This window comes from Sciurus carolinensis, chromosome 4 (assembly GCF_902686445.1).
Source record: "Sciurus carolinensis chromosome 4, mSciCar1.2, whole genome shotgun sequence".
Classification (NCBI taxonomy): Eukaryota; Metazoa; Chordata; class Mammalia; order Rodentia; family Sciuridae; genus Sciurus; species Sciurus carolinensis.
In genome coordinates, this window is record NC_062216.1 from 11683816 (window position 1) to 11827994 (window position 144179).

General features: G+C 38.3%; 2 protein-coding genes across 3 annotated transcripts; both read right to left on the bottom strand.

Moving 5' to 3' along the window:
* Positions 1-1860: 1860 nt before the first annotated feature.
* Bnip3l (BCL2 interacting protein 3 like) lies at positions 1861-23782 on the bottom strand. Its single transcript, XM_047550257.1, is given in 8 exon segments — positions 1861-2510; positions 5158-5307; positions 5410-5513; positions 11547-11563; positions 11566-11618; positions 17043-17226; positions 23669-23734; positions 23737-23782. Coding segments are annotated over 8 exon segments (654 nt in total). The 5' UTR covers positions 23768-23782; the 3' UTR covers positions 1861-2461.
* An 18516-nt stretch (positions 23783-42298) lies between these two features.
* On the bottom strand, positions 42299-103455 carry Ppp2r2a (protein phosphatase 2 regulatory subunit Balpha). 2 transcript variants are annotated; one of them, XM_047548960.1, is made up of 10 exons: positions 103155-103455; positions 101261-101335; positions 64020-64117; positions 54893-55058; positions 51261-51373; positions 50439-50616; positions 49097-49261; positions 47847-48016; positions 45208-45299; positions 42299-43317 (listed from the first exon to the last, which is right to left on the bottom strand). In XM_047548960.1, exons 1-10 carry the CDS (start codon positions 103159-103161, stop codon positions 43038-43040), a joined length of 1344 nt encoding a protein of 447 aa, XP_047404916.1. In that variant the 5' UTR covers positions 103162-103455; the 3' UTR covers positions 42299-43037. The 2 variants fall into 2 exon arrangements, with proteins under 2 accessions (XP_047404916.1, XP_047404918.1); XM_047548962.1 differs by lacking the exon at positions 103155-103455 and adding an exon at positions 74645-74783 and having other exon boundaries at positions 101261-101315.
* Positions 103456-144179: the final 40724 nt, after the last annotated feature.

Below are 144179 nucleotides of genomic sequence, written 5' to 3' on the forward strand. Positions count from 1 at the left end.
TGTTATTCACAAATATTTTAAGCCAGTTTTCATCAAACATAAGAAAATGAAACCTGCCTTTTCAGCCCCAATTTGTAAACAGGTGTAAAGCTTTTTAAACATTAATCTCAGAATTTCAACTGTTCATCGTTGAATTCTCCTTTCCAATCAGACAATGTGTTTTCATTCAATAAAAGTCTAGAAGGAGCATAAACATTCATCCCATGTTAGGGCTATTGATAAATACTGCAAGAGCTCCTCTCATGGTTAAGTTCAACTGTGATGACGTAGTCAAGTCTGAAATCATTTTCCATAATTTCAAAAAGGGCAACACTAAACTTTTTTTCAATGTTGAAAAAAAACATCATAAATATACCCCAAATCTAATGGCACTACTGATAAACTGCTACTGAATTTAGAAAGAGGGCAATGTATTGCCTATAAAAAGTCGCTCTTAGAGTATAATTTTCTTTTTCTCTCCCAAGCTACCAATTATAATACAAATTATATTGTTATAGCAGTTTAGTTCTCTTTACCAGCCTCTCCAATTTTATTCAGATTTTTCAACAAACAAACAAACAACAATAACAAAACAGTGGACCATCAGATTTACTTTCTTCCCAAAGAAATTCAAACATGAAGACTTGAAATAAATAGGTTAGAAGGCAAATCAAGTGCTACCAGTTTAAGAGTAAGACAAAAACAAGGTAAAATAAAAAGATGTCCAAAATTATTTAGATATCAAATGCTAGAAAGAAAAAAATAATTCAGGAAACTATTCTGGATATGTCACCTTTCTTAAAGATGGGCAGCTATGTTCTCAAAAAAAGCTAGAAACTAATTTTTTGTTTAATCTGTGTTACTTTCCACTGTAACACATTAATTTTTACCAAACTTGATGTGAGAAAGAAGAGTTAGTTTCTGCAAACTGGCAAACCTGGTTGTCATAGTGTTTTTTATTCAAGTCAACCTGATGCATTTTATAGATTGCTAGTTTTAAAGTTTAACAATGGTTCTCTAGATATTCAACAGCAATGTCTATATCATAAACAGTAATAGTTTTTATATATAAAACATACAGTAGTATCCTTCAGTCATGCTGTATGTTCAGAAATCCAATAAAATCTACTTGAAATAATTGGCAATCCTGATGCTTTCTAACAATTTGGTCCTAAAAGCTTCACATTTTAGAAATAAATGAAAAAGCATGTCATTGAAGGAATCTGCTGAGTGTTCTGGAACGTCAAGAGTTTAACATAACTGAAAAGACTGCTACGTGAGAAAATCACCAGCGCCCATGGAATCCCAGGGACCACCTTGGGAAGAAGCACAGTAAACACCAGCAAGGGAGGGACCAGAAGGAAACGAATGGCATCTTTCCAGAACTTTGCCAACTGTTCCCACAACCCAAGTCTGTTTCTCAAAGTTGCACAAGTGCTTGGAATAACTCTGAAGCAATTTTCTTCAGAGTTTAAAGGCTTCAGAGTATAAGTGAAGCTTCCTAAAACAAGAAGCCTATGTTAACACCACAAAATGGACTCACTCAAGTCTCTTCTTAGAGAAAAAAAAAAGAAATAAAAAAATGTAAAGTCATGAAAAATTCACATGCAGCTAACACATGAAAATACCAAATACACACAAAACTCAAAAGCAATTTTGCATGTCTAGGCCTGAGACGTTCCTTATCAGAAATAAAGATTCCCTACCATAGAAAAGACAGCATTACAGCATACTAGTATTAAAATCTGCTGATGTATCTTAGTTCTTACTCTATTTCCTACCTATCATTTACACAGCCCGCCTCCTGCAAATTAAAAGACACTATTAGGAGGCTTAGGAAAAAAGTGGCTCCAAAGCTGGTTTAAAATAATTTTTTATTGCCCAGGATATTTTTTTTCTTGTGTCTTGCTTTTTTTTTGTTTGTTTGTTTGGTTTTGGGTTTTTTTTTGTTTTGTTTTGTTTTGGTTTTTGTTTTTGCTTTCTTTTTAATAACTATAAATTCAAGCTTTGGGAAGCTTGACTTTGTCTTGGAAAACAAAACAAAAACTAAACAACAAAGCATTTTATATCATTTGCTAATAACCTGATCTCATTTTGAGATGGTAGTTACACTGCCAGAGTAAAATTCCTACCATGAATGATACAGGTCTAATTCTGGTGGTACTAACAGGAGACAATAGCATTGTTGACAAAATTATAATCTGCTGGTGGCATTTGCGGAAAGAAAGCCCTTGCAAATTTCTAAACAACAGTAAATTCTGTTAGGAAATTCTAAAGTGTCTTACAGGCCAAAAGGGAATATAGTTAGTAAAATGCCTCAACCGAGTTTGAATAAAATACTGGAATTGAGAGTTACTGGACTGGATATGTAAAAATAGGGGGGAAGGTTGGTCATGCTTACAATGGTCTCAAGTTCAAATAAACTACTGTGACAATACACCACTTCACAGGCCACACGCATCTCCAGGGGCTTTTCCTTCCCTCAGTAGGTGCTGGCTGAAGGTGTGCTCAGTCGCTTTCCAATATAGATGCTGAAAGGAAGCAGAATGTATCATGTCTCACTTGTTTCTACAGCTCCACACCAGCTTGTCCCCAGGTTGATCCTTACCGAAGAACTATAAGCTTTTCAGTTCCTGCAAAAGGCTCTAACAGCATATATGCACAGTTTCCACACCCCGAAGTTACCATTTTCTTTTATTTAGTATTTATTTTTGTGGTGCTGGGGGTGGAACCCAGGGTCTCACACATGCCGGGCAAGTGCTCTACCACTGGGCCACACCCCCCGTCCACTGACTTTTTATTTTATTTTACTTATTTATATTTGTGGGGCACTGGGGATAGAACCCAGGAGCGCTCCACCCCTCAACTACATGCCCAGTTCTAATTTTTTATTTTGAGACAGGATCTCACTAAGTAACTGAGGCTGAACTGGAACTTTAGATACCCTTGCCTCAGTCTCCTGAATACCTGAGATTACAGGCAGGCAAACCAGTCACCAGCCCTGCAGATATGATTTTATCTGATTCTGTCTACTTATTAAGTCGGGTCTGAACAGCCAAAGAGAAGAGACCCCTCCAAAGATTAAAGTAGAAGTCCTTTCCTTTAAGACGTTTCTTTATGGTGGACAAAAATTTCTACTGCTATGTCAAGTAAGAAAACATATGCAAAATTACTTGGGTGTTGGGTGTAGGCAAAAAATTAGAGCTACCACTGCTTTAAAGATGGCTCTTACTGGAGCTGGAGTTATGGCTCAGTGGTAGAGCACTTGCCTGGCATGTGCAAGGTCCTGGGTTCGATTCTCAGCACCACGTGTAAATAAAGTCCATTGACAGCTTAAAAAAATATATTAAAAAAAGATGGCTCTTACTAATAACTCTATAAAGGATTAGGGACCCAATGGGACCTTTCATGCCAAGCAAGTATTTGACCTCTTAGTAACACAAGCAAAGGGATATTAAGAAAAGAACTACCTCCATCTCTAGTGCAATTAAAGCAACCAACTTTTTAAGCCTTTTTTAACATTCATCTCTATAAACAGCTACACATAAGGCAAGAACACAGTCTGAAGATTTACAAAAGTGGGTTGGGGAGATAGCTTAGTTGGTAGAGCGCTTGCCTTGCAAGCACAAGGCCCTGGGTTCGCTCCCCAGCACCGCAAAAAAAAAAAAAAAAAAAAAAAAAAAAAGATTTATAAAAGCAAGAAATACTGCGAGGTCATAAAACTACCTCTTTAGGGCAAATGAGCTACTGAGTCGTCATAACCTAATAAAACCAACCCAACCCCTACATCTCAGGGTCCACATGCTCCCTTCCTTCACAAGCGCCTCCCATTTTGATGCTGGGATTCCCCTTGCTGCCTCACACAGGCAGATCAAGCACCAGAGAGACAAGGGGTGTTACTGGGAGTCTGTCTCTGCTGTGCTGAGCTCCTTATGGGGAAGATAAGGAATAATCCATCTCTTGTGGATCACATGTGAAAACTGACCCACTGGGTATGGTTAAAGAGCCTAACAGATAATGTCTTTAAAAAAAGAAAAAAAGAACAGCAACTATTCATCACTCTTAAAATCCTTCAGAATTATATTTCTTCAACTGTTCAAATCTAGGGGAATAAAACTATTAATTTAAAAGATTTGTCTGAAAAAGTAATAAACTCCAAGTAAATACAAGGTTGATTTTAGAATAAATGAAATGTTACAGAGTAAAAAAGACCAGTAACCATAATAAGCATATCAGTTTCTCTCAAGAACTAACCAATGAAATGGTGTATTTTACCATCTGGGGGAGAAAAAATCATATTAATCCCAAAATCACGTGTTAAAGATTACCTTCTGTTATTCAAATTAGCCAAGTTTTAAACAAAAACAAAACTCAAAAGCAAAAATTAATCAGAGAAGAGTTCACTAAATACTTCTTACCCATCCAGCTCCTTAGGAGGCTGAGACAGGAGGGTGGCAAATGAGGCCAGCTTGGGCAACTTGGTCAGACAGTGTCTCAAAATAAAAAGTAAAAATACAACGATGGCTGGAGATGCAGCTCAGTGGTGAACTGCCCACAGGTTCAATTCTCAATAGCAAAACAAAAACAAAAAAATTAAAATCTCACTTAGGGAATTAATAGGAATATCTTATTCTCAAACGAGGGGAGAAAAACCTGTTATTAAAACTGCCTAGGGTTGGGGTTGTAGCTCGGGGTTCAACACTTGCCTAGTACGTGTGAGGCACTGGGTTTAATCCTCAGCACCACATAAAATAAAAATACAAAAATAAAGGTATTGTGTTCATCTACAACTAAAAATACTTAAAAACCAAACAACCCCCACAAACTGCCTACTGATAGACCAATCAAATTTAATTTTTTTTTTTTGGTACTGGGGATCAATCCAAGGGGCGCTTTACCACTAAGCTACATTCCCAGTCATTTTTATTTTAAGACAGGTCTTGCTAAGTTGTCAAGGCCTTGAAACTGAGATCCTCCTGCCTCAGCCTCCCAAGCTGCTGGGATCACAGGCATGCACCACCACGCCCGGTTTAATCATTGTTAAGTTTCCTCTATTTGCACTAAAACAGTAAAAGCAAAGCAATACCAACTGCTTTCACATTCATTTCTTACATCCCAACAAAAGGTATGAGGATGAAATGAACAGAAAAAAACTTTAAAGAGTTTAATGGTACTTACCCTAGCCCTAAAGCCAAAACATGAGAAAGGAAGAGAGATGGAATGAACACCTTCAGAAATTCTGCAGAAAAAATACCGCCTTTCTTCATGGCTCCACTTTTCCTCATGCTTAGAGACACGGAGCGCTTGGGATGTCTGAAGTGGAACTCCCTGAGAGAGGAATCCAGAGGTGGAGTCAGAAATGCATCTGCTGGACGTACCTCAGGGATCTCTAGGCCCCCTGCAGAGCCCACGGAGACAGGAAGAACTTACTTGGGTGGAACATTTTCAGGTCTACTGGACCAGTCAGATACCCAGTCTGCACTTTTCTTCAAAACCTCAACTTCCTTCTCTCCTTCTACCACTTCTTCTTCTGACTGTAAAGAAGAATTCAAACTTCAACAAAGGAAAAAAAAAAAAAAAAAAGAAAAAAAAAGAAACAGAACAATTCCTTCTAATACAAAGACAAATCTGTGGACAGAAAATTAACAACTATAATTTGGTGCGGAAGGTTCTGCACCAGTGATTTTCATGTTTGAAAAAGGCTATTTTTCTAAAAAGGTTGACAAAATGACCTAAGAGTAGTTTATATCTTAAAAAGTACTCAGTGAGCTTGAATGTTAGTATAGTGAAGCACAGACTATGAACTTCAAAAATTATTTAGGGATACAATGATAATAAAGTTTGGAAAATCTTGATATCCATTCAATCTGCGTGTCAATGAACATCCATTATATTATTTTCCTTATTTTTAAATGCATTTAACTTTTCATAGTCAAAAAATAAATAAATGCTAACATATCCAAAAAGGATATAACAAAATATAAGTGATGACAAGTGAAACGAGTGGGAAATGTGATGAGGAAATAAACAATGGTCTTAGCGCTCAGATGATCATGTAGATTAATGTTTTACATTCATCAATTTTCACTTGCATTGATCCTATAAAAGAGGAACTGTTAAAACCCACTTTACAGACTGGGAAATTGAGACCACAGCGTTAAGTACCCTTCCTAAGCTTCCACAGTTAGGAAGTGGCAGGGCCAGCATGCAAACCAGGCAAACTGTAGCACTCCCTATGCTTAAGCAACACGCTTTACTCTCTGGAAGATTATATTTTTGAGATAAGTCACTACACAAATATTTCCTGAGGTTTTGAAACTGTGTGCAAAAAAGTTTTTTTGGAACAATCTATTGTAAATTGAGTCAGAATTTAACACTTATTGTATCAAATAAATGAAAAAGAAACTTTTTATTGCTAATGACAACCTGAAGTTTCAGGCCAAGATTTAAGTCAAAAACACTTAAAGTTTACAAAAACTTCCATTTAACAGAATCCACAGGCCTAAGAAATTCCTCAAAATGACACAGTATTATTTCTTCAGTTTTAAAGAATGTGACACTATGACCCCAAACCAAAAGGTCTCAAAGCTACAGAGTGTTCTTATTTTGTTTGAACAGGATTCATTCTCTGACCACAGCTTTCATTCCTTTCAGGAAACAGTTGCAAGGCTGAGCCTGACATGTCCACAAGCTTTTGCCTTCACAGGTCTACTTCTTGACGACAGGAAGGACCTGTCATCCTTGATGCCCCAGGAAGGACTTGGACACTGGCTCTCCATTTACTCCCTTTCCTACCGAAACCAGAGCAAATCCCCGTGGATGCCTGCTACTCTTGTCAGTATCACTCTTATCTAGTTCTGCTGAACTTGGCAAATCCCATCGAAAGACACAATGCAGCATTTAGGATTGAGCTTTTTTCCACTGGGTATTGAGATTACTCAGAATCATGAGTTGGGTCTTTGGAGTGGCACTGAATCATTCTACATCAAAAACAATAAATTGTTACAATTTACATACAGACCAGTTCCTGTGCACACAACATCTGACTTCAACATACTGCAGAGCCTTTCTGCAGTTTCCTCCTGCGGAGTGGCCGCCCATCTCTCTAAACTGCTCACAGATGTAGGCTCTGAATTTTGAACAAATTAGTATTTTGCACTTTCCAACAGAATGAATATGCAGTATGAGCTTATGCTTTAAGCTTTTTTTTTTCCCCCAAGATGATGCAATTTTTCTCTCAGCTGAGTAAAGCAAAAGTCATGCTGGATTAGTATTTTAAAAAGCAAATCAAATTCCAGGTAAGTGTCTAAACTTATCTAATGCTTACATGAAGAATGGTAAGCTCCCCTCGTTTAGTACTGCATGAGTTTCCTTTCATTTATTTTAAATTTGCCACTTTCAGGTTTTAAATTGTCTTCCACTTCTTCAGAAAATAGTAAATGTGCACTTGGTCTAATTATATAAGATTTATGCTTTTAACAGAATCAATGATCTTCTCTCTGCACTTACATCTATTCAAAGAAGAGTCTGACATTTCAGACTGTTCTTGCGTGGGGGCCCCTTATCTTCTACACAGTTAGATTTTCCTTCTCTGGCCAATCCTGTTCTCCTCGGTCTCTAAAGTGAATATTAAACTGCATACTGTGATCCATGAACAGACCAGCTTTACAAGACAGAGGAGGTTATTTTCAGCTGGATCATCTTCCAGTGACAACCACATTGTGCTGGGGGACCTCTTTAGTCCTAAAACACAATGCGGAAATGTCTTCAAGAGACCACCTGCAGTCCATTTCCCAATACAAAAGGGCTGAAGAAAATAGAGACTTGAGCACTATTATCCTAAAAGTAGTCTTCACTATCTTTTTCTAAATGTATCATTACCTTAGCAGTCCCTGTACCATAGCTCATCAGACCTGCTAGTTCATTCGCAAGCCTGTGAGCTCTCCTGTGACCAATTCCATTCAGTGGTTAATTTCAGCAGAAGGAACAGGGATCACGCACAGGCTTAGGAAGACCCACTTTCTAGCACTTACTTCCTTTGTTGTCTTAAAAAAGTAATTAATTAGAACAAAGTTTCATTTTCCCCATTTGTTCATGGAAATGACATCACCTCTTTCACTGTACTGAGAACATTAAAAGTGAGAAGTATTTTTTAAAATAAATTCAGCACCATATCCAGAATCTATAAAGAACTCAAAACTCTACACCAAGAATACAAATAATCAAATCAAAATGGGCTAAGGAAATGAACAGACACTTCACAGAAGATGTACAAGCAATCAACAGATATATGAAAAAATGTTCAACATCTCTAGTAATAAGAGAAATGCAAATCAAAACTACTCTAAGAGTTCATCTCACCCCAATTAGAATGGCGATTATCAAGAACACAAGCAACAATAGGTGTTGGCGAGGATGTGGGGAAAAAGGTACACTCATACATTGCTGGTGGGGTTGCAAATTAGTGCAGTCACTCTGGAAAGCAGTATGGAGACTCCTCAGAAAGTTTGGAATGGAACCACCATTTGACCCAGCTATCCCACTCCTTGGCCTATACCCAAAGGACTTAAAATCAGCATACTACAGAGATACAGCCACATCAATGTTCATTGCTGCTCAATTCACCATAGCCAGATTGTGGAACCAACCTTGATGCCCTTCAGTTGATGAAGGGATAAAGAAACTGGGCATATATATACAATGGAATATTACTCTGCAATGAAGAATGATAAAATTATGGCATTTGCAGGCAAATGGATGAAATTGGAGAATATCATGCTAAGTGAGATAAGCCAATCTCAAAAACTAAAGGACGAAAGATCTCGCTGATAAGCGGATGAGGACATATAATGGGGGGGTGGGAGGGGTTAGCGTTAGGGTTAGGGTTAGGGATAAGGAGGGTGGTAAGAGTGGAGGAAAAGAAGGACTGTATAGAGGGAAAAGAGGGGTGGGAGGGGTGGGGGGAAGGGAAAAAAAAAATAATGAATCAAACATCATTGCCCTATGTAAATTTATGATTACACAAATGGTATGCCTTGACTCCATGTACAAATAGAGAACAACATGTATCCCATTTGTATACAATAATAAAAGAATAAATAAATAAAAAGGAAAAAAAATTCAGCACCCTAGCTACACCTGGCAAATGATAGTGCTTCTCCTTGCTCCTCCTAGAGAAGCTTAAAAGGTTACCCGTCCTTTACACCACTTATGATGAAGCATACTACAAGTCCTTTGTTTACTGTTTTTAAGTGTTTCTTAACCCTAAACATCTTTCTCATTCATGAAAAAATTAATTTCCCCCAAATCCCAAAGCAATTAATTTTAAATTGTTTCTTCAATTTACAAAGAAAACAATGTAAAAGGCTTTTCAAAGTTAAATAAATGATCCCTATTCATATCTCCCTTATTAAAAATCTACTCAACACTATTTTTCTTGCAGGAATTAGACTGCTTCTGTCAAACCTACTCTTGTTTGAACTGGCAGATCAGACTGTCAATGAGGTTTATCCTCTGCCTGATGAGAGTCAATGCTCCTTTAGGTACTTGTTTCTGCAGAGAGATCACACTGGCAATCCTTCCAGAATCTGACATAGTAACTCCTAAACTTCACAAATTCCTCTGGAATTCTAAAGTGGATGTATTCAGCTCTAGAATTCCATGTCAACTCAGTGATCAGATAAGCTTAATGGTATGCCTGCCATTCCATAACCCAAGAAAGCACTTATCAAAGTGTTCCATGGAGTTATTAAGAAAGTAAGGGGGGAATATGCATGGAGGAGAGGAAGGTGTAAGGTCAAATAAGCTTGGGAATGAAACTGATTTCTTTAATGCAAGAATTTTCAAAGCTACTACCCAGGGGCATACTGGTGAGGAGCCAGGGCTGCACTACTGTGAACTAATCTGACTTCAGAACTGTTTTATGGAGCTTCCCATTGAGTAAATATTTCTCAGACGCATTTTAGAAAACGCTAATCTAGATCTTCAATCTGTATACAGAAGCCAGTACTGACTGAAGACATCTTCTCTGGATAAGGCTACAGCACAGAACTAATTTCATCTCCCTCTCTGCAGTGGGGACATGTACTTTTTAAACATTAGTTACAGTTTACTGCACAGGAACAAACTGACATAAATTAGCCAAAGATTCAACATTCTCATTAGAGCACCTCACTATACAAAGCTTTGCCATTCATTACAATCTTCTCTATAGGATAAGGTGCGTCTTAAAATATATGGGTATTCAATCTGTAGATTTTCTAGGTTTCAAAAAGCAGCAAAAATAGAACACAAAGTAGGGAGAAATTGTGCAGACTTTTGAAATAGAGTACTGGGCAATTCTAAACAACAGAACTATTTCTAGTGCAAAGGGGCACAGGATCATGTATAGTGAGAACACCACAAAACGAGTTTTTTAAGAACTCATGTAAACATTCATTCAATATTTTTCAAGCACCTTAACACAGGATAAAAAGAAAATATTTCTTGCCTTCAAGAATCTGCATTAGGGGGTTGGGGATATAGCTCAGTTGGCAGAGTGCTTCCCTTGCAAGCACAAAGCCTTGGGTTCAAATCCCTAGCACCACAAAAAAAAAAAAAAAAAAAAGAATCTGCACTAGGGGCTGGGAATATAGCTCAGTTGGTAGAGTGCATGCCTCACAAGCACGAGGCCCTGGGTTCAATCCCCAGCACTGCTAAAAAAAAAAAAAAAATCTGCACTCAAGTTAGGTGTGGCGGTGCACACCCATTAATTCCAGCCACTCAACAGACTAAGGCAGGAGGACCACAAGTTCAAGATTAGTCTCAGCAACTTAGTGAGACCCTGTTTCAAAATGGAAAACAATAAGAGCTGTGGATGTGCTCAGTGATAAAAGTGTCCCGGGTTCAATACCTTGTACCATCCCCCCAAAAAAAAGACTGAAAAAAGGTGATCTGATACGTATGTAAGGTTAAGGTTGGCTGTGAATATTCTAAGTCATTAGTAACAATTATACACTCCCCATATTTTTTTTTTTGATGCAAACCTCTGTAAGATTTAATTTTTTTTATTTTAATACTATGTTTCCAACCATATCAATTCCTAGTGAATTATTTATCTTCTTTAACTCAAGGAGGCCCACCAAAATTTAGATGAATGGTTTTCTTTAGCTGCAAATTCACCTCAGAAGTCACTGCTTCGATTTCATATGCAGGCAAAGTTTTCACACCTGATTCTAACACAGCCTCATTTTAATTTATTGCAACCTTAAATAAGACATCTCAGTTTTCTATTTATAAACTCAAAAAGTAGCCTGGAATATTGAAAAGCTATATCACAGAAAAGAATTTTTCAACTCTTTTAGGGTGAAAGGGCTCTAAATTCTTAGTTCTAAAGTGCAGCAAGAACAAAAATTATCCTAAATAAACTCCCCAAACTCAGAAATTGAGTAACTTAAGACAGCTTCAAACTATTCTGAAGATTTCTGAACAGTCTTATTTTTCAACATATTTCAACAAAACAAATTTACTTAAAGAAGTTTTGACTTTCTTAACTGCTTACTATAAATCAGAATAATAAACACACACACCTGAGAGCTATGGTCCTGCTGGTATGCATCTCCACATCAAACATGATCTGCCCATCTTCTTGAGGTGAAGGGCTAGGAGAGAAAGAACCAAGCTATAGCTTTACCCTCTTTTTATCAAATCAATTAGTGTCTACGGGAAATTAGAAAATCAAGTTACAGCAAATGACTACACCAAAGCAGTTTAATCCAAAAGTATATCATAACCCTACACAGCAAATTTCATGTGATAAATGAAATCAGGCACTCTTACAAAATGTACTAGACTTCACCAGTGGTGGTGAATTCCTTCACAAAGATTAATCTGAAAAGAAAAAATTACATACAGCAAAAGACTGTCACATTCTCATTTTACTTTTTTTTTTCCCCCCAAAAAATGCAAAATGATCTTCAAGTCAGAAACCTAGCTTGGGGTTCTTTTTCTCAAAGATTTTTTTTTCATCATTAAATAATTTGCTCCCAGCAGTTTTTCTAAGTATGAAGAGTAGTTCTTTGAGACTCCTTCAGACGATCTTCAAGATTGTTTTCTTTCACAATATAAGGATTTATTTGCTATTTTCATTGTTATTATCTCATAAAATTATAGCAGAAAATTCTACCTGATGTGTGACATTATAGCAAACTGGATACAAAAGCAGTGAGAATCCAGCTATTCTCTATTAAGGCAGATATTAAATTTGCAAAAACTTAAGAAAACTATCACTATTTCTGATGAATTTTTTTGGTTATGAGAAAGCTGTTTTTCATTTAAAAAGTTACTTATGTTAAAATTTAATGTTTATTATTTTTCAGTAAATAGAACATATTCTAAATTTTGTTCTAATTCTTTTGCAGTGGAGGTGGCGAGAGGATTGGACCCAGGCTCAAGCACGCTCCACCACTCAGCTACAGCACCAACCCATTTGTAAATTTCTAACACAGTGAATATCCAAATACACAACCTACATGCAAAGCTCTTTTAAGACTACAATGGAGACCCAAAGACCACTACTCTATTTATTTCAGAAATATATCTGAGATATTTCTGAGTGAATATATAAGGTTATACGTGAACACAAACCTTTATGACAGTACAAAATACATTCCCAGAACTACAAAATTACAGATAATTCTTAGGCAAAACACATGATTACAAACTGTACTCGATACAATAAATACACAATGTTCTAAGTTCATTTCTTAGTTTTATCAATGTTCCTGTGTAACTACAATGAGTCACTGGATTTTTCAATAGATATGTAGTGTTCAGTTCCACGTCAAATATACGAGGTCTGAAAGTGTTCCACATCAAATATAAGAGGTCTGAAAGTGTACCTCAGTGGTAGAGCACTTCCTAGCATAGGCAAGGCCCCTGGAATCGACCCCTAGCACCAAAAAATAAAAACTGAAACACTCAAATAAAGTAGAGATAAAAAACAGACTGTGTTACCTTGCTCAAAGGAACATACATTAACTATTTTTTTTTTATTATTTTATTGTAAACAAATGGGATACATGTTGTTTCTCTGTACATGGCGATAAAGGCATACCATTTGTGTAATCATAAATTTACATAGGGCAATGATGTTTGATTCATTTTGTTATTTTTTCCCTTCCCCCCACCCCTCCCACCCCTCTTTTCCCTCTATACAGTCCTTCCTTCCTCCATTCTGCCCCACTCCCTAAACCTAACTCTAACCCTAACACTAACCCCTCCACCCCCCATTATGTGTCCTCATCCACTTATTAGCGATATCCTTTGGTTTTTTGAGATTGGCTTATCTCACTTAGCATGATATTCTCCAATTTCATCCATTTGCCTGCAAATGTCATCATTTTATCATTCTTTATGGCTGAGTAATATTCATTGTATATATATACCACAGTTTCTTATTCATTCATCAATTGAAGGACATCCAGTTGGTTCCACAATTTGGCTACTGTGAACTGAGCAGCTATGAACATTGATGTAGTTGTTTCTCTGTAATATGCTGATTTTAAGTCCTTTGGGTATAGGCCAAGGAGTGGGATAGCTGGGTCAAATGGTGGGTCCATTCCAAGTTTTCTAAGGAGTCTCCACACTGCTTTCCAGAGTGGCTGCACTAATTTGCTAGCCCACCAGCAATGTATGAGTGTAACCTTTCTCCCCACATCCTCGCAACACCTGTTGTTGCTTGTATTCTTGATAATCGCCATTCTAATTGGGGTAAGATGGAATTTTAGGGTGGTTTTGATTTGCATTTCTCTATTACTAGAGATGTTGACATTTTTCCATATGTTTGTTGATTGCTTGTAGATCTTCTTCTGTGAAGTGTCTATTCATTTCCTTAGCCCATTTGTTGATTGGATTATTTGCATTCTTGGTGTAGAGTTTTTTGAGTTCTCTATAGATTCTGGAGATTAGTGCTCTATCTGAAGTATGATTGGCAAGATTTTCTCCCACTCTGTAGGCTCTTTCTTCGCATTGCTGATAGTTTCCTTTGCGGAGAGAAAGCTTTTTAGTTTGAATCTATCCCAGTTATTGATTCTTGCTTTTATTCTTGTGCTATGGGAGTCCTGTTGAGGAAGTCTGGTCCTAAGCCGACATGTTGAAGCTCAGGACCTACTTTTCTTCTATAAGATGCATGGTGTCTGATACATTAACTATTAAAGTAACCAAGAGCATATGTATAAGGTTACTGTATAGAAGTATTAGTGAGACTGACTCAAAAATAAGACCACCAGAAATATATCTGACTGATTAGAACTAGGTACCTTAAGACTAGTATGATCAACACAGGAGATTCTTAAATGACAGGAAAAGGGAAAAGATGGTTCTAGTCAAACAAACATATCATATCATATAAACTTAGAAAACTTTTAAACAAGAAAAGTTACGCTATAGCACAGAAAACCATCAGAATAGAGGTATTCCTGTCCTCAGTTTTGTCCTTGATGCTTCATAACAGTGTTGGCATCAAGTTAAGGGCCAGCTTTACATGGCTGGGACCAAATCCAGGCAGGTAGAGTGACAAGAAGGAATCCTACTGCAGCACTGTTCCACCTCTGCACTGCTGCCCCTAACACCAATCTCGCTCTCCACTGGTGAACTGCTTGCTACTCCTAACAAGTGGAGTGCAATAGGCTTCAACCTGGCTCCTACTGATCAGCTGGGGAGGTTATAAAATATCTCTGCCCCATCCTCACAACTGAATCAGAAGCTGTAGGATGGGGTTTGTGCACTGGTATTTGTAAAAGTTCCCTTGAAGAATTTAGTGGGTAGTCAAGCATAAAAATCTCTATAACTGGGTAGAACAGAAAAAGCAAAATATACAGGGGTTATCTTCTAATAATCACTGTTAAGGACAAAAATATATCTACGGAATAATTTATAAACACAAATAGCTCTGGGACTAATATTCTACAATCCTAAAAACTCCTTCACCTACAAGAAACATTTCCCTGGGCTGGGGCTGTAAGTTCAGTGGTAGAGCATTTGCCTAGCATGTGTGAGGCACTGGGTTCAATTCTCAGCAAAGCATATAAATAAATAAATAAAGGTCCATCAACTAAAAATAAAAATATATTAAAAAAAGAAAACATTTCCCAACATCTTCAAACACAGAGCTGCACGGCAATTCAAATGACATTTATTTTGAAATGTTTTTAAAAGGTCAAGTGTGTAAGATACCTGAGGAGAGTACTAGGCCTCCTTTGTCAGATGACAGTAACCCAGAGCCTGGAGTATGCAAGCTAAGTGATAAGAAAGTGCTCAAAAGCATATGCCATACCTCTTTTCACATATTTAGAAACCCAAACTTTAAATACCACCTTAGGAAGGTGTATCATATTCCATCAACTGCAACCAAAATGAAATAAGAGTACCAAATAAGCAGGTGCTTTTTCCCTGGACCATGTGAACAACAGGTTAATGGACACAGTGGTATCATTATTAAAGGTTCATGTACTTGAATGTAGAGTGAAATATGCAATAACACGCAGAAACCGTCACAAATCTAAACAGAAAAATATAGAAATCCTTCAGCAAATTCCATGATATAAATAAATCTTCATTCTGAAAGAGACTAATGCTCCTGCTATGGAATCAATGACAAACTGCTCAGAAAGAGCCACATGCTCTTGTTCTGCTTATGACAAGAGTCATCCCTGGCTATAAAATGCATGGAGACAAGTCAGAGATGATGCAGGGGAGAAGGGGGTGCTCAATGTCCTGCCCGGTCAACAAGCCAGCCCTCTGTCTGCCTTGATAACACCAGTGGATCCTGAGACACACAGTAAGGTCTGGCAGATTTAATTCAATTCTCTCTTTTTTGACATGTTTTTTCTGGTAAACACAAATAGTTGCTATAGACACAATTTCTGTAAAATACAAAAATGTTATGAAACATATCCATAATCCTGTCCTCAGAATAAAGTCACTGTTTACATTTTTAAATGTTCCCTTATTCCTCCTCCTGTGAGTGTGCATTTTCAACATGCTAAATGACAGTTAACTGATAGTCAACCAGAAGATTATCCAGTACTCCATAATACAAACAGTGTAGCTGCCACTACACTGAGTTTTAAATGTCTGAAAGGCTGAAGCAGGAGGATTAGAAGTTTGAGGCCAGCCTCAGCAACTTAGTAAGGCCCCAAGCAACTTAGTGAGATCCTGTCTCAAAATAAAAAATAAAAAAGGGCAGGGGATCTGGCTCAGAGGTGAAAGCACTTCTGGGTTTAATGCCCACTTTAAAAAAACAAAAAACAAAAAACAAAAACAAAAAAACAGAATCTTTAAGTGTCATTTAATAGCTAGTCCCTCTGGAAAGGAAAAGCTCAGAGAGGGTGTCAAATTAATAACTTGGTTTCATTCTACTCACACATCTCTCTGAATGCTTACTTTGTAACCATAAACATTATCAGTGGATTTTGCTTTCCCACATAAAACAAAAAAATGAGACCTGAAGTAAAAGTTCTCTTGAGGAACAGAAAGATCTTCAAAATGAACTATCTTTACAGAGAGAGGTTGGTGCTTCCACTGTGCAAATACTGCCAGAACTTGAATCAACTTGCAGTTCCTGTGAGTCAAACATTTAATAGTGTCTGCTGCATGCCAGCACCATTACTGACAGGGTGCAAGGAACAGCCGCATGGCCCTCCTCTAGGAGCTTCACCATCCAGAAGGGGAGAAAGACATCTACACAGGCAAGTCAAGGCCCAATGCATTTGGGAAAAGGACACAAGGACAAAGGAAAATGAGAGGAAGTTAGATTTATTCTACAAATTAACATTCATGCTACTAAATTTTAAACTGAAAAACATCTAAAAATAAAACAAATAAAAAAAATTACTTAATCTGGGGAAAACCAGTGGGCCTGCAAGTGACTGTCAATTAGCTGTTTGATTTAAATACATATGCTGCAATAAATCAGGAAGTGGATTTTGTTAATTAGAAACTTAAGCAAATGATTTTTTCTCATGGGAATTAGCCCTGTAACCCACCTGTCTCCTGAATGACACCAAAACATGGATCTCACTTACCTGTCACAGTGAGAACTGCCTCTTGAACTGCTCTGTCCTGATTCATGCTGTGCATCCAACAGAATCTTTTCCATGTCTCCATTGTGGATAGAGGAGGAAGAAGGTACGTGTTCCAGCCCCCCATTCTTCCCATTGCCATTATCATTGCCATTGCTGCTATTCATAGGTAACTCCACCCAGGAACCTGTTGGACAAGTCAGATAAGTTAACCATGGCAAACTGAAATCCATCATTTGCACAGATGCTAATATGGGGAATTCTGATAAGAATTCTCACTTGCCTCAAAGTGAATGCAAAAGTATTCTGAAGAAAGTAAACAAGGTGCAATAAATTAAAAATCTATACTGTCCTGTTCCTGAAGCAGCAATTACAATTGGTTTAGTGCAACTGACCAATTTAGAAGAAGCTGGAAATCTAAACTAACTTTTTAGAAAACAAGTTTTCTAAAAATAATTTTCTCTCTGCTTAAAGTTTAGTCTACAATCAACAATTTAGTTAAAAAAAATGAAGCTGTTTTTCAAAAAATAAATAGCCACTTCACTACTAGATGGGCTACTTGCCTTTAATATTTTAGTTCACACACATACACTCCTTATCCTGCCTGTTATTTAGTATTTACTCCACAAATTAAATAGTAAATTTTTGACTTAGAAAAGTCTTAAAGTTCACCAAAATAGGTTAACAACTATACCTAACTACCACAAACAATGATGAAGCTGCTGAAGAAATCTATATTCAAGCAAAAATTTTAATTTGTGTACAAATTTAGAGCATAAAATTAATGCAGCTGGTACTTAACAAAATCAGGTGAAAATGATAAAAATTCTGGGAAGAAAACAGTTTTAGCTCTAGTCCCTAGATCTGTTTCTTCCTTTCCTTTAAATCTCACTCTTTTATTCTGTCTCCTCTTTTACATACTAAACATACCTTGTGATGTGACTCTTCTCTTTTCTCTCCACAAGTTCCTACTTTCTAGGGTTTTCATTAAGCCCTGCTGGTTTGGAAGCAGTCACTGCACAGAGCTAGAGAGAGGTGGATTTGGGGGTAAACAGTCAAAGAGGGTGGAGCCTCAGGAAAAGGGGAGGGAATTGGTAATCTGCATAGGTCTTGAAAAATTTTACTGGCTCAATGAGTTTGCAGAACAATTAGTGCTTGAATTTTAATAAGAATTGATAACAGTAACCAATAAATCCACTTTACAACAAAAAGAGATAGAAGAGTGTTTTCACAATTTCCCTTCCTTACAATAGATTTTGTTTTAGAAAATATAACCCAGGAGGTTGGTGGGGCCATTCCTCTGAATTCTCTGCAAAATGTTGAAAAATCCCAGGGCTAAATGCAAAGTTCCATCAATCAATCAGAATAATCACTAAAACCAAGTCAAAACCTAAAATATACACTAATCGAGGCCATGACTATACCTGATTCAGAGTGAGTTCAATGTAGCTCTTACAAGAGAAAGAAGGTCTCAGGCACACCTGGATGGAAATCTGACCCTACCTCTCCCCCTCCATGTACAACCTCTTTGCTGCCTTCAGCTTCTTCACTTGTAAAACAGAGGTAACACTGCCTAGGACCTACCTCCATGGGCTGCGAGGACGACTAACCATAGTAATATAAAGTGCCAAGTAATAGGAGTTTATACACATGCTAGTTAAAAAGAGTTTGAATCTCAGCACAGTGTTTGCTAAATAAATTTATCCTGTCCTTTCCACTGAAGGCAGACCCAGAAGCTGTCACAGTCCCAGACTTACCACCTAGGACGGTGCCACCAAAAGTAATAATCCCAAGTAGCAGAGCTGAGAGAGATCATTAAATATTTGGAGTCCCTTTGCAGTCTAAAACATTGCAAAAGCATCTTTAAATTTAGAGTTCTGCAAAATGTTGTTGGGAAGGGGGGAAGAGAAAGAGACAAAAACAGAGACACACTAGAGATGGAGAAATAGTATATCCTAAGCAAACGTTTTTTCCTAGTTCCATTGCTTCTAGAATTTCAAACTTCTTTTGAACCAATGAAAACAGTTCTTCTTGTACAGAAGCCCAAAGTGCAAAATAAACAAAAGCTCAGAGCTACACTGGCAGAAACAGAACTAAGGAACCAGGAGTTCCAGATGGTCTCTGTGGAAGTCAGTCTTCCTAAAACACAACGATTGTGTACTTGAAGTACATGTGATCAAAAAGATAAAAGGTAGCACCAATGCCAGGTTTTCTGGTCCCTACTTTCTGACGGGCTTCCAAACCAATATTTGAATTATATTTTCTGCACTAAAAATACATAAGCCATCATTAATGCAGCATATATTTTAAGGACCTTGGAGAGACCCACCCAGACAAGTTTAGTGAAAGTAATATTCATGGTGGCCTTAATACTCTGGAGCACATTCATGGCACTTCTGTTTAAGGCAGACCATTTTAATTTGGCAAATGTTATTACAGTGGCTAAAAAGAGACTAAGCCAGATCCTCACCTATCACTTAATGCTTTCACCCCTGGACAAATTGCTTAACCTCTTTGTATCTCAGTTTCCTCAGTAAAATAGGGATGACAGTAGTATTTGCCTCACAGAATAGTTAGGATTAAACGAGTAAAGTGAGGAAAGATAAGGGTCCCTGTAAATGCTAGGCATGTGTCAGCTACAATAATTATATTCTGTATCTTTTAAAATCATTTCTGATTGCAAAACATAATGAGTTCCTGGAAAATACAACATCAGTATAAAATGTAAAACTTAAGGCCTCCCCTCAAAACGTCCTGTTCCTACTCCAAAGGAAACGACACTAAGTGGTTTTATATGGAGATTTCTGGACTTTTTTCAAATACAGTTGTTGAAAGACAGGTGCCCTAACACAGAGCTACATCTCCAGCCCTTTTTACTTTTTCAGACAAGGTCTCAATAAGTTGCAGAGGCTGGTCTCAAACTTGTTATCCTCCTGCCTCAGTCTCACACGTGGCTGGGATTATAGACGTGTGCCACCATGCCTGGCTTGTTTTTGTATTATAAACAAATAGAATTGTACTGTACAGACATTTCTGTAAGTAGTGTATTTTACCTAAAACTTTGGAGATGTCTTTCAATGTCGATACTTGTGGACCATCACTCTTTTGACCACTGCATCGCACCTCACCTTTTATGAAGATGTACCATACTTAACCACTATCCAATGGCAATGGGTAACACTACCCAAGTGATTGTTTTAACAAAGGTTATTGTAACTGGGGCTTCAAGGAACATTTTGGAGAGGAATTTGGCAATATGTATTAAGAGCTTAAAAAGGTAGATTAACTCAGTAATTCTCTTTCAGAAACATTCTACAGAAATATACAGAACTACAGAAAAATTTATGTGCACATTAAGAGCCTACACGTTAGATTGATCTTTTGAGTAATGGAAAAAAGCAAATCCGTCTTTATCAATAGATACACTACACATACTTTTTCCCCATTACCTAATCACCTCCATTTCCAGCCTAGGAATTTCCTAAAGCTCTAACTTTACCAGTTTTCACAAAATCCCTTTTCACTTGGAAAGGAAGCACGGCAAGATATGAGGATTGTGCTGTCCAAGTAATACAGAAGAAAACAGTTCAGGGTGAATTCTATTCCTAATATGCACGCTTTAAAATAAGAACTGAATGTCTTCTCCATTATTTTTAAAGACTATTTATAAGCTGAAAGTCGTTCCTCTATGCTGGTTTGTACAGACACAATGACATGTTTTCTAGTGTAAGTCTTTGGGAACTGCTCAGAAAGATCATGAAGGTTGATCCAATAATTGTGATCACATTCAATCCTAGAGTTTCATAATCACCAGTTCAATCCTCTCCAAGATCGGGGAGGAAAAGAAGGAAGAGCATTTCTCCTCATTTCCCCCCAACCTTTCAAGGCTGTGTGTAACTCGAACCCTCAACAGGGACAGCATGGTTCAAAGTTTTTTGTTTGCCTGTTCAGGAATCTGATGCTAGAATCCAGACCAGGCCCTCACAGTCACTGGCATTCTTCGAAAGAACATGTTGACTACTTTGCACAAGTGGGGTATTTACACACCAGTGACTTATTTATTCAAAACGCTATTACAAGGCAGTGGCATTTCATGTGTCACAGTCTTAAAATCCCTCTTACCATACTTGGGGAGCAAGAACACTGTGATTGAAGAGCTTTAAAAAGAAAGAAAAGGCTGTTTCCCCCCACTGCAAGCAATAAGAATTACACAACTATCTTAATTTTCCTTATACAGGTCATATTGAATCCTTATGATATAAAAGTCTTATTCAAATATTCTTAAGGAACTTCGTAGCTTTCTTAAGACTAGAACTAACAACTGGAAACGAACTTTCAACTTTGCCTTCTAATTTGTAATGAAAGTAACAGTCCCCCTAGGGTGGCAAAAAAAAAAAAGGAAAGAAAGAAAGAAAGAAAAATCAGAGAAAGGTTTCACTATTTCAAATATTCAATAATTTGCTATTCAAACTCTGCTTTGACCCCTGAACTAAAGATAAAATCCTAACCAGAGATAACCTGTAGAAGTTTCATCTCCTGTTTTCACAGTTGTGCAACTTAACCCAACAAAGTACTAGAACTTATCAGCAATTCAGATACTATTAGAAGCCTGAATAAGTTGTTTGGCCCATGCCTAAAAATCGCTTTAAGGAATCAATAAGGTTTCCTGTTTGTTCAGTCCAGTGTTGCGTAATGAGCTTAAAAAGCAAACAAAGAGACAAGACAGTAATTAAATAAGGCATTATCAAAAGCTTTTAAGTACTTTTGAAGTTCAGCCTATCCCAAATAAATATTTTTACCTAGCAGATTTCCAAAGCAACATCTGTATCCCATGCAGGTTGAGTGTTCTTCCACTTCTGCAAAAACTAACAAAAACGTAGCGGGAACTGATTGGCCAAAGACATCAAACACCTCATTAGGTCTGCCAGACACCAAGATAAACATACTTACAGTTCACCACCATCCCCCACTTTGGGCTAAAGGGTCAAAGGAAAATAAAGCCCTTTGCTTTCTGTGAAATCATGAACATGTATTGACCGAACACTTAACTCACAAGAAAACACTGAGCACAACTAAGAAATAATATACTAAAAAGAAATAAGGCAGGCTGGTCACTCTGTACATTAAGCAGAATGACAAGCTGACAGAAATAAAATACACACTCAGGCCCATTAAAAGATGTGTCCTGGAAAGAGAACCAGATTGGATGAAAGTGGAACAGGGCTCTAGGTCCCAGCCAGCTCTGGACTTGGGAAAGACCCTTAACTGTAGCCCAGTATCTTCATTAGTAAATAATAGGGAACATTTATCTCTGAAGTCTCTTCTCATTCTAAAATACACCTAAGTGTATGCTAAAAAATGGGTAAAGCTCCATATTAATATGTGATACAAGTAACATTTAAAGATACATAAACTGACACTTATTTACCGTGTGAAACAGTATGATTATCTTATTCTAGAACAGATACTTTGAAAACCTTTTTAAAAATCACATTTAGGAAATGAGTCCATCAAAGGAGGAGCAGCAGGAATAACATGAATGCATCTTAAAATATCCCATTCTATCCCCACCCTGTGAGGCCAGGAAGTCTCTCCCCTAAAATATTTAGGCCATTTTGGAAGCACCTTCCTCTTATGAAAAAAGACGGCATGCATGACCTTTAAGCATCCAAGTGGTTTCTAAACAATTTCGTCTGGCCGTATGCTACCTCTTTCATAAGAGAGGAATACAAAAAGGTTAGGCAAGAACCTTTCCAAGAGTAGGCGCTCTCACGACACCCGGAACAGAGTTGGGACAAGATGTCTGAGCACCAAAATGTTAGGAGAAACAAGTCTAGTTGGTGGAAACTCCATCCTGCCCATGTGTCTGTTTTAATTCCGTTTTTTGAAAATCCACTGTCCAGACTCCGTGATGTGTGCAGCGTGGGTGGTTCGCAGGCTGTTCTTAAACAGGCTCACTGAGTACGCGACCCACCGTTTAGGACAAGAATTAGGTCCCCGGAGCAACGTGGGGGAGATCGCAAACAGGAGAAAAGGAATCGCAGGAGCGGAGCCTCCTCGGCGCACACGTGACTCAGGTAACCGCCCGAATTACCAAATGGTTTTCCTGACCCGCATGTGGCAACAAAGGGACGCCGCCCGCGGGCTCAGGTCGCTGCCCCGAGCCCCGCCGCGCGGGTGGGCTGACGAGCCCCGCACACCTGCTCGGCTGCACGTCCCGGCCGCCCGCGCCCCGCCCGCCGCGTCCATCCCCCGGCGTCCCCGCTGCACGTCCCCAGCCAGGCCCACGTCCCCCACGGCCCGCCCCGCCCCCACGGCCCGCCCCCTCGCCGCCCCGCCAGCTCCGCTTCGGGCCAGTACTCGGGATCTACGCGACCCCCGTCAGCTCGCCCCGCGACAGCGGCCTGAAGCAGCCCCAGCCCAAGACCCTGGAGGAAGACCGACAGGCCGTGAGGAAGACCCGAGCGCCTCCTCCTGACAGGACACGGGAGCTGTCATTCACTCGAACATCCTCGGCCTGGACCAATGAGAGGCCTTCTCCTCCCGCCCCCCGCGCGGCGCTGGCGGCGGCGGCCGGAGCAGCTCCTCCTCCCCCATCCCTCCACCGAGTCCGTCGGCCCATCACTCACTATTGAGGCCGGCTGCGGAGGCAAAGCCTGTTCCCCCTTCCTCGCAGTTGTTGTTGTTGTTGTGTAGGGCGGCGGTGGCTCAACTAAATGAGACGACATCGTCGGGCGGCTGGAAGACCTGCGGCCGCAGCAAAGAGCGTCTCCGGTTCTCGGGCGGCAACACAACAAGCCGAGTCCCCCCGCCCCCTTTTCTGCGCCTGCGCAGCCCCTCCCCTTCCCTGACGTCAAGGCCCGCCCCCGGCCACGTGATGACAACACAACAAGCGGCGGGGCGGGGCCGAGCGGGGGCGTTCCCGTGCTGGTCCGGTACGTGCAGACGCGGAGTCACGCTGACGCGCGAGCCTGGAATGAATTCTTGCATGTAATTTGGGCTGACCGGATGCGATGAATTATGCAGATGGCACTGGGATAGAGGATAGGGAGAACTGTGGAATGAGGAGTGCGCGGTGCCGAGGTGCTAGCGCCCAAATCTCCCACACCTACAGGAGCTCCACGTTGTAGCCAATCCCCGTGCATTTAGTTTTAAATATCTGTTAAGAACTCACTTCTGTAATGGGTATCGTGACTCAAAGCAAAAACTCCCAGCTCCTTCCTGTCCTTAACCTAAAATAAATCCGGTGAAACAAAACAGGGGAACCTAAGGTCTCCAGATCTTTTGTTGTTTCAGAATTTTTAAAAATATGAATTGCAAACATAACATGCTGTCGTGGTAGAAAGAAAAAGGAAATTCAGAAAAACACTGAGAAGAAATTACTCAAACCTCATCAACCACCTAACCTATTTTTGGAGCATGACTTGAGAAGCAATGTATCCTGTGCGTGGGTGAATCTAGACTATGTTCCTAAACACTCCTAAATCAGATCTCTGCGACTCCTTGATCTGACTTGAGTGTGGCCGTGTATTTCTCCTAGTCTGTTACTTTCTTGTAACTTCGTATCACTGTGCAGACCGATGACGTTGTAGTGTGACTAAATCTGTCACCTCTACGTGCTTTGGGAAGACGCTCATCCAGGATTATGAATCTATTCTCGCATAACCTTTATCTAATTCTCTTATAGGCTCCACTTTACGTTTAGACCCTTAACCCGCCTGAAATTTACCTTTCATATGTTGTCATTATTTAACGTCAAATTTTCCAAATTTTTAAGTCAGTTGACCCAACGATTCTATAATTTTTTAAAGCAGTCTTTCTTCCACTGATTTGAATTAGCTTTCTAAGGTTCTAATTTATGCCCACAAAACATGTCTAATTCTACTGTCTACAGTTATTAAGTAACCATTAGAAAAATTTTCTTTTGTCTTTTAAATTTTTTTCATGGCTATTTATTCTTCAAATAAACTTAAAAATAAATCTGTCTCAAATTTGACCCTGTGTTGGTAATTATTATTTTTATTTTTTAATAATTTTGGTGTTGGGGATGGAACCCAGAGTCTTCTGCAAGTGCTCTCAACTCTGAGCCACACTTTCAACCCCTTCCGTGTTATTGAAACAGGTGATACATTAAACTATTCTTCCTGTTTTTTAATATATTTGAAAAAAATCAACACTAAAATATTATTTAAAAATTTTTAAAATTATTTTTAAAATTATTTTTAAATTATTTTTAAAAAATTATTAAATTGTCAGGTTCCATTGCCAAACTCTTTAGATTTGGTCAGAAATTCAATTAATTGATTAATTGGAGGGGTAACTTACATATTTACAAAAGAAGGAAGGACTAGCCTTCCTTCTCAGTTTTTTTTTTTTTTTTTTTTTTTTTTGGTTGTTTTGGTTTTGTTTTTTGTTTGGGGGCAATGTGCTTCCTCCGAAAGGTTTCAAATGTTTCTTAATCTTTTAAAAGTTTTGATCTAAGCTTATGCTTATTTTATAAAAAACATTAGGAAGTTGTTTTTTATAAGGAAAACAACTTCAAAAGTAATCAAAAATTACTTTTCTTTAGAGATATAATTGCCTAGGAAAATTGGGGGCCTGGGTCTTTTAGGGAATTTGCTTGCTTCTATAAGGATGTTTTTTCTTCCTCATTTTGTGTTTACTTGTCTCTATTTTTTCTTGATTATATTACTAATGGTTTATTTTATTGGCTCGTAAATCAAATTCCTGCTTTGTATTAGTCCTAATATCTTCTTTTAACAACTTTATTGAAAGTAATTCACATACAGGCAACTCATCATTAAAAATCACATTCAATATTTTTACTATATATACAGTGTTTTGCAAACATCACCCCCAACATAATTTTGGAATATTTTCACTACCCTAAAAAGAAAACCAATAATATTGTTAAGTCTCCATTTCTTTTCTTTTGGTATTTGTTTGTTACTGGGGACAGGAAAATTTGACCCAGGGGCACTTATATCACTGACTACACCCCCGGGCTATTTCATTTTTTATTTAGACAGGGTCTTCCTAAGTTGTTAGGGCCTTGCTAAAGTTGCTGAGGCTGATTTCAACTTCCCATCCTCTGTCTCAGTCCTCCTGGGTCCCTGGGATTACAGGGTGTGCCACCATGCCTGGCTATTCCTCCATTTCTTTAAACAATTTCTTTTATGCACAGAAAGTTCCAGACAATAATAAAATCTAGAAAATTCCTCTTTTTCACCTTTACTTCATTACCCATTGTTTTAGTTGGTCATATTCTCTCAATATTTAACTACATAGTTTTATATGGTTATATTTATATTATTTACCAATTTAATATGAAAAACCTTGAAGAGAAGAACAAGGTAGGAATAAGGTACCTCTTACTTTTCTTCCTGTTCCTATCACATTGTTTTAATATTATTCACTTCATTATTACTAGAGTGGACACCTAAGAGTACATGTCATAGATATTGCCACATCATGCTGCATAATAAATCACCAAGTAAACAAGAAATATTTATTCTTTCTTACAAGTTAGGCAAGTGCTCTAACACTGAGCTATCTCAAGTCCTTTTTATGTTTTATTTGTGAGATGCGCCCTCATCAAGTTGCCAAGGCTGGCCTCCAACTTGCAATCCTCCTTTCCTGAGCCTCTCAGGTAGCTAGGATCATAGGTAGCACCATTAAAACTGGGTCAGTGAGAGTTTTCAATGGTGCCAAATCTAGAGTTCTTTTGTTGTTATGAACATCCAGTTTGCCAGCACCATTTGTTAAAAGGTTGTTCCTGTTCATCAATAAGTTGCTTTTCTCCTTTATAAAAAAAATTAGCTATTCAGATTGTGTTGTTGGCTTATTTCTGAACTCTTTATTCTGTTACATTGATTTGTCTATCCTTACCCCTATACACATTTTTGGTTGCTTTACTATTAAAGGGAATCCTGATATTTGGTAGTGGTAGTTCTCTGACTGTTCTTCATTATAAAAGTTATATGGTCTTGAATTTCTGTGTGTTTTAGACCACTTGTGAAGTTTACAATAATGGTCTGCTGAAAAAAATGAGTGGAAGTTTTTGCAGCTATGGATGAATTTGTCAAGAATGATATATTCAAAATCTTGAGAACAACCCATGACAGGATATGTCTCTCAGTAGGTCTTCTAAAATTTCTCTTGATTTTTTTTAAGTTTTCAGTGTATAGGTTCGGTATATCTTTAGTCAAATTATCCTTAAGTATTTCATATTTGAGGATGCTATTATTAATGGTATTGTTCTCTCTGGTCCTAGTAACTTGTAAATAGGTTTCATTGGATTTTCTACATAGAGGACCATGTCTATTTGTGAATAAATGAATAATTTTCAGAGATTTCTGTTAAGAATTTCTGTTAAATTCTATTGTGACTACAGGACATACATGCTGTGAATAATTGAATTATTTCAATATTTTATTAATATTTTATTTTATGAGCCAAAGTAGGATTATTTCATTAATGATGTGTGTGTATTTGAGAAAATATTGTTGGGTGGAGTGTTCTGTAATGTCAATTAGATCAAGTTGTATAGTGTAGCTACTATAATTTTTCTGGTTTTCTGCCTAATTGTTCCATCATTATTGAAATGGGTATTAATATATGTGACTGAATGGGATTTGTCTATTTATGACACCATCTGAAATTTTTGTTTCATGTGTCTTTAAACTGTTACCAGATTCAGGTATACAAACATTTAGAATGGTCAGGTTAGTCTTGATTATTTTCTTCCTTATCACTATTGGAATATCCTTGAATACTATCGTTTCTTTTGAAATCTACTTCATCTGCATATTATTAGTCACTTCCAGTTTTCTTTGAGTAATATAGCATTAATGTCTTTTGTCTTATTTTTTTTCTTTTACTATTTATGATTCTTATTTTCAAAGGACATTTATTATAGTCAGCATATATTGAATCTTGCTATTTTATTCGACGCGATAATCTCTTTCAAGTGAGTAATTAGATCATTTATATTTAATGTGATTATTAGTAAGGCTGGATTTAAATCTACTATCATCGTATTTGATTTTTACTTGTCTATCTGTTGTTTGCTTTGTGGATTAATCCAAGCATTTTGTATGATTCTACCTGCTCTCTGTTGTTGGCTTATTCCTATTACTCTACTTTATTGTTTTTGAGTGGATGTGTTTGTAATTATTTTATCTCCTCCTCCTCAAGTTAACCCGGGATACTTTACCACTGGAACTACAGCCTCAGTCCATTTTTATTTTAATTTGAGACAGGATCTCACCTAGTTGCTGAGGGCCTCACTAAATTGTTGAGGCTGGCCTCAAACTTGTGATCCTCCTGCCTCAGCTTGCCGAGTTCTGGGATTACAGGCATGTACCACTCAGCCTGGCTGCATCTTCTTGACTAATTGACACTTTTATAAATAATAATGACCTTGCTATCTTGAAACAATTTTGGACTTAACATTATTTTGTTTGATATTAGTATAGGAACCCAATCTTCTTAGGTTATTATTGCATGGAAAAACTTTTCATTCTTTCACTTTCAGACTTCTGTCTTTGGATCAAAAGTCAGTCTTTGGAAGTGTGTATGTTGGATCACATTTTTAAAAAAATCCTTTCTGCCAGTCTCTTTTGATGGATAGTACAGTCCACTTACATTTACGGTAATTATTGAAAGAAGGAATTTACTTCTTTTTGCTACTTGTATTTATGTTTTTTTCCTTCCCCCCTCATTTTCTTCAGTACTGCCATCCTTGATTAAATGCACTTCTTCTATTGTTTTAATTTTCATTCTCTTTCTACATACTTTCCTGAAATATTCTTAGTGGGTTACCATAGAGATTGCATTGAACATACTAAATTTTTGACAATTTATTTGAAACTGACACCAAATAATATTCAATAACATCCTAATATTCTTAGATAGCTCTGAGACCCTGCTATTATGGTTTGGTTGAGATGTAAACCAAAAGCTCCCTGTGTCAATGCAGGGAATATTTAGAGGTAAAATGACCAGATTATGAGAGCTGTAACCTCATCAGTCCATCCTAATTCGGAAGGACTGTGCTGGGTGGTAACTTGTGGGTGAAGTTGTGGGCTGAGTAGGTAGGTTGTGGGGGGTGCCCTTGGGAACTTATCTTGTTCCCATCTCCTCCTTAGTCCTCCTCTCTCCTACCTGACTTCAATGAGCTGAGTGACTTTTCCTGGCCCCATATTTCAGCCATCTTTGGCCCAGAACATTGGAACCAGCGATCATGGACTGAACCTCTGAAACTGTGAGCCAAAATAACTTTGTTGCACCTCTAAGGTTGTTCTCCTCAGGTATTTTGGTCATGGTCACAAAAAGCAGAATAACACAGGGCTGGGGTTGTGGCTCAGTGGTAGAGAACTCGCCTAGCACGGGAGGTACTGGGTTCGATTCTCAGCACCACATAAAAAATAAAGATATTGGTTCCATCTACAGCTAAGAATTTTTTTTTTTTTAAAAAAAGGAGAATACATACTTAGATCTGGAATATCTCCTCAAAGTTCATGTTCTATTGAAGGCTGGATCACCAATGCAGCAATTTCATAAGTGGGGGTTTTGTTTGTTTTTTGTTTTTTTTTTTAGATTTGTTGTTGTTTGTTTTGGTACGGGGGATTAACCCAGGGTCACTTAAGCATTGAGGCAGCATCCCAGCCCTTTTTTGTACTGTATTAGAGACAGGGTCTCACTGAGTTGCTTAGGGCCTCACTAAATTGCTGAAGCTGGCTTTGAACTCGTGATCCTCCTGCCTCAGCCTCCAAGTTGCTGGGATTACAGGCAAGTGCCACTGCCTGGCAGAAGTGGGGCTTTTGGGAAGTGATTCAATCATGAGGGTTCTGATCCCACCAATGGACTAATGCATCATTGGGCTTAGATTGAATAAATTAGTGAAAGATGGTGGGACTGTAGGAGGTGGGAAAGGTGAATTGAAGAAAGTAGGCCACTGGGGGTGTGCTCTAGAAAGGTGTCACTTTTTCTGGTCCCGTCCTTCTTTCAACCTGTTTCTGTCCTTCCTGCCTGTCATGAAGTGAGTGGCTTCCTCCAGCACACACTCCTATAACCATGATGTTCTGCTTTGCCTCAGGCACAGAAACAATGGAGCCAGTTGACTATGGGCTGAAACATCTGAAATCATGAGTCAAACAAATCTTTGCTCCTTTAAGTTGATTTTCTCAGGAAATTTGTCACAGTGGTGGAAAGCTAACACCTACCCTTCTATTGTACTGTGCCCAATCATACCTTAAACACTGTGTGCCACTAACATGGATCTATCATAGTTTAATGCTTTGCTTTTTAAATACAGAAAACAAAAAGGAGGCATTAAAGTCAAACTACAACAGACTTTTATGTTTATCATATATTTACCTTACTGGAGTTTTACTTCTTCAAAAGCGTTGGGTTAGTATTTAGTCATTCTTTCTTTTTTTTTTTTTTTTTTTGGTGTAGCGGGGGATCGAACCCAGGGCCTTGTGCTTACAAGGCAGCACTCTACTACTGACTGAGCTATCTCCCCCAGCCCCTAGTATTCTTTCACTCACATCATCTTCCTTTAGCATTTAAAAAAAAATTGTTCATAAATAATAATTATACAGAATAGGGGGTCATCGTGGCAGGTGTGCATGCACAGCCAATCATTTGGTCCATTTCTTTCCCCGTTGTCTTGCCTTGCCCTCTCCTTCTGCTCCTTCTGACCCCTTCCTTCTTCCTGCTGGGTTCCCTTATAGTTTCATGAGATCTCCCTATCCCCACTTTTTCTCTCTAACTTCTACAAAGTGAAGAAAATATACAATCCTCACCTTTCTGAGTCTGGCATGTTTTGCTTAATATACTCTCAAGTTCATCCATGTTTCTGCAAGTAATAATTTTATTCTTCTTTAGGATGATTAAAACCATTGTGTACACCTCATTTTCTTATCCATTCATCTGTTGACACCTGGGTTGGTTCCATAATTTGGTTTGTTCCTAATTGGCTGTTATAAACCTGGTATGCTTGTAATTCCACTGACTTTAATTTTTTAGAATTAAATGTCTTAGTCCTGACTTTATAGGAAATGCTTTCATTTTTTGCCTATTCAGATGACGATGATTTTGTGAGGTTTTTTGTATATATTTTGTGTTGATGTGAAGTTCTTTCTATCCCTGTTTCCCAGATTTTTATTTAATTCCTTCATACCAAGGAGTAGTTACCATGGTGGTTCCATTCCTAGCCTCTGAGGCCCTCCATACTGATTTTTCATAGTGACTGTACTAATTTACATTTCCACCAACAGTATTTAAGAGTTTGTTTTCTCTTCACATCCTTGCTGGTAATAATTCTTATTCGTATTCTTCATTATTGCCATTCTAACTGGAGCAAGATGAAATCTCAGTGTAGTTTTGATTTGAATTTCCCTAAAGGCTAAAAACGTGAGACATGTTGTCCTATAATTGTTTGCCATTTATACTTTTTTGAGAAGTGTTTATTTGCCATTTTTGATTGTGTTATTTGATGAGTTTTGTAAAATATTGTTTTAAAAGTGTTACTACTGTCAGAAGAGTAGCTGGCAAAGATTTTTCTCCCATTCCGAAGGCTCTCTGTTTATGCTTTTCATTTGCTGTTAATTGATGCCATGCCACTATGATTCTTTGTGTTACTTCCTGAGCTAAAGGAATCCTATTGAGGGAAGTTGTTGAGTGTGACTATGTATATGTTGGAGTGTTTTCCCTCTATATATTTTTTTCCAGCATTTGCAAGTTTCTGATCTTATTCCTAGGCCTTTTAATCATTTTGAGTTGACTTTTATGCAGGGTGAGAGACACATATGATTCCAGAAGAATGAATATGGGTATCATTTTCTCAGCATCATTTGTTTAAAAGGCTCTCTTTCCTCCAATGCATGATTTGGTGCCTCTGGAAAGGACCAGATGACTGTTATCTGTATGGGATGTCTCTGTCTCTATTCCATTGGTCTGCATGTTGCTTTCATGCTGTTTTTGTTACCATAGCTATGTAGTGTAATTTGAAATGAGGTATTAAGTTGCCTTCATTGCTCTTTCCCCCCAGAATCGCTTGGCTTAATATGACTATTGAGTGTTTTTTTTTTTTCTAGTTTTGAGAAGAATATCATGGGTATTTTGATGAGAATTGCATTAAATGTATAGATGTTTTTGGAAATATGGCCACCTAAACTATATTAATTCTGCCTATCCATAAACATGGGAGATAGTTCCATCTTCTACCATATTCTTCTGTTTGTTTCAGTGTTCTGTAACTTCTCGTGTAGAGGTCTTTCACTACTTTTGTTAGATTTATTTCTAGTTTTGATTTGTTTTCCTCTTGAGGCTTTTCGTAATAGAATTCTTCTCCTGATCTTTTCCCCCTTGGGGTTAATCTGGCATAGGAAAGCTATTTTTTTATATGTGATTGTGTATCCTGCTACGTACTGAATTTATCAATCAGACTCTAGAAGTCTTTTTAGTGGAGCCTTTAGGGTCTTCTAAGTGTAGAACCTGTGGATAGAGATAATTTGATATCTTCCTTTCCAAGTTATATCTCTTTTCTTTCTCTTGTCAAATTGCTTTAGCTAAACTTTCAAATATTATAATGAATAGGAGTGATGAAAGTGAGCGTGGTATGATGAAAGTGGACATCCTTATCTTAGTCCTGATTGTAGAAGAAATTCTTTCCACTTTTGCCCATTCAGTATGGTGTTGGCTTTAAGTTTGTTGTATATAGCCTTTATTACACTGAGTTAAGTTCTTTCTATCCCTAGTTTTTCCAGGACTTTTATCATTAATTTTTATCATTAAGGTGTGGAGAATTTTGAAAAGGCTTTTTTTTTTTTGTTGCATCAATTGATAGGATGTGTGGGGTTTTGTCCTTGATCAATTATGGGTGGTGGTACACTTACTGATTTGTAAAGCTGACCATCCTTGCATTCACAGGATGAAGCCAACTCCATTATGTAGGTGATCTTTTTGCTGTGTTGCTGAATTTGCTTTGCAAGTATGTTATTACTTGTAAGATAAATTACATGTATGAGGGGAAACTCTTGCATCTGTGTTCATCAAGGACATTGATCTCTAATTTTCCTTGCTGTGTCTGTATCTGGTTTTGGTTCAGTATGATATTGTCTTCATAGAATGAGTTGGAAGTGTGTTCCTCTCCCTATTTTATGAAAACAATTAGAAGAGTCTAGTGTACTAGTTCTTTAAAATCCTGGTATAATTGAACTGTGACTTCATTCAGGCGTACTTGCTTTGTTGGGAGCTTCATCATTACTCCTTAATCTTGATGCTTTGTTATTGGTCTGTTTGGGTTTTCTATACCCTCTTGGTGAATTTTGGGTAGCGCTGTGACTAGAAATGTATCTACCTGATTTTCTCAATTTATGGAAATGTAGATTTCTTACCATGGATGTCTAATTTCACTCCATTACAATCTGATGAAGACACAAGGACTTCAACTTTTTTGTCTTTGCCAGTTCTGCTTTATGGCTAAAATATGTTCTACTTTGAACAAAGTTCCGATGGACAGTTCCAACCTGCTTTCTTCTTCTTCCTATTCTTTCTTAAACTGAGGATCAAATGCAGTGATGCTCTATGATTCAGTTATATCCCAGTCCTTTATTTTCGGACCAGTTCTCACCTAGGTTGCTGAGATGGGCCTTGAACTTGCAATCCTCATACCTCAACCTCCTGTCACCTGGGGGGAGTACTACACCTTGTTTTGTTTTTCCATCTATATTTTAGAGTCTCCTCTTATAATTTGGCTAAGGGTGTATCAAGTCTTGAGGAACCACCTTTTTGTAATGTGAGTCCTAATTATTTTATTGTTTTTTTAGCTTTGGCTCTGATATTTATTCTTTTCTTCCTTCTGGTTTGTTCTTGTTTGTCTAATATCTTGAGATGCATAATTATGATCCTTCGATTTTTTTAAATGTTGGCATTTATAGCTATAAATTTTCCTCCTAGAACGCCTTCATTTTATCCCAGAGGTTCTGATAGGTTGTATTTCTATTCTCATTTGACTTTAGGAATTTTAAACTTCCTCCAGATTTCTTCAGTGACCCACTCATCATTCAAAAGTGTACTAACTCCACGTTTGTTTAGTTTCTGTATTTTCTTACTATGGATGTCTAATTTCATTCCATTACAATCTGATAAGGCACAAGGAATTCAACTTTTTTGCATTTGCTTGGTACTTGCTTTATGGCCTAAAATATGTTCTACTTTGAAACAAAGTTCCATGGACAGTTGTTGCAACCTGCATGGCTGAAACACAGAAACAGGCAAGAGATGATGGGGGACTGAGACAAGTACTTATAGAAAGTTGGGACCAAGTGGAACACCATCCTAGGATGGAGGAACAATGACCCAGAGCTAGCTCAGCATGATTATTATATAGCTTTTATCATTAAGAGGGTTTCTGTGAAAGGTAGTCTTGAAGGTCAAAGCGTTAGCAAGCCATTAAAATTATCAAGATATACTCCTATTCTCTATCCCCAGCAACTGGTGTCTGAACTCAGGGTCAAGACTGATAGCTCCATGCCTGAGCAGAACTTCCTCAGGCAGGGCATCGCCATAGCAACTGGACAATCTTTTGCACAGAAAGTTCCCAAAGCAAATGCAGCTGCAGCCACAAGGCAGTCAAAGACCATGATCCAAGTCACCACTCTCCACAGGCAGTCGGAAAAGAATGTTGATTGTTGCATGAAATAGTATTTAAATGTCTGCTAAGTCCATCTGATCTTTAGTAAGTTTTACTCTTGAGGATTTTGTCTGGATGATCTATTAGTGAGAGGTGTATTGAAATAACCCACCTATTATTGAATTGGGGGGTCTGAGATATGTCAAATAACGTTTCCCTTATGAAATTATATGTGACATCAAGGGCATAAATATGTACAATTGTTTTCTTATTGGAGTGTTACTTTTACCAATTTGTTGTGACTTTTGTCTCTTCTAATTTTGGCTTGCAGCGTGCTTTGATATTAGGATAGGCACCCTGCTTGCCTTCGGATTCCATTTGCATGGAATATCACTTTCCATCTTTTCAGCCTGTGGATATTTTTGCCAATGAGGTGCACTTCTTGCAGGCAACATGTAGTTGGGTCCTTTTTTTTTTTTCTTTTCTTTAAATTGGAGGCTGTTACATTTTTGAGATCATTTACATTTGGTGTTATTAGAGGAGTGTAATACTTCCTGATGTTGTTTTATTTTACTGTGATTAAATCATTCTCATTTGCTTAACTACTCTTCTAATGAGATTGATTCTTTCCGGAGTTAGTTTTTATCTCATTTGTAGTTCCAAGCCCTGAAGGCCTATATAGGTTTCTGCTGGAAAATTGGTTGTTCTGATTGGCTGCTGTTATATAAGAACCCGGCATGTCTTGCAGCTTTTAAAATTATTTTCTTTGGTTTGGATTTCTGGAATTTAACTGTATTGTGAAGTGGAAGGTTCTTTTCTGGTCTATCTATTGGGGTTCTAAATGCCTTCAATATCTGAATTGCTATCCATGCCCCAGGTTTGGGAAATTTTCTGGTATGGCAGGTTGCACCTTCAATTTGGTGCTTGATTCTGGTCTTTGCTGGGCAATTTAGAGAATAAAACAATATATTTCAATTCCTACTAGAGGGAAATCCTATGTTTTTGTGGAGTGCCTTTAACTATAGGACCCTTGTCAGATGATATCTAATACTGGTCATTAATAAATTCTACCATTCAAAAAGGAAATTTATTAATTTAACCCACATTCTTCAATATAGGAGAAGACGGAATTCATTTTATAAGGTAAGCATTATACTAATCAGACATTAAAACATAACAAAACTACTGATCAATCAATATCCCTCATGAATATTGTGCAAACATACTCCACAAAAACATACTCCACAAAGATACAGCAAAATGCAAGAACACAACACTGGTTCAACACTTGAATCTCAATGGAATCACCACATCAACCATTTTTTAAAACTACATGATCGTTTCAATAGATGTAGAAAGAACAATCTGACCAAATCCAGTATTCGTTCAAGATTAAGAACTCTCACAAAACTAGGAATAAAAGTAGTTCCTCAACCACCCAGCCTATTCAGGTCTCTACAAAATCCTAGAATGAACAAACCTGGTTGTAAAGATGGAATATTTGCCTCCTGATATGGGGGACAAGTGCAAGTGATGTGTCTGCTTTCGCTTTCCCTACTCAACATCACGTTAGAGGGTCTATCCATTGCAGAACAATAAAAAGAAAGAAAGAAACTGGGAAGGAAGTTCAAAAGGAAATGAACCTGCTGGGTGCAGTGGCACACAGCAGCTTTGGAGGCTGAAACAGGAGGATCCAAGTTCAAAGTCAGCCTCAGCAACTTAGTGAGTCCTAAACAACTTAGCAAGAACCTGTTGCAAAATAAAAAATTTAAAGAGCAAGGGATATGGCTCAGTAGTTAAAGTATTCAATCCCTGGTATGACAAACAACAACAAAAACTTACTAATAACATGTAAACATGACTGTCTACCTAGACAACTTAAAAATAAACCAACATAAGTTAATTTCTCAAGGTGTCAGAATATAAGATCAATATACAAAACATATTTCCTAAAATAAAAATTCTCAACAAAGTACCATTGGGGGGGGGGGAAGTACCATTGACAGTAGCAAACACTTCATGCAGTACTTGTATGTACAAGATCTGTATGCTAAAATGGAAACACTAATAAAACAAATGTAAGACAAATTGAGCAATATGCTGCATTTACAGATTGGAAGATAAATATTAAGATGTCCACTCTCCCCGACCTATGGATTCAGTGAGATTATCATCAAAATCTAAGGAATTGCTTTGTTTTCTTGAAGTCAATGACATGATTCTAAAATGTGTACAAGTAAAAGAAAAAATAGCAAAATATTCTGAAAAAGAACAAAATTTAACCAGGTGTGGTGCTATATGCTTATAATCCCAACAACTCAGGAGGCTGAAGTAGGAGGATCTCAAGTTTGAGGCAGCCTCAGCAATTTAATGAGATACAACTCAAAATTCAATGAAAAATAGGCCTGGGGATATAGTCAGAGGCAGAATACTCCTGGGCTCAATCCCCAGCACCACAAAAGTCAAACCAGAATAAAAAATGCCCCCAATATTCAATTATATAAAACTGCAGTAATCAAGACAAGGTACTAGTGAAAATGGCCATGTACTTTAATGGAACAGTTCAGAAACATTCACACATACAGCCAACTGGTTTTCAACAAAGGTGCAAAGAAAACCTTGAGCTACATGTGGTACATACTGTATATCACCTTTATAAATGAACCATACATTAAAAAAAAAAAATGAACCACAGGATGTCAAAACTGAAAAATTAATAAATTTCTAAAAAAAAAAAGGCTGTGAATTAGGCAACGATTTTAGAAATGACACCAAAATATCCATTATAGAAAAAATTTAGGGGTTGTGGTTGTGGCTCAGCGGTAGAACACTTTCTTAGCATGTGTGAGGCACTGGGTTTGGCTCTCAGCACCATAAATAAATAAAGAAAATAAACACCATGGACAACTCAAAAAAGAAAGAAAAAAATCTATACTAACATACTGCTTTTTAAAAAGGCACTGTTGAGCCAGGTGCAGTGGCACACACCTGTAATCCCAGCGTTCGGAGAGGCAGAAGCAGGATCGCTAGTCAATGCCAGCCTCAGCCATTTAGTGAGACCCTGCCTCAAAATAAAACGGCTGGGGATATAGTAGAGTGCCCCTGGCTTAAGCCCTGCAGCACGGGGTGGGGGGTCACTTGAGGGAAGAAAAAAGTCTCAGATGGAGAAAAATAATGATAAAGCATGTCTGACAAAGGTGTTGTGTCACTATAGCAATTGCCATATTTGAAAGATGAAACATGAACAGAAATTAGGTTGTTTCCTTTTCAAATTTACATAGATAGAACATGGGTTTTTGTCCAGTAATAATGAAGTGTGAAAACATGGGTAATCCCTTATATTTACGGCAGAATTTCTTGGAATTTCGGAAGGGAAATTTGCCAGGTGTACTGGATTTCAAACACTTCACCTATCACTGTTCTGGTGGTCCTGGGGATTAAGCCTGGAAGTGCTCCACCAAACTACATCCCAGACCTTTTTAAAATTTTAAGACAGGATCTCACCAAGTTGCTGAGACTGGCTTCAAATTTGGGATTCTCTTGCTTCAGCCTCCCAAGTCTCTGGTATTACAGGCATGTGCCATCACACCCACTAATACATTATTTTTAGGAATATATCCTAATAATTTTCACACCACGATGGGTATATTCATTTTTCCAGTATTCCTACTTGAAAAAACAAAATGTCAACAGGGATTGGCTCAATAATGGAATAAGTGAGGCATCAGACGTTGAGAATCTTGGTTACAGAGAAGGAGGAACTGCTCAAGATATAGTTATTAAGTAAAGAAATAAGACATGTAAATGTGACATGCCTAGAAGAGGAAATCAAAAACCACACTCAATGTGATGGTATTTTCTCTGCTTAATGAAATTACTGGGGGGGGTCTTTTTTTGGTGTCAAGGAAGAAACCCGGGGTCTCTTTCTTGGCTAGGTAAATGCTCTTGGTGGCAATATTTTTCTATCTTAAAAACAAAAGTCCAAAAACCAAATGTATTCAGAATACTATTTTATAAGGAATTTAGACACTTAATGGGCAAAATGAAATTCCTGGTCTCCTTGTAAAGGTGGGAGGTATTTAAAATGATACATGGGATCCGATTTCACAAATACATAGTCTTGACTGAAAACAAGTGCAGCTCAGAACACCAGTTACATTTCTGCCACTTCCTTAATAAGGTCTGACCACACCAGACATTACCATTGACATTTGGGCTCCACCACTACTGGGTCTTCATTTACTCCAGAGTCATGCTGAACAGTGGTTGCATTTGGGAATGTCAACCTGGACTTACCTTCCATTTAATCCCTGACTTGGTTTTTAATAATAAAGCTCTCCTATGTTCTCAGTACCTTATATATTCTACTCAAGACTCAACCAATACCCCTAGTGGGAAAGCCCTTAAAGAACTTGTTACCAATCAACTACAAAGGAGCATTAAGTACAGTAACTGTAAAAGTAGGACAAATGAGTCCCCCTCTTTGACCAGTTTATCATTACTATTATTATTTCGTAGTGCTTGGGACCAAATCCAGCACCTTGAGCATGCTATTCAGGCACTCTACCACTGAGTTATGTACTTAATACTTAGCTCTGTTATTCTTTTTGTTTTCCAAAATCCTCTTTTTGGAAATCCTATAAAAACTAAGCTTTGCAGAGTGCAGTAGCACACACCTGTACTCAGGAGGCTGAGGTAGGAGAATCACATGTTTGAGGCCAGACTCAGCAATTTAGTGAGGCCCTAGACAACTTTGCAAGACCCTGTCTTTAAATAAAAGGGCTGGGTAAAGTACCTTGGGACACAAAACCAAACCCTAAGCTTTGTAGCTTTAATGACTTTTGTTGGACATGCACTGTGCCAAGGTGTGGAGGAAGTTTTCAAGTTAATACTTTGAGCCTGTATCAATGGGAGTGTTAAAATTCTAATATAGAGGTTGTGCACTCTAATACCATTATATATATATATATATATATATATATATATATATATATATAAAAAGTTGAAACTCAACTAAAAATGTTGAACAACTCAATGGTAAAGAACCTTTACCATTTGAAAACACTCTCAGACTTCATAGGTTAATAAAGGATCTAATGATAGTAATAACTGAGCTAATAACTGAGTAATCTGACTCAAATGCATAATTATAAAATGAAGCAAGGTGAGTTTCCAAGACTTTTTGGGGAGGAGTGTAAACAACTTTCTAACTATGCTTGAAGGACCTACCACGAACAGAGATACTTAAAATAGTGATGTTCTCAAATACAAAAGGATAGTAACTTGATTCTTGACTATCTTATTGTTTACTTTTTGGTACTGGGATGGAACCTGGGTGTTTTATTACTGGGCTACGTCCCCAGTGACACATGGTCTACAGTTGCTTAAGCTGTCCTCGAACTTGTGATTCTCCTGTCTCAGCCTTGAGTTGCTGGTTAGTTACAGGTGCCACCATGCCCAGCACCTTCCCTGTTTTTATTTTTTGGTGGGGGTGGCACTTGGTGTTGTTCTTCCTAAAGTGTACATTATTATCTCCACTTCAATTTATGTGAGGTAGAAATAAGATGTTCAAGCAATATTCCCAAAGAAAACAATTTAAGTTTCACTAAAAAGGCTTTTATCAGTTCTCATTCGCTTTCACATGCACAATTTTCCAGTAAACACATTACTCTTATAATTACACACTAAGAGAAGCTCATTGTTCATATTTCTAGTTTTCTTTAAAAAGTCTCTAACCAGAATTAATTAAGGTTTTAAAGTTTAAAATAAACCTCTTAATTTTGAAAAAGAAAGAAATGCATGAACATAATTTTTTTCTTTTAAACTCACAGACTAAGGGCTTCACAGAAGCCTAAAACCCGGTAGTTAATTGCTACATAAAAATGTGTTTATATTTATAAATTAACTATTCTTATTCTTATTGCCCAGCCACCAAGTAAAGATCAAAGAAATTAATAGAATAAATTCCTTCTATCACAATCATTTGAAAAAGGTTAAGGGAAAGACTGCATTAGTGGCAAGAGAATAGGAATTACAACAACTTGACAAAAGACTAAGTTTATTCTATAATTTTTATTAATAAAAAAAATTAACCATGACCATATAAAATGAGTGGCTGGGCTTATAGTTTGCTACACCAAAGAAATTAAAAAATACTTGTGATAGTGTTACAATAATTTATAATAGTATTCCCTTGATAGAGGCATTTTAAATTTAGCAACTGTTTCTCTTAAATATATAAAACTAACCTTTAGTGGCATGGATGAGTATCATCACAGCTACTGATGAATAAAAAAAGAATTTCGAAGAGCTTTCTCATGGTTTTATCTCAAGACATACAACCAAACTGCAGGGAAACCACCTCCCAAATAGATCTTCTGGAAAGCTACCCAATCAGAAAACAGAGCATTATTGATATCGCTGGTAGGAGAACACCCCACTTGCAAGTCAAATGTGAAGAATAAATAACACAAATTAGGAATGCACCCCCAAGGTCCCCAAATCAATTAGTAAAAGTGCCATTAAGAATTATCAAACATATAATCAATGTGTTTAAATACAAATTCAAAATTTAACTCCAAAAGATACAGTGATTTTATTACATAAAATTTCTCGTGTGCTAAAAATGTTAACTTACAAGATACGATAATAATATTTGCATAAGTGTAGAGGGAATTATGGAGGAAATGTTTGATCATTTTTTCATTGTTGAAGATGAGAACAGAACAATAAGTAGTGGAAATATAAGCACTCCAGTCCTCTACATTCAAGGTTGTTATATTACTGCTCAACCAAAATATACAACCATTCTTTAATGATATAAATGGCTGCTCGATTCATCTTTTAAAAATAAAGTCCATTTTTTCTCTCCATTAAAGCTTCTGCAGGTCTGACAAAGGTACATTCCACCTATTAAAAACAGGGGTCCTTTTCATCTTTGGATGAAGTGTCACCACTTAGGGAAAGCGCAGTCACATACAGATCACTAAACTTTTATTTGAGGCAGCAGTTGGAGTCCATTAAGCACTTTTTAAACACTGTACCTTTAAGTTTTTCTTTAATATAGCTCTGGGAAACCAAACAAAAGAAAAATGTCTGCAGCAAAGTACATCTCATTCTGATTCAATTGCAGTAAAATATAAAAACAAAAACAAAAAAGTAGTGCGGTGTCAATTTAATCTATGGAATCACTCAGTTTCTGTTCTACTGTATGAATGAATAACAAAAAAAGCTTAACTTGTTAAAAACATTTTTAAGTCTTTGACTTAATATTTAATAAGGCAAAAATTAAATTAAGCACTATAAAAAATCTTTAAAAATTAAGTTCTACAAATTTGGTTCTCATTTACAACAATTTCATTAACAGATATCGAGTTAAGTATAGATACAATGTATCCAATACCCTCATAACTACAATAAAAAAAATCTAGGAGCATTTATAGAGTGAAATCCTTAATACCAATATGTATTCAAACCATGTTCCAACAGAACACCTGTCCTTTCCCCACGTAGAATAAAATGTTACAAATACTTAACAAAAATACCAATAAAACAATGGAAACCCATTCATTTCACTGCGCCCAAGGGTATGACACAAAATACTGGCTTAAAGAGGTAGATTTAAAAGAAAAAGAAAACCAGATTCTCCATTCTTTGTCACTTTTATTCAGTAGTAGTTTTTTTTTTTTCCTTATTTTCAGTGCCAGACATGGCAAGGAGTGATTACAGCCAACTGTTATTAAAACATTGTTCGCAACATATACCCCCTTTATCACTGACCCCAAACTGACTCATTTTGTGTGTGCTTTCGTTCTTTCTTAATATGCCACCACCAAGACTGGGTGGAAGGAGCAAGGGTGAGAGAGATGAAGGGGGAGAGTCCAGGAGGCCAGAGAGGAGGAATGCTACAAGCCACAGTAAGAATGAGCTGTATTTAATTTAAAAAAGGGAGAAGGGGTGTACCCCACAAATGATACAGTAATGAGGATACACAAATCCCATAGCATGACTGAAGGCTTTCACTGTGTTTGACGTCATCACAATGGAAGGCATAAAAAGTGGAGTAACTCAATGTTGATACAGTCCAATCTAGTCCATTAGGCAAGATGGTGCAAGAAGTCATTTAAATTAAAAGTGCCCTACCCTTACCTAAATGGCTAGCAGACATGGAGAACACTACAATGATAATCCACAGAGTTTTCTCCATGTAGCTATAAAAATGTGTTGTCGAATGGCACACTGTCAAACACTGGAAAGGGGTGCCACAATGGACCTCTCTCTTTTATAGGTACGAATGCTAGATTCAACTATCTCAACTAAGCAGGAAGTGGGCTCTTCTGCTAGGAATGCCAACCCTAATTCACTTTGTCTTGAAATATATACAGATTGTTTGTAGTAGCTACAGCAATGATATTTTCCTTGGGGTGCCAGGCCGTATGAAGGATTTTCTTATTGAAGTCTAGACTGTCAACACTTATTTCATCTTTCTTTCGCTTGCCGCTTGCACAGACTTTGCGTGGCTTCAAAACCGTGCGTGGCTTATTGTTTTCTCGTGATGCTTCTAGAGTTATATCTCGCTTTGTGTTCCTGTCGAACATTCTGAAGAAATTATTGTACGATCCAGTCATGACAACGCTGTGAAAGTAGAAGAGTCAGTCAAACAAAAGAACAAGGGGCTGAGCCACTATAGTGGCTCAGGGTTAAACCTAACCTAGTATTCCACAGAAAGTAGCTGCTTCAAGCAGATGTGAATGAAGGAGACAAGGCTGCTGGCACAACTCAATCACTGGAATAAGCCAGAAATATACTGGTTAACTTGGTTCTATCAGAACTATACCAATGCCAACAGCATCTCAAGTAAAACTTCTCTTAGTACTGAGTTATCTTTGTTGAATATTTTTGAACTAAATCAGCCAGCAAGCATTGCTTCTTTTATTGGTACTAGGGAATGAGCCCAGGGGCACTTAACACACTGAGCCACATCCCCAACCCTTTAAACAAAATTTTTTATATTTATTCTTTTTAGATACACATGATAGTAAATATGACATAGAATACACACACAAAGTATAACTTATTCTAATTAGGATTCCATTCTTGTGGTTGAATATGATATAGAGTTTCACTGAGCATGTATCCACATATCAACATGGGAAAGTTATGTCTGATTCATTCAACTCTGTCCTAATCCCACCACCTACCCCCATTTGCCAGCTCTTTTTCTTTCTTATTTTGAGACAGGGTTTCACTAAGTTGCTTAGGGCCTCACTAAATTGCTGAGGCTGGCCATGAACTTGCGGTCCTCTATCAAGACAACCTTCAACTAAGAAACACTCCAGTGAAGAACTGTTCCAGAACAAAATATACGGCTACATATGAAACAAATACATTTAACATAGGTTCCTAGCATATGCGCTGTACCAGATTCTTTGTCATAAAGGACATAACTGAGACAACTGGCAGAATTTTAACGAGATCTGTGTACTAGATGGCAGCACTGCATCAACATGATTTTCTGCTTTACAAGCCTGCATTGTCATTTTGTAGGAATGTGTCTGCCTTTAGGAAACACTCATTACAGAAATTCAGGGGTAAAGGACATAACATGTGGTGTTTATGCACAACTGGTACAAAATTAAAACATCACAAATTAATGAGCACCTCCTACCCCCACTTAAGGAAACAGCTGCAGCAGTGCACCACACCCTATTACAACAAGACCTCCTTTCTTTCCAATCTGTCCATTTCTCCCTCTTTCTCACTTTTCCTTCTTCCTTCCTGACACCTCAGATTCAGTAGAGGCATTCAAAGGCAATGCTTGCTTATTCCTACCAAGAGGAGCCAAACCAATACTGGAATTTACATAAAACCAGACGAGTATAATACAAAAACCAGACAAAAGATATATGTTCCAAGTACTACTACCCTCTAAAACACCTAGTATCATGAAACCTGAATCATATAAAGCCTCTGTAACAAAAATACTATCAAATCAAGTACCACTACTTTAAATACAAGTTTTAGAAATTATGTTTTAACTTGAACACAGTTAAGTGGTAATTAAATTCCAAAGACTGGAAATAAGACTCATTTAATATTTGGAAATAATGACATATTTTGATGAAACAGTAGCTATCCTCTGGCCTCAAGTGCCCAGATAGGTTAGACTATAGGTGTGTACCACCTCGACCAGTGAGAAATGTGATGTCTCAGGTTCATAAAAAGAAAATATCTGAAGACATTTAAATAATAATTTAAATAAAATCTTTTGTTACAGATGTTTTGTTTCATATTACTAGTGAAATCAATATGTAATTTTTATCTCAGTATTGCTATGCTACAGCTAAAATTACTAAATTTATTTTAAGGAATCCTTGGGGAAAAATGAAGCAATTTATGTTAACTTAAAAAAAAGTTGGCCATATTTTTTTAGCTAATGTGGCAATTATAACAGGAGACATGCAATAGCAAGTTTATTTCTAATAAAACTCATATTCAAATAAGAGGTTCAAATTAAAATCTTACCTGTCAGATCCATTCCAACAACATTCAAATTTGTCAAATATGCAGTCATTTTCATACAGTGAACACAGTTTACTTCTGAGGTATTCATGTACCTGGGGAAAAGACAGATATACTTGGTTTACCTAAAGAGCCTATGTACTCAAATCAGGAAAATGATTTAACAAGTCCCTATCTTAAAAAAAAAAAAAAAAAAAAGGTACACACATACACCTCATCATCTTAAATCTCAATCTTTTTTGTAACAATAATAGCAGTTTTTAAAGAACCTTTTACAAAAACACAAACCACCCCTAAGGAAGCACATTTTCCTATAGTACAACAGAAAAAAACTCCCTCTGGACATGACACATGTACCCTGAAATACCTGACTAAAATGCTCAGGCCAGAAAATATTTGAAAATGGCGCAGACTAAGAAAAGAATATTAGAGCAATATTTGATTATCACTACTTGGTTTTCAGTCCACTAACTGCTGCTAAAACACTGCTTATTTCCTTTAAAATGCCATTTTCTGGGCATACATTTAACTTGGGCTTATATTTCCAAGTAAATGCATATTCTATGTACAGTGCAATGATGCCCTGATTTGGTAATACACTCTAATGGTTACTAGGTGTGCATCATTTAAAATGTTGATAGTATCACTTCTTATTACTTATTCAATGTTAAAAGCTAATGAAAATGTATCTATTTTTGGATTATTATTTCATATTTACTGATATTTAAAAAAAGAAAAAAGTAAATCTGGTATTTAAAAAGAAGACTAAGAAACATGATACATTTCAACATTAATACTGCTAAATTAACAAAGGAAATATCACAATATTTGTTGTAATTGGAGGGAAAAAAAAGGAGATAATAAACTATTCTTTTTTTATTGAAATAGAAGTAATGATAATAAAGTATACTCTAAATCAGAATTCTGCTTTCTTTTTTAAAACACCCTAATCTTATTTTATTTTTTGTGGTACTGGGGATCGAACTCAGGGCCTTGTGCTTGCAAGACAAGCACTCTACCAGCTGAGCTATCTCCCCAGCCCCCCTAAACTTATTTTAATTGTCCATTTTACTTTTAGTACAGAGGACTTGCAACTCATGTGGGTTTAGGATTGAACATGGTAAGTAATGTTAAAAAAATTAAGGAGGAAAATATCCCCGAATCACACACAACAGAGCAAAGCAAGATGACTGTATAAATTCAATAAAATTATGAATTTGTACAGGTTATATGTGCATATGATGTGACTCTATAAATTATTAATCCAAGTTAGCATAGGTAGGAATGGGGAAATCAGGTAACCCATCAGCTAGGTTACTGTGATTTGGCAACATTTTACAATGCATGTAGTTCATACAGTGTTTCTCACCAAATGATTCAAGAGTATGAAGCTAAGGTTCAAATTAATAATCTTCAATGGGAATGGGGAGATGGTAAGGATAACTAGAAGATACATTAACCTTAGCAGTTACACAAATAAATACAAAGAATTAACAAAATCTCTCTCTCTCTCTCACACACACACACACACACACACACACACACACACTCTCATTTATTTTTGGGTGCTAGGGTCTGAACTGTAGGGTACTTAACCACTGAGCTACATCCCAAGCCATATTTATATTTTTTTATTTTTATGTGGTGCTGAGGATTGAACCCAGTCCCTCGCACATGCTAGGCAAGTGCTCTACCACTGAGCTAAAACCCCAAACACCCTTCCTTTTTATATGTTGAGACAGGGTCTTGCTAGGTTGGCCCAGGCCATCCTAAAATCCTCCTGCCTCAGTCTCCCAAGTGGCTGGGGTTATAGGTATGTGCTACCATGCTGGGTCCCCAAATATATTTTGAAAACAAAGCAGCACTTTATATCTTTGCTTCTGTTTCAATGTAGTATCTTATTTTGAAATTTCAAAGACCATTAGGGAGAATCTTGGGTGGTTTATAGGTTTGTCAAAGGATATTTAGTTTGAGAAATTCTGTTCTGATTTTATTGGAACTATGAAACATAAAGAAACCATTATAACCATTAGGTAGCATTAAGTATTTCCTACACTACAGTCCAGGGCATAATAGGTTTCTGTTGGCCTCTGTCCCATGCTGGGCTTTCTTATCTCTGGGTAAAGGGTAGTGGCTGGCTGCCAAGAAGAGAATCCTCAAGTGATACCCCATAACAGGCAATTCCTAAGTCATCTGTTGAGCTTTCAAGCCCCTTTCCTTTAGTGAAAGACAATACTGCTGGCCCATAAGACATAACTACATAACTACACACACTAAACCGAAGCTCTCGTTCCGTCACTCTGCATGCTCCTTTAGCAGGGAGTGCACTTTTCTTCTCACTCACGTGTATATAGCAGCACACAAGCTTGACAATACTAAACCAGACACATAATAAAACCTCAATTAAGCAGCAAAACTGAACAGACAACATGTGTGTGTGTGTACACTTAAACATACACATCCACACACACACACACACACATTTAACATGAGGAAAAGCAACATATTCAAGGGTTTCTGAGAGGGAAAACCTAATGGTGAACCCACACTACACGGGGGTTAACATACAGTAAAAAAATCGTTCTCTATAAACACTTTAAAGTAAATAAGGTAGATGCTCATTGAAAGAAAAATGCAAATACCTGGTATGTTTCCACGGGCCTGTTTTCCATATTTAAGTCCCAAATTTTGACTGACAAATAGTCTCTAGTCATCATATAGCGACCACTATGGCTGAATTTTACATCAGAAATAGAAGAGATGATTTCAGAAAAAAATGACCTGTTACTGGGGTCTTCAGGTTCTTCAAACACTAAAAACAAGCCAAGGAAAGAGAGAAAAGAGTATATAATATTCTGGGTTGGACAAGTAATTTTCTGAAACAACCATTCATAAACATCTTAAGAGTGAGGTAAAAATCACAAGCAAATAAAGAACTGATGATTCTTTATTATTAGATGATTTTTAAACATCTCTGGCTTTAATAACAATGTAATACCCCTAAAAGCTTAAGAAAATGACATATTTTGTGGGGGGTGGAGGTTGTTTAGCCGGGAACTGAACCCAGGGGCTGTTTATCACTAAGTTACATCTGCAGCCCTTCCATTTTTTTTGAGACAAGGTCTCAGTAAGCTGTAGAGGCTGACTTTGAACTTTGGTTCCTCCTGCACAGCCTCCTGAGTTGCTGGGATTACAGGCATGTGTCTGGCAAAAATGACCTAATATTGAAAGATGAAGATGCAAAAGTGTGCTGTACCTTCCAAAGTCATATGGCTAATTTAGTCGAACCAGACTCACCTGAGATCCGCAACTTCAGTGGACCAGACTAGTACATTCTGCAATATGCCTAACTGACTCTACCTGTATCATCAGGGTGAAAAACATGTCATCTTCACCCATCCAAATTCATACCAGGATTTTTTTCTAGTGGCTACATAAAATTATTTTCATAATAGACATGCACCTATTTCCTGAGTTTTAAAAACATTCAACTACATGACAATAAGAATACTGCAACCCCTTAATTTTTTAAGTCAGTGGTTTTCAAACTTTTTTCTTTTAAGCTAAGATTACCTCTTCTTGAGATAAGTCTTCCTAGGAAGTTCAAAACAGAAAGAAAAGTAGGAATGAAGAGGGAAGGAGCAAAAGAGAGGAGGTGTTCTACTTGAATATTGTGTTGCCAGAGAATAGCATTCCACTAAAAAAATACATTCACTGGGAATCAACAGATACAGCTCCCAGGGAGCCTTACTATGCTTTTGCATATTAAGGAACAACCTGTAATGCCTCATGGAGTCAGGCAGTTTACCAAGTACAGGAGGCTCTGGGCACATATGACTAAGCTAGTTTCAGGCAAATTAAATATTATTAAGGAAAAATGCAATAAACTTACGTTTAGAATGCCTATCACAGAGGGCAGATGCCCTCATGTCACATAACCGAATAGTTCCTTTACTGCTGCTGTATACAAATGTGTTACAGCTATTTGGATGGAATTCTGCAGCTGTGATCACTTCTGTGAGCTCTTCCATATTGGCAGGCTTGATATCCACAATATCTAGATAGGATTTTATTAAGGAATTTTCACTTGGAAAAAAAAATAAGCAAATATAATTCTGTATTTCTCAAACCTAAAATCCATTCAGAGACCTAACAAGTATTAAGTCTAAATTGCATTCTACTCTTTTGTGAGTATATATCCCATAAGTATTAGAACCTTTAATGCTAAAAAACCAAATAGTTCTTACAGGAGTACAGGCAACTTTTAAAATATAGAAGTCTTTCTTATTATGATACAAATTCTAGAAATCATAAAGCAAAGACCAATAAATTTGGCTTCATAAGTATTAGAGAATTCCAAACCAAACACCTCAAGAGAGTAAAAAAGGGATATTATTTGCGCAATCAACTCAATACAAAAAAAAAGTACTTTTAAAAGTATGGGTGCATGTAAATCCAGTGGGAAAAAACAGAAAAGAATAAAAAGAAATACAAGTGACTGAATATGAAAGATGTCTGAGTTTATTTAAAAAAAAAAAAAAAAAAAGACTTTCACTAACTAGATTGGTAAAGATTCAGGCAAATAAGCTCTTATATACTTATTGATAGAGTATGAATTATGATAAAGGTTTTTAAATTTTTGAAACAATAAGCTATTTGAAAAATATATAGCCACAATTACCATTGATCAAGGCTTTAAAAAAGAAATGCATACATTTCTGTATTTATATATATATATTATATGAATATGCATGGTATATAGGTTGATACATCACATACATATGAACCGAAAAATTTCAGAGGATTGATATGAAGAGTAAAAACAGGGTTTGGAAAAATTCTTTTGACTTTATATCATCTTTCATCATGACATGTATGAATTTCCGTTTCCAATGTCAATGAGAATATTTTTAAAATTAAAATCTCAAGTACGATACTCAAAAATTTTTAACCAAAAACTCAATTATTAAAAAACCAAATTTCTATTTTCACAGATACAAATCTCTTAAAATTCCATGAACTTATTTTGAAATCAATGCATCATGCCATTTATCTTATCAAGTAACTCTTCCCTAGTGTTCACTTATACACACGGAAAAAATAAGATGCCACCCATATTAAAAGACACTATTAAAAAAAAAAAGGAATAAAATACATAAAATAATACAATGAATTTAATATGGGCATAATATGCTTTCTTTACCATATACCAAAAGACAAAACCAAGTGGATACTAAAACTTCTATCTGTAATTTCCAGATGCCAAAGATTAATCCGCAAATCATCTGCAGATAAATAAGTTTCATAATCACTATTAATAGAAATTGAGTTGATGTGGTATGTATGAGCATTGGCAAATATTCTTCGCGGACTAGCCTCAACCATTAGGTCCATGGGTCTAAAGACTGGCACCTGTCAATAAGACATAAAAAACAATTTACAATAAGTTCAGTGAGCAGTTAAGGTTCAGAACTTCATTATTTTAGTTTTTGTGAGAAAATAAAACAGCATGATACCACAGACTTAAAAAGCAACTGATGCTGATCTTTTCAAATTTGAAATGTGAAGAAAAAGTAAACAATGTGGATAACTTGCCTTCTTTGTTCCAATCTTTTACTTGGAAGATATGCAAAGTTAGTGAGGGGTTGTGGTTCAAATTAATGAGGTAAAGAAAGAAATTAAATCATAGTATCTTGGTATTTTTTTAAGTCACAACTGAAACTTGTCCCTTTCCATTTTTTTGATCTCCAAAGAAAATGAATCTTGAAATTTAATCTTGCAAGAACTGACATTCCAACTATGAAAAAGAGCAGTGGTATAGTATAAAACATACTCTTCTGTTTCATTTCTAGTTCTGACCCTGGCTACAACATGGCCTCTGTTTAGTTCAGTTTCTATGTTTAAATGGGAGTAACTCAATGTCCTACCTTGTTACAGAATTATTAGTGGGGGCTAAGAATTGTAATTGCAATTATTCCTATTCTTCTTGGAATCTAGGCTATAATATGATATGAACATAAAACCCAACTCATCTGAATCATTTTTTAAGTACTTACTCGTAGTGTAGTAACTGTAGTAGGATCTCTATACCTTCCATCTTCCTCTTTCAAGTTATAGCCTTCTGGTCTTTTGTCCCTTTCACTGATTTTCCATAATTTTATTGTTTTATCTGAGGAGAGAATAATGAAAGTCCTCAAAAATAAATGACAAATTTATACATTAATGGTAATCATAAAATTCCACATGCTATCCAATCAAGTCACAGCCAGATCTCTATCCCTTAAAAAGAATTAAAACTACAGGGGAAAAAATGTATGTATATAACCACATGTTTATGAATACACACAAATAAGTACACAAATATGCTAGGTATCAAACTCAAAAAAGATAGAGAATGAATGATAAACTTAGTTCACACTGCATATTACTTAGAACTGGAATGGAAAGGCCTGGATCCCTCAGTTCACTTTCTAAGTAGATCCTATCAAAGACTCCACAGATTCCTTCATAGCGCTGGATGCCTCCATTTTAAATGTGTTTTTCCCTTTGTGTCATGGATTTCTAACTATGAAACAACTCCCTCAACCAAAAAAAATTGGTTGATTAAAAACATATGCCCCAGACCCTTCAAGAAAAATATTCTTCACGTCAAAGACATATAAAAGAGAACCTTTTAAAAAATAAACTTTACTGTTAACCTTATTTTTTTCCTCCCACAAGGGCAGAGAACTGATCTAAACAATTACTCTGCCACTGAGGTAAACCCAAATGCCTAAAAATAAACTTTTAAAAGTTTACTTTTATTTTAGATTTAAGTTTAGACTTAGACAGGAGTGTTCCCATATGTCCTTCACCCAGCTCGCTCTGATGCCAGCATCTTATGCAACCATGGTAGGTTTGTAAAAACAATGACATTCCCCCTTGCCATACTCTACTCTTTGGAAGCAAGTCATTAAGTCCAGTTCACACTTAGAGCCATTTTATAAAAGCAATGCAAAACAATTCCTAGAGAGACACCACTGATTCTCTAGCCTGCTAATCCTCATTTGCTTTGTTTAGAAGAGAATTTGTTGTTCCTGTAGATGCCTTTCTCAAAAGAAAAACTGCTAACTTTAGTAACCTGTAATCTATTCTTTCTAAATTCTGTGTTTATAATTCTCTGAGAATTATAAACAAGATTACACAGAATAAGTTCTATGTGTCTCCTACGCACTATTTAGTGTGTGTGCGCATTTAAATATTTAGACACATGTATTGCCTAAAGTCTATATTTTGGGACAAATAAAATCCGGAAACCACTGATAATCAAGATGACAACCCTGTCCCCCATCTTTACAGCTATCTTCTGACCTGTTTAAAATCATTATCTTTATTGAAAATCAAGATAAAGAAAACCCAATACGCTTTAACAAACATTTAGAAGGGTAAAATTAGTTTATGTTCCTTACAATATTATATGGAAAAAAAAATCCTAAAAACAAACTACCTGAAAAATTAAGATAGATAAGACTTCAAAGACTAGGTAAATACCCACAACTTTTCTGGAGAGGACTTTTAAGATTCTCAACAAGATCTGTTCCTTCCTCAGTTTCCACTTGTGTTTCTAAAACTGCCAAATAATTAAAAGTTCATCCCTGGGGTCCACCTGCCACATGCAAAGAGTCAGAGCAGAGAAAAACGCTGCCAAACCTCCTTTGTGGGACTGCAGCTTTGTCTAAAATTCCAAAACTTAAGCTGTTAGAACCCATTTCTGAGTGTAATTTGTTAATATTCGTATAATTAAGACTCAAGGTCAACAGGCTGGACAGATGTTTTTGCCATGTGGCAGGATGAAGAAGGAATAAGAGAAGTTGGGTATAGTGTCACCTGCCCATAAACCCAGCAGAGCTCAGGAGGCTGAGGGAGGAGGATTGCAGGTGTGAAGTCGATCTCAGCAACTTAGCAAGGCTGTGAGCCCTGTCTCAAAATAAAAAATTAAAAAGGGCTGGGGATATGATTCAGTGGTTAATGGCAAAAAAAAGAGGTATCAGAGAAAGGCAAAAGATGAAAAAAGAAAGAATAAAACACTTGGGGTTGTGGCTCAGTGGTAGAGCGCTTGCCTAGGATGTATGAGACACTGGGTTCGATCCTCAGCACCACGTAAAGATAAATAAATAAAATAAAGATTGTGCCCATCTACAACTAAAAATATTTAAAAAAAAAAAAAAAAAGGCTTGAAGAAATTTCAAATGAGATGAAGATACCCCATAGTAGCAGTTTCAAACTTATTTTTATGAGTATAGCGACTCTTTTAACACTGGGGTATAGGGTGGGTTATCATGCTAGCTTTCAGAGAAAACCACACAGAATGAAGATCTCACTCCACTTAACAGACGTTATTTCTTCCAAACTGCTTTCTGTCCTTTTAAATAAAGCTTTCAGATGCAGCTTGAGTCCTCCTCCTACCTCCATCCTGTTCCCATCCTATTACCCAGGCATAACAGCTTAGAAAATCCCATGCCAGGTTTATCCTCCCACCTTGGATCCTATTTTTAAGCACTATTTTTTTAGCATACACACAAAACAATGCAGTCTCCATTTATTTGAATTTTATTTAGAATTCATCACGACAAAAATTTACAATGTTCTCTATGGAGCTTTCAGATAATTTATAATATCCATCAAAAATTTGAAAATTTAAATGTATATACTAAATCTATTTGGGAGATACTGTTAATTCTGTCTATTAGAGATAAAAACTAAAGAGAATCACACAAACCTGACCCAGACACTGGAATTTCCAGTGGTCTCTCCCTCCACTGAGTTTCTGCAATATTTAGGGTCTAGAAAGGCTCATCTGGTGATTATGCTTCCAGAGAAGCAAAACAAAGCCTCTATAAAACATGTTACCACAGAAGCCACTTGAGTTTACACTCTGCAAATGTCTAGGTGCTAGAATTTCTCCTATTAATAGTAAGGGATGGAGAAAATAAAAGGTTTCTCCCAACCCTTGTTCCAGCCTCAGAAAAGATTTAATCTAAATTTTTATACACTTGCCATCTGGATTCTGAAATGTCTCCTCAATCACTCTAATGATTCTCTTTAGACCCAAGATACCAAGGGTAAGCCAAGTAACAGTAATTTATAGGAAAAAAAAAAAAAAAAACACAGAACAACAAAATTATCCAATTCTTAACTTGTCACAAAGGGCTTCAAATTGTAGAGTCAACTCTAACACTTACACTTAACAGAATTTAGGTACACTTAGAAAGGAGGACCAAAGAAAATTAACATACTCCTTACACATGCAAAGTTACTGTATTTAGTACAACAATACTATAATACAGGTATCATCTCCAGTTTGTTGATGAGAAAAATTCAACTGGGTATTAGAATTGGCATAAAGTTACTAAGCTGAACAGTGACAGAAATGGGACCAACCTAACTCAATGGTGAAGCAGCTCATTCTTTTCACTACAAATAGGACATACACTAAATAAAAACTGGTACCCAAGAATCTAAAAATTTCAAGTAAAAAACAAAAAAAACCAAAAGAACAGAGAAAGAAATACAGATTACATTCTGTACAGAGAAGTAAAGTTTCCTAATGTCTTTCACAAAGAACTCTCATGACAACTCCTGTTGGAAAAGGTGAGCATCCCTTGTGGGATAGGTACAGTAGTAGGCTGGAAAGGAGATGTGTACTTACCATTGGTAGACAATAAAAACTGAGCAGCATTTTTCTGGGGTAACCACCTGATTTTGTTGATCTTTTCTTCTATTTCTAAACTTTTCAAGTAGTCAAATTCTGGTTCATGGCTCTGGAAGGTGCTGTAAACATTATATTCTCCTCTGCTATGAGACTGAATTTTGTTCTAAAATGAAAACAAAAATATTTGGATCATTGTTGATTAATATTTCAAAACAATATGTAATCAGTTCCAACACACCCTGCAAATTCTGGATGGTCCATTAGTTAGCTTTATATCTTAAATACAATTATATTCTGTTTTCTACATTTAAAGGTCTTCAAGGAATAAATAGGAAAGATTTTCAAAGGGGATGGGGGGAAGTAAAAGCTTAAAACATAAGCTTCATTCAATATGAAAACAGTGGATTAATTTGATTACTAATTCACTATTATAGGTTAGAGTCATACTGATAACAACAACAGTAATCCTGAACATCTATAATAAGGAAGTTTTTCTAAAAAGCACAGATTAAAAAAACAAAAAACCTTGCTCAGAAAAAGCTGGCTGAGGCTATACTTTCTTTGTCTACTTCAGGGGGTCAATTCCCACCTGTTATTCAAAAAAAAAAATTTTCCCCTTTTCTTTTCTGATGCCTGTCTTTTGGTTATTTCACTGCTGAAAAACCTTAGGAGTTCCCAGAAATGCAATGACCTCACCTTTGGATCTGTACCAAATATCCCAAGACCACCATTACAGAGAACATAGCTACTGATTAAATATACATTCGGCATTAGCCAGCAAAGCCCCCATCCCTCCCCACCAAAAATGGCTTACCCTCCTTAAACTACCTTTCTTATCTTACAAGCCTTATACATACTAATGATTTATTTTAGTATCAGCCTGAAAAACACAAAACTTAAATTGCTGGATAAAGGTACTACTTGTGAGCTTTTTTAGTTAACACTTAATACCTCAGTAAAAAATGAGAATTATAATCATGTTTACAATTTCATCTGGTCTATCACCACACAATTAAAAACCTTGTCCAAAAAAAAAAAGTATGGTTCAAAAACAAACTATGGAAAAACAGCTTAAACGATGAACAACTGGTTATTACTATGGACAACTATTTTAAATAAAAGTGAGTTATTAAATGAAATGTTTAAGATTATTGGATAAGAATAGCCTCTTACTGGGGCTGGGGATGTAGCTCAGTCACAGAGCAATTGCCTATTATGCCTGAGGCCCTGCGTTCCATCCCCAGCACCACCAAAAAAGAAAAAAAGAAAGGAAGAAAGAAAACCTATCATTAGTCTCCATATCAAAAGAAAACCTGTTACATTATGTTTCAGGTTGCTTTTTTCCAGTAACTCAATGATCTGGATTGCTCATTCATGGACAAAGCTACATTTGAACCCTTGGATAACAGTATCAATTATTAGTGAATAGGTTGGCTGATATTAAGAATACAAAGCATACCACAGAACCTAAGCCGCCTTGGAGATATGCAGGGGGTGATAAAAATCATATTCAGAGTCTTTTCTCATTACCATACTTATGCTCCAAATTAGATCATATAATAGCTAATCCAGTAAATATATATATTTGATCACTTCAGAAGAAATGCCATAAATCTTCCACCAGAATTACTCACCCAGTCTCACAAGATTTTTCATTATGTACCAAGAAAATGACAATATACTAAGCAGCAATTCAATCTTTAATATAAATACTGTGTTTGCAACTTTTGTTTTTTCATTCAACACTTAAATGTGACGTGTTTACTAAGACTTAGAAGGGACAGAGACTTAAACTAGAGTCAAGAGCAGAAACTGATCAAGGTCCATACAACTCAGGTCATCAATGTAAAGAGCAAGGGCGAGCCATGCAATGAATTTTTTCAGTAAAGTACAATGTATGCAAATATGTTCAGAAACAAAACAAGAATATCCTTCTGAAAACTCAAGAATAGCCAGCATGGGTCTCAACAAAATCATGGGGGAGTTCAGCAATTGCAATGGATGGCAAGAAGCACCATCTGTAACAGGAAACAAAAGTACATCACAAATGTATCACACAAGGAGAAAATTATGTCTAGGAAGTTGAAAGACACCACATACTAGCCTCTCCTCTCCTGAAACACCCCTAAAATTACTTAACAATTTTTAACAATATACCCACAGGACAAAGAACAACAGCAGAGATAACAGCAGCAGTAATATAAAACAGATGCACAAACATACAGCAGGCTCCAGCGAGCTTAGCCCTTAGCTGGCAGTGGGACTTCCCTGCACTTGGCCAGGGGGCATTTAGATTATAATGACTATGACAGCACTCACTATTCTCTGCATGAATCAAGTATGGTGAGCGAAAAAGAAACAATCGCATGTGTTCAACACTGTGCCACTCAAACAAGAAGGCATGGAAATCAAAGGCGGCTTTCTGGGTTTCATCTAAGAAACAGAATCAACTCTCTTAAGTCACAGAGAATGAGGATACCTTTTGGGATGGGATGGATTACTGGGGATTGATCCCAGGGGCCCTTTACCTGAGCTACATCCCCCAGCCCTTTTTATTTTTCACTTTAAGACAGGGTCTCACTAAGTTGTTGAGGGCCTCCCCAAGTGGCTGAGGCTGGCCTTGAACTTGTGATCATCCTATCCCAGCCTCTCAAGTTGCTAGGATTGGTCTTGTGTCACTGTGCCCAGTTCAGCCCTATTTACTTTGAGACAAGGTCTAGATGTTTGTTATATGAAAAAGTAAGTACTAGTATTTTGTGTATTTTTCTAAATATGTTTAGCTAATGCTTTAAAAAATACACCACATAAATGGTGTAGCCACTATGGAAAACAATAATGCAGCCACTATACGAAAAACAATATGGAGGTTCCTTAAAACGAAACAACCCAACATATCAACAAAAAAACAGAACTACCATATGATCAAGCAATCTCCCTTCTGGATTTTATTCAAATGAATTTAAAATGGAAATTGAGAGAGAGAGAGATTCACAAAGATATAAGGCTTCCTTTTAAGAATCCACAGGACCAAAAGGTTAAGAATCTCTATAAAAATTAAAACTACACTGAGATTTCATCTCACTCCAGTCAGAATCGTAATTATAAAGAATACAGGTAACAATAAATGTTGGCGAGGATGTGGAGAAAGGGTACACCCATAATTGCTGGTGGGACTGCAATTTGATGCGACCACTCTGGAAAGCAGTATGGAGATTTTTGAGAAAACTTGGAATAGAACCACCCATTCCTCTGCATATACTCAAAAGACTTAAAATCAACATACTACAATGACGCAGCCATATCAATGTTTATAGCAGCTCAATTTACAATAGCAAAACTATGGAACCAACCTGGGTGCCCTTCAATAGATGAATGGATAAAGAAAATGTGGTATATACACACAATGGAATATTAACTCAGCCACAGAGAAGAATGAAATTATGCCAGTAAATGGATGGAACTTAGAGACAATCATGCTAAGTGAAATAAATCAATCCTAAAAAAAATCAAAGGTCAAATGACATGTGGATGCTAACACACAAGGGGGAGGAGATAGAAGTTCGCTGGATTAGACAAAGTGAAATGAAGGGAAGGGAGAGGGAGGGGAACAGGAAAGACAGCAGAATTAATTGTACATAACTTTCCTATGTTCATATGAATACATAACACCAGTGTAACTCCACATCATGTACAACCACAAGAATGGGAAGTTATATTCCATGTACGTAAGATATGTCAAAATACATTCTACTGTCATGTATAACTAAAAAGAACAAATTTTTAAAAATATTAAGTGGGGGGAAAAAAGAATCTCTGTAAAACCCTATGAATTCCAGCTCTTAAATTCTGTAAAAATGTGCCATAAATATATAAAGTTCAAAACAGGCAAAAGAAATCCATAGCTTGCTTTGGGGAGGAGAGGGTACTGGGGATAGAGAGAGCGGATGGCCACTTCTGGAGTGCCAGTAACACCCTACACTTCTTGATTCATGGGAGAGTTACTCAAATATGTTTTGTTAACAATCTCAAATGGAACACTTAGGATTTTGTGCACTTTTTTTTTTTAAAGTCATGCTCCATTCTTAAGAATGCTGTTTTAAAATATTTTAGATAATATAAGCTTCAAGATGCATTTGGAACTTTTTCTACTACCTGATACTGGAATGCGGACAATTTTAATCTTTTCTATTAGATGACATATTCAAAAGGCTTTTAAAAAAAGCAAAAGTGATGAAGTTACATAACTGCACCAAATTCTGATTTCTGATTTTGTAATCTGGAGGAGCAGGGCAGGAATCTGCATTTTAAATACAAGCCCCAGATAATTCTGAAGTTTTACATTCTGAAAAACATGGCCTTGATTGATGTATGAATGAAAAATAAAGACAGTTAAAACCTGGTAGCTAGAAAAGTAACCTTATTTTGTAGACAGGAACTCTAATTTGAAACAAAGTGTAAGGGTATTTTCTTTAGCTCCTCATGTACTGTCTCTACAATATTCCTGACAAATTGGGGGAATCTATCTCTTGTGAATTTATTCCTACATACACAATAAGTCAATATCTTTTTCTTCACGAAACTTTAAACATCTCTTCCCCTTAGCCTAGATCTTTCCAACCATTCCTCACGGCTATTGCTACATCTGCTATTCTCACTGACACATAGAAAAACCACACTAAGTGAATGCTGCCACATTATCTGAAAACAGGTTTTGTTCTTACACTTAAATAAACATCAAACTAAGTCAATACCGTTTATATATAAATGATACTGGATTTTGCTAAACTGCAAGTTGTTGATTTTGAGACCCATTCTAAGTTTTCCAAATTATTTAGGAGGAGAATATCAGTGTATTAACAATACTTGTCATCTTTTGGAATGAACATGCTTCCTAAGGGTTCTTCATTATCCTGTTAGGCAGTTTTGGAAATACCACCTGATGAACAAAAAAGCACAGCCAGGCACAGTGGCACACGCAGAAGGACTGCAACAAAGGCCAGTCTAGGCAATTTAACAATACTCCTCTCAAAATAAGGTGAAAAAGACTGGGGATGTATGTAGGTCAATGGCACAGTGTTTACCTAGGCTGAGGCCAACACCACAAAACAACAAAAACATAATAGAGAAGGAAATGCAAAAAAGTTACCGGAAGTCCTCAAAAACAGGAATCAAAGATCTCACGTGAATTGAAAAGAAATGAAAAAAGGAACTTTACCCACCTACACTTTCTCCTTAAGCCCAACTCTTCTTCCACACTTATCTTACCAGAAGTATCAGAAAGTCTCCAAGTAAACAGAAAGTCTGAATAACCCAGAGTCAGCAGGAAGCCAGGTTTTTCAACAACTGCCCATCACCTAATTTGAATACCCAAGTCAATAACGAAAACCTCTAAAAACTAGAGCACATATTTAACAGCTCTTCAAATGTCTAAAAATTGCATTAATATTTACATTAACAAAAAAGGAACTATTCCACCATCTCCTTTGTTGTCATAAATTATCATAAAAGGTAAAGATAAATATGGAAGATGGTCACCTATTTCAGTACATGCTATAAGAAGAGTGGGTTATTAGAATTTTGGACTTATTGATCACATGATGCCTGTGACTACCTCAGGGAAAGCTCTCTAGCTATGTGTCTCTATTTCCTCACATGCCCTCTTTCCATAACAAAGAATCTGTGTAATGACGCTTAGTATAAATATATTATTTATAGGGGCTGGGGAGATAGCTCAGTCGGTAGAGTGCTTACCTTGTAAGCACAAGGCCCTGGGTTCGATCCCCAGCATCCCCCCCCAAAAAATATATATTATTTATAAAAATGCTATTAAATGGCAGTTAAAATTATTAAGCAATTATCAGTCTGAAATACACTTGAACTGAACAAAGAGCCTCTAAATAACTGCTCAGTTTCTTCACATTTTTATTGGGGAAGAGATGTATGGCAGTAGCTGGACATAGATGGCTATTTGATGGCATGACATGAAAGGAGACCTGCTATTTCTGAAAGATGAAACAAATCTGACAGAAAGGATGGGTTAAAGATGTCAAAATCTGATGGCCAAGTTCTCTGTTACTATTGCATGACCTCTTCGTAAGTAAGACAATAAAGAGTTGGTGAAGATATTTTGGTCTCCAGTAAAGTCAAGTTTAGCAAGGAACCTTATCACAGGTAAGAGGATAAAGCCACAATGATCAAATGCCAATGTGTTTTATAAACAAAGTTACTATCATATCATTACCAGAGACTAAGAAATACCCACTGGTTAGGTGGCAGAGTACACTGGAATGCAACATTAATAGTTTATCTAAAACTGTGTCACTAACTTTTCCTGGGGTTGATCTAAAGAAGAGGAAGATCATCTGTAGGTTTCCTTCCACTTTTCAAGCTAACGCTATTTTACAGAAATACAGACGTGAATTCATAAAATCCCTCCCCAAAATTAGAGCAAAGTGTAAAGTCCACACAATTATAACCAAAGAAATAGATCCTGAAGACAACAGTGTATTAGAAGTTCTTGTGTTAAGATGCGGCTTTAAAATGTGAAAAATTTATGAGGTAAAAATGCATTAAATCAATTACTAACAAGATTAAATTTCAGGGGGAAAAATTCAACCGTCATCATCACTGTTATTTAATCTATCACTTAAAAATATATATTGAATTTTCAGAATATATGCTACTTAACTGAGGTTCTAGACAATGATTTTATTTTATTTTTTGCAGTGCTGGGGATGAATACTAGGAGCCTTACTCAGGTTAGGCAAGTGCTGCTCTACCCAATGAACTATCCCAGCACCATCTGTTTTGAATTATTACAAAAGATTAAAGATGACAGAATCATGTAAACGAAGTCCAGTTTTTCTTACCAGAGGCTCTTCCCTCAAAATAAATAAAATCTGCTCATTTCTTCTTACAAGAGTATGTATATGAAATGTTATCATTTTAGAATCTTCAGTGGGATTTCAGGAAAGAATCATAGGAAATCATTATTCTTTCTTCTTTTTTGCAGGGGAAGGGGGTATCAGAGGAGGTACTGGGGATTGAATCAGGGGAGCTTTACCACTGAGCTACGTCTCCAGTTATTTTTTATTTTGAGATAGGGTCTCACTGAATTACTAAGAAAGATCTCAAACCTAGGATTCTCTTGCTTTAGTCTCCAGAGTTGCTGGGATGTGTGCCACCACTCCCAATGGAAATTATTATTATTTCAATATAAAATTTTTGGCCTTATTTTCTAACACAAGTAAAACAGAGCAACTTCAGTAACAAGTTACATCTTTAATTTCAAACTAATTTAACTAACAATCTTTAGGAAAACACTAAACTGTTATTTTGACTACACTTACTAGAATCCATTATTAAAGAAAAATTTGCCCCCTTTTCCTTAAATTTTAGCTGTTTTTTCACATCTGATTTGACTTTAACAAACTTCCACCTACTGAAAGTGAAAATGACTTCATTCTCAAGTTAGTTTTAATCCAGACAGCTTATATTTTAAAATAACACAGTGAAATGACCTCAATGAAAATGAAGAATCTCTCGAATCTTCAGAATGTAAAGCCTGTGTATTATCCTTTGAGATTAACAAAATGTAAGCAAAATTAATTTATAAAAGCTTTTCTCCAAACACCCTTCTTTAAAACAGGCTAAGTGGAGAGAGCCATTAACTTTCAATAAAAAATAAATTCAAGGGCAGAGAATGCCTATGGGAAGGCATGCTCTAAACTAGAATAAAATTAACATTAACATTTTGGTTATCTAACATGAAAGGCAGCAAAAAACACTGAAAAGACAGCATGTCACAAATTCTGGGTTCTGGTTATTCTATTTAAATCCTGACTTTCTCATTTGTAAATAAATGGAAATTGTAGTGACCTCTAAGGTCCCATTTCAACTCTTCAGTATTTCAAGATTCTTATGGTCAAATTTTTAGTTGCTTGAAAACAGTAACAGAAAACTAATTTAACCCCCCTTCCCACCAGACCATTCTTTGTCAAGCAAAGCTTGAGTCTTATTTATCTTACTTTCTTCCAACCAAAAAAATCAAATTAAAAAATAAATAAATAAAAGGAGACATATTTAGTGTTTGTGCATCTTCTAATCAGACACTATTAATCATTTCTTTTAAAATTAAATTACCTACCTCACTGGGGTGTTGTGAGGATTAATTCATTAGTGTTTGTAAAGCACTTTGAGATCCTCAGGTCAAAGGCGCTATAGAAGTGCAAAGTAGTAGTATTATTACTAGATTCTTTGCTTATTTAAGGAATTTCACAATCCTTTAAAACCTAACTGTGTTGATTTAGACATCTATTTGTAAAACCCTATTATTTATCCACATTACTTTAAATTCTTTTTTAAATATTATAGACAGGGGCAGATGTTTCATAACAATTAATTTTAAAGCTTAAACTCTAATCTACAAATGGAGGGAAGTAGGGGAAAATCCGGTGTGACAAATTTTGTTTAGCATATAATTTTAGTGAGAGATCCTGTCAATCAGTGTGCCTAAGGTGAAAAACAAAGCAAAAATGCCACTTTAATCATAGATTCTACAATGAGAAATTCCTTTCTTCAAAGAGGAAAGGAAACAAATCCAATCAACTCACTTTAAAAGCCAGTACTGCCCTTATAAATTATTACATGCATATACGTGCAACTGTCATTTAAAGCTTTACATTTAAATCACATACTAACAGTATGAGTGTGAACTAACATCAAAATAATTGAGTTGCTTTTTCTTTTAACTAGCCTCCCACCCTCAATTACATAAAGCAAACTAAGTATTGAGAAAAGGGTAAAGCAAATTTGCTTTATGGAATTTTAAGAGAAAACCAAGGGCCAAGGCTTCTAAACTGGTTAAAATCTTGGATTAATGAACCACTCCATCCTCTTTTCTAACCAAATCATTTTACAATTAAAGCTGCTGTGTTTTTAAAGCAAACAACACACATACATATACACACAAAGCTAAGAGAACCAGATCTATCTCTATATTGAATATTCCACTCAATAAACACCTCCTCTTAAATATTCCAACATCCTCTGATGAGTTTCTCCGGTGCAACACAAGCTCCAGTTAAGATGGAACTAAAATTAATATTAAACTTTAAACACTTACCTCCTGCTCCTGTTGAAAGATGACAACTCTACCACCTTTATCTCCTGTTGCTAGTAATTCTCCAGAATGATTAAATTCTACTGTAGAAATTATATCTGCTGTATAATTAGAACAAAAACAAAAGACATTAGTTTGTTTTCCAATTCACTAGCTAAAGAGCTGAACATGTTTCCTGACATATTCCAAGTCTAATATATCAATGCACCAGGAGAAACAATGAATTTTAAGTTCTTTCATGTATTATTTTAATCCACCCCCCAAAAAATCCCCCAGAGTAACCAACATAAAAATATCAACAAAAAGGAACACAACAAATAATAAATTCATGGTTTATTAATATTTCAATAAAATGTGAATGCAAAGAAATCAACTTCTGCAACTTTCTATGAGCACCAACAAATAATAAATAATAATCATCTTGCTAATTTTCTTACTACATATTTTTGATAAACTTGGGGTTTTCTTTTTGGGTGCTGAGGCTCAAACCCAGGACTGCAGGCATGCTAGACAAGTGTTCCTACCACTAAGCCATACCCTTACACCCAAAAATGGCCTATAAAAATTTTTAGGGCTGGGGAGATAGCTCAGTTGGTGGAGTGCTTGACTTGCAAGCACGAGGCCCTGGGTTCAACCCCCAGCACTGAAAAAAAAAAAAATTTAGGCAGATATTACTAGAATTAGGGTAAAATTTTAAATGCAAAAATAAGGGCAGATAGAATGCTAACAGTCATAAATTCCACTCAAGTCAAAAGAAAACTGTTAAAATACACAAGAATTGTTATTCCAAGAAGGATTAGACTGAAATATGAACTTATAATGAAAACTACCAAAACTTGGAAACATCATTCCATCATTGAAAGATCATTCAAGCAACTATATAATGTTTTTTAAAGGAAAACTAATGACACAACACTGCTGAGTCTTAAACTGAACTTGATGCTTGGCTCAGTATGACACACATCAACTGAGTACCACCAACAATAAAATGGCAAAGAAAAAGAACAACTCTTAAAAGGAGAATCTTTCCTAAATTTATTTTTTAAAATGTTATTTAGTTATGGGTACAGTTCAGTGGTAGGGTGTCTGCCTATCATGCATAAGACCCTGAGTTTGATCCCTAGTATTGCAAAGGGGGGGTGCCCACGGGAATATTTATTAAAAAAACCCTATATTAACTTTATAAAAAAGAGTATTCTAATATGGTTAATAGAACCCCCTTTCAGAACATTAGTCAAGTGCCCTGCTATGGATTTAAGTTAACCCACTGTGAGTTTAGAAACATCAATTTCCAAAATTTGCAACATAAAGCAGCATTTAAAAGGCATAATCAAATTTTGATAAGAAAATGGTGTGAAATTTTATCTATATGCTAATTCAAACCAAGAAGTTTACAAAGTATTATATAGAATGGAACTCTTATTTCTTCCAACCCTTTCTTTTTAAAGGGTCATCAGTCATATTTATTCTTAGAAGGTGAAAAAATTACCTTCTTTTGGGGGTGGAACAGTAACTGTTGTGGGTGGTGGAATGACAACGGTAGCATTATTGGTCTATTTTTACTTCATTGGGCATCCCTTTTTGTCACCTACCTTCTGTTTCTTTTTGTCATAATAAACAGAATAGGTCACAATCAGACAGCCAAGGGTTCAAATACGTAATGATCTCATGGTAAAATTCAGAGAAGTTAAGCATTTATAAACAGTATATAGAAATGATAATAATTACTGTACATTAAGTGACCAAATTATTATTAGTCTTGACATTCTTTAAATCCTTTAGTTTTTGAGAGTTGAGATACACTTTATAGAAATATTCATTGATTTTATAAATTCCATTTGAGGATTATGTTCCAAAAAAAATGATTTCAATGAAACCAATCATGTGCAGACATGATTATGTCTGTATTCACCTACAAATATATATTATTTAAAAACCACAGTTAAATATAAGAATAACCCATAGTCACAGGCTGGAAAACTATGGTCCACTGCCTGTTTTTGTACATAATGTTTTACTGGGACCCACTTCAATCTACAAGTAGTTATGAGACTGAAGATATTTACTATCTGGCCATTAACAGAAAATGTCAACCCTTGCTTGTACTTCTGGACACTGACATTAACAAATACGGTTTGTGTGGATACAAGGACATACTGAACTAATGTCAAAGAAAACAATTTATGGCAATATGTACAACTATGATGTACGTATGTGCTCAATATTTATATGCTTTTCTATAATTAATCTTTAAACACCACTATAATATAGATATCATTTCCAATTCGGAGAAGAACAAAGAGATGCTCAAGGTAAGCAACTTGCCTAAGAAAACATCATGTAACTATTAGGTGTCAGAGCCAATATACAAACTTAGCAGGTATGAACAACCATGTGGATAAGGCAGTAGCATAGGATTTTGTGAAATCACTGAATGATGACTAATGGAATAATGTAGAAATGCTCAGTTTATTGACTCTCTCATTATTGAAATGCCTGTGTTCAATAAAATATTTAGAATTAAACAACATGTTTATACTACTTGCTAATGACTATAACCAACTACTGTCTTGTCCTATAGTAAAGTTTTGAGTACTTAATTCAGCACCTGCTACATTCCAGGCACTAAGCAATACACATTCTAAATTCTAACCTCTTAAAAAGAGTTTTACAAGGAAGAACTGCAGCCACAATAGATGAATAGGAAACTAATAAAAGATTAAGTATATATTTAAGAAAATCATTAAAGTATAGGACTGAGTCCACGGAAGAAGAGAGTGAGCCCTCTATTGGCCTCAGGAGTATAATAAAACAAAATAAACAATTATGAAATAAATTCTAAGAAATAAAGAACAAGTAAATACTTAAAGAAGCCTCCTCTTTTTAAAAATAAAAACAGGCACACTCACTACTATCCATCTACACTGTCAGCACCAACCAGAGTGTTGTTCTAATATGAAGTTAAATTCTCATATCTGGAAGGAAATACACTTATTTCTGGTTAGAATGAATCTTATTTTTTTACAAAATAATTTTTTACTTCCCATAAAGCTTAAGATTTTAACCAGGCAATCTGTCTCTACTTTTGAATGAGAATAAAAGTAAACAAAATATAGAAAAGAAGAGTTTTCAGACAGTGGGCAACATGGAGCACAGGACTGTGAGCCCACAGGAGGGGGAACAGAAAGTGAGCCCTAACATTCACTCCAGCTTACTGACTGGAAGGAGCTTCCAGGTCAAGGCAGTGGAATCCAGAGACCAGTAAGCTCAATGGGTTGTGCAGACAGAAGTTAGGAATCAGAAAATTAAAGTGGCTAGAAGGGATGGGCAGAGTAACCCCAAGAACTGATACTGTACAGAGAGAGTTAGAGGGATCTACCTTGAGAAGCTCTGGCTGAACATGGATCTGGGCCTATGTGGAGCTTTCCTAACAAAGCTTTTAAAAGGATCTAACCCAACCCAAGTATTTAAACTATGTGCTAGAAGAAAATCCAATATTCACCAGCAAAAATTCACAATGTCTGGCATCCTATTTAACATTACTGGGAATGTGAAGAGGCAGGAAAATATGAACTACAACCAGAAGAACACCCAATAGAAACAGAACCTGAAATGAACAAAAATGATGGATTAAGGTCCTAGTAGACAAGGACCTAAAACAACTATTGGAAATATGTTCCATAGGCTCAAGAATAAAACATGAACATGATAGAAATGAAAAATAAAAAACAAAAAAAGGGGGTTGGGAGATATGGCTTAGTGGCAGAGCACTTGCCTAGCATGTCCCAGGCCCTGGGTTCAATCCCCAGAACTGCAAAACAAACAAAAACATAATATAAAACGAAAAAAAAAAAAAAAAAAAAAAAAAAAACCCTACAAATGAAAAATAGGTTTGAAATGAAAGATATGAAAATATGGAGATTAGGTATAGATCAGATACTATAACAAAAAAGATGATCTTGAAGGCCTAGCTATATAATATCAAAACAGAATGATGTAAAAAGGAAAACAAGCAAAAACAAAAATAAAAAAACCCAACACCCAAGACCTGACTTGGGATGACATAAAGTGTTCTAACTTATGCATCCCTACAGTCTCAAGTGGAAAAAATGGGAAATATTTGAAAAAATGATGACAAATATGTAAATGCTCAATCAAGATGATACTTTGCTCTCTACTTAGTAAGGCAACTAACACAAAGAAGTCGGTTCTAAGCATTAGCTTATACTGGCATACAGTAGTGACAACTGAAACTCCATTAGCAGTCTTGCATCAGTGATGTGACTTCGCAATACTGTGAACTCTTCGTAAAATTCCAATACTTGAAATGTAATCTTCCCTTGTTTACACAGTAAGCTATAGTAATCCATTAAACCTACGCCCCTTGTTAGCTCTAAAGAAACCCTTAATAATACTATACTACACTGTACTATAGACCTGGATTTCAGGCTTATAAAATAAACAAGTTTTTTTCCAGCATCATGAACACATTAAGAATATTCTAAGTCATGGAGACCAAGGAACAAATTTATTTTTCTTGTTCAAAATGGTCCTGCAAATTGCCACACTTGGACCATGCCTAGTAAATACCAAATGTTCCCTAATGACTGACAGAATTTTGTTTTAAAAGAGGAATTTAATAGTACAAAGGCCTTTCCTCATATGTATTTATCAATTAAAGGTATGGTTAAAAAATTCAAGTCATAAATCTTTATGCCCAAAGATTTTTTACTTGATAATTTCAGGGTTATTAAAAACAGGGCTGACGAAAATCTACAAGACTGACACAAACCCCTTCATGACTGACAGATTAAACCAGGGGAGAAAAGTGGATGGATCTAGGGAAGGAGAAGGGATCGATACCTAAAAATATAAATGACAGAAAATTTATGCCAATATGAAAAATATGCATTTGTTCTAGAAAGGTATGCACTTAATAAAAAGCAAAATCTCGTAAGTTCAGCTGTAGAAAAACTCAAAGAATTCCAATTATAAATTTTAAAGACCACATTCTCAAATAACTAATAAAATAGCTAAAGATTAATAACCACACTGGTTCTAACCAACCACTTGGTAACTTTATAACTTTTAGGGAAAAGACAAAAATCAGTATTGCAATAAAAGTTTTTTTTTCCCAGATATTTGTATTTTATTTTATTATCAAATTGTTTTATTTCCTTTTATTTTTACAGACTGCATTTTGATTCACTGTACACAAATGGGGTACAACCAAAGTATTAAAACAATACAATAATCTCTGTAAACTAACCAACTTACAAAAGAGAAAAGAAAAAAGTTTGAAATTCCACCTTTGAAACATAACCACAGGTAAGTTAATTAGTCTCTTAGCAAATTCATGCAAATTAAAAATCAGTTATCAGATATATTTATATACAAAACAAATTTTTATGGGATCACTTACAGTACTGAGATAATCGTGAGTCTTTAAAATTAACTTTAAAAACTCTGCAAGTGAATTTCATAGAAAAAAGACATTCATCATCCTTAATCCCACCTCTAAGAGAAACACTATCATTTTAGTATGTATTTTAACAAAGGCTATCCATGTATACTTATATGTAGAACAAAAAACAACAGATCTATGTTTATCTAGAACATTGTCTACAATATCACTGAGTTTTTTTAAAAGTTACAAAGCATGTTTGACACTACTTGTATAAATAAAATAAACAAGGAATTACAGAATAGTTACCAAAGCTTAGAGAGACCAGGTAACAGACATTATGACAGTCATTAGCACTAAAGTAATGATAACCTTTACAAAGAGAAGAAAGCAGTGAGGTTATTCATTACATACTATTCAAATACTAACATGGAAAGACTGACAAGCATAATACCTAGGGCTGTGTGGAATTCCTGGAGCTCTCACATGATGATGGTAGGAGTGCAACATGGCATACTCACCCACTTTGGGAAAACAACTTCAATTTAAAGTTAAAATATGTTCTGTGTTCACTCAAGTGAAATAAAAACTAATGTTCACACAAAAACCTGGATGCAAAAGGAATCTGAAGCTTTATTTGTCATCACTCAACAATGGAAACAACCCAAATGACCCTCGACTTGGGAATAAACAAATATAAAGTGGTATATCCATACTCTGAGAGCACTGAATAATATACGTAGGAACAACTACTCATAGAAGCAATAGCACAGGGAAAACCTCAAAATGCATTGTGCTAAGTGAATGAAGTCAGATTCAAGGGCTACATCCTCTATGATTCCATTTATGACATTCTAGAAAAGGCACAAAGAAGAAAAAACAGATCTGTGGTTTAAGGAGCTATACAGGTGGGGTACTGACTACAGTGAGGCCTGGAACTTTTCATAGTGACAGAACAACTTTGGTCTCCCCCCCACCCACAATATCCTTATTTTATTTATTTTTATGTGGTGCTGCAAATCGAATCCAGTGCCTCACACTTGCTAGGCAAGTGCTCTACCACTGAGTTAGCTATAACCCTAGCCCATGGCTTTGGTCTTAATTGTGGTGCTAGCTATGTTTTTGTGAAAGTTTGAAGCACTGTGCACTAAAAAGGGTGAGTTTCACAGTATGTAGACTATACCTTAGGAAAAGAACACAATCCTGATACTGGAATCTCATCCCAGACACTCTAAAATCCTAATCTGATGTTTTACTTACTTGTTACACACTTCTTTCCTGATTTAAAACCTTCAAGGGTCCTCTAAGGATTATCATATTTTTAAAGGACTGCTTGGCATTCAATCTTCTCTGGTTGCGTTATGAAGCATTCAATACTCTTGAAACATTATGTCCCGGTTAAACTACTAAAATAATCCAAAAAATTTTTGTCAATGCACAAAAATGCTAATGTTTTTAAGTTCTCTACAGAGTTAGAAAATAAGAGAAACATCAAATGTTCTTTCTCTGCCAATACCGTTTTGCCCTAATTATTCCTGAAACCTGCCTCTCCTTTTTACCTCTTTTCCTTAAGCCCTGGTTTTTAATTAATTGTCAAGTAAGACCAAAAGACACGAGATAAAATTACAGCTCTGCTTTAAGTCAATTAATTTTTATGATCTTCAAATCTGTTTGCAGAGAGATGGACAGATGTCTGTCTTCAGAGGATTTATCTTTCACAGATCATATGCATTATCCATACACTTAAATCAAAACACATGAGGAGGAATAAAAGCAAATAAGGCCTGGAGAGAAACAACATGCTCTTACTATGAAACTTCTAATATGGAAAATTAAAAGACCTGAAGGGACAACACACTGGCAAAAGTTGCATAACTATGATCACAGATCTCCACTAGAGAACCTAGAATTCAAGAACAATGATTCTTTAGTGAAAAATACTTTCAGTAAGTTACAAATCAGTCAAAGATGAAATGGGAATGGAAGGGAGACAATGAGGAAGAACACTTTCTGCTCTAGCAGAAAGCAGCACTGCAGCAGAAGGAAATGGTGTTAGAGATTCTTGCATCACCCATCAGGATCCTGCTACATTTGAGATGGGCTCTGTGTTACTCTCTCTTCCAAGGGCATGCCCCCTATAACCTAAGGTCCTCTACTAAGCTCTGCCTCTCTCTCTCTTAGAGAGAGGGTGTGCTACGGATTGAGCCCAGGGCTTTGTGCAAGTTAAACACATACTCTATGCCCCCTGCCCTAGGTGCCAACTCTTAAAGGACACAAGGGTTCTGGGGACCAAGTTTCCAAGACATAAAACTCCTGGGATATAAATTACACTCAAACTAGAGCAGGTATTTTCTCACTTTTATAAAGTCAGAAACTACTGTGCTGTAAGTAGTAACATACAGACTCTAACAGAAGATTTCCCCATTTTTCAAACGTTATGGAACAAAAGCTACACAGCATGAGAGTTAACCAAGATGAATCTTTTACGCCATAAATTTACTTTAGCACAGTCTTAGATTTACAGAGGCACTGCAAAGATGGTACAGGAATTCCTGTATACACCCCTTTACCTAGTTCCTCCACTGTTCATATCTTGCATTACTATGGTACATCTGTCACAGTTAAGGACCAATAACTGGTCATTATTAACTGAACTCTGTAAAACTACAGAATCACATTTCACTAGTTATCCCCTAATATACTGTATTTCTGGGTTCTCATCCAAGGTACCATATTATATTTAGTCATCATTATCTCCTTAACTTCCTCTGGTGAGTTTCTCAGATTTTCCTTGTTTTTGATGACCTCAGCAGCTTTGAGGAGTAAGTAATGGCTAGAGGCTTTGAAGTATGTACCTCAATTTGGGACTATCGGATGCTTTTTATCATTGCTGTGATACAACTATATGTTACTAGCAGAATAACCAGAGTAGGACCATTCATATCCCAGCATTATTAAGGGTGCAACCTATTTACATGATTTATTGATAATAATCTATATTATCTGCTCAAGGTACCCTTTGCCAGGTTTTCTCCTTCATAGTTACCCACTCCCAATACAATGTACTGAGCACAGCCCACATTCAAAAGATGGATGGTTTGAAGCCTTATCTGTTTGAGGGAGGAGTACCTACACAAATTGTTTGGAATTCTTTCATATTTAAAATTTATCTCTTCTTCCTCATTCATTCATCAATATGAGCACATGGACGTTTCCTTCCTACTATAAGAGATGATCTAATACTATGTATTTACTGTGCTCAAATTGTTCCAGATTTGTCTACTTAGAGCTCTTTCAGGATGGTTACTGAAACCCTTTCACAGGTCTTACCCTTTGGTTTTTTAATTTTTAACATTTTGAGAACTTTAAAAAATAGTTTACTGCAACACATTCATAATATTACCACAAATGTTAACATTATTTATTCCTTCATTCTATATCTTCATACTAATTTTTAAGAATTGGACTCTGTCAGTGAGTTGTGAGATTAGTATAAATACACTAAGAACAGAGGTAATAACTATAGTAAAAGTTAAAAACCATACAAATTCCTTGGAACATCTGACTATCAAAGATTTCTGTCCTGCAATTGAATTTTTCATGTAGTCAACTGAGGTTTTAAAAATTAAGAAACTGCATGTGTTAGCTTACCTACATGTTTTTACCTAAGATTGCAACTTGCAATTCCTATTAATCTAGGACTTGTTCTTTTCTTTTCAGATATTGGGAAGTAGGGATGAGAACACAGCAGATACACAGATCACCTCTGTCTCTGTTCAGCATAAGGATGTACCCTCAAAACACTCTGGTATACAAATCAGATTCTCACACATTCTCATTTTGATCTGGTTTGTTTCAACACGAGAGCTCTCATTAAGAAACATGCTGTTTTGTTTTGGCACATGATTCATTTTCATCATCTTTTCACTAGTCTCACAACTAATTAGAATGATTAACTCAAATTTCTTCCCATTGGCTCATTCCTCCCCCATGTGAGAAAACAGTTTTAAGGGAGGATGCATTAATAAATGCTAGTTTCTTGCTAGAGGGAAAGAGTACAGTTATTTCCCTGCAGACCTCTAGAGGGAGCTCGAAGTTCTTGTTATTTTTTCCCTCCAAGGTCAGGATACTCCTCCCACTGCTATGTGGCATGTACAAGATTTAAGGATGTTTTATTATATCACCCTGAAGAGCAAGTCACGTTTGTGCCATCCCTTTAGGAATTTCTCCCGCCTCAGAAGTGAGTAAGGCTTATCACCTGCTCCTGGGAAGCAGGCCCCAAACATTTCTTCCTCTCCCTTCAACAGACTCCTGTGACTTCCTCTTCACACTTTTCCCAGTTGGCACTGATTAGGACATTCTTCCTGTACCTGAGAGGCTGCAAGGAAGCCTGAGAACAAAAGTTCCCTCCTCTTACTCTGAGTGCAGCAGCAGGTCAGTGTGTTCCCACCTCCTTCATGTTACAGAGTACACAGAATGCAATGTTTGTATGGTACAGTATAAAGGTATGATTGAAGGAAGCTGCTTGTGTTTGCCCAGGTCCCACTCAGACAACCCATTACCTTCACCTGTACCACATTCTCAGGGCCACATCTGTAAGGAACTCACACAGGAAATGCCCTGAAGTCAGACGATCATGGACCCCACTTCACTGTTTTATGACCTTAAGGAATAATTCAGCTTCATAAAGACTGTTTCCTCATTTTTAAAAACCCTTCTCAGAGTTGCTTTGAGGGTTAAATACAGGAATAAATGTGAAGAATGTACGTGTATGATGTACATGGTTAAAGCACAGTGGTTAAGTGGACATTTGTGGCATTTGGACTTTGCTACTGAAAGCAAAAATAAAGCCTTGTTTCTAGACATGGGGTCAATCTAGCCCAGATAAAGTTCTCCAAATGGTCCAATTTTAGCTCATGGGAATCCAAGGCTAAAGCCCAAGCAAGCGACAAGTATTAGTTGCCTTGCTTTGTTGCCTCTTTGCAGGTAGACTCACAGAGGCCTCAGAGAGGAAAACATCCTGTGTGTCTCTTAGCTAAAACATCACCTCAGCTTCACTATGATTTTCAAGTACCACGTCATAGAGGTATAAGTATTTAAGGAATAAGATAAGTGCTACTGGCCTTTATAATAGCCTTTCCTCAACCTGACTCAGTAAACAAGAACATGTCATGTGATCAGCTCAACAAAGACCACTGGCTATCATTGCTTAGACAGAACCTACATTGTAATGTTGTCATGAGAGTCAGGGTCCATAGGGTAATTTCCAGAGATGTGTTCTGGAACCAGTCTCCCTTCTTTATAACTTGTTCCTGGATAATCTGAAATCATGTTTGGATAAAATGGAATGGAACCATACCCTCCTGCAACAAAGAACAGAGAGATAAAAAGTTGCTAATACATTGAGTCTAACAGACAATAAGCCTGGGTGTATAACTGCTATATAAGTTAGAAGGAAGAGCTATAAATTGACCATTCTAAAACTGAAGTTAGTTATCATCATCATCATTAGATGTTCACCAACTTTTAACTGGCTCATAAATAATTCCACAAAGCAAATAAAGTTTAGTGCCCTATCAAATATAATGCAAATTGTTTCTCATGAAGTGCAAAGTAGTACTACACAAAGGTCCTGCATCTATTTCTTACTGAGGAAATTTTATAACAAGAAATGGTATCCAGTTATTAGTACCTGCCTAAAATATTTAAACTATGATTATTGTGGTCATGCCATAAGACTCAGAACATAACTTCACTGTTCATCTACCTTGGTAGTCAAGTCACACACAATACAAATTTGTTTTATGATAGGATTTTCCCAGCTTCCCCACAAACTGGATAAGCAGCAGAATATTTGGAAGACAGGGCTAGAGGTTTTTAGGTGTGTTATAGAAGACCTTATTCCAATGGCAAAAGGCAGCTTACTGGGAGTTTTAACTAAGAATAATCCAATGAGATGTGTGCCTTGGATTACTCAAACTCAAATGAAGAGAATTGGGAATTGAGAGGAAGCAGAGGAAACAACTGGAGAGCAATATGGAGTCACTCCAGAGCTCTGGTAAGCAACAATAATGATCTCAGTCAGTAAAATGCAGTAATATTATCAGTAGCAGGCAACATTAAATGTACTCCCCATGCAGGTATTTGATCCTCACAGACAACAAACCTAGATAAAGCTGGGTATATTAACATACCCACTTAACAGATGAAGAAACTAAAGCAAGCCAGGCACAGTGGCACACATCTATAATCCCAGTGGCTCAGGAGGCCAAGGCCCTAAGCAACCCAGGGAGACAGTCTCTAAATAAAACATAAAAAAGAGGCAGGAATGTGGCTCAGTGGTTAAGCAACCCTGGGTTCAACCCCCAGTACTACAAACAAACAAACAACAAACCCGCCCCAAAACCAGAAGTATCCAAGTAAGGAGCAGTGGTGCACACTGTATTCCCAGTTACTTGGAAGGCTAAGGCAGAAGGATCCCAAATTCAAGGCCAGTCTCAGCAACTTAAGACTCATCAATCAATCAATTAAATAAAAATATATGGAGACAAGGGTGCAGAATTGAACAATTTTAAAAATATGCATACAAAACAAGGCTTGATAATTGATACAGTAGAGGAATCTAAATGTGAAAACCAACAATAACATCTAGGTACTCATGCTGGCTGAAGGTACATTACTGATAGGTAGATATTTACAAGTATTAATTAACAGCATCTAAGTGAAGATACAACTTCAGGTTAAAGAAAAAAGATACATGGCTAACTAATCCAAGAGTATGTCAATGATTTCATCAAAAATCTTAACAAAAAGAAATGCCTTATTTACTTTTTTTTAAAAAAATTTTAAGTTGTTGATGCACACTTATTTTATTCATTTATCTACTTGAGGTGCTGAGAATCAAACTCAGTGCCTCACACATGCCAGGTAAGTGCTCTACCACTGCGCCACAACCCCAGCCCTTGTATTTTTTAAACATTTTTTGCAGTTGTAGATGGATAGTATGCCTTGATTTTATTTATTCATTTTTATGTGGTGCTGAGGATTGAACAGCGCCTCACACGTGCTAGGCAAGTGCTTTGCCACTGAACTACAGCTCCAGCCCCCTTATTTACTTTTAAAGGAAAAGAATTTAGTTCAATAAATTATTTTTTGCTCTTCTTTTTTAAAAAATCATTTTCCTCTCAGTTCTGATGAGTTAGCTCAGAAGAGTCCCTGATTTGGTTTGTACCTAAACTGCAATTCACTGTCTTCAATATACTTCACAAACAATTCTAATCATGTTTTTCAAATGATCTGAAAAGTATTTTCACAGAATTCTACTTTCTGAGATGCAATTTCTCTTTCACAAATCTTAATGAAAAAGATTAAACACTAAGGGTTGTCTCACTTAGGCTGTTCATTCTTCTGATTCTCAAAACTGATCTTGGGCTGGGATATAGCTCAGTGGAAGAGCGAGTAGAGTGCTTACCTAGCAATCTTAAGGTCTAGGTTTGACCGCTAGCACTACAAAATGAAACAAAACCTGATCTTGGGATTGGAGGTGCAACTCAGTAGAACACATAAGGTTCTGGGTTCAATTCCCAGCACAAAACACCCCCAGCCCCACCCCGCAAAGACATTACTTCTTCCAAAATTTTTTTAATTTGTTATTTCACTTTTTTTTTTTTTTAATGGTGTCAGGGCTAGAACCCAGGGACTCATACATGCTAGGCAGATGCTCTAATACTGAGCCACATCCCTAGTCCTACTTTTGCTTTCTTAGACAAATAATATACTAAGTATTATGTACTATACATTATTCCTGGGGGCTGGGATACAAGAGTAAATAGGAGAGCCAGGCATGGTGGCACAAGCTTATAATCTCAGCTACGTGGGAGGTTAAGGCAGGAGGATTACAAATTCAAGACCTACCAGGACAACTGAGTGAGGCCATGTCTCAAAAAGAAAAAATAAAAAGGGCTGGGATGTAGCTCAGAGATACAGTGCTCCTGGGTTCAATTCCCAGAATGGTGGGTATGTGTGCCTGTGACATAAAACAGACAAAATCTGTCTTCATCGACTTTATGTTCTTGTGATGGGAAGAAACCATAAACAAATGAATAATAAATACAAATTATATCAAGTAGTGCTCTAAAAATATAGACACAAAGAGAAGAGACAGGCTCTATGAGAAGGTTATGTAGGCAGAAGCCAAAGTTAAATAAGGGCAAGAGAGAGGATAAGCCAACTAAATGTGTTAAAGGAACGCGGAGAGACTAAGGAGAAGTAAAGTTGGCAAACTTGATAAAAGCAAGAAAGTCAAGAAGACTAACAAAAAGTAAGAGAAATGACAGTGAGAATGAAACACCTGGTCAAAGCCAGACTGTACAGAGTATTGCAGGCCATGGAGAAAGGACTGTGGGTTGTTCTAAGTGTGAAAAGAAGTCACTAGAGAGTTCCTAATTTACGTTTTAAAGTGACTATCAGGCCAGGCCTGTACAGTGGCACATGCCTGTAACCAAGAGGCCCTGGGGCGGGAGGCGGCTGAAGCAGGAAGACTACAAGTTCAGAGCCAGCCTTGGCAACTTAGTGAGGCCCTAAGCAACTTAGTTAGACTGTCTCTAAATAAAATATTTTTAAAAGGGCTGGAGATGTGGCTCAGTGGTTAAGTGCTTCTGGGTTCAATCCCCAGTACCAAAAATAATAATAATAAAAAAAGGACTATGGGTAAAACTGGAACCATTTTCTTAAGTTATTACTGTTGCCTAAGTAAGAAACGAGAATGGTCAGGACTGGAAGACAGTCACAGACAAATGACTTCAGAACACATTCTGAAGATGGTACTGCCAGAACTCAAGGGTTGAAAGTCAAAGGATAGTTCCAAGATTGTAAAACCAAGCCCAAGGAGGAAAAAGGCAGTGCCATTTACTAAAAGAGACCCAGGAAAGAGTAAGTTTGGGGCAAAGAGGTGCTAAATATTCCATTTTCACATCTTTGCTGTAGATTTTTGACTGGAGATGCAAGTAGAAATGTCATACAGTAGAAGCTAGATAACTCTGAAAGCCATAGGGAAAAGAAGATATAATCAGGATATCATCAGTTTATTGAAGACATTTGACATTTAAAGGTGATTTACTAATGAGTGAGGATGGACAAAGAAAACCAAAAATTTGGTCTGAGGATTAAGACTTGAGCTTGCCTACATTTAGCAGCTGAAGAAGAACCATGCAGAAAAGGAGATGACTGCACAGGAACTGCTAATGAGGTACAGAGAATATTTCTGGAAGGTAGGCAGAGACAATTTCATTTGAGTGAAATGTGTGATTCTTAACTGTTGACTCTGAGGCAGGTAATGCACTTACTTTAATTTTAACTAAAGTAAAGGTAAGAGCCAAACATGCTTCATGGCACCACAATGGACAGAACAGTCCTAGCATTTAATTACAGAGGATATATATACCTAATATACTTTCCTTTGCAGGTTACTTGCTTCCTCAATGGATACATGCACTATTTCTATAGGCTAAAATTTTTAAAATCCATTAATGTATGTCATCTATTTTGTCCAGTCTTTACTTATCTATTAAGAGAATAATAGTAACAGGCCCTATCACACAGGGGTTGTACGGAATATTAAATGAGTTTCAACATGCCAAATAGTTGGCAAAAGTAAGTTTTCAATAAATGTCAGCAACATTCCATGAGCCTTTTGATCTGTTGTCTTTGACTTAGGAAAATTTTTTTACTGTTTTTCTGACTTTATCTTTTATCTGTTTGTTCTGACCTCTCATACTAAACTTTGTTATAAGTTGGACATATTCTGTGTTTCTTATATTTTTGTTAACACTTTTCCCTTTTCTTCCTTTTATATTTTGGGAATATCTGTACCATTCTGCTGCTCAGAGTCAAACAGTTAAGAATCACTCATTTCACTCACATCTTTCCTGCTCTACCAATTCTATCAGATGCCCATTAGGCTCCTGGAAAATACTGATTGTTCCTTAGATTTCAACAATTTTTCTTGTTTTTAGGAGTAAGTCTTTTTCACAGGAATTCACTTGCTCATACTCGTCATTTATTTTACACTTCTGAATCTGTGTGTCTATCATTTTGTGTATGTATACTCAAAGTGAAAGGCCCATGTTTATGTAATATTGGGAATCATACTGGGTTCAATCAGAAAACGTTAGAACCAGTTCAAATCTTTTAGACCTAGGAGGGAAAATATTTACATTATTACATTCCATATAATTCAAGTATTTTGCAGCTTAACAAATTACCCCAAAGGTAGCAGCCTAACAAAACATTTATTATCTCATAGTTTCTGTGGATCAGGACTCAGGATGTGACTACGATGGGATCTCCAGTTTAGTTTCTCAAAGGGTTGCAGTCTGTATGTCAGGTAGAACTGCTGTCATGTCAAAGCTTGACTGGAGAAGGATCCATTTTCAAACTTCCGCATGTGGCTGTTGGCAGACATCAGGTCTTCACTGGCTGCTGGCCAGGGACATCAGTTCTTTGCCATATGAACTCCACAGGGAAGCTCACAAAAATTATAGCTGATTCTCTCAGAGCAAGTCAAAGAAGGCAGTCCAAAACAAGCTGAAGGCTCTCTGTAACCTCATCTCATCTGAGACATCTCATCACTTTTGCCATACTTGCCGATCCAAGCAGAGGGAATCACAAAAGGACATGAAAACCAGAATGCAGTACTCACTGAGGCCAACTTAGAGGCTGCCCATCATACTTCCTGGTGGGGTTTTAGATCCAGTAATTACGTATGTAGCCAGGAAGTAAACAGTACTGTAAATCAAAGAAGGCAGCTTCAGAGAAATTTCAAATCTATGCTTCACAGCTAAGTATCTCTTTTCTGCCAGCTTGGGTAGACAGTTACTTTCTGCTGGTCATTTCCCCCTTGGTAAGAGTCATTCTAAACTGTGCAGTTTTTAATCCCTGCTTCAAAATGCAAAACCTTACCCTCAACCAACTGACCTATGGAGCACCCTTTAATTCTAACTCTTGCTACTCGATATAGGTCCTTTTTCTTACTCCCCAAGAGGGCTTCTCAACCACATAAATGAACACTAAGGCAGTCAGAAATGTCTCCCTTCAACAATTCTCGTTTGTACTATTTCCTGCCAAATTCTTTTCAGCTTAGTTATGGCATTCTTCCAGGGTTTCCAAGGATACTGAACTCTCCCCATTATGCTTGTTGGTCATTTCAGCATGTGTTTGTCTGTTTGTTTTAACACATGGGCTTGGATCACCATCCTCCACCAGAAGTCAACACAGTTATTTGTTTAAGTAAGGCACTTTACACATTCTTTAAAAGACTATGTTTGAATAAATGTGATAGGAAATGCACGGTAGTTTTCCTAGCCATACAGTTCAATTCCACTGTTGAATAAAGCAAAGATGTTTTTAAACCACACCATCAATTTCCAGGGTAGTTTCTTGTAGTAACCATTGCTGATTTCTGAAAAAAAATCAATGTCACTAAAACTGTTCAAAACATTTGTTTAAACTTAGTTTGAAAAATGACTAAATACAAAATAATGAGCACAGCAACATTTTAACAATGTACCTACAGCTGTGCAGCAGGATTGACAAATCATCCACTGATATAAACATCTACCCAACTACATAGCTAGCAGTGGACACCAACCATGAGAATACTGATCAAGGGGATAAGAAGGGTAGAATTGAAAAGAGTGACAAATGTTCTCTCTGAAACTCTGGCAAAAATGTATGGCTGACTGGATAACCAGAATTTAATTTGTCCTCTACTGGTGAATACTTAGGACACAGAATTAAGAAGGGTATTAATACAAATACATTAAGCTAAAAGATGACTACCACACATGGCTACACAGGACCTAACCTACCCAAACAGCTATACTGTATAGATACACTAGAGCAGAGTGCCAAGGATCAACCATGATCTCACCAGATTTCCAGGTGATATGTCAAAGGGAATCTTCAAGCATTTTAGCAATTTGTTTGAACAAAATAATTTGTTATGCTCACAGAATTGAAAAACACAAATTAATACACCAAATCAGTTGCATTTCTACATATCAACAATGTACAACCTGAAAAGAGAATTAAGCGAACAATTCCACTTACAAGAGATTTGCAATGAATAAAGTACTTAGGAATAAACTTATCCAAGGACTTCTATACTGAAAAATAAAAAACACCGCTAACAGAAATTGAAACACACATTAAAAGGAAAGACATCTATGTTCATGGATTAGAAGACCATCAAATTCCTACAAAAATCCTCAGGGTAACTACCTCAATTAGAAAAATTCACTAATGTATTCTACCATGGAACAGAACAGAGTACAGAAATAAACTCACATATACAGTGAAATGATTTTTGACAGTTTTCAAGACCATGAATGAAGACAAAAGATGCTCAATATAAACAATTAGGGAAATGCAAAATCAAAACCACAATGAGATAATGATGTGATGATGATATTTCAAACACGTTAGGATAGCTATTATTTTTTTTAAAAATCAGTGTTAGAGAGGATGTGAAGAAACTGTAACCCTTGTGTATTGCTAGTGGAAATTTCAAATGGTGCAGCTGCTTTGGAAAACATTAAGGTTTCTAAAAAAGTTAAACATAGAACTACTGTATGATCCTCTAACTGCACTTCCAGGTACACACTAAAAGCATTCAAGCAGGGCACGGTGGCATACTCCTATAATCTCAGTGTCTCAGGAGGCTGAGGCAGGAGGATCACAAGTTCAAAGTCAGCCTCAGTAATTTAGTGAGATGTGAAGCCAACTCAAGAGATACCTGGTCTCTAAATAAAACACAAAATAGGGCTGGGGAAGTGGCTCAGTGTTTGAGTGCCCCTGGTTCAATCCCCAAAAACCCCCACACCATCCCAAAAAAATGGGAAAAAAAAAAAAAAAAAAGAATCCAAAGCTTGAACTTGAACACATATCTGAACAATGTTCACAGCAGTACTAGTCAAAGAGCCAAAAGGTAGAAGCAATGAAAATATCTACCAAGAGATGAATAAGCAAAATGTGGTATATATGAATGATTAATTGTATTCAGTCATAAAAAGGAAATTCTGATTCATGCTACAACATGGATGAACCTTAAGAACATTACTACTAAATGAAATAAGCCAGTCGCAAAAGAACAAATAATGCATGATTCCACCTACTGAAGTACCCAGAGTAGCCAGATGCACAGTAAGCAGAACTGGGTTGTGAGGGGCTGGGGAAGAGAGGAATTGGGGTGGAGGTGAGGTTACTGTTTAGGAAGATGATAAAAGTGTGGATGGCTGTACAACGATGTGTATGTACTCAATGCCACTGAACTGTACATTTAAAAACGGCAAATCTTATGTATATTTTACCAGAATAAAAAAATTGTTATCTCACAATTGAGAAGTTCCAGTAGGACACAGAAATACAGGGTTGGTTAGTTCACTGACTTAATGTCAAAGATCCAGGTTCTTTTATTTTTTTGCATCTAGGTTCTTTTTATATTTTTAAATCCTGACTAAAGATAGTTACAGGGCTGGGAATTAGGATTCTCACTATGGGAAAAGTAAGATACAAATAGAGAATGGGGAAGTTAAAGAAGGCCCCTGTGGTATTCCATCTAAATTGGGGTATCAGCATAAACTGCTATTCAAAAAAATTTAGTACAGGGTATTCCAATCAATTACAAAAGTAGACAGAAGGAAGAGCCAGTGCAGTGACAGCACACCTGTAATCCCAGCAGCTCAGAAGGCTAAGGCAGGAGAATGGGGAATTCAAAGCCAGTCTCAGTGATTTAGCAAGGTGCTAAGCGACTCAGTGAGATCCTGTTTCTAAACAAAATACAAAAAAGGATTTGGGATGTAGCTCAGCAGTTGAGTGCCCCTGAATTCAATCCCTGCCCCCCGCCTCAAAAAAAAATAGAAGAGTGCAAAAAATGAGCCTATCACTCCAGAAAAACTCCTGGAGAATGCCAGGAAGAACACAAACTGATTCTTTGACCATGTGGAAAATTACACTAAAAGGTACAGAAAGAAATTGGTGATGGTAGATTTAAAAAAAGAAAGAATAAACAAGGTGATTACTAATTATATAGAGAAAATGTCATATTAGAAAAGAGAATTACGATGTATTAAATAGCAACAGTATATAATATTTCTCTGGACATTAATAATATCTACTCTTGCATTAGTTTCTATGGCTGCTGTAATAAATGAGAACAAATCTGGTGGTTTAAAAGTATCAAATAGATTCTCTTACAGTTCTGGAGGTCAGAAATTAAATTCAAGTTCCACTAGGCTAAAGCCACGGTGTGGGCTGGGCTGGTTCCTTTTAAAAGCTCAAGGAGTAAATTCATTTTCTTGCCTTTTTTTTTTTTTTTTAGCTCATGGAGGCCATCGCACTCCTCTGGCTAGTGACCCTTTCCTCACATCACACTCCAAACTAATGATGCCTGTGTGACATCTCCATCTTCCTTTAATTTTCTTGCCTCTCTTTCAGAGACCCTTGTGATTACATTTATAGCATGGTCAGGCAATCCAGGATAATCCCTCTATTTTAAAATCCTTAATTTACTCAACATTCACAGGTTGCAGGGATTAGGTTGTCAATATCTTTCAGGAGGGCATTATACAGTCTGCTATCAGTCTGAACACTGATTTAAACAGTTAAAGTGGTGTAATAGTATTGAGAAAATGGAGGAGAGGCAGGATAGAGCTCCATTTTTAGCTAACACTACATGTGAATATAAAAACTTTTATGTAAAAAACAGCCATATGAGCACACAGTTTAAAAATATGGAAAAAAAAAAACCAGAAAAAAACATTGAAAAACTTTGGGAAGTAAATTCAAGTTAAGAAAAACAGCAACAGAAAACTTTTAATTTTCCTTTTAAGCATTTTGAAACTGACTTTGAAAAACTATGAACATGAGCTACCCTAGTAAAGAATCAACCAAAAACAAAGCTTAGAAGACTGAGAAATCCTGACATGAGACTGAAAGGTATCTCAAGGCTAACAAAACAAACGAACACCACAGAGATAAAAGATTAAGGTTTCATTTCTTAAATTCATTCTTTTCACAATGCTGGGAAACAAGTACATTACGAGCAAAAGCACACCTTTACTTAGTAAGCTTTTGGCCTACACTAAACCTGAAAGACAAACACAAATTTTATATAACAACTAGAAATGGCTAATATGTAGTAGTGCGATGTAAAACACTCAAAAACTAGTATGAAACTCCCAAGGAGGTGTTTATTCAGTTTTTTATTTTAATTTTACAAACTGCATTTTGATTGACTGTACACATGTTTACTCAGTTTTTGAACAATGTTAGCTGATATGAGAATAGCACAACAGATCTACACAGTCATCAGAAATGCTGAGTAAAAGAATTAAGATATGACCTTACCTGGTCTACCTTCTCCCTAAAAAGGCTAAGTAACTTGGTAGCTCAAAGTGCTGACTACCTGCCACCAACAACAGCAACATTCATTGGGAGCTGGTTAGAAATGCAAAATCATAGGTTTCATCTCAGACCTAAATGTACAAGCATAAACTGATTTTAACAAGATTCTCAGTCGTCAAATGTTCATGGGTTTGATAAAATTTGCTTTCTATTCTCAGATTCCTGTAGAATTTTCTAAGTGCTCTGAATACATTTGTTGGCCTACTCAAAGTTCTAGTATAAGATTAGGATCATCACACACACAGTTGAGGAGAGGAAAGAGGGTAAAGGAAAATATTTCTAATGTAAAGAATTTACACATATTTACAATGCTGCCTTAGATAGTAAAAGGAGTTAACAGGGTTTTAGAACCACAGCAGTTCAATCACAAGAATGGGGAATTATATTTCATGTATGTATAATGTCAAAATACATTCTACTAAAAGAGAAATTAAAAAAACAAAACAAAACAAAACAAAACAAAACAAAAAAACCCACAGCAGTTAAGAAGGGTCAATTCTACCAGGTTTCCCTGATAGTACACCTTCAGATGCTCCCCGTCCCCATTCCACCTCTACCTGCTATGAGCAAACTGATACAGTGAAGGATTCTTTGCACCCCAGTGTGTTAAAGGTGCATGCAGCACAACCTCACCCAATTTTACCACTCCTGTGAAAAGGTTCAAAGTATACAATCACGGGGAAAAAAAAACAAAACCCTGAAGGAACTTAAAAGAAACAGAAGCTGGGCACCAACGCATGCCTGTAATCCCAGCAACCTGCAGGGCTAAGGCTGAGGATCACACAAATTCAAGGTCAGCTCCAGAAACTTAAGAGAACCTGTCTCAAAATAAAAAATGACTGGTGTGTGACTCAGTGGTTAAGCACCCCTGGGTTCAATCTCCAGTATATTAAAAAAAAAAGAGAGAGAGAGAGAGAGAGAGAGAGAGAGAAATGGATGGATGGATGGGGGAGGGGAAAAAAACAAGAAAAGACCACACTTCCTCCTAACCTAACCAAGCCAAGTGCTCTTCATTAATTCAATACATATTTACTGAAAATGCTAAACGATGTGCCCAAAACCCTGTAAACAATTAGTTAATCTGGATTTGCAAACTGAAAGGGATTTTTATTCTGTTGTCAGTCTGTTAATTTCTTAATCATGCATTAAATAACTGCACCCACTCAATTTTACAAGGGCTCAGTATGTGCCCAAATGAAGTACTCATGTCCATTTAACCCTTTGACTATCAAGGCAAGCACTATTATCCCTGCTTACAGGTAGGAAAACTGACACAAAGCAATGCTCAGGTGTTTGTTTCCTTAGACTGCCTGTCCACCATCACTTCACTTACAAAGCTTTGCCTTGCACACTGGTCTCCTGGACCCAAATGGTTCTTCTTGGAGCCTCATACAACTTCCCTCAGTTAGAATGCAGGATTCAAGGGAGGAAAAAGAACTATAACACTACAAATGAATAAGGAAAAGGCAAGCACCACCAAAGAAAAAGAGGACAGGAACAGTTATACACTTAAACATTCTCAAATAACTAGAAAATATTTTTCTGACTGGTTAATACTGTGCCAGGTATTGTCAAGATCAAGAAATGGACACTACCCTTTTGCTGCTGGAGGAGTGAAAAATCAACCCCAACTTTCTAAGGCAATTTGGCAATATATATCATAAGCCATGAAAAAAGATGACACCTTTTGACCCAGATCCTATGCCTTTAAATATATTCTTAATAAGAGTCTCACAGGATATTCATAATATTTATATCAAAAATCTTAATCTAAATTACATACACCAGATAGACATCCAGTTAAATATAATACAGCCATTTATCTTCTCAAATAAATTAAATGGAAAATATAAACTATACATGTTTGGGAAATATATAGTAACAGCAGAAAAAGAACATACTAGAAATATCTAGCTCTAAATGTTAACAGATTCTGTCTAAAAATTATGAGATTATATGTGATTTTTTACTTTTCATTTATATACAGTATATACAGACTTTAAGTCAGAAGAACCAAGGTTCCTTGGCTCTTTCACTCAACAACAGTATGATCTTGGATAAATTACTTGAGCTAAGCCTCAATTTCCTATACTACAAAATGAAAGTAATAGTTTGTCTTTAGAGACTAGTTGAGATGATTAGATGAGATAATGCATGTAAAGCACTTGCACTGAGACAGGTGGTTAGCTCAGTTTCTTGAGCACTTAGACTCTTATGCTTTTAATCAGAAAGTTACCTTTCCTTTACAGAATAAAAATTCTTAAGATTAACAAATTACTGCATAGTGAGAATTTAATGAAGCTGTATTCTCATCAACATAAGCAATATGCATTTCAGTTAACAATGTTAAAGCATTCCCAAGAAATCAGGCTGTGAATCAAAGATGGTGGACACATGAACACAAGGCTTATGCATTTACTTAACAGTTAAAAAGATATACTAGGATCTAGCCTACTCTATTGTCTGATATAGTCCTAACTAATCAATCAACAAAATGACCTGAACCCTTTGCTTGAACAATTAGGTTCATTCAGAAAAAGAAAAAGGCTTTGAGATTTAATTTAACATGGGATAAGACACAGATTCCAGGCCATCAATGAGTTTTCTTTTGCAGTACTGGGGAGTGAACCTGGGGACCTTATGCATACTAGGCAAGTACTTTTTTTTTTTGGTTCCAGGAAGTGAACTCAGAGGCACTCAACCATTGAGCCACATCCAGTCCTATTTTGTATTTTACATGGAGGCAGTGTCTGAGTTGCTTAGTACTTTACTTTTGCTGAGGCTGGCTTTGAACTCGTGATCCTCCTGCCTCAGCCTCCCAAGCTGCTGGGATTACAGGTGTGTGTCACCATGCTGAGTTTAGGTAAGTACTCATGAGCTACATTCCTTTTTATTTTGAGACAGGGTCTCAACAAAATTGTCAAGGCTGACCTTGAACTTGCAATCCTTCTGCCTCAGCCATACTATTGTTTTTAAAGACTTGAATATCTTACACATTATTATAAATTTCAATTAGCTTTAGAGTCCATTTATTGTGTATCTACATGCACAATCCAAAGGTGTACAACATTCTCAGCAACTCACTCTTCATACAGAAATCACAGCCAAGTTAAATTTAAAAAAAGGTAACTTCTCAGACAACTCATTTCTAAATCAGGGCCTAGAGACCTTGCCTAATAATTCATGGATTTCTGGATACATCCTTCTTCAAGTCTTAAGATGATGAAAATACCTTGTTAACCTCTGGTACTATATATGGATTTACCATTATGGGTACCTACTAAGTTAAAAAAAAAAAAGTTAACAAAATATATTTGCTGTATAACTGGTTTGTCAAAAAAAGGTGTAAACCAGATTTGATTAATAAAGTGAAGAAAACCCAATGTAGAAGTAGTCTGTGCATGACACAGAAGTATTGCAAAGTTTAAGGTATTTTTTTTCCCTTTTGTAAATGCGAAAGTTTTTTAATTGGCTCTAGATATTCACTTTTATGAAAATGGGGCCAGAGATTCCTACCTCACCTATCCTCCAGATTACTTTTTAACTGTTACTGTTTTTTCAAAATTAGTGCTAAATTCAGCAGGTTTTGGTATATTCACAGAATTGTGCAACTCTCACCACTATTTAATTCCAGAACATGGTTTCCATTACCCCTTGGAAAAAAATCCTGTATCTACTGGCCAATTGTTCCTGCATTCCTAATCCCTTCCCCTCCCCCTAGTCCCCCTGGCAAATACAAATCTACCTTTTATCTCAATAGATTTGCTTATTCTGGACATTTCATATAAATGAAATAATACAATATATGGCCTTACATGATTGGCTTCCTCACTCAGAACAATGTTTCCAAAGCTTAGCTATGAGGTAGCACATATTACTACTTCTTTTCTTGTCTGAATACTATTGCATTGTATAGATATCCTACCTTTTCTTTATTCATTCATCAGTTGATGGAGCGTTGGAATTGTTTCCATTCCTGGGCTATTTATTATGAGTAAGATTGGTATAAACATCATGCACTAGTTTTTTAAATATATACACCTAGGTGTTGAACTGCTGGGTCATCTGGTAAAAAATCTATGTTTAACTTTTAAAGAATTGCCAAACTGTTAAAAATGGAGGGTTGGGGCTGGGGATATAGCTCAGGAGTACAGTGCTTGCCTAGTATGTGCAAGGTCCCAGTTCAATCCCCAGCACCAAGGGGGGGGGGGGGGGGTTGGGGAGGGTGATGGGAAGCAAGAAGAAAAGTTAAAAGACTTGTAGGTTACTATAAATATTTACCTGGAGAAATTTCCAGTAAATTACTAAATTCCAACTCAACCATTTGAAAGCACTATCTGGACTTGAGATAGTGATTCTTTCCTCTAACCTCAAGAAACAACTAAGTATTTGTACTACAGCCCCATCTCAATATCAAGTAGGACAATAACTTGTAAAAAGGAAAATAAATTGCTATTCACACCCCAGTCATTACCTGTGAAATTTTTCAACAGGATCTCATAGTACCACAGATAGGTTGATGCCAAGAGCGAAAGTGTTGTGGAAAATGCTCATTTTCAAGAAATTCATCCTTTTACTATACCTAAAATGTTTTCTATCTTCTTCACATTCTGCACAGAACTGAGTATTTAACATATACTTTTTGTAGTCACTTAGCTGAATAACTGAAGTTTCACCTTAGCTCTACCTAGTCCTCAGGGAAAACAGAAACTTTTACAAAATCAAATGGTATTTCTAAAAACTGAAACACAGAAGCATAAAAAGTAGAGGGATCAATTTTACTAACTCATAACCTTAAGTTTAACAGCTGCCCAAGTTCTCTGAGCTTTGGTGTCCAACATAATATAACAACAGCATTGCTTACTTCAAAAGGCTACAGTAAATATTATGTGCATGTATGAATATGTAACAACAAATTCCATCATTATGTATGACTTTTATGCACCAATAAAAAATATGAAGACAAAACCAAAAAACTACTATAAGAAATGCATCTTTGATCACTCCTTATCTACAATTTCATTTCAAAGAAATGCAATGAATTTATCAAATTTTCCTATTATCCTGATGACTTTGCTTAGTAAAATATACATATACTGGTTGTTCCTACTAATATAAGAAATTTTACAGTCATGGAATGTGAGTTATGAAACCCACAGGATTTTCTTATTTTAAACCAGATGCTGCAAAATAAATGAAGTGAAACTTTGGTCAAAATTTTGGATTTGGTCTAATCCTATCTTGGAATAGCCTATTAAGATAAACTGGTGATAGTTTTCAAACTGTTAGTCTGAGATAACAGATTTGTGTCAGCAGTACCAATACCCACTCTAATATTCTCACTGCTGATACTTTGATGTTCCGCCTAGAACTCTTCCTGTCATCCCCCAATCACTTAACAAGGAGTACCTACCCATTCCTCCCTCAGAACCCCAGACATAAAGTCACTGTATAATGATGGGGACATGTTCTGAAAAACGTGTCATTAAGCGATTTCATTACTGTGCAGGCATCATAGAATGTATTATATACCTGCACAAACCAAGACGGTTATGATGCCACTAGGCGATATAATCTTATGGAATCACCTTCACATAAGTGGTCTACTGATGACAGAAACGTTACGCCGTTCATAACTGTATATAACAAGATTAGCCCATGGAAGTTTAAAGGTGGAACCAAACATCACGACATATGCTACAACAAGGATGAACCTTGAGGGCATGTTCAAAGAAAAAGTCACTAAAAATTTTCATGGTTCCATTTTAATGAGGTATCTAAGATAGTAAAATTCATAGACAAGGAAAAAGGAATGAGCTAGGAGGAAGGTATAGTTGTCTTATGGGTAAAGTTTCAGTTTTGCAAGATGAAAAAGTTTTGGAGATTGTTTCACAACAGTGTAAACAAAGTTAACACTGAGCTATACCTTTAAAAATGGTTAGAATGGGGCTCAGGTTGTGACTCAATGGTAGAGCATTCTAGCACCTGTGAGGCCCTGGGTAATAATTCTCAGCACCACAGAAAAATAAATGTATTGGGCCCACCTACAAATTAAAAAAAAAAAAAAATATATATATATATAAAAACATGATGATAAATTTTATATTTTTAGAATAAAAAATGAAGATACCAGGGAGCAAAAAAATTTCATTTAAAGAAGTAGTTCTAGTTTATAGCAGCTCAATTCACAATAGCTAGATTGTGGAACCGACCTAGATGCCCTTCAACAGATGAATCGATAAAGAAACTATGGTATATATACACAATAGAATATTTAACCATAAAGAATAATAATATTATGGCATTTGCAAATAAATGGATGGAATTGGAGAATATCATGCTAAGTGAAATAAGCCAATCCCAAAAAACCAAAGGCTGAATGTTTTCCCTGATAAGCAGATGATGACATATAATGGGGGTTGCGGGGGAGAAGTGACAGAAGAATGGAGAACTTTAGATCACATAGAGGGAAGAAGAGGGAGGAGGGAGGGGTATGAAAAATGGTGGAATGAGACAGACATCATTATTCTATGTACATGTATGATTACATGAATGGTATGAATCTACATCGTGTACAACCATAGAAATGAAATGATGTACCCCATTTGTGAACGATGAATCAAAATGCAGTCTATAAAAAATAAAAAATAATTTAAAAAATTAAAATAAAGCAAGCAAGAAAGAAGTGTTCTACCACAAGGGGAAAAAAAATTCCTCATATGTCAAGGGGGAAAAAAACAAAGGGCAGGAGCAGGCAATCTCTTCACTACTATCAATTCCTGTACTTCTACATGCTACATCACTTCACTAGATAAAGAATTTGACATGATTTATGGCCTACAATAGCCTGTTTCTCTTGAAACAGAGCCTTCCCACTCTAATATAGGAAATACGAGATTCCTCAATGCCACCTTATAAACTCATCTACTTTAGGCAGTAAGACTCTTACCTGTAGTAAGCTAGAAAAAACAAAGGTAACACCAAAAAGGTTTCTACTTTCAGGTAGAGCAGATCTGCTGTGAACTTAAATGGCAGGTTCTAAAAAGTTACTATGGCTCAGATTTAACCTTATCTCAGATCTTCAGAAAATCTTTCCACCAATCCCTTTTATCTACTCTAGTATCTGTATTTGTCTTATCTTTTTCTTTTTTATGTGGTGTTGGAGATAAAAACCACAACCTTGTATATACTAGACAAGTATTCTCCCAAAGAGCTACATCCCCAGTACTAGCTTTTTTCAATACAGAAGAGTTTAGATGTCCTCTGAATGAAGTATAAAATGTGCAACTGGTCCAAAATCCAACATATCGCTTTAACATTTTGGCCAATGAAAGCAGTTTTTAATTTAGAAAGAAAAATGGAAAGACATTAAATCTGTCAAGTCCAATTTCTTAGAGAAGATTCATCCCTCTAATACAATATTAGGAACAGTACTACAATGTTTCTTAAGAAATATTTCCTCCTCAGTACCAAAAAACCCATCATAACCATACAAAATACTGTTGATTCTTCAAACTTAAGAGTCCAATAGAAGAGTTTCGGTAAGTACATAAACACAAAGAAACAATAAGTAAACAGCAAATTTCCTTACACAAGATTGTTGGTCATAGTCTAAATTGTTTATGAGATCTTTTAGACTTTGGAAGAGAAAAATCCAGTTGATAATTGAATGTTGGCAGGGAATTTAATCAATAGAAACTAACTACAAGAACATAACCATTGGTATCTTGGCATATAGAAGACTTGAGGAATGATTTGCCAAGGGCTGCACACATGCCAAGAGTGAAGCTCTAGGTGAAATTTTAAAAAGGGTAGAAAATAGTCACAAAAAAGTGAAAATTTTAGGCAATAGTTGAAAGGACAGTCTTAAAATGTGAAATTCAGCAACTATTTAAAAAAGAATTTTGCTGTACTTTAGTAGAATTTACAAAGGAAGAGTAACTAAACTCCCTTTATTAGCTATCAGAGTTGGGAAACAGTTACTATCCTACTTTTATGCCTTTCTTCCAAGACAACACATCAAATGGTTACATGTTGGGTTCCAAATACCGCACAATGTCAGGGTCATCAACTTACTTACAATGACCAAGAAGCCAACCTAGAAATGGCACTAAATCAGTCTCTGAAGTAGTTCAGTAATCCAACAGTGTTACTTAATGCTGTTACCTCAGCAGACACACTGTGGGAAAAAGCCCTAAAAACTTTTAAAGCTAGTGTTTTGACAAATATGTTATTAGCATTTAATCTCTGTAACAGAGAGGTAAGTTTAAAAATAGATACTTTAAAATCTTGAAGGTATCCTTGAAGGTATCCTTCCTCGCCAAGATCATCAGATGAACGAGCTTAGATAGATCTAATTTGGTATCTCACATACACAGTAAGGGAGACAACTGAAACAGTCTCTTGTCACAGACTCCACCTTTATAGGAGAAAAGCTTTATAGATTCCACACATGAAAGTAGTAGTACACTATCCTACACTTATCTTGTGGCTCATGAGACTCCTTAAAAAGTGTTACTAGTAAAATGAAATCTATTAACAGATCAAACTGATGGTCACCAAATTTTGCAGATAGCAGGATCTCCCTTACAGTCTTAAAACCTGAGCATACCAAAGGACATTTTAAATTTTTTAAAATACTGATTCGCTGTGAAATAGCAATATTCTCTGCACAATACAAAAATGTTAAGAAAAGGGACTATGTCTCCCCAAGCACACCACCCCCCACAAAACTAGAATGTTTTACATTATTGCAAATCTCTAACATCTGGCCTAACATAAGATTCTCTTAATTGCTTCTGTATTCAACATATGACAAGGTGTTGTGTCAGTTATAAGAAAATCCAGCTTCACTCAGATATGTAGTTGGAAAGAGAGGAGTTTTTAATAGATTTTTCAAGTGGTTATGGATATTCCTTTGATCCAGTACCTAGCTTGACAAATGATTTCTTAAAGGTCTGTGGAATCTGAAAGCATGCCACAATGGTCTGTAACATTAAAATCCAATGCCCTTTATTGTTCTTGTTACAATGCATGATTTTATAACATCACATGCACTGGTCAAATGTGAAACACTGATTCACTTGAGTAATGCAGGTTTTCCAAATGTTGACATTTCATCACACGGTACCAAAAACTGCATTCATTAATATTACTGATTTAGTGGGAAGTAAGTATTAATAGGGAAGTTGTCAAGCTCACCATGGAAGATACATGTTTTCCAAGAGTGTCAGTTGCCTAAAAGCTCAAATTTTATCATAGACAATAAATACTGCTCAATAAGGCAACGAGTCATCTGTTCATTTGAAAAAATGGATGTCGAATCTCCATGTCAGAATAACCAGTTTGAAAACAAAAACAAAAACAAAAACAAAAAAAGTTTCCATGAAAAGAGCTGTTAGTTCATTTCAAATCTCAAACAACTGCACTGACATTTCTCTGGACAACCACTATATACTGCTCCATCACTCTAGGTACACTTTCCATTGACACAACAGACATATACTCAAGTTGAGAGTTAATAGCTTTTACTGCTTCACTAAGGACATTCTTAAGTAAAACAGATATTTTCCAACTGCTAGTATATGACAATAATGATGATCATGACTACTGGCACTGTTTGGAGCCACTGCCTGATTCACCCTAAGATGTCTATGGGTTTACCCACATGGCTTTTCATCTTAGTGTCAGTAGGAAAATAGTTTGACTCTGAAGAACTTTTGAATGAGTTCAAGGGTTGCCTGACCACACACACAGAACCACTGGACTAAATGATAACTGCCTTGACAGTGGCTATAGACTAACCAAATAAAATACATTATGTATAATCACATACAACACAATTTTACATAAAACTTCAGAAGGTTTGTAAAGTCCTTATAATCCACTTATAGCACATCCCAGCTTAAGAATGTCATTAGCAAGCAAGGCATGATGGCGCACCCATGTAATCCCAGCAGCTCAGGAGACTGAAGCAGGAGAATCGCAAGTTCAAAGTCAGCCTCAGCAACTCGGCAAGATCCTGTCTCAAAATACCAAATAAAAAGTGCTGGGGCTGTAGCTCAATGTAGAGCACTTACCTAGCCTTTGCAATGGAATGCCCTGGTTCAATCCCCAACAGTAGGTGGGGAAAAACCCTAGTAGGCATTACAAATAAACTCCACTGTAAACAAGTCATATATCAGCAACCTCAAACACTCACCAGAATATATTTCAAGGCTGAAATAAATTATATGGGAAAAAAAAATTATATGAGTAAGATTTGAGGTAGATTCTAGCTGTACCACCTACACAAGTTAATAAATGAACTTTCTCAACAGTGTCTACTTCATAGGATTTTTGTGAATATTAATGAATGAATACACATAAAGCACCTGAAACACTGACTGGTATATGATTAAGCACTCAAACATGCTAGCTTCTGTGATTACCTAACACAGCCATGCTATGCCATTTCATCCAGGGCATTTATAGAAAATATAATCTGTGCCAGGCCTTTACCTGTATGTCCTTCTTCTAAGGAAGCAACTTGTGGTCCCTTGATTACTCAGTTTTAATTTCCATCGTCATCTCAGATAAGCAAAAAGACATTACAACTGAGGATATTAGCTAAAACATCTAGCTCTCATCTTCAATTTTTCCATTAAAGAACCAAAGAAACAAACTGTAGGTCACCTTCCTTCCAACTCAACTTTAAATCAGGCAAATATATATGTGCAAATATGGGAACCTCCTTTATTTTTTAATATTTATTTATTTATTTATTTTGCGGTGCTGGGGATCGAACTCAGGGCCTTGTGCTTGCAAGACAAGCACTCTACCAACTGAGCTGTCTCCCCAGCCCGGGAACCTCCTTTATTGATAAAATAAACTTTTTGCTTAGGATCTCATTGTTATTGTATTTATTCCAGTTTTCAGAGACTTAGCTTATTCTAAAGCTCAATTTACTGTTAGGAGTATTAAATAGTGAAATTTAATTTTCAACTCGTTTTAATAACTTGAGACAAAATGTCAACTAATATGCTTTCGATGACCATTATTCCTTTAGTAAGGAAATGGGGGAAAACTTAGTATCTTAAAACAAGGAAACTGTACAATATTACATAAATACTGTCACTGATATTTAATGGACACATGTATACTTCTGTAAGTGACACTGAGTGAGGTCTACTAGACTTAGTCAGCAGTAAAGCTAAAGGAAGGAGTGTGATGTCAAACAAAAGAGTGTTAAGTGAGACCTTTGCCACAGGTCACTGGGTTTTGGAATACAACTTATATGCCACTATTTTAAAATCCATAAAACAATTGGTTTCTACTATGTTTTCTATTAATTTACCCTCAGTGCCCAAATCTAACATGCATACTACTCTAAAACACAAGAGGAGAGAAATAACCTTAAATTCTGTTCATGTTGTAGCACTAAATAAATGGAATGAATTTAAAAGCCATTACATTTTGTGACACACTAAGAATCACCTGTTTCTCAAAACTTTACTTATGTCCTTATTTGAGGTCCATTTAGACTTTACCATTTAAAAAATATTTTTCAAGAACTAGTCCACAAGTATCAATGCTACCAAAAATAAGCAGGAAGCAAAGAGGGGAAAAGATATATCTGCATCCAAGTACCATAAAAATTCAGGCTTCATGTAATTAAAAATCATACCCTAAGGCTGGGGATATAGCTCAGTTGGTAGAGTGCTTGTCTCGCAAGCACAAGGCCCTGGGTTCAATTCCCAGCACCGCAAAAAAAAAAAAAAAAAATCATACCCTAAAATAATTTCCTATGAAAGAAAATCCTTATAAGATTATAAAGTGCGAACATGAGAGATACTATGATAACATTAAAATAATGTCGTACAAACATTACAAATACTAATACCACTTTCCAGATCACAACAGCCCTAAGGTCCTCTACAACCCTTCCTAGTCATAACTCCCACCCACCTACTTAAAGGTAACCCCTACACTGGTTTGAGGAGGGGGTTTACTGGGAACTGAGCTACATCCCCAGCCCTTTTCATTTTTTTCTCACATTAATTTATTGGTGCATTATATTTATACATATTGATGGAATTTGTTACATATTTGTACATGCACAAAATATACAATATAACAATATAATTTGGTCAATATCACAGCCCTTTTTATTTTTGAGACAAGGTCTCACTAAGTTGCAAAGGGGGGCTGGAACTTGCAATATTCCTGCTGAGGTGGGAGACGGGATTACAGGTATGTGCCACCATGCCAGGTCGCACTGGCTTTTACAGTAGTTATTTCATAGCTTTACATCATAGGTTTTTTGTTTGTTTGGTTTTTACCAGTTTCATATGAGTCTCTAAACTACAACTCAGTTCTGAGTATTTTTTTGAACTTTCTTACTAATGCAGAGAATAGGTATAAGACACATACATAAACTGTTTCCTTCATGTAGGCCAAGAAAAATTTTATCTTTTAAAGATAATTTCCCAGTTTCTTCACACCCCAATGACTGTCCCTTATTTGCTATAAACATTCAAGTAGTAATAATAAATAGCCAAACCTTTGAAAGGCTCTTATTATGTTGTGTCTACTATTCTGTTTCATGTGTATAAACTCATTTAATCACCAAAATAACACTGATAGGTTTTACTGTTATGCCCACTTTATAATGGAGGGAAATAAGCACTGAGATGAATTAACTTGCTCAAGATCACACAGCAAGTAATTGGGACACATTCAAACTATGCTGCCTAGCGCCCAAGTCTGTGCTCTTACCATCTTATGAAAATTATCAATGAAGGAAAAATTAAAAAATCTAATAACATTGATGGAGCTGGGATTGTGGCTCAGTGGTAAAGTGCTTACGAAGCACCATATAAAACAAATAAATAAAAGAAAGGTATTGCATCCATTTACAACTAAATATTTTAAAAAACAAACATTGTTATTGTTACCATTAAAATACACATGCACAAGGTCCTAATCCCCAGCACCAAAAAAATAAAATAAAATACAAACTGTATGACAAGAGAATATCAGAATGAGAGAGACAATCAGCTATGCCAAAGATTATCGTCTTCGGGTGCATGCCTGTGAGGACATGTGTAGGTCAAGAATTTCAACACAGGCTGTTAAATGTCCTAGAAGGGCCTATATGGGTCAAAAGACAGTAACAGTACATGGTTGTGTGTTAAGTTCTCTTAGCTCTGTAATTCACTTTAATAAAAATAAGTAAAGATTTATTTTAAAATTAAGGTCTCTATTAAGTTCAACATCTCAAACAACCTCAGTAGTAATAATGTTTCTTTCTGAGACATCTTTGGGAACTAGAGTATAATCAACAGCAGTTTCTAATCCCGTCCTGTCATTTTATGTCTAAACATACAGGAACCCAGAGGAGTATTATCCAGAATGACATACACTAGTTTGTAGTAAAGCTAAGGAAAAAGCCCAAATCTCCAGATTTTTGTTTTATACAGCTATATATCAGGAATCTAATTACAAAGGCTGCCAAGTAAGTAAAGGTATGACTGCCAAAAATATTTCTCAATTATCAAGCTTTTCACCCATTTTCTTCCCTTTTCAAAATCTAGTAACGGTAATATTGAGATTCCTTATTAAATTAAGTATACTTATTAAATTAAGTATTCAGAACCTACTATGTGCCCAACATTGTTCTAGGCACAGCAGTTTACACAGGACATTCTGCACAGAACACAAAAATAATTAGCCCAGCAATAAGTTTATAGTGTAGAGATGTGGGGTATGAAATATATCTATGTAACAAAAGTCCAGAAAGGAAAATTTTAATTTACAAAAGAGGTAATTAAATAGAAGAGTTGTGGGCATAATTTGAAGAATAAGTAGGATTATGGTAAGAAAAGAACTATAAGATGACATTAGGCATAACAAGCCGGGAATGGCAAAAACAAAGAACAAGACATAAGAGTATATAGGACTTGCTTGATGAACAGTTCAACTATTTAGTTCAACTGGCAGCCATGTGAGGAGCCATAATGAAGAAATGTTGCACATTCTAGGTTATAATGTTCAAATCTAGTTTTAATTCAGTGAATATAGTGATCCACTGAAGATTTTGGGGGGTGGGGAAGGCAAAACAGGGACTGCATTTAAGAATGACTTAGGACAAACAAAAAGGGAATCATTTAGAAAGTTACTGAAATCAAGATGAGATAACATGAGACTGAACAAAGGTAAAAGCAGGTATGAAAAGTATTATGGAAGGAAAAATGGTATGTCCTGCAACTGATTACAGAAGAGGAGAGACAGAAAATGTGGAGCCTGATGGGAAAGAAATTAAAATATAAAGATACAGATACAGGCAATCTAAGCTAAATCCCAATCTAGATATGACCTATTTATAGTCTAACTCTAAGGGGCAAATACATTAAAAATCTATTATACTTCAGAAAAGCAAAACCTTCCAGTAATATAAACATAAAAATGATATGCAAACTACAGTTATGAAAAAATACTCAAAATGAAAGCAGTGTAATAACTGCATGCTCTTTATACATAATATACTTGCAAAGATATACATACATGAGCCATGTTTTTACTGAAATATACATAGCCAGTCTTGGTCTTGGCGTTTTAAGAGGCCAGGAATGCACTAGCATTGCAGTAATATTTAACAACCTCAGAAAATTATTTGTTGATCAGTAGCAAAATGCAGGTCCTAAGTGTTAGCAAACAAGAACTACAACTGATCCATTATGTAATCACAAACTATCAACTGGCTCAGTTAGGTAACTGATGTTCAGAGTTTGGAAAATCAACTTCTTCTGATTACATAAAATCCATAGGGTTTTTCTGCCTAATGGTTAATAAACTGAACTTCTCAAGAGTGGAGTTTACACTCTAGACACTGTGGATCCTCAGTTCTCAGGACTCAGGAGACTTTTGATAAAGGGAATAAACAGAATTCATCCAAGGAATGTTTTCCAAGTATACAGCACTTTCATAACTTGGTGCGTATTACACAACAGCAAAGAACTAAAATCCAATATGTAAGTGCCTACTATTCAACAGGTAAAGGGAGTTACAAAATGAACAATACATGACTCCTCCCTTGAATTTAGGATTTCTCTCTCCTAACAAGTCAAACACCACGGGCTTCAACAGAAAACCTTGACTCACAATACTTGTTTGACCATCAGTGAAATCTTTTAACTTCTTTAAGCATCTGGTTTCTCATCTGAAAAAATGGCGAGGATACAACAGAAAAGAAAAATGGGAGAACTCTGTAAAATATGATAAGTATCATGTATGCCAGTTGACTTTCTACAGTATTTGCCAAACTCTGATCAGACACTTCATGAGGAATGATACTGACATAAGCAAATACAAGCATTTGACTGGCTCAACACAAAGCCACCATCCCACCACCACCTGGAAAAATCCTCAAAACAAACAGAACTCCACAGTTGTAGGCTAGAACTATGAGTTTAATATAAGGACAATATAATCTAGAGAAAGACAAATTTTCACTAAACTAATTTTTAAAAATCAAAAATATGTAATTTCTCTGATTATTGTTTGGAAAATTCCTACTATAATTCAAGACAGAATACTATTAGAACACAAACTTTAAATAGTATTTCTGAACAATGAAGCAATGTAACTACTATGTTGGAAATAATGCCTCCACCACCTCAGACCACCTCAAACATTCACTGAAACAGTTTCAAAATTTTAGATCAATCTTAGAAATAAATTAACAAAATGGGGGGGGTGTAAATTAGTCTTAAGTTCTTCAAATGATCATTTTCTAACTGCCCAAGAAAACAGTAAATTTTCCAGAAGACAAGCTATCTATTCCCATCATTATTTCCTTAACCACCTAAAAGAATCCTTACAAGAATGAATAATTTGAACCAGCATTTCATCACAGAGCAGCCAATCAATACCACACTCCCAAAGTGCAAAAGTTCAAAAGAACCTAAAAATCTTCCCATAAAAATAAAAGGTGCTATCAAAAATGTTTCTGAGTTAAGTTTGATAGCACCTATTCCATTTCATTATCCAAAGACAACACACAAACATGAAAAAACCACTACCATTTATTTGTTATGTGGAATTTATATGACAAGGATTTCTTTATCCTATGATCTTCAGAACTTTCTTATAACAGTTTTGTATATATGTCATCATTTACTGCTTTCATTTCAAATGAGTATAAAAATAATTTTAGATAGGCATAAATAAAAAAGACTATCTTCAAGAAAAGTGACTTTTAAAACTTTTTTTTTTTTCATTTCTTGGGCAGTAAACACAAAATGTTCTTAAACTACAACAGGCTCAGGTTCAAATCCTTCGGTAATCAAGATTCTTAAGAGTCTATACTCAAGTTGTGCATTATTAAACACTTTCTTACCTTCTGCTACATCATCATCAACTGCTCCTTTCACCTGAGAAAAACACCACTGAATATCATTCCCTCCTCCAGCTCCTGGAAAAAGAAAACATACCAATTAAAACTGAGTTCTGTTCATGTTTACTCTCGTAAACACAGAGATAGTATCCATGGTTGGCATGATCCTAACAGCCTAGTACTGCCCACACACACAACCACCACCAAGCACACCAATTTGGAAAAGTTAGCCCCCAACAGTTCGAAGTGCATTAAAAACAAGATGCCAAGTATGAAATATTTAAAGGCGTACATTCTATTATTATTGTACATATGTTCAACAAAACTTCTCTTCCATTTTCCCTTCTCCTTGAATACAGAGGAGTCTTACATTCAAGCAAGTCCTACCAGAAAAAAGTAAATACCAAAGTTAGAGGTTTTCTTTAAATGTACAAAAAGCCTGCAGAAGCATTATTTTAAAGTTAAAATACCATGAAACATAGAACGAAGAGAAAACTTCGGAAACATTACTGCCCTGTTGTAGAGTAATGATTCATATGAACCCTATCGCCCAAAACCTGCACACAGCAAACACAACACCCATTTCTTTGCATTCATTACCAGCAAATCACTGGCTCCAGAGAGAGGAAAAGGAACAGAAATGAATGCTGAAGAGATTGTCAAAGGAAACTTGTTCTGCTTCCCTCCACTTCATCACTCAGAATCCAAAGGACCTGGCAAAGAATTCATTTTGCTAATTTGTCATCATCTTGTGCAAAACAATTTTAACCTCATTTTGTTATTCAACAAGGTCAAAAAGTAACTTGTTTATAGCAAACTGTAAGTCAATTCAACATGTTAACTTTTGTAAAGGTTCCTTTATCTATCTAAATACTACAAAAAGCACAGAAAGTTGGGTGTTATCCATTTCACTATAAGTACCATAGAGATAATGGTGAAAATGTCCTGGATCCATGGAGGATGAAACTGAACTAAATCTGAAATTGATTCAACTAGTTAAAGGAAGATATTGGCCACACCAAAATGTACAAAAATAATCCTCAAAGCAATTACCTCTTCCTTCAACCTCATTCCTTGCTAACTATTTCCAACCTGGTTTTCTCTACCCGATTTTTTTTTTTTTTAACTTGGTTTAACGAAATCTCTCCTTTAGGCTATTTATATCACTGAACTCCACAACTATTTTAACTAACTGTACGAAACCCTTTTGGGAAAAGGACATCTGCACAAAAGCAAAGATGCAAAACGTAAAGTTTAAATTACGTCCTTCATGCAACTTGCTGTATGTTAAAGGCCTTGCACTCTTTGGTCGTAAAGGATAAGAGGAAAAAAAAAAAAAAAAAAAAGGAAGATGGTTCGCAAAAAACAACAACAAAAACAAAAATTCAAGATTGTAACACCCTTAAAATACAGACGAACCCACAGTGGGAGGAAAATACGTGCATGCCTCCATTGTATTTTAACTTGTAAAGCGGTCTTCCTTCTCAGTGCAAAATATATTTGTATATACACCCAAGGAGGCTTGCAGCAGGGGGAAAAAATAGGAATTATACGAAGGAAGAGCCGCAAACAGAGCTGGGGGCAGGGTGGCAGAGGATACGCCGGGCTCCCAAGCAGTGGGGACAAATCTGCACGCCCCACCCACGCCTCACCCCACCGCTGCCGGCACACACCCCACCCCCACCCACGCCCCTGCCAAGGTTCCAACCCTCGTTTTCAAAGCCGTTCCCACCTCCCGGCGACCGGCGCCTCCCCGCCCCCACCCCACCCGGCCAATTCCCCGAAATCTGAGGGGCGCCGCTGGCCCCGCGAGAGGCGCAGCGGTCGCTAGGGGGTGATGGAGGGAGGAGGGAGGAAGCGGCGCCCTGTCAGCGGGCGAGGGCGATTTCTCCTTTACCTGCCATGTTGCACAGCAAATGGTGACCCTGCTGAGTTGCTCCGGGTCTCCGCTTCCTGAACTCACCCCCCTCACCTGGGGATGGGGGGGTAGAGAGGGCGGATGGCGGCGGATGGCACCTGTGGGGGGAGGGGGCGGGGGCCGGGGGGGAAGGAAGGAGGGGCGGGCAAACCAGCCAGCAGGATGGTGGGTTTCACTCTGGGGCTTCCCCGTTCGTGCTCCTTCTCCCGCAGCGGCGGAGGCTACGACAGCGACGGCGGCGGCGGCAGCGGCAGGCGACTCCACTTTCAAAATGGCGCCGGCTGGCCTGGCCAGTGACGTCACCCGGAGGCGGAGCCGCAGGCTGGGCGGAGGGGGCGGGGAGCGGCCGCGCGGGCTCCAGGCCACGCCCCCTTCCTGCCGCGCTCTGGATCCGCCCCCTACATGCCCGCCTCCGGGCCTGCGCCGCGCCCTGGCCTGAGAGGCTGCTGCTCCGAGTCTTTGCGGTTCCTGCTCTGCGCTCTCTGCTGGAGTCCGTCCGCAGCTGGTCTGCACCTCCGCACGCTCTCCCAAGACCTCGCGCAGTGCCGGGACCGGGAGCGGCCCCCGCTGTGCAGTTAACGTGCTCGCCCGCAGTCTCCGTGGGACCCTGGGTCTTTAGAGAGTACCCGTATTGCTACTTGAGAAAGTGACGCTGTGGGTGAGCCCCAGGCCACTGCAAAAAGGGACTGTGGTGTAGACTCGCTGCCCGGCCAAGGTGAAAGTTCACAGAACTTAAAGGACATAGCTGGCCTGATTCCATCTGGGTGAATTAAATTACCTTCCATGGGCCCCGGGAATCAAAGCGAGAGTCTCTGGCAACTGCAAGCAACAAGAATGGCTCCTCAGAGAAAACTGTGTTTGTTATGAGCAGTATCTGAGAAGTGGCCCAGGTCTGTCCAACTGAAAGTGGTAAACTCAGTGATTAAGACCAGGGCCCTGAAGCGAGGCTGCTAATTGCTGACTTCAGGCCGTGTGAGATAACAATCCTATTGTTTTGAAGATGAAATGACTTAATTTGAGTACACGATAAAAGCCGACATTACCAGATTTGTACTCAAAGGATCTGCAATAGCATTAAGAGCTAAAAGAAAAAGTAAAACAGAATACCAGTCATCAGCCAAAATGGTATGTACACGTAGTTGAAAGTTGCTGAATTGGTGCAGCTACTGTATACTGTATACTCTATACTTTGCGGATCGCATTTAATCTCCACAATACTATGAAATAGATAACCCGTTTTACACACCTGTAAAACATCTGCGGAAACATTCAGAATTTGACCTTGAAGCTGAATGGAGTGATAAAGGCATTCAGAGACCAAGAAGGGGAAGTTTTACGATATTTACGTCTCTCCATCATCTGCACTTGCCACCTTATTCTCCATCCCCAGAACGGTTCAACTGTAAAACAAGTTTCACACGATTCTTCCACAAGGAACAGCTTTACTATTTTGTTCCCTTGAAACTTTATTGGTTCCCCCCGCAACCTTTCTTGCCACCCCTTTTCTATTTCCTTTGCTGGTTTTCCTCTCAAGACACCCTTTAAATGTTAGGGTGATCTGTTTCCATGGCCTCTGTCCTGGGCGCCCTTCCCTAACTGCACATTCTCCTGAGAAACCTCATTTAGTCTTACACGTGTAAATACCATATAGTACCAGTTACATACCAGTGACTGCCAATTTTAGATCTCCAGAGTTGTGCTCACCCTGGAACTGCTGACTTCCGCTTCTGCCTGCCTACTTAACATTTCTGCAGATGTCCAATAAGCATTTCAAACAGGTCAGAACACATGTGTTGCTTTCATACCCCCTCCATACCATGGCTGATGCTGTCCCTCTCCCTGAAACACTGCTCTCCTGCCACCGTTGTCCCAACACATTCATCATTCTTTTCCTCCTGAGCCAATAAAACTCCTTCTGATTCTTTAAAAAAAAAAAAAAAAAACAGCAAACATTTTGAAGGAGAGGTACAAAGCACTAAAGACAGACTTTAAAATTAAAAAATAAACTTCCTCCAGAAAGACTTCTCTGATATTTTTTTCTTATTCCCTTCTCATCTTAAGCAGGGTTGGATGCCCTCATTAAAAGACTTATAAAATCTAATGCACTTCTCCCTTTCTAAACTGTGTTAAAATAATCTAAAAATGTGTCTGTTACTACTCTGAGTTGGTTGAGGGTAGGAAAAATGTCATTTGTCTCCATATCTCCAGCTACGTAATTCATTGGATTAATGAATGAATAAATATATCTCTGGCTTGGGAAGAAACCACCTGAAATGTTGGCTCCTTAAAGTTTGCCATATCACAACCATTTTCACTCACACTTCTTAACTCAGAAAGAAAGGCATTTTACAAATGATCTTGAGCATCTCATCTGCATTTATTAGGCAGCAGTTGGTTAAATATAAAAGTTGCTTGTAAATAGATTTGTCCGGGTTACTTCTAACTGGGTCTTTGTCCCTTGAACACGTTTTTCAACAGGATCCCATAGGACATTCATTTGTCCACATGCTATAATGCAAGCTTTGTTTCATATGAGACTCTAGCCATAACCTAAATGTGGGACCACATGGAAGATGCACAAAATAAAGGTTTCCTGCAGAATTGAGCTCAGTTTAGACACATCAAGAGGAAAGTCCCTCTGGATTTTCCTGGTGAGGTCCAGGACAGCCTGTAAGTCTTGGTGGTACTCCACTTGGGTCTGAGCTAAGAAGCACTAAAGGAATCTACAGTATCAGCAATAGAACAGAATTAACAGGTCTTACCATGGGTTGCTGCAAGATGACCTTTCAAAGCATATTACACACTCAGAGGAGAATCCCTTAAGAGTTTTTCTTTCCCCTGATGAAGCACATTTGGAGTTGATAGGAACACAAACCCTCCTTCACACTAAATGAGAATTGGCACCATTAAGGGGACTCCATGCCCCAGGCAGTTAGACAAAGGGTTATGACCATGAACTCCAGGGAAAGAGGAGACACCCCTGTTAGAAATAGATGTGGTTTAGAATTGTGGCAAACCCACCTTGTAACCTGAAGTAGTTGCAAGGGCTTTACAGGGAAAATGATAAGCAGTTGCCAGCTTTTCACACAGTAGCTAAGAATTTAGTTTAGAAGACAGGTTTCCAAAATACTGCATATCTAGACTCTACTGATAATTTACACTGTGATGCTCAAGGCATAGAAGCCACTATAAGAATCACCAATAGCCTACACATGAAAATGTTTAACAAAAATGGTAATGAATTTAAGAGGTGGATAATTATATAGTTAAATGTTTGTAAAAACGGAGAAAATTACTTGTGCCTCAGAAGCAGGGTACAAAATGCAAATACAATATGGTCACAAGCATGTACAATAAACACACAAAATATGTAGAGTTGAAAAGGACAGGAAGGAAATGCACCAAGGTGTTCATGACAATGTCTCTGGGCAGCTACACAATGGGTAATTTTTTCTCCTTTGTCATTTGAGTTTCTTCAAATATTCTATATTTAACATATATTAAAGGGAAAGAATTCAATTAATTTTGAAAGTTCCTTCTAATGCTGTTTTAGAGCCTGATGATAACATCTATATTATAGGTTTTCTAACTTAAAGTTAATGTTGCAGTCTAGTATAACTGTATGCATAGATGTGACTCGCTCCGTGGTTTTAACATAAAACAGAAGCATTTTGGTTTTGTTGTTTAAGAAGATGCATATTTAATGATGAAGGAAAGGTTAGTAAATTCATGCAGTTACCTTTTCTTTATAAATTTCAACTGAAGGTCTTGTTTTATACTCTTCAGGGAGGTACATTCTCCAAGTATATAGCCTGAATATCTCTCTGGCATAAAATGCAAACTTGGTGAGATTAAACGCTATCCCGAAATGTATTTTCAGTTTTGTTTTATTGAGTGATCATAAACGCCCTGTCATGTAAACTATTATCCAGTCTATTTGTTTCAAGTATGAGTCTTTTTCCATCCTGAAGATTTTTTAGGTGGTATTTGAGTTCAGCTATGACACAGGTATGTGTTTTATGCCTATGTAAGAGAAACAGATAGGGCTAAGGTAGGGAGGAATTTTAGGCATTCATTAACCCAACTCTCACAATGGCTATTTGAATTCCTTGACCTGCCCTTTTGTGCTTATTCAGCCTTGACTCAGAAACTTCCAAGTAACCGAGAATTCAAATCTATTCTTTTAGACAGCTATCATCACTAAGTAATTCTTCCTTATACATTATACAAAAATGTGCTTCGGGGGCTGGGGATATAGCTCAGTTGGTAGAGTACTGGTCTCACAAGCACAAGGCCCTGGGTTCAATCCCCAGCACCGCAAAAAATTAAAAAAAAAAGAACTTAAAAAAAATGTGCTTCATTGCAACTTGATTCTGCAGAACCTGGCTCTCCTATTTGTGACCTCTGTGATGTGGACATGAAAGTAATTTAGCTATTCGAATATAACTTTGTCCCCCAAGTTTTCTCTTCCCCTCAATAATCCACCCAACTTCTTCAAGTTTCTTCCTTGGCCCAGCCTTGACCCTCGGCATCACTTTGGACATACTCTCAGCACATAGTCTAGCTGGCTCCAAGTGCCTCCAATAGTAAAGCCCAAAACTAAATGTAATGATTCAGGCTTGATCATACACTTGAATGAAAATGCTCCCAGCCACCTTCTACAAACATAATTCCTTTAACAGAGCCAGCAGCATGTTGGATTTGATTCTCACACATCCTCACACTGTGAGCTATCTTTCTACGTACAACTGTTAATTCACATCTCACCAATCTTTACTCTGGTGGCCTATGTTTTGGATTGATACATAGCTTCTGGAAACTTGGTATTAGAATGAACAAATATGAGGTTTTATCTTATTCTCTATCAATTATTTCTTCATCAGTGAGATTTTATTGGTTATTATTTGATGTATGGATACATAGAAACTATAATTTATACAGAGTATCTAAAAAGCCACATAGTTATAAATTCTTTCTAGACACTTAACTCCAATGACTTTAGCTTGAAATTTGGTAACAAAATGTTTAAGAGAATTTTGAATTTTAGCTTACAAAACTGGTAAGTTCTGAAATCTAAAGTCCTCTGTATTGCAACTTAATGTCAGTCACACTACTTGTTCAAAAAATTTAGACTTTCACAGTACATTGACAAATCATTAGGAAAGAGGGTTACCAAAGATGTTACAGTTAGTGCACATGTCTGATGGGGAGAATTTTTTTTATAGCGAGCTTTTGAAATCTAGAACTCCAAAGATTCTGACTTTCTAGGTTTTTTGAGAAGCTTCCAAAGCTGGACTTGGAGGAGGCTGAGGCAGGAGGATTGAAAGTTCAAGGCTGACCTGGGCAACATAGCAAGATCTTGTCTCAAAATAAAAAGCAAAAAGGGCTGGGTGTATACTTCAGGGAAAAGTGCTTGCCTAGCATGCTCCAGGCTCTGGGTTCAATTCCTAGTACAGCAAAAACAAGAAAAAAAAAATTTAAAAGGGCGCTTCCAGGTGAATCCGATGTGCAGTCACATTTGACAATCACTGATTTAGCCTATCTGCTATGGCATCTACAGATTGGATCAACACACTACATAGTGACTGAAGCCATTAATAATAAATGTTGAAGGGCAGGGTACTTAGTGCACTCCTGAGAGCAATGTTTCTCAATCTACGTCCATGAGATATTAAGTGTTCCGTGTGCAGAGGGGGCACATTCTACAGTCAAGTTGGAGAGCACTAGGTGAGAAAGGATTCACTACATGGCTCTTAACACACATTGTGAACCTGCAGCAGTACATTTCTCAAACTGTGGGACAGAAGATATTGGTCCCACTGATCAGCATTATTTGAGAATATTCATCCTATACTTACACGTTAACTTAACAGAGGAAGATCGGAACCCATGCTTCTCTACGTTTTCCTCACAAATAACAAAATCTTTCGCAGCTGTTCCTGTCTTTGAATTATCCCCAAAGATGCTCTGACATTCTTTCACACACAGGCAATAGTGGGCTGGGGTCATCATGTACCAACACAACTACTTATTAAAACTTTTAAGGAATTTTGTGAGGCCATTGTTAAAAACAGACATTACTAAAAATTGGGCTGAGGGTGTATCTCAGTGGTAGAACGCACACTTAGCAAGAATGGGGCCCTGGGTTCTATCCCCGACACTAAAAATGAGTAAGTTAATTAAGTTATATAGACTTACATTAAATTATTTATATAATAAACAAAGGTAATGAACACTTAAAACTCATCATTTCTTAATAATCTTTACCACAGTTTACTCTTGTTTCTTAGGCCTATTTATATCCATTGTATCTATAAGGTGGGGAAGTTTACACCTCAGAAATCAGTAAATGCTAGAAATCTGGGCTCTCTTTATTGCCCTAGAAAACTGGTTGTTAAGTATTCACCAGCACACCACTTCCCATGGATTCCCTGACTTAAGTAAACCTCTTCCCTACAGGTACACTCAGCCTCCCTCCCTAATTAGTGTATCTTTACACAAAAGCATTTCCTCCTAGCGACATGTTCCAGTTATGCTGACCCTCCTCTCCATAATGAGGCTGACCTTTTTATCTTGAAATTTCAGTTTTAGAGTGTTTACTAAAATGTGCCTGTACATGGACTGTGAATCTTATTCCTGTTGCGATGGCAAAATCATCATGTTAGAATATATGCAGGCCTGAGTGAAGACTGAACAACCAACATCAGGACAATCTATGCCTACAAGGCAAGGCTATTTTGGAGTTCCAATAAAGATCTATTTGAGCATGCAAGAGGCTCTTGCTTATTCCTCTTAACTATACTGCCAGATGCCATTTGCTCTCACATCCTGCCCTCCTAGCAGGCAGTTTGCATCTTGGCTCCGATGTTTCATAATGCACTTTAGGACGTACACTATTGTTTCTGTGTTGTGACCTCCTTTTGGACATCCACTGTATTAGGTTTACTGTGTCTTGCCATTATCCACTCATATGTAGCTCAGGGCATATTATAGCAATCGGGAGAAATTCAGGCCCCAGGACTGGAGATTCTGCATCGACCCTCATTTCTTGCCTTGGAATTACTGGCAGCATTGATGAAACAACACGTCCAGGAATCCTAATGCCTTATTTATACACGTTCTTAGCCATGGGACATGTAATCCTAAATACCAGATCCCTTGATGTAGCTTTGCTAGGCTTTCTATTTACCAAGGTTTTTTGTTTTCTTTCTTTTCTTTTTTTTTTTTTTTTTTTTATACTGGGGATTGAACCCAGGGGCACTTTACCACTGAGCTACACACTCAGCCCTTTTTATTTTTTATTTTGAGACAGAATCTCTCTAAAACGCCCAAGCCGGCCTAGAACTTGCCGTCCTCCTGCCTTCGCTTCCCAAATTGCAGGGATTACGGGCGTGTACCAGCATGTCTGGCTACTTGTGTCTGATAAACTCCAGAATCAAGAAGTCCTCTAATACTGATTACTGCATCCTGTTCTGCCATATCCAAATCCAGCTTACGCTGTTTCCAAACCCTTCAGAGCAAGGAACAATTCAGTTTCACTTAACCAAGGGGACAGTAGCCTTGGATACTGGCGTGTGCTTCATGAAGTCCCACCTCAAGGACAGCACTTCAGTATGCAAAACCTGACCCCACACGGAATCTGCCTGGAGCACAGGTAGTCTGAGATGGATGGGGAAGTGGGGGTGGTGGCACTTGCAGGGCTTTCTTTGATCACTTTCCAAGTTTTTGAGTGAACTGAATCTGCTTGCTTCAGTTTTTACCATAATTCAGGTTTCAAAGATCATCTTACTACTCATGACAACAAAATAAACAAGAATATTTTGCATCTAGACAGCTCATTAGCTTTGTCATAAGTATTATCTCAAAGATCTTCGTAAAGTAAATGAGGACACTCGGGTTCTAAGATATTAAGGCATTTGTTATTTAATGCTGGTGGCTTGCTGGAGGTCACCCCGCTAGTTAGAGGAAAAGCTGGGAGCTAGGGCCTATCTTTTTCTCTCAATTCACTCAGTCTAATGCTCCTTCCATTATCCCACCAAATTTTTTATTTCTATATTGTTTATTTGTATCATACTCTGATTCAGAGCACTTATAGAAAATATGTTCTCAAATACATTTTAAAAATAATCCAATTAATTGACCAAGTAAAAATTCCTTATTCTTTTGCAGGTAAAACATGTAAACTCATCTATGAGATCCCTGAATATGTCCTCACAAGACTGTATGGGACCCCTCATCTTTAGAACAGACTTCCCACCACCACCCCTTCCCCCAAAAAAGGTTATGAATATAGCCATAAACACTTGAAAATGGCTTTAGAGAAAATTGAAAGCTTAATGAATCAAATCCGGCTTACATTTAATAGACCTGCAAAAACCTCTCTGACATGGTATGTTGGTAGCTTTGCAATAAAAATTTAAATTTAATAACTTCTTAATTTGGAAGGCAATAAAACTATAACAAAAGTGAAACTTCAAATTGCTTTCAGCAAGGGAAATTAGATGAGGCACCACTCTGCAAATGCTATTTGAAGCACCCACCTCCACAATCTAACCTCCTCCACCACATCAAAGTTCGCAGTCCGCACCAAGTTGCAGAAGGAAAAATGTGTGACTTCTCCTGAGGGTCACCTGAGGATGCTATTGAGAGTCCCACCTGTGCTCGCTGCCAGAGTCCTTCCTAAACCTCAGATTTCCTCAGGGTGCTGGTACCTACCTCCACAGTTCAACCTTCTTCATCACAACAGGCTTCATGGCCTCAAGCATGTGCAGGGGAAAAGCTGTTTTGAGTCTGGGGTGGGAGGCTAGTAAAAACCAAGATAACACAATAAGGAAGTAACAGTTTCAACAAAGTCGGGAGACAGCACTGTAGCTCAAGTTCTGACACATCCAACAGTAAGTGAATGTTAGCAAGAGCCTATAGTATCAGCAAACTAACAGAGAAATGCCAATGCTTGGTAAGTCACCAAGAATTGAGATAATTGAATTAACCAACTGCCATGCTAAGAGAACTGAGCGGGAAGCAGTTAGTAGCTGAGTGGATGGTGGAGTATTGCTATCTGAGATGTAAATGCATGTGTGTGTACACATACATAAATACACATATGGATTGAGTATATCCGGTTCCCAATTAGTCTCAAGTGTGATTAGAAATGGAGTCACAAAAGCCAATCTCAAGAGTGTATAGGAAGCAATTCCTCCACATCAGTGCAGTGAGGCTGGTAAAGGGGCTTGCCATGTATCTCAGAGCCTGGTAACGCCCTTGGACCCCTTGAAGCAAGAAACCAGGTGGCGGAACAGAGAGATAAAGCCATCCCCTTGGAAACAGCATTCCTATCACTGAAAGCAAAGGTGCTCTGTTTGAGGAAGTTTCCAGAAGTAAAGTTCTGAACACAGGAACATAAGAACAGCACCACTGAAAACGAACTAGAGGCACCATTGTCGTCAATGACCCATGTGTGTTGGATATTTAAATCCAGTCCTAACTAAACTGGGGCTAGTGTGGAAAGAGGGTAGACCAGTCTTTCGAGAAGAGGAAAAAAAAAAAAAAAAAAGTCACAAAAATCAAAGCATTGCTTTCTCAGAAAAGAAATCCCCTCATCTGGGAGGCAACTCTGTCAGTCTGGCAAAGGGGGAAGTCAACCCAGAGGGCCACCCGGGAGGGGAAATTTCACACACACAGACTCTCCACAAGGAAAGAAGCAGAGTGGACCCACGAGGTACCCACTGGAGACCTTATTATCCTTGCTACCCTTACTGCAGGCAAGTTCGTGAAACGGTTCTCCAAGTCTACTGTGTCACCCCTCCGGAATGCCTGGATCCAGATGAAAGGAAGGAAAAGGAGAAAGGAGTTTCAACCAGGAAACTGTGGTTTTGATTGACAACTCAGATTTCTTAACTGGAAAAGCCAGAAGGTGACTTGAAGGTCATGGAAAAGATACCAAGGGTCACACTCTATATAGAAGTATTATTGCTGTTAGTGTCAATAAGTTAGCAGATTGTGTAAAAACAGAAAAGCAAGGAAGAAAGAGAAAGAAAAGAAAGAAAGAAAAGAAGGAAGGAAGAAAGAAAGAAAAGAAAGAAAAAGTGCTTTGGAGAAAAATAAGCATAGGTTTGAGAGTTGCCTTTGTGTTCCCCAAACCCAAATTCATGTGTTGAAATTGTAACTACCAAGGTGATGGTATTCAGAGATGTGGTCTTTGGGAAGTGATTAGCTAATGAGGAAAGAGCCCTCATGGATGAGATTAGTGCTCTTATAAAAGAAACCCAGGGAGTCCTTCGGTGTGAAAACCCAGCTAAAAGGCACCATCTCTGAACTAGCAACTAAGCCTTCTTTAGACACAGAACCTGCCAATATCTTGATCTTGGATTTCCTAGTCTCCAGGATAGCAGGGGAAATTTTGTTGTTTATCAGCTGCCTGCTTTACAGTATTTTGTTATAGCAGCCCAATAGACCAGTATAGTCTCTTACATTCAAAACTGTCTGGGGAGGGCTGGGGATATAGCTCAGTTGGCAGAGTGCCTGCCTCACATGCATAAAGCCCTGGGTTCAATCCCTAGCACCACAAAAAAAAAAGTGTCTAGGTTTACTCAGATGGGGTGACATATGCCTATAACTCAGCCACTTGGGAGGCTGAGGTAAAGGTCACGTGTTCAAACACAATCTGGCAAACTTGGCAAGACCCTATCTCAAAGAATTTTTTAAAAATTATTTTATTTATTTATTTTTATGCGGCACTAAGGATCGAACCCAGTGCCTCACACATGCTAGGCAAATGGTCTGCCACTGAACTACAGCCCCAGCCCCAAAATAAAAATAATAAAGGAGTGAGAGCATAGCTCAGTGGTAGAGCAATTGCCCAGCACGTGCAAGGCCATGGATTTATTTCCTAGTACTAGAAAGAAAAAGTGTCTAGGTTTAGATGGTAGAGTTGGGGTCACCTTACTAATAAGTTCTGTGCTCAGCTGGTGTCTCTTAGTCATAGGGGCCTCGTGGATGGGGAGAAAACACCAAAGGCAGGAGACCATGTTATGCCCACCCCTGCTGCAGCAGGGACATCACCAACCTGGCCTGCTTTCTCATCGATAAAATGCAAGACACAGCACCAGAAGAAAGAATCCCAGTGGTCCCCTCTAACTGGAAAATTATGTTTCCTCAGGAAAAAGTCTTTTTGCCTCTGCGGTCCCACCTGCTCAGTCTTCACCTTGCTCTTCACCTCCTACGATGAAAGGGATGTCACTTCTCAGATGTTTCTGCCTGTCTCTCTGGGCTTCTCCATTTATGCAGATTCATTGAGTCACCTACCTCTTCAAAAACAGCTCTTTCTTTTTTCTTTCTTTCCTTTTTTGGCCACCACCTCCTCTTTGTCTTCTGCTTTTTGGGTGAGCATACTCATGAGATCGAATGGGGTGTAAGAATCCAGAGCAGCTTTTGTTCTTTCTCCTGCTGCCTTTCTTCCCCTCATAATCTCTGAGTTAAATGACGGCTTTCTTAAGTGGCAGTCGAACAATACACTTCTTAGTGACAAACTAAATGGCAGGAGATGAAAGCCAATTATTAGTTTAAAAAGAAATATGTTATACCCACACAGAAAAGATTCAGAACAGAGAACACAGGGATTTGAGAGGAGCTGGAATGCCCAGATTGATGGAATTATTATCTCAGTGATGGAGAGGCAGGAGAGATGTGTTTCTCATTGTTGGTGGCACGTCCATGCTATCTGGGGAGCTTTATATATTCCTGATGTCTTGGTCCCACCCTCCAGAAATTCTGATTTATCTGATGCAGGGTGTGGCTTGGGCACTGGGATTTTAAAAATCTCCATATGTGATTCAAATATATGGACCAACGCTAAGAAACCTTGCAAGAGGAAAAGTTAAAAATAAAGGCAAAAATAATTGGATCCCAAGGTTCATCTTATGACGATGTGGCCCTGAAACTTGGCATTTGAAACAGTCACCATGGAGACAAGGCTTGAAGAATTTTGGAAAGAAGCCCTGTTCCAGAACTTTCTTTTTCTAATTCTCTCCTGTTTATAGCAGGGGAATCCTAAATTGAGGTCAGCAAAGCTCATGGTATTGCATGCAAAATATTCCACAACCATGTGAATGTACTCTGTTCCCAGCAGAGGGTTTTTAGTCTTCATTGGTCTTCAAATGGGGCTCATGACTCAAAATTCAGGAATCACAGATTTATTGGGAAGAAAAAGATCATATAAGATGACTTACCTGGGATAGCAAATATCTGTACGTTGACATAATCCTGGCCCTTTAGGGTTAATCTTAAACAGTCCTCCTGTTTAAAAGTGCTACTTGCAAAAATGTGTTTTTATTAGACTCGGTGCCCTGATTAAATAGGGTTAATGTTGCCCATTCTGTCCACAGGTGTGTCATGCGAAGCATCAGCACAGACAGTCTGGACCCTTGGTGCTAAGAGAACTGGGAGCTTTTGGAAGAAGTAACGAAAGAGCAGCAACATCAAAAGCCTCCCTTGCACGCCTTAATAGTGCAGCACTGATCTAGGCTCTTCTACATTACAGCCATGTGTTCTGAGAAACGTGTGAACATTGTGTGAACATCAGAGTGTGTTCACACCAACCTACGCGTAGGTCAGTCGCTGCTCACTGCCTCTGATGCAGTCAGGAGACCCAGTGAACAAGATGCATGGGGCTGCAGCCGACAGAACAGGGTATGTTGTCCTACAGGGAATCTTATTTTTAATAAGCAGGAGTACAATCTAAAATAACGATTAAAAAGTATAGTATATTAAATATACAAATCATCAACATAGTTGTTTGTTATCATTATCAAGAATCATGAATATGGGGGCTGGGGAGATAGCTCAGTTGGTAGAGTGCTTGCCTTGTAAGCACAAGGACCTGGGTTCGATCCCCAGGACAAAAAAAAAAAAAAAAAAAAAGGAATCATAAGTGTGCATGTAGAATACTTTTACATGACTGGTATACGAATCTTTCAGCTCCCTTATAATTTGTGTGTGTGTGTGTGTATGTGTGTGTGTGTGTTACTGTGGTCTGAGTCCAGGGTCCCATGCATGCTAGGCAAGTGCTCAACCACTGGGGCACATCCCCAGCCCTGTTTTAAATTTTGAGACATCTCCTAAGTCACCCATGGTGGTCTTGAACTTGCTATCCCCCTGCCTCAACCTCTAGGCTCTGTCATTGGGATTATGCGCATGCAACACTGTGCACAGCAAGCTCCATTATAACGTTATGGGGCCACCATCATACATGTGATCTGTCATTGACAGAAACACCATTCTGTGGAACTACTGTATACTCACTGGTGCTTCACAACAGCCTCATAAGGTAGAGACCATTACCCTCATTTTATAGGTAAAGTAGGGGAAGCAGAGAGAGAGAGAAATAACTCAACAAGACCCCTCAGCTAATTAACATCAGGTAAGATTCAAACCTGGATGGTCTGACTCTAGGGCCCATCTGAACTAAGAGTCACAGAAATGTGTCGAAGGCTAGCAACGTGTAGCGGACAGTTTGCAAAGCGAGATTCCTTTTTGTCTTCAGCATGGTTATTAGTGGGCTTGACATGTAGGATGATAAGACAACGGGATGTTTTAGGGTGACAATGCCACAATCGGAACTGCAGCATGAGGCCATGAAGCAATTCCATTCCTACTTATTTACAAAGGGTTTCGAGGTACTTAAAAGATGTTGCTAAGAATGCCTTTCTCTCCTAAGTGACCATGGGAAACACATTTTTGCAGAAAGGCAGTACCATTACTCCCGACCTTGAAGATGGCAACCAAGTTGCTTTAGTCTCATCTGGAAGATTCACTCCTAGTTTCCTTTGTGGTTGGAATGAGTCCCTCCAAAGAAGGTGTCAGAGTGCCATGGAGAAATAGGTGCCATTTTATACCACCGCCATCCCCGGGTACTACGTAAATAATCTCACGCTCAGCAAGAGTCCCACTTGGTACTAAAGGAGTCTTCTCCTCCTGGCCACACTGGGCAGCTTTGGACCTCCTGTGTGTGTGTGTGTGTGTGTGTGTGTGTGTGTGTGTATGGAGCCGTGGGGGGAACTTGGAAGGTTTTCAGGGGAAATTTCTGGTCCTTCCAGAGAAATGAACTCCAAGGCCAAATTTGAAATGTCTGTTATCTCCATCAAGTCATTCTAGCTCCTAAAAATGGATCAAGAGCACGGGGGTGTCTGTGAAGTTCTCATTGTTTTGGTAAGCCAAAGCTCTGCATTTCAGCCTTTCACTGTTAAATCCTGAACTTTGTTCTGCACCTCAGCAGCAAGCAGCTACTTCCTTGACTCCCTGGAGCCCTCCCTCCAGCACTCTGTAGAAAGCACTGTTGAATGAGATGTTCACCTCTGCCACTAAACAGAACATGCTTGAGAACCTGGCAGTCACATTGCTGATCCCATAAGTCCATGTTAGCACCAGAAGTCTCACGGTGACATGCACAAAGCAAGGGGAATGGAAAGACAGACATGCAATAGCCCATTGTCCACAAGTGTCAGAAACATGCTAAGACTTTCAAAAGTTTATCAAATTGCCTATTGTTGGGAAATGTCACAGATTTCTTGTTTGGTGACAATGTAAAAACTGCAAAATTTTCATCAAAAATAGGAAATGACAATAAAGAATAGCTAAGAACACATTGGTGTAAGGCAGCTGAAAATCACAACACGTTCCCTGTCCCATCCCTACTTGGGCAGTATTATATCTGGCTGTCATCGATGTGTTTGTTGATGGGTCTGCTCTCAGGCTCTGCATTTCTTGGTGCACATTTTCTGACTCTCCTTCTTGTAACCCTTGCTAAGATGGGCAGAATCTTTAGAAGTCCTCCATTGGTTCTTCCCAGTTACTTGGCTTCGAGCAAAGGCCCTGATTAATGATTGGAGAAGAAGGAGGCAGGATTTGATCCAATTGAAAACAGCACTGCTTTTCTCCTCTATTCTTGACCTCCTCATCCCTCACCTGCATGTTTAAACAATAGGTGCAATCCAAAATATTGACCTATGAGACACAGAAAATATTTATGAGGGAGTAGAAGTGAACTTTTGTCATCTAATTAACTTGTCTCAAGTGCAAAGAGGAGTGAAGGGCTGGCCAGCCAGAGGCTATCAGGAACATCATTTTGAAAGGTGTGTTCAATTATCCACTGCAATGAAGTGAACAATCCCAATCAGGTAATGCAGTTTTCTTACCTAATTGTTTTGAAAGTTAACAGGTCCTGCTACTTCCAAAGTAGAGAGTGCCTCTGACTAAAAACAAACCCTTCCCCAGATCAATTTAGCATTTTGTGACACATGGTCATGCGTACAGCTGCATTCAGGTCCTATCTTGAAGGCAGCTAACTTGCAGTGCCTGAATACTAGATGGCACAGTGCTGTTTATCCAGAACAACTTTATTTGTGCATCTGCCTTCTAAGAAGTTGCCTGGTTCAGAAATTCAGAAAAAAAATATAATAAATCTCCTATTTTGAACCTGAAGATGTATATAATGTGTATTTATTTCTTTAAAAAATCAGCACTGTCAATAATATTATATTTCAAAATATCCAGATTTTGAATATCTTGCTACAAAGAAATGACAAATGTTTAAGGTGGTAAAGATGTCAATCATCCTGATTTGATCACTATACAATGTATACATGTATCAAAACATCATATTATACCTTATAAATATGTACAAGTACTTTGTGTGAATATTTTTAGAAAAATTTAAAAACCAGAAATTTTAAACCATCAGTTTCTCTCTAACATTATTATATAAATGCTTTAAAAGAAAAAAAGTCTGGTTAAAGGGTGCGTGATTACAAGTCTGCCTGAGGCAGACTTTGTTTAAGTTAAGTGGTACATATTCACATCATTTCAGCCTGGTCAGCTACTCTGATTATCTGGCATCTTCTGAAAACACTGGGAATGATATATAGAATCCTGCTACTTGAGAACTGCCAGACAGATCTTTGATAATAAGGCCTAAGTTTTGTCCTGAATCATCTGGAAAGCTCCTCCTCCCCCTCCCCCTCCCCTCCTCCTCCTCCCCTTCCTCCTCACTAATTTATAGGCTTTATCCTAGACCTACAGAATTAGTCAGGAATAGTTCAGGAATCTGTATCTTTTCAAGTCCCCCCACCCCCAATTCTGCTGTGGCTCACTGCAAATCCAGGATTTGAGAAACACTAATTCAGTCCACTGGCACAAGAATCATTCTCACCCAGACCAGGAAGCTGAGACCCAGGAGAGTCTCAGAGTATTCATCCAACGCGTGTTAAACTGAATTAAGTTGGCCCAACGGTGTCTCTGTACATACTTTAAATTTGGCCTAACAGTTTTACTGTACCTAGTGACCGCAACCTATCTTCACGTGCGAACTGAATGCGACCTATCCCTGTAACAAGTTGCTGAGCTTCAGCCAATCACAAGCGGCCAATGGTTCACACCTTGATCAAACATGCTAGGTGGAGCTGTAACCCTTGGGGCCATCTCTACCTCACTTCCGTTTTCCTTCTGCCACTTCCTCTGGTTATAAATGTAACCTTGCCAACATGGCCGGGTGGGGCTTTGTGTACCATGCCCGATGCAGAGTGCCCTCTGATTTTAGAATCGCAAATAAAGCAATTAAGGTCTGCAAAAGTACATTTGTTGTAATTTTCTTGTAGCAGTGCCTGCTGAGCGGCTGGCCACTGTTCCTCATGCAGGGAACACCAGGGTTCCACCTCACACAGACTGGGGCTTGCCTTTCCAAGATAATTTGTTGAACAATCATTAGGTACCTGCCAGGTTTTCATTAAGTTCTGGAGATACAAGGATAAAGGAGGCATGGGCCGTATCTGTTTTCTTTCTTTCTTTTTTAATGTTTTTTAGTTGCCAGTTGATTTTTATTGTATTTATTTATATGCAGGCAGAGAATCGAACCCAGTTCCTCACACATTCGAGTTAAGCACTCTACCATTGAGCTACATACAACCCCAACCCAATGGTCCCTATTTTAAGCTTCTAGACTAGTGGGAGACTATAGAACATAATCACCACACACTAAGATGAGTCCTATCTGCTGCGAATCTTATGTGCTCCTACTAGGCAGGAGGAAAACAGTAGCAGGCAGGTGAGACAGTTCATTGTTGCCTGCAATGATTTTAACTTTATCTTTCATTTTTATGTAGTTTTATAATCCAGTTAGCATATTCAGTTATTTGGGGAGCTTTCACTGAGGTGTTAGACCAGAAGACTGATTTAAGATTTTGGTGCTATTGAGGGAAACTTTGACACAACTATATAAAATTAAGTGCTCAGCAGGTAAGATAGCTAAAATGTGACATAAAGGGAAATAGCAATGTGGCTTGGCAGAGGCAGTGGGGACATTCCATAAGGCCGAGGACTTCTTTTCACACTTATAATATTTCAATCCCATCATAGCCACCACTTTATTAAATCCTCATTAGATCCTGCACAATAGTTGTGATTTCTTTTTTTTTTTTTTTTTTTTTTTTTTTTGCGGTACTGGGGATTGAACTCAGGGCCTTGTGCTTGCAAGGCAAGCACTCTACCAACTGAGCTATCTCCCCAGCCCAATAGTTGTGATTTCTAATCCCCCTCCTCTCAGAGATCACAGAGATTCAGAGAGGCAGGGTAACTGCCCAAGATCACACAGCTAGGAATTGGGGCAGCTGACATGGAAAAGGCATGTCTTGAGAACTATAAACCTTGGGATTTTCCTCCCCCTCTTCCCAAGGATCCAAGGGGTTGGGGGCAGGACTCAGCAGCTCATTGGTCTAAGGGTGCTACACTACTCTCTGTGATTGACGATTGACTGGAAGTTGCACTGGAGAGGGACCTGACCCATGCACAGATGCCCCAAACCTTGGCATGGAACTTTCCAGGGCATTCTAGACATCGCCCAGGGTTCAGCCAGAGGAAAGCACTGCACAAGGAACTGGGCCTGCAATGGCCGGATGGAGATAAGACTGCTGACGAGGCCGGCGAGTCTCTGCAGCAGAGGCCTGCTCCATTCAAGCAGGAAAATGTGTCACTTCCCTCCCTGGCTCCTATATAATTTCTCTGTGGGGGAGGAGGGGGAGGGAGGAATCACAGCCTTGCAAGAATTCAGAATGGGTCCCCGTGGGGCGAGGGGAAGGCCAGACGAATGTAAAACGCCAGTCAGAGTGGAAGAGGATTTCACCGACTGCAGCTACACCCCGTTTCAAAGCCCCAGCACATATTTATTTCTTGGCTGACTCTCAGCCTACCCTCCTAAGTGCCTTCTCATTCCTGTTTTAATTCAGTGCTGGAATCTCAGCTCTTTGCTCCTCCTCCTCCTCCTTCTCATATGCAAAATCTCAGTCCTCTCTTGGCTGCATGTATTTTTCTGTAAAGCTGAAACATTAAGAGCAGGCTGCTTGCTTCCCCTCCCTGCACCGCAGACTGCTTCCTCGCCCCACTTAATAGAGACAGACAGGCACGCGCGCGCACGAGGCGCGATCCCCGCAGCCTGGTTATTTTGAAGAACCCCGGATTAGGTAGCGACCACCCTCAGCTTCTTCTCCCTCATCGTCTCTGCAAAGTAATGGAAAGAAAGGGGAAAGGGTTAGTGTTAAAGCAATTCGAGTTGGCTGCAGAGCTGAGGATTTAGAAAAGGTAGAGCTTCTTGTTGCAAATGAGAAAATGGGAGCCCAAATAGACTAGTCTCCACAACTGAGGAGCAGCACCCTTACTAGAGCTGGGGTCTCCCCAGGGGACTTGGCACAGTCAGGGATCGGGCCGAGCTCGAGCCTTCGGGCAGAACTCGTCACAGGTGCGTCTGCATTGCTAGGACTTCTGTGGCTGCCCGGCACCTTCCATGAAGCCCACCTCAAGCCAGGTGTTTCATCAAACTTCCCCCAAAGCTGGGCATACGACTCAAGTGCATCTTGACTTTCCCCTGCGGTCATTCCTGGACACCCCCACCTTCCATCCTGGCGCCACCGGACATTGGCAACAACTAGTTTCTTTATTTGCCCTGCTCCCTATTTGGCAGCTGCTGAGCTTTTCTGGAAGCAAGTTGGGGCAATTCTAATTGGCAAGGTGTGTGTCAACAGTTCTAAACTCGACGTCCAGCTTGCGGGCATCGTCGGTTCACCTTTCAGCGTGGTTCCCGAGAAGAACCGGCTCCTTTCCTGGCCCTCACTCGATACCACACACGCCCAGCCCACGGGGTCAGGACTTGTGCAAGGAGAATTTCCTGTTCTGCTGACTCATCTCCTGCAACGAGATGGAAGACGAGTTTACATTTCTCTTCCAGCTTGTAAGGGGAAATGGGAGTTCTGTAAGTTCCGATTTCTTGAGATGAGACACAGCCTGGCACATAGTAGGACTAAATAAATGAGCATTAAATGCATGTATGATGACTCAAATAGCCCACGCGGAGTAGAAAACATTGAGGTGGAGGCTGCAAGGCTGGCGGGGGAGTGGACCTGGGCTCAGGGGATCAGAGCTTCCCTTTGGCAGGGAGGTTCCTGGCTACTGACCTCTAGGACAGTTTGAAGGAGGCCTGCCTGGATGTCAGCTGTGGGTGGGTAACAATGTAGCAATCAGATTTGACACCCATGTGCTCTCTGAGAACAAAGGCATTCCTCCTGCCTTGGCCAAACTTAAATGGAGGGAAGGGTGATTCAGCTCAGGGTAAGAAGCCGCAGGAAATCCGTCAATAGCATTTACATTTGGGAAGCAGTAGAGCCAGATTTTTGCTGAAAGAGATGGGAATTTAGGAACAAACAAAGAGCATCCTGATAAGATTTGCACATTTCAGTGTATGTAGATTTTTTATCTTAAAAAAAAATATATATATATATATATATATATATATATATTTAAACTATATATATAAACTGGGGTGGTGGCACACTCCCAGGGACTCAGGAGGCTGAGGCAGGAGGATCACAAGTTTGAGGTTAGCCTCAGCAACTTAGTGAGACCATATCACAAAATAAAAAGTAAAACAAGGGCTAGGCACGTAGCTCAGTGTTGGAACGTCCCAGGGTTCAACTCCCAGTCCTGCCAAAAATAAACAAATAAATACATGTATGAATAATGATGTGATCATAATGGGTGTATAAGGGTCTGTTACAGTATTTCTCTTATGTTGTAAATGTTTGGAATTTTTCATAATAACAATTTAAAAATTTGGATTCTATTTTTTAAACAGATTTTTTTAGTCATAGATGGACACAATGCCTTTATTTTATGTATTTATTTTTATGTGGCGCTGAGGATCATACCCAGTGCCTCATGTGCTAGGTGGAAGCGTTACCTCAGAGTCACAACCCCAGCCCTTGGATTCTATATTTGACTCTGATTATCATTGTTTCCTTAGGACCTTAATTTCTGTGCTTTACCGTCTTTGCCTGTAATGTAGATGTTATGGTTTGGATGTGAGGTGTCCCCCAAAAGCTCATGTGTGAGATGAGGCAAGGTTTAGAGGAGAAATTATTGGATTAGGAGAGCCTTAACTCAATCAGTGGGTTTAATTGAGTGGCAACTGAAGGTAGATAGGGTGTGGCTAGAGGAGATGGACATTGAGACCATGGCTTTGGGGTCTGTATTTTGTATCTGGTGAGTGGAGTCAGTCTCTCTCTCTCTCTCTCTCTCTCTCTCTCTCTCTCTCTCTCTCTCCTTTCTGATCATCATGTGAGCCACTTCCCTCCACCACATTCTTCCTCCATGATATTCTGCCTCACCTCGAGCCCCAAGGAATGGAGCTGCCTGTTTATGGACTGAGACCTCTGAAACCGTGAGCCCCCAAATAAACTTTTCCTCTTCTACAATTGTTCTGGTCAGATCTTTTAGTCACAGCAGTGGAAAAGCTGACTAAAACTCTAGGGATAACTAAGTGGAACACTTTTTGGTTTGGTATTTGTGAAATTATGTCTATCAAAGCACATTGTAATTATAACATCCTTTTGATATGTGGTAGTCATAAGAGGCTCAGGATTACTTTACCAGAATAAAGATTAATGTGGTCATATCTTAAAAGAAATAAAGCTGTGCAAAGTTTAACATGTTAAACAAAATTTTGACAAATTTTGTTGAAGGATCTAACTGACTTTTCTTAGCAATTCATGAATTGAGCATCATCTCATTTAAAGATGTAGAAAAAGTGTTCTGGGCAGCTTGGGTTTATAGGCAGAAAAGAGTGAAAACAGAAATCGGGAAGAAAAAGTGGATTGATCATTTTGAAGTTACTTTCCGTATAGGGCTAAAACAGAGAGGACTTCCTTATCATGCCAGCGCTGATAAGTGGGGTTCCCTCTGATTGGTTGCTCTGAGTTTCTAGGTTTTTGGAAGACTGGCCCATTTCAGAGTGTAGTGTAATGATGTGGTACCCAGCTACATTAGGCCTGGAGCGGGCGGGAGCTTAGTTCAAACCAATATCCTTCCCTAAATTCCATCTAACACAAGAAAGTCTTGCTTCTTGTCCAGAAATGGATCGTGGCGATCACGGGAATTCTGTGGACATCAGATGTCATATTTTTACATAAAATGTTCAAAGTAACTTGAAATTTCTAGGCCTGTGGGCTCTCAATCTTTAGGAAAGATTCACTGAGATAAAATGCAGAATTTCAGATTTCTAAACAGAGCCAGGAATCTCTGGGGATCTTGGAATGAAGATTCTGGCCCACTGGATGTGGGGTAGGGCAGGGTTGGTACTTTTTTTTTTTTTGGTACTGGGGATTGAGCTCACGGGCACTCAACCACTGAGCCACATCCCCAGCCCCAGCCCTATATTGTATTTTATTTAGAGACAGGTTCTCACTGAGTTGCTTAGCACCCCGCTTTTGCTGAGGCTGGCTTTGAACTCGCGATCCTCCTGCCTCAGTTTCCCAAGCTGCTGGGATTACAGGCATGTGCTATGAGGCCGTACTTCTAACCAGGTCTCTCATGCTGTGATGCGCCAGTCTGGTGCCACACTTGTAAGTTAGATTTCTAACCCTGCCTGGAAAACTTTATAAAAATGAGGCTTATTGTAAATACTTGCAGTGAAATAGCAAAGCATATAGAATTCTAAGAACTAAAGCAATATCGAAACGGTACTAGACAAACACTGCCTCATTAAGGCAGTTTAGACCTGCACCCTGCGGTCCTGAGAGCCCATGGGCGACCCTTCGAGGGGGGACTTGTTCTTATCATTTCCTTTCTTCTGGACTTTCAACCTAGAACAAAAATAAAATCCTGTGCCACCCTGCAGGTGCCTCCCAAGTGTGAAATCACATCTTTGTATCAAGATACAGTCCCCTATTGTTCTATTTCACTGCTTCTGTCCAAGAACAACTGATTTCACAAGATCTTTGTAGCTTTTAGCTTCAGCCTCTGTGGGCTGAAACCAAACAGGCCAGGGTCTCACAAAGTTTTATTTGCCTTATACAATTGTAGACCCCTGGGTGGGGATTAGGAGAGGTTCATTTGGCTTACATATTGATAAAAGTTTTGGAAAATATTAAAAAAGCACCTCCTTTAATATTTGGAAGGAGGCCTAATATAGTAACTCACATATGATAGCCAGCTCTTGGTGGGAGGGCCTTTATTACTTCTTTGTGAATTGCTTTGTGTGTGTGCATTATAGTTGTATATGGTGATGGGGTTTGTTGCGACATCTTCATACACGCACACTTTTTGAAATTTTGAAGAAAATAAATACTCATAAGTGACTTGGAGTATAGCTCAGTGGTAGATCACGTGCCTAGCATGCACAAGTCCCTAGATTTTTTTTTTTTTTTTTTTTTTTTTGAGTCCCTAGGTTCGATCCCTAGAACCACCACGGAAAAAAAGAAAAGAAAGAAGAAAAGAAATACTCAATCGTAGAGATAGTCCAGAGTCGGTATTCCATAAAGTTTACTATTGAAGATTTTATTTCGGTTGACACAATTTTGGTAGTGGTAGGTTTCATTTCGTACGTGTGTGTGTACACATATGCATCCTTTTTTCCCCCTCCCTATTTCTCCCCCCATCAAGGCTGGTGCTTCTCTATCTCAAAGACTTTAAGTGACTCATGTCATTTTACCTGACAGTATTCTTGTTAAGTCATGAAGCTAAGATAAATATAGATATTACAGAAACAAGTGCATAATGGGTGGGAAAATCAGCTTCTGGGACTTTTTCCTTTTCTCTCTGCTGCTGTCTTGACTCCAGCCTTGTTCTCGAGGACTCCAGGTCTAGGTTGGAATCCCCAGGTGTGTCGGCCAGCTCTCTTCAAGGTCTGTGTTCTGTGGCGACAGTGCCCATTCCTAGCCTCTTCCATCTTCTTGATTCACTTGGTGCACGATTGCAGGAGGGTCATCTATAAAGTTACTTGAGACCTATGTCCCATGGCTCTGGGACAGTGGCATCATCTCTATGAATAAGGACACAGTCATGTCCCTGGCTTCCCTCCAAATGTCCTCCCATTCTTGCCAGAAGAAACTGAGAACAAATGAGTCTCCGTCTTCCAGAATTTTTTTTTTATTTTAAATCACTGAATGCTAATCCTCTGAGGATAAGGCCAGAGGTTCTGCAAAGAGAGAGGCCAGAACTTGATTTCTAGCCTGGTTCTACCACTCAGATCCCTGCCAGAACCTCTCGCTGCTGCACCCTGGTGTGGGACGTGCTCGGCACAGCGTGGACGCCCCATGACTAGTTGAGTTTTCCCATGGGGTCTTGGACAAGCCAGTTGACCTCCCTGGGCTTCTATTTCCTCCTCTGTGAAATGAAATAACAGGCTAGCGTGAGCTCTGTTTTTCCTCTCAGCTTGAGTATTCTTTGATTTGAGAAAGAACTTTCTAAATTTAACTGTTATCACTTCTATGTCAGCATGTTCTGGATAAGGATAAATTCCAAGAGAACAGTTTTTAAGAATTTATCTTTCCCAGAGAAATACAATTTTGTTTTTTTTTCCTCAGGGTAATATGTAGGAGCTGGGGGCTGGGTCGGGAAGCTGAGCAGAATCTCAGAGATGAGTCATCACCTAGAATTAGTCTATAGATGATGGCTTGTCACAGCCTCAGGTAACTTTATGGCATTAGAAATATCTGGTGAGGAACACAGGAAAATGCTCTATCAAAAAAAAGAAAAAAAATCCCATTTTGAGGCTGGGGTTAGAACTCAGTGGCGAAGCAGGTGTTTAGTATACTCAAGGCCCTGGGTTCCATCTGCAGTGCGTGCCTATGGGTGCGTACACACACATACACACACACACACACACACACACCCTAAAACAACAACTCTTCACCAAAGAAAAGAATCAATGATTAACTCTTGCTCTTTCCAGCAATTTTCCAGTATTTGCTCATGTACATTGAAAAGACTTCTGTGCCTTGTGCGGTGTACCCAAAACATCAGTGACACAGGATTTTGACCACTCAGTGCTTTAAAGGCAAAACGAATCAAAACAGAAAAGGAAATCCGCGCCAAGCAGTTTCCTCCTCTAAGAAGCCGATTGTTCTGCGAAGCACTGGGGTGTGGGTCACGCCCCGCTCACTCTGCCGTCCAGCAGGACAATGAGGCCGCCTGTTGTGGTCCTATCTTACAGCGGGGCTGTTTCCGGTAGGGGCAGGTTTAGTGTAAAATGAAAGTATGATTGTCCCGGAGTTTAAGATGGTGTCATTTTCGTTTCTGGAGAAGGGTGTCTGCTTCTTAAGTCCTCAGACAGACCCAAGGGAAGCAGGAGTCAATCTAGACACCTGGGAGTCACGGTTGAGGGTTACCTTTTTCTGCTTAATGATCAAACACTTTTGCTATTTAAATGCTACAGAATGAGGCCTGAAGATTTGGGGACAGATGATTAGGACACTTGGTTACAGAGCCTGTGCTGTGGGGGAGATTGGGGAGTGGGAGATGAAAGACTGGGCTGGGAAACAGTTTTGCTAATTGTATCTGAATTTTTAAAAACCATGTGTATACATGTTACATTATTAAATTTAAAAAAATGCTATAGCTCATTCCTCAAGCTGTCAGGATACAATTTGGTCTGCAAATATGCACCGAATTGTCAACAGGCTAATGTGTAATAAAGTGTGATAAAACCCAACAGAATGAAAGTTGGAAGGCAGGTCACGACATAGTGAAGACAACATTCTCAGAAGCCAGGAGGGACTCTGCTACTGGCTAGCTTTGTTATCTTGACAGTTTATTCCTCCTTTTTGGTCCTCAACTGCCCCATAGAGCATCTAAGTCTGTGGATGCATAGGAAAACAAAGTTTTAAAAATTGTGTTGCTCAGATTATGACAACCTGTGTCTTTTGCTGTATTTTGATTAATTAATATAAATTTGCTGGCATATCCGAATTCTAATCTTAGGAAGTCTGAAAGTAGTCATTTTTCTAAAGTTTGTGTGTCTTTTTTTGTTTGTGGTTCTGAGGCTTGATCCCAAGGCCTCCTTCGTGCTAGGCAAATGCTCTAACGTGGAGCTAAATGCCTTTTTTAAAATTTTATTTTGAGACAGGGTCTCTAGCTAAATAGCTCAGAATGGCCTCGAATTTACAATCCTGCCTCAACCTCAAAAGGAGCCAGGAACGTAGACTATCATATGACATTTTTTAAACATTATGTTTTTGTTTTTAATATTTATGTAGTAGTAACGTTTCTAGTTTGAAAAAATTTTTATAGACAATGCATAGAGCTATGAACCATTCGAAAGTCTAAATTATAGGCATGCTTTGTATTTCAGGGGTACTTGTTTTGTTCCATATTGGATCTTTCACATCCCTCCTTTAGGATAAAAGAGTTGCATTTGATTCTTTTTACGTAAAACTCTGCATTGGAAACTAAATAACTTTATTCAGAGGGGTGGCAAACACACTCTGCCACCCAAAACTAATGAAACTGTAAAATCCCTCTAGATATTTGTGCCAGTGAATTTTTCTTAGCCTACTGGGATTAAAGCAAAAATAATCTGTTGGGTATTTCTCATTTAGGACTGATAATAAATATGTAAATCATGATGATTTTTTCTAAAAAATATTGTATTGCTTGGGTTTCACTCCTTGCAAATTCTGACTTAATTGGTCTGAAGATACTGGTTTAAGTTAGTGTTTCTCCAATTTTTTGTTCATCATTTCTTCCCAAAGGACCCTATTTGTGTTATTGGGAATTGAACCCAGGGACCATATTCCCCACCCTTTTCAATTTTTGTTTTGAAACAGAGTCTTGCTAAATTGCTGAGGCTGTCCTTGAATTTGTGATCTTCCTGCTTTAGCCTCCTGATATCTGGGATTATAGGTATGTGCCACTACACTGAGCCTTCCCCCAATAAAATCGTAACACCACCAGATATTTTGAATATCTGCTTAAATACTGATGTACATGTCTATGCCTTATATATTTTAAAAAATAAGATTTTTTTTTGCCCTTGTTGAGCATTCATGATATAAATGAATTTTGAGGTCCCTTGTAAATTATATAACTCTGAATTTATAACATATATAACACTGAAAATATACCACTGAGTTTAACTTACATGAAATAATTGGAGGAAGAAAGAGAGAAAGAGAGAGAGAGAAAGGATATACCCCAGTGCATTTTCAATTCAGTGAAGTGCTAAATTTCAAATTCATCTCCATTAGGTTTTTCTATCTAGTCCTATAAAATCCACATGGTGTCCGGCACACTGTGGAATGTAAGCCCTCAGCCTCAATGAGGAGGCAGGTAATTTCAGATCAATGTGGAGAAGATGCACCTCACCCGTGGGAGCTTTCCATCTGACCACGTAGCTGTGTAGCACTGACCAGGGCCGTCTCACACAGGAGTGCTGTGCCTGACCCTCGGAGTGATTGCCAGAATCCAGAACTCATTGGGCATCAAGCTAAGGGACCTTTCAAATATGATTCTATGCCAAAACCCAAAGTGAGTAATTTGAATAAAAAATAAAGTGATCTTCCTTCTCTAGGGCTTGGTAAGTTGACTTGTGTGGTACCAACCACCTCCACTTGTTTGGGGGTTACTTATGGACATGTGTGTGGTCATCATCCTACTAATAAAAAGGGCATGAGAAAAGTTGGACTGCTGTGCATTTAGTGGGCAAGACAAACATCAACTCGAATACTCCAAGCACTCGGAATGACTGCCAGCAAAATGCTTTAAATTAAGTACTTTTATTCTGAAGGAAACTTTCATGTGTATATCTAGTGTTTCTGGACTGGACCCCTCACATAGCATTTGTCTTAATGACAACAACAGCTCAAAAGATCTAGATATGCATTTGTAAATACACAGTGCTGCTACTTTAAAAATCAGATTTTATCTGAGGTTCTTATGACACAATCACTTATATCATAAGATCCTACAATCTGGCGCTTCCTTTCCCTTCTGGCTAAATAGCAGCTGCAGGTTTATCACTTCATTTTCATCTGAATGCACAGGTGAACACTTTTGGTCTCCAGTTGAAGTTTCGGGTCCAAGGAGAGAGTGAGAGGTGAAAGGGAGATGTCCTCTTATTACAAAAGAAAAAGACAAAACAATTGTCATTCATCTAAAAACTCAATTTGACCTGTGTGACTTCAAGGGTCTGACCACATAGTAGATAAATTGTATCACGTTTTAATGAAAAATTAACTAATGACATAAGATATCATTAAATAGGAGACACAGATATGGGTTAAAAGTGGGAGTGCACCCTAAATCTAGCGTCAGGGGCATTCGGAGATGCTGTGGGGGGAACACCTGCATATACACAAGGCAAGAAGGAAAACCAGCTGGAGACTTGAAGAGAATAATGGGGTTAAACTATTCAAGAGAAATTTAGGGTGAAGTTTCTTCTATTTAATTCTGGTCCTCCCAGCCACTGCTTTCTGGCTAATGAGTCTAGAAGAAAAAGATACAGTGTTTGCACAAAGGTGCTGGGCACTTTTTATGACCTCCAGAAGGAAGGGTTTCCAATACCCTAAATGAGAGTTAATAGAGACTTCCTGAGAGAATCCAGGAAACGCAGCAGTTCATGGGGCAAGGGGTGCGTCACCCTGATGTGGAGTGATCGCTGTTCATCTGTTTAGCATGATGATGATGGTGAGGCCAGTTGGACAGATATCTCCTCCCCAGAACTGGGAATGGCACTCCTGGCGTGGTGCAGAGGGGTCCTGACCATGCTATCCGGAAGGCTGTTCAAGTATGGATTGAGGAGACCCCCCACCCCTGGAATTCAGACAGATTAACCTGGGAGAAGCTGGCATTTTTCTATATTTTGCACAGGGAGCTTATGGAGATTTGAACCCTTCGGATGGCGGTGGTGGCACCCTAGCCCACACCCGCAGGCTGGGACCTGGTATCGGCAGACACTTGCATTTTGATGAGGCTGAAAATTAGACTCAACTCTCCAAGGTATAACCATGTTACTTGTTGCTGTCCATGTGCTTGGCCATTCCTTGGGTCTTGACCAGTTCCAAGATCTATTATGTTCCCCCCTCAGCAGTTACATTGTCCCCCTGCCTCCAGATTTCCCTATCCACAACGACATTCATGACCTTCAGTCTCCTTGTGGAAGCCCGCAGAAGCTCCAACTCATGTCACATCCTGGTACCCCAGCTTAAGTTGTGATGCTGTTAATTGCAGATAGAGGGAAAAAAATATATATTTTGTTAATTTTAAAAGATAGGTTCTTTTGGTGTTAGCTTCCTGAGCTATGAAAGAACAGTGTTAGTTTAATTTCTTCCTTATGGCCCATCTTGTCATCTGGCATTCAAGCCGCTTATGAAACTGGAGCAAGGAGCCAAGTTTTCTTTGTAAAGATGACAGGTACTGGGCAATCGGTGATTTAAAACCACAGGCAAACTGTTGCAAGGGCCTGCAGCCCCAGGCTCCTTGACACAGCTGTTCTTCACCGTTTTATCTACAAGATCTCCTTCTTTGAAGATGAACAGTATTGGAGGTGAGATGAGAGAAAGCAATCAATGGACCCTGGTTTTCTTATATTGATTGCTGGGAAATTTTCAGGAATTATATCCCAAATTGATGCAGTCTCCTACTCCAAAGAAAACTCTTTCTTCCACGGATGAGTTTGAATACGACATGTTATTCAATGGTGTCATACAAAGGCTGGAACATGTTAGTGGGTTGGTTGTCAGGGATGGTGTAACTCATGGGGTATGTGGATTCATTTCAGTTTATTAAGTATTTATTGCCTTTATACTTTATGCCTAACATGCCATTCTATAGTGATACATGCCTGCAAATAAGAAGGTAAAATTTATATACAGATCATAGATTAATGATGATGAAAAACATAAGCTGAATTTTTTATAAAATTTTAAAATTCTGAAACCCTCCCAGATATGGTGTCTTCATTTTGCACATTTACTTAGCCCTACTGTTACATTTAAAAATAGAAAACCTCAAAGACCACGAGGATACCTTTTGGAGAATGCTCAATAAATTGGTTCCTAAAAATCCTTGGACTGAAAAATTATAATTACCTCTCCCTGGACTTGCCTAAAACTAAGAAATGAGGAGTTTCAATGACAAGTACATTTTCCACCAAGGCACTACTTTAATTAAGAGCAAAACCAAAATATGCCCTAGAACTTAAAGAAAAATGACAATTATGTAGGCAAACTATTTAAATTAAAATCATCGCACCACCTGGTCAAAGCTGGAATCCCTCCTGGTTGCTGGATCTTTGGGCGCAATTTCGTAGTTGGGTTCTGCCATGTGAATGTGTCACTCTCAAACTGAAACCTCACCCCCAGGAAGAGGTTTGAGGGGGTGGTGCCTTTGGGAGGAGACTAGGTCATAAGCTCAAAAATGGGATTAGTGCCCGAGCAAAAGAGGCGAAGGGAGCTTCTTTACTCCTCTACCACGTGAAGACTCAGGAAGGCGCCATCTTTGAACAAGGGAGCAGGCCCTCACCAGACACCAAATCTGCCAGCACCTTGACCTGTCCTAACCTCCCCAGCCCTGACTACTGTGAGAAATAAACTTCTGTCGTTTGTAAGCCCCCCTGCATCACAGGAGCCTGAACAAGCTAAAGCAGGCTCTTTGGGAAGGAAAAGGGACAAACATTTTGCATATTAGTTTGGTTTTCTTGATGCATGGGGACAAACCCAAGTTACATTTTTTTACATAGTTTATATGATGATAGTCTCTTCAGATGAGAAAGAACCTGGAAGTTACTCCATGCCTTCATGTAATTAAAAACACCTTCTGCAACACTGAGTATCAGGTGAGGGCACAGTGGTGCATGCCTATAATCCCAGCTACTCTGGAGGATGAGATAGGAGGATCTCAGGTTTGAGGCCAGCCGGGACAACTTAGGGAGACCTTTTCTGAAATAAAAAGGAATGGGGGTGTAGCTCAGCAGCAGAGTGCTCCTGGGTCCAATCTCTGTTTTGCAAAATAGCAACAACGATGTTGTGCAAAAACCCAAACCAAATAAAATCCCAGCTTTCTGAGATATGATGGACATATAAAACTTACCCACAGTCAGGTGAATGCAAGCACTTCTGTTCCTCAAAATGTTCCCTGCACCCAAGTTCAGTCTCCTTACAGTCTCATTCCCATCTCTAGGAGACCATGGACCTGTTTTTTGACTCTACAGGTTTTTTTCCTAGGGTTGCTTTATATATATGTGTTTTATATTATCCATTTGAGAGTTCATAGAAGCAGCTTTGTATTATATAACACTCATTTAAGATGGTCTTTTTTTTGAGCTTTTTGCCTACAGATTAAGACAGGGCTAATAAAAATTTATGAATGATTGACCCATAATGAATTATTATATAATTTACCTTCATAATAGCTAAAGAATCATCCAAAAATTATAACTTGAGGTTCTCCTCAAGTATCCCCTGGGGCTACTGTCCAAATATAGAGCCCTGAGTGAACTATTGATCCAAGCCAGCAGGCACTTCTTAGAACGGGTTGCTCACCTAGGGTCATGGGACCACGAGATGGAGCCCACAGGGACCCTTGGTCTGTTCCCTTGTGGGGTCCCTCGGACCTCCAGCCTCAATCCTGCCTTTGTTCACCTCTTCCTCCTGTAAGGAGTGTCTTCCTTCCTCTCCCCAACCTGAACTCAACCCCTCTTCGAGATCCGGCCCAGGTCTTGGTGCCTCCCCTGGTTCCACACTGGACAAGCTCTCCGTGTTCAGACATGATGCATTTCAGTCACACACAGCACTGTGAGTGACCACGAGCAGCTTACCAGCGGGGACCTTGTTGTGACAGCCCCACAGCACTCCCAAAAGGCCCGAGATGAAGTCGCTGTCCTGATCCCTGGTTTTCCCTCCTTGAAGCTCCTATGGGTCTTTCACTTTCTATTATTATTTTCTGCCTTATTTTGTAGTCCTCTGAGCAGTTCATTATGTTGCGGGTGTCTCGTGGGCGGTAGATTACTCATCCTTAAATCCTGCAGGGCCTGACATAGCACCTTATACATAATAATAACAATAAAATAAAGCCAACAACATTTGCATATCACTTTGTAGTGTCCAAGAGCTTTCACATCCATTCGCTGTTTGACCCCACAGCAATCCTATGGATAAAGGGATGATTATTATACTTACTCCCTTTGGAAGCAAGGAATCTCAACCCAGTAGCCTTGCCTCTAAGATATTCTGATGCAAAATGCCAGCACTCTCTTACACTGCCCTAGAGCTCAATCAATCTTTGTTGAATTGATGCAATGCTACATGTCTGGTCCCATCGATATGGATGAGGGGACAAGAGGTAAGGAGTAGGGTTGGTTGTTATTTGTTTTAGCTTTTGTTGCTGCTCATTATATATTAATCATTTATGCATTCAACAAGCAAGCACTGAGGGCCAACTCTATTCCAGGGCCAGGCACTAGGAATGCACAAAAAAGTTAGCATACTGCCCTTATAGTTGCTCACTGTGTTGTGAGAAGGACACACAGTTAATTCAAATTAAAATAATTTCAGTAATTTCAAATTAAAATAGAAAAAAATATGTAGTGTTAGGACTGTGGGAAGCTGGAGGGGGCCATGAAGTCAGCCTGGCGATGTCTTCATGGATTCTCAGCAAAGTCACCTCCTGAACCTCCTCTTGGAGGGCAGGTGGGAGTTAGCCAGAGTTTCTTGAGGGAGGATGGGGTATCCCAAGCTTGAAGAGAGATAGCCTTACATACTGTGTGACGACAGGGTAGACGGTGAGGTCAGATTTTCTCCAGGTCACAGAAAAGTTTTAGGATAGGAGGCAGTCTCATCTGTGGGCTCAGGGGACCTGAATTCTAATCTCAACTGAAATCTGTGAAACCATGAGACAAAATAAACCTTTTCTCCTTTTAAGTTGATCATCTCAGGTATTTTGTCACAGTGACATAAAACTAACTAACCCAAATATTATGAGGAAAATGCTGTCTTCCTTTGAGGTCTCGTTAAGAAATGGAATTAGGTTGGATGTGGTGGTACACCTGTAATCCCAATCCAGTAGGCTGAGGCAGGAGGATCACAAATTTGAGGCCAGACGCAGCAACTTAGCAAGACCCTGCCTCAAGATAAAACAAAAAACATAAAGGACGGGGGATCTAGCTAAGTGGCAGAGTGCCCCAGTTTCAAATTCCAGTACTGGAAAGAAAAAAAAAAAAAAAAAGAAAGAAAGAAAAGAAAAAACAGAAAAGAAATTGAATTTAGCAGGAGAGGCTGGGCAAGCAAAATAGCCATTACCTTCCCCCTCTGCTTGGTCTGGAAGTGCTCTTCTCCACCTCGCAGGGCAGAAGCAAGGGGCCCACCTGCTACCTGGGAATGTCCAGGGTGGGGTGAAGCAGAAGGGGAGAAGGAAGAGCAGGGGGATTTGGAAACACAGGTTGAAGCGCTGAACCAAGCGAAGTGGAGATTCGGGATGGGAAGAGTGGGAGGGGTATTGTGTGTGTGTGTGTGTGTGTGTGTGTGTGTGTGTGTGTGTTGCGGGGAGGGGAGGAAATCATCTATAAAGTCCAAAAGCAAATGCTCATTTCCTTTGGGTTTGGGGACTGTTTTCAGAAAGATCCCCTTAGGCAAGAAAATCCAGCCATTCATGCTGCAGCTCTGTTGTTGGGGATCTCAGTTCCCCTGGAATAGTTCTTTCTCAGACGACAATCCTCTTTGCAAAACCCGGGCCACCATCAGAGAGTGTCTCCTTTTACATCTCACCACATGACAGGACAGGACGCCATCAGGACCGTGGACTGCTTCATCTCACAGGTGCAGACATGGACTCGGGAAGGCCCTGACAGCAGGGGGGTGTCTGTGTGTGACCAACCGCTCAGGCGCAAAGTGGATCTGTGGGGCACACCAACAGCATGCCAGCCGGATCCTATAAAGAAAGGTTCCTCCAATTCGAATAAGGGAGGCCCGTGGAAAGCAAGCCTGGTCCCACGATCACGGCTGAGTCTGAGGCCCTTTAAACACATCTGCTACCAAAGGCTGCAGCAGGGTAAACACCAGCCTGAGAAGCCGGGGAGGACATGGAGTGGACACCTGACCACAAGTATGTGGGCTTGAAAAGCCTGTCTCACTCAGCAGGATCTAGAGGTGGGTTCGCTTTGGCTGATCTCATCGGGCTTTCTTGGCTCTTATTGATTTCTATTAAAATATTTCCCAAAGAATTATTTCAGGCTTAACCAGTTTAGGAGATCAACCCACATCACCTTATAGAAACCCTAGGGTTCACCCCACCCGCAGGAAGCAGGGAACATCGCAGCACCTTAAATGCTTACGCATTGGTCTCATTTAATCCTCCCCCCAGATCGATGACATGAGAATTCTTAAAAATCTTCATTTACAGACAAGGAAACTGTGGACCAGAGAGGCTAAGCGAAATGACTTCTCTAATGTCACAGAGTGAATATGTGGCAAGGCTAGGATTCCAAAACCAGGTCTGTGGATTCTCTAACTCCATCTGTTACCTCCCAAAGAATTTAACTCTTTTTTTTTTTTTTTAATATTTTTTAGTTGTAGATGGACGTAATATCTTTATTTATCTATTTTTATGTGGTGCTGAGGATTGAACCCAGTGCCTCGCACATTTGAGGCAAGCGCTCTACCACTGAGCCACAACCCCAGCCCTGAATTTAGCTCTTGACTAGAAACTTTGTGTTATTCTTTGATAATTTCTTGTCTACGTTCCTCCTCTTTTTTTGCCACAGGATGTAAAAGGTGATTTTAAAATATCAATCTTTTTTGATTGAGAAGTTGGCATCTGGCAATTGCTATGGAGGGATTTTGACATGCTAACTGATGAGATGGCCATTGCTATTACCCTTTCCTTGGTTGCCCAGTTCACTGTAAGCAATTCCAAACGAAGAAGTACATCAAGTAAAAACAGAAGCCAACCAGGTCCACGCTCCTCCACTAAAAGAACCATCTTTAATGGTTTTGTGGGTGTTCTCTGACTTCGTTTTCTTAGCATTTAAAACTTTGTGTATTACAGATGCAGGGACAGATGCAAAGAAGGAGACTCAGAGAGGTCGCATGAATGCCCAAGATCACACAGCAGGCTGGTGGTAGAGCTGGGATCAGACCTCAGCTTCTCCGACCGGCCTTCGGTTCCAGCTCAGGAGCCACGTGGAGCCTTGTGCTTGGGGCCATTGTTGGCTTGACTCCTGCAGATGACTTGCTGTCTGGTGAGCTGCTCAGGATGCCCTGTGAACATTTGTCTGTGTATTCGGGAGAATATAAACATGCCTTCTCCTGCTTCAACCGCCGTGGGGCTTGGAGAACGAATTTAATCATGTCCATGAAGTAGGCCATGCTGCAGGCAAAAGGCACTTTGGGGTGCTGAAGGTATTGGATGGGAACGTGCTGTCCCCTCACACAGATCTCCCACACACCTCCCTTGGAGAGGGACCGCTGTGGTTCTAGGGTTTCTTCCAGCTGGCTCCTCCCATGACCTTGGGACAGTTCCCCTCTCTGCACCTTTGTTTCGCACTGTGCTGCAGATCAGGACTAACAATAGTTTCTACTTGTTCATCAAAGGGAGGAAATTAACAGACAAGCCCTGATAGCACATCCCTACAGCTCTGCCACCCTCATGAGCAAGGGAGGTGACTAACGTTCCCTGTCACAGGTTAGATAGGCCAGAAACAGCCTCTGTGCAGAGAGAAACACATTTTAGCCAAAATGCATTCCTCCGAGGAAACAGTATTTCTTAGATCCTCCTCACTTTTCAAAGTTTTTTTTTTTAATTTAAATCTTGCACCTAGGCTAAAACATTTTGCTTCCCTCTGAAATGTCCTCCCCCATTGCCTCTTGCGAAACTACCTGTCACTCAAGGCCCTGCTGAAATGCCACATTTCCATGAAATTTGCCTTTATTCTTTCAAATAAACACCATCTTTCTGTCCTCTGAAAGCTTTGTTTCTGTCTCCCCTCATCTCATATTCTGCCAGGTAATATGGTGATTTTTTTAAAAAATACAAATCTCATAATCTCATTTTCATGGTCGATTATCAGTGTATTTATTGAAGATAAGAATAATGTCTTATTTCTGTAACTCCTTAAGCTGTTAACAGAGCTTCTTACCTTAGTAGTTGTTTAATATTTAATCATTGAATAAACAAATAATTGAATGAAATATTCATAGAAGAGAATCTGGGGAAGGCTGACAGCATAGACTGTACCAAAGAATTTTTGCTGATCTGTTAAATTCCCACCCACTGATTGGTCTGTTGATCCATCAATCCTGTGAGCAAACATGCCCTGAGCCTCTCCCAGTGCAGGAGGCGGTGCAAGGGGCTTGGGCAAAGAACTTTGCACATCTTTCCCTCTCGGGCTCTGGGCTCTGAGCAGAGTTTAGGAGGCTGTGTGAGCGTTGAGTCACCTGGGCTCAGATCTTGGTTCTGACCCTTGCTGACTACGTGACCTTGAGCAGGTTATGTAATAACTCTCAGTTTTAGTTTGTATGTGAAATCAAATTGATAAAGTGGGGATGATACCACTTCTGTCTCCCAGAAGTACGGGAGGAAAAGTGCGATAGCAGAGGGAAAACATGCTGCCTAAGTGCACCATAACATGTGTGTTTATGTGCGCAGGTCTGTATACACGGATTTTTAAATTAAGGAATTCAATGTGTTATAAACGGCTAACAAATTATAAAGAGGGTCTAAAGAGTGTGTTAGAAAAGCTCAGTGATCAAAATTTGACACATGTTTAGTGAGGAAACAATGTTTGATCAGATAACAACATTTTCAATTTTAATGTGGAAGACCCACTACTATATGATTTTGTGATCTGACCTTTTCTGGTTATTATCATTGTGTGTACAGCAGTGTTATATACTTGCAATCGATATGTATATTCTAATTTGTGTTCTAGTTTTATTTTTAGGATTATTTCATATAGACCTTTCCATATTGGTAATTTTAATGTCAATATTATCTATCTGCCTACAGAATTTATTTATTTCCCAATTGTTGGTCATTTGCGTAATCTTCAATTCTCCATGATTACACATGGCCTATTTTTAATCGCATGCAGATTCCTACCCGCCACCTAACACATTCTTGGCTTGGCTCCTTCTACTGTCAGTTGATATATACTCAAGGAATGCCAGCTCATTTTATTATTAGCTTGTGCAAAACAGAATTAGGAAGGAACTACAAACATTTTATTTTTAAAATCAAAATATGCATTTCCAAGATGGGTTGGGAAGGACTTCCTTCGGGGAGAAGGATTTTAATGTAGCAGGGAAGAGGGTGATGACCTCTTCATGTGCCAGGGCCTTAGCTGCTTGTCAAGTCTTTATTGAGAACTTCCAAGATACCAGGAACTCTCCTAAGCTCAGGAGAAAGGAATGACTCTCACCCTCAGGGAGTTTGCAGCTCAGAGTAGGATAGAGACCACCATGGCGATGCGGTGTGACCAGTGCTGCTGGGGCAGAGTTCAGGGCACATGTGAGGGAGCACAGAGGCCTCAGCAGTCTTACCAGGGACCCTGGGGAAAGATACCAGGGAAATGGAGACTGAGGACCCGCAGGGGATTATGGTTTGGGAGGACTTCAGGCACAGGGAACAACCTACCATATATAGAAGCCCAAATGGAATGCAGGTTGGGCCTGATCAAAGCGTGCAGTTTGAATTGGGGTTTAGCTGGAGATGAAGGTGAAAGTGCAAGCTGCCACCAGGTCAGGAAGGGCCCTGGAAGCACATTGAACCGCTTGGATTTCAAATGCTGGTGGAGGAAGTGCTGCCTTTTTTGAAAACAGTCACAACTTCTTAGAAAGTGAAACATCAATTTATCCTATAACCTGGCAATTCCACACCTGTCTCTCTAAGAGAAATGAAAATGTGTCCATACAAAGACTTGCATGTGAAAGTTCATAGCAGTATTATTCATAATAGATAAAAGCAGAAACAAGCTAAATGTCCATTAGCTAGTGAATGAGTAAACAAAATGTGATGTATCCACACAATGGAATACATAAAAAGGAATGAAATTCATATACACACATGAAAGGAGTCACAAAAATTCACATATTGTACAATTCTACTTATGTGAAATGTCTGGAATAGATAAATCCATAGAAACACAAAGTAGATGATTGATTGCCAGGGACTAAGGGAATATTTGGGAGAAATTACAAGTAATGGGTATGAGGTTTCTTTTCGGATGATGAAGATGTTTTAAAATTGACTGTGGTGAGGCTGTTGCACTTCATTAACATACAAAAACCATTGAGCTGCATGCTTCACATGAGTGACTTGTATGATGTTGAATTATATCCCAACAAGGCTGTTAAATTAAAACCCTGGGTCAATGGAGAGGCCCCTAGACTTAAAGCAGAAAAGTGCCAACATTAGGTTTGCTCTTTAAGACATTTTCTCTGGAACCCTATGGAGAATGGTTTAGTGAGGGCCAGGCTAAAAAGAGGGAGACGGGCTAGAGGGCAGTTGTCTTGTGGGAGAGATGCATGGCACTCTGAACTAAGGATGTAATGCTAGACAGCAGTGGACACTAAAAGTTAAATCAACATGGCTTGGTGGTACTTGGATGTGGGGGATGGGAAGTCAGGGATCTGTTAGTCCATTTTGTGTTGCTATCACGAAATACCTGAGGCTGGGTAAATTATTATAAGAAGGTAATTTTATTCAGCTCACAGTTCTGAGGCAGGGAAGTTCAAGATTGGATGATTATCCCTGGTGAGTCTCTCACGCTGTGTCATAGCATGATAGATGGCACCTCCTGGAGGAGTCTGATTGAGAGAGGAGATTCGCCTGCCATGAGGGGCCAAGACCTGGGGTAACAACCACCCCTTGAGATAACTCATGCAGTCCCAAGAGACCTAATTCAGTCTGCAGAGAGCTAACCCTCTCTCTCCAGAAAAACGCAGATCCTCTCATGTGGGCGGTGCTGTGATCCGATCACCCCAGGCCCTACCTCCCAATGTGGCCACGTTGGGGATGAAATTTTAACATGAGTTTGATGGGGACAAACCATCCCCAAACCCTGGCGGGATGGCAGCCTGTTGCGCTGAAGGGGCTCTTCGCGTGGAAGGAAGCGAGGAGAGGTTAGTCCAGGGGAGAGCTGAGCTAGTTCTGATAGGAATCTGAGGTGCCTGGGCGACATCTAAGTGCTGTTGGTGATGATCCTCGAGTCCGAGGAGAGAGCTCACCCGGAGGCAGGACCCGACGTGTCACGCGTTCTCTGTCCACCTCCTGAGGTAGCCGTGGCTCCGCTGGATGCAGGCGCTGTCCCACACTGCAGGGAGGGTCACCTGCCTTCCACCCTCTGAGGGTTCCAGGATCCAGTCTATGAGATAAACGAGGCAGATTAACAAGAGAGAAGGTGGACAAGTTTGTTACATGCATGGGGGCGTCACAGGAAAGAACAGCAAACAGCCAGAAACCTAGTGAGATCTGGAAACTTCTACACGCTCCTCCTCGGAGAGACGTAGGTGACTTAAGAGAGGGTGCAAGGTTTTGCAGAAAGACGAGTGGACCCCCAGAAGAAGAGGGGACAGCCATGAGCTGGCCTGGGCGTGCCTGGACCTCCCGTCTACTCTCGTTGGACCTGGACTGAACTCCCCTGGTGGACGAGGTTCCTGGAGAAGACCCACAACCCTGGAGTTCTTTTGGAGGCTCATCTTTGGGTAGATAAGGAAGCTCAGAGGAAATCTGCCCGCACCACCCCTCCCAAGGGCCCTCGTCCAAGGTAACCAGCCTCAGAGCTTCACTAATCTGGAGTTGTTTCCTGAACTCCTTCTACGTAACACAGGCACAAGTAGGTTTTAAGACCCTCTGCAGAACTCAGACACCCATCAAGCCCTGATGGAAATAGAGCAACGAGGCTTGTGCTGGGTGACCAGGGTGGTACTGTGGGAGCTGATGGAAACTTCAGGGGATGCGGCCTCATGGGAGGTCCTTGGGTCACTGGGGCTGTGCTCTTGGAAGGGATTGTGGAACCTTAGCCTCTTTCTTTCTCTCCTTTCTTCCTGGCTATGAGGGGGAGCAGTTTGCTTTACCACATGCACACACCATTGTTTTCCACCATACTCATCAGAAGTCCAAAGCAATGGGTCTGCCTACCATTAGACTGAGTCTTCTAAAACTGTGAACCCAGATAAACCTTTCTTCTTTATAAGTTACTTATCTCAAGTATTTTGTTATAGTGATGGAAAGTTGACTAATGCAATGATGTTTCTTTATCAGGGGCATGAGATCATCTTCTGCTATTGGTTTATTGTAGCCAGTATTCTTGTTGCTGCAAGGACCATATTTTTTTGATATTTAAATTAGGACCTGTGTCCTATCCAGATTGAATAAAGGAGGAATTATAAAAGGAAGCTATTTGAATCCAAGGCTAGCTTAAATATGTGAATGACTGGTCACTACATGCACCTCTCTTGATATTGCATACACAAAGCAGTCTGGTCCAGTGGAGAGTAAGACAGATAGGCAGGAAGTCAGGCAATACTCGCTACTTACTTCAATTGTATGCTTAGAAAATTCTCTGATTCTCAGATTTCTTACCTGAAAACAAGAGTAATTATATTTTCTATGTGGCAGGATTACAGATAAGAATTTTGTAAAGTGCCTGGCCTGATGCAGGGTAGCTCTCAATAAAGAGTAATTTTTATTATTAGCACGATCATCTTGTATTTTTAAAAGAGGCTTATCTAGTGCCACAGGGAGCAATTCTGTCCTCTATCGTACTCTCTTCTAGTTCTGAGATCCGTGCTAGCTACACAAGTCAATTCTGCCTCTTGGTAAATGTTATTTTAAACTAAGTATATTTTAAGTTTGTTCCTTTAATGAACAGCATAATTTAAAAAACTGACAGCTCTTTGATCTAATTTGCTGATGGATTATGCAAGAAATAAATATTGTATTGAAACCTGAAAGCTAGTCAGTTCTTGCCTCTCTCCACCCTTCCCCGGCGCCCCCTCCACCTTGCTTCTGCGGCTGCAGGGGGGGCAGTGAGTAGTGGGAGCCGGCACGGAAGAGGCTGGGTAGACGACCCGTGTTTGTTTCTGACCCCGACCCAGATGGCAGGGACCTTCAAAGCCTCTGTGTACTTGTTGATCTTGGCCCCTGTTCTTTTCCACCTGTTTCTGTAACCAGCGACTTCTTTTCTCTCCAGCAAACCTTGACCTTCTCTATCCTTTTCTTCTCTGAGGTGTCCAGCACTATCTGAAATTTCCAGGAGACTCTGTGGGCCAGATGGCCCAAGAGGGCAAGCTGGGATCCAGCTGGACAATCTAGAAAACAGAGGGTGATGGCCCCAGCTTCCGCCAGCCTGGGGCAGGGAGGGAGGGCTGGGGCGACTGGGGGCAGGGAACCTGGCTCGCTTGGCAGTATTCCTTTTGTCTTTTCTCCAAAAGATGCTCCTGGGAGCCAACCAGCAAACTCTCTGTGTTCATTTTGTGTCTTGGGAACAAGCACAGAACAGAGCCTTGGCAAGGGAACATCAGACCTATAATAATAATACAGTTCTCTGACATTAAAGTGCAAAAACATTTTCCATGACAGCTTAAAATTAATCACCACCACTTGCTGCTATAGCTACCTCTCCTTTATGCAGTGCCAGCTTTAGGACAACTGTTAAGACAGCCACATGGCTTCCAGGGAAGGAGCAAGAAAGCTGCAGAG

Bases quoted from the DNA above. Each gene is read 5' to 3' on its own strand.
- Ppp2r2a (XM_047548960.1), bottom strand. The intron at 51,374-54,892 runs GTAAGTACACAT...TTCTCTCCTCAG, and splicing joins GTTTTTATTGTCTACCAATG to ATAAAACAATAAAATTATGG. The intron at 45,300-47,846 runs GTATTTGCATTT...TCTTTTCCCCAG, and splicing joins GGCCCGTGGAAACATACCAG to GTACATGAATACCTCAGAAG.